This window comes from Hyla sarda, chromosome 6, assembly GCF_029499605.1.
Source record: "Hyla sarda isolate aHylSar1 chromosome 6, aHylSar1.hap1, whole genome shotgun sequence".
Lineage (NCBI taxonomy): Eukaryota > Metazoa > Chordata > Amphibia > Anura > Hylidae > Hyla > Hyla sarda.
This window is the reverse complement of record NC_079194.1, coordinates 53,068,433-53,199,300: the sequence shown is the minus strand read 5'-3', so window position 1 is coordinate 53,199,300 and position 130,868 is coordinate 53,068,433. Positions and strand designations below refer to the sequence as shown.

Genomic DNA, 130,868 nt, shown 5'->3' with positions numbered 1-130,868 from the left:
CACCCGGTTGTAAACCCTTATATTAAAGGGACAATGAAGCAGGAAATGGTCCATGCTTTCCAGCGTGTCCCCACACTCTTCTCGGGGACATCCCCGGTCATCAGAGTTCCTGCACTTCAGGTTGTCCCTTACATATAGCTTCCCCTGAAAGCAGCGCCAGGCCAAGTCCCAAAACTTCTGGGGGATCCTTTTCATGTTTAAAAGGTACAACCCCACCCTCAGATCCCGACCTGGGCAGTCCCTGAGTGCCAGAGGCCTCTGGAAGTGGGTCAACAGAACCCGTTTGTCAAGGAACTGCCTTGACTGGGTCCTGATCTCCCACACTCCCAGACCCCACCGACGTATCGCCTTCAGAGTCGGGGTAGCGTAAGCCGGAAGATATCCATGGGGCGTACGGAGGTCCTTCACTTGCCCTCCTGTCTCCCATTCCTGGAAGAAAGGCCGAAACCATTCCCTGCAGGAGAGTACCCACGGAGGAGCCCTCTCTGACCAGAGGTTTGAGATGTTAGCTTTTAAAAAGGTGTTTGTTAAGAACACCACAGGGTTTACCATAGATAAACCCCCTAGTCTCCTCGTGCGGTACGTAACCTCCCTCTTGACTAGGTTCATCCTGTTCCCCCATAACAGTTGAAAAAACAGGCTGTAGATCCTAGTGTAGTAAGCCTCTGGCAAGATACATACGCTGCCCAGATAGATAAACAAGGGGAGCAGGTACGATTTGATCAGGTGTACCCTTTCCCTGAGGGTCAAAGACCAACCCTTCCACTGGTCCACCTTCTGAGTGGCATCCTGGAGCTTACCATCCCAGTTTTTGGTGGGATAATCATCCTGGCCAAATGTGATGCCTAAGACTTTTGCTGATTCTTGGGGCCCTGGAAGGGTGTCCGGGAGATCAAACGTGGGATCCCCCCCTCCCAGCCAGAGACTCTCACACTTATCCCGGTTGATCTTAGACCCGGATGCCTCCGAGTAGCGTTCCACCTCCGACATCACCACATCAACCCCCTCTCTCGAGGAGACAAAAATAGTGACATCGTCGGCGTACGCCACTACCCCCTGGATGGCCCCCGGCTCCGCCAAACTCATCCCGACTCCCACCAACGGTCCGCAACTCACCCTCCTAAGGAAGGGATCGATCGCGAACACATATAACAGCGGGCTCAAAGGACAACCCTGACGGACTCCAGACCCCACTCCAAAAGAGTGGCCAGACCACCCGTTCACCAGTGGGAAACTCTCTGCCCCTGCATACAAGATCTTAAGCCAATTAACAAAAGTACTCGGTAAGCCATATCTCAGGAGGACGGACCAGAGGTACTCGTGGTTCACCCGATCAAATGCTTTGGCCTGATCCAAGGACAGCAAGTACCCCTTCCAGAAACCCGCACTACTCCGCTCCACTGCCTCCCTGACACTAAGGACAGCACTTAAGGTGCTTCGGCCTGGAACAGTGCAGTGCTGGGCCTCCGAAAGGAGCCGGGGTGCAAACTTCACCAGCCGATTAAACAGTATCTTGGCCAGAAGCTTCCTGTCCGTATTGAGAAGAGCTATGGGTCTCCAATTCTCAATACGGCTGGGATCTTTACCCTTTGAGAGAAGAATCAGGGCTGACCTCCTCATTGACTTTGGCAGAGTGCCCGAGGAGAGACACTCATTGAATACCTCAGTCAAGAGGGGAGCTAAAGACTCCTTAAAGGTCCTGTACCACTCAGATGTTAAGCCATCCGGACCTGGTGACTTCTTGGGGGCAAGCCCCTCGATCGCCAGTCTCACTTCCTCTTCCCTGATCTCTTCTGCCAAAACGCCAAGAGAGGGGTCTACCCCTGGCTCAGGAATGGTTTCAGCCAGGAAACCCGACATCACATCCCGATCCAGATCCTTCCTTCCCAAGAGGTGAGAGTAGAAGGATCTGACGATCTCCAAGATCCCTGATCTGGACCGATTCAGAGATCCTGTACTATCAATCAGTCCTGAAATGACTTTACTACTCACTGACATCTTACAGTTTCTGTAAGGGTCGGGCGAGCGGTACTTCCCGAAATCCCTCTCAAAAACCAAAGATGCGTGCCTATCGTACTGACACCTCATCAGCAAGGACTTCACTCTGGAGATATCCTCTTGGCTACCTCCAGTCGAGACAAGAAGCTCGAGTTTCCTCCTCAGACCCTGATACAGGCGATACCTGTTCAGGGACCTGAGGCTCGAGAGCTGGCGGAAGAACCCCGCAACCCGCTTCTTGAATATCTCCCACCACTCTGACTTACTACTACATAGGCCCAGTAAAGGTACCTGACTCTGAAGAAAATCCTCAAAGGACTGTCTTATCTCCGCTTCCTCCAGGAGGGACGAATTCAGCTTCCAATAACCTTTTCCCATCCGGGGGGTTTCTGAAACATTCAGGGAAAACAAAATCATACAGTGATCGGAGAACTCCACCTCAACCACGGACACTGCAGAAGAGACGGCTTCCTCCTTTAAATAAAACCTATCTATCCTAGACCTGCGACTACCTTGATGATAGGTGAAACCCGCGTGGCCCGAGGGGCTCCGGATGTGGGCATCCTCTAGGCGAGCTTCTCTAGCTATGCTAATCAGCGCCACACTATCGCAAGTCAGCGGACTATTGGAGCCTCTCCTATCTTGGGACCTCGTGACATTATTGAAGTCCCCTCCAAAGATCACCTGCCGACTCGTAAAAAGAAAGGGCTTAATCCTCATAAAGAGATCTTTACGGCCCCGCTTACTTTGCGGGGCGTATATGTTAATGAGCCGGAGCTCTTGTCCCTTCATGAAGACATCTAAGATCAGGCACCTCCCCATTTCTAATTCAATAACCCGTCGGCATTCAACAGGAGCGGTAAAAAGGACCGCCACCCCACTATACGGCTCAGCCGCAAGAGACCAGTGGGAGGGACCGCGCCTCCACTCTCTTCTGGCTTTTACCAGAGAGGCTAGATCTGACAACCTGGTCTCCTGTAAAAAGAAAATGTCGGCTTCAACGCGGCCAAGAAAATCAAAGGCTGCGAATCTAGCCGTATCCGACTTTATGCTGGCACAATTAATAGATGCCAGCGTCAATGGGGTGAGTGCCGCCATACAGGGTGATTAAATTAGACGGCCACACCCTTTACTTTTGTTTTCCCTTCTTTTTTGCCCCCTCATCCCCCGAAGAAGACGAGAGGGCAGGACCACTCTTGGATCTTTTTTTCGATTCAGATAGATCCATATTATCCCCGTCTCCGTCCGGCCCCGGTCTAGCCCTGCCCTCTGAGGAAGGTGCCTCAATAGGACAGGGCCCAGTTCCTCCCAGAGGCTCTTTCTCCCTAGGCACCTCGCCCTCACCCCCCCCAGCCAAGGAGGGGGAGGAGATGGTATCGAGGACGAGGTACCGGTTTGACAGGTCAACCAGAGGGGGGGCAGTCAGGCTTCCGTTTTGAACCTGGCCCGTAGTACAAGGAACAGAGGGCTCTGACCTCTTCTTTCTCCCTTTCCTTTTGCCCTTGTCTTTCTTTTTAGGCCTCTCCCCACTCTCCTCATCCACACTTTCATAGTGGGAGGAATCGGAAGGGTCGGCCATATTGCCTTCCTCTCTGTGAAGCCTCCTGATCTCCCCATCCAGCACATCCTCCTCCAGGGCTTCAGCGGTTACAGGGCCGCATTCAGGAGCAGAGGCCAGAGCTACCCCCGTCACCTGGGCACTCTCCAGCTCCCTACTCCTTCTACGATTTTCCTCCCGCCTTAGTTTGGCGGGGCCCTTTTTCCTCCTCACGAGCCCTGTTGCACCCCCATCCCTGCCCATACCCTCCCCGGCCGAGGCAACTTCACAGCTCTCCTCAGCCGGAGCGGCCGCTGCACGGGCGAAGGCGCTAGGACAACGGCTAAATGGGTGCCCAAGGACACCACACAGGTGGCACCGGATCTGCCTACAGGATGCGGCCAGATGTCCCACCCCACCACACAAAGCGCAGACCTGTACAGTACAGGCTGCACTAAAGTGGGTGGGGCTGCCACACCTGTGACAGACCTTAGGCTGCCCCTGGTAGAAGACCTGGATCCTATCACGTCCAAGGAAGGCGGCTGACGGAATGTGGGCAACCGTACTCCCTGAACGCTTGAGTTTGACGGAAAACGTCCAGGCCCCGGACCAGATCCCGTGCTCATCCAAGTTTTTCTTGGGCATGTCCGTCACATCCCCATACCGTCCGAGCCAGGTCATGATGTCATAACAAGAAAGTGACTCGTTACGGGTCAAAACGGTCACCTTCTTGACAGCATTCTGACGGGAAATCGCCTTTACGGCGAAATCCCGCCAGCCGGGCTCGTTTTTTGCCACTTCGTAATTCGACCAGAAGAGTTCGAGCCCCTCCGGCCGAACGAAACTGACGTCAAACTCAGACGATCCGTAGGGGTGAATCAGGGCAAAGATGTCACTCGCCCTGAATTCCATCTGAAGGAGGAGCTCAACCACTTTAGCGCGAGGTGGGCACGCATCCTCGCCCCTCCAAATCAGACGGACCACATTCCTACGGTTATTGTCCTGCCCGGTTGTCGGGAGGGACCAGACCACCTCCCCATTCCGCTCTCGGAAAGCCCCCAAACCGTGCCTCTCTATCCAGAAAGACAGGTCGACCTCACCCCTTCCCTCTACCTGGATCGACCTGTCACCCCTGCGTAGAGCCTCCAGGAGGCGCTGTTGCAAATGGCCCCCAGGGCCGGACGGAGACGGGGACCCCCCTGAACCCCCGGCAGCGACATTAGCATAGCTCCTGGGAGCAGTCACTGCCGGGGGGGCAGCCGGACCAGACCCAGAGCCAGAACCACTTACAACACCATTCACACCACAATTCTCAACCTCTTTATTTCCAGCCATACTATTACCACTCCCATCAACATTCACTCCACTGACACTCCCACATACACTCCTCTCACCCACAACACTACTACACCCATCAATATCACATCCTACATTCTTGTCCTGACTAACAAATTCTGGGCTGGCTGGGACTTGTAGTATGGCTGGCTTTAGTAAAGCCCTTTGTGCTGGCTTAGCCGCTGCTGGGGTCGACGCCGATGGCTTCTCCTTCATGGCTGCTATCACATCCTGATTCTGGGACTGCCCCACCGGGCGCACCCCAGCTCCTCCCACAGCGCCAGCACCTGCTTCACCCGACTTCACAGGCTCTGTGGATAATCCCGGCGCCCGGACACTCCCCCCCCTCACAGGGGAGTGCCTTGCAGTGCCGGTAATGCCCACAGTACTCGGGGAACCGCCCCCCGAGCACCCAGGGGCATAACTCGCGCTGCCCACCATGAGCCCATCCTGCCCCTCCCTACCAGCAGGATGGGCGGGCTTCACATCTATTGCGTCTGCAGCTTTTACTGACGCCATGCTGTATCCCCCATGCTGGCTCCGTTCCACCACAGAAACGGAGTCTGGCAGTTTAGAGGACCCAGCAGCCTGAACCAGCTTTGCAGCTGGCCCAGACTGCTGGAAAGGACGGAACACATAATGCACAGTTTCCTGGGTCTTCTGTTTTTTTGCCTTTCTTTTTACTAATGTGTCATCACACTGGTCATCACCAAATGTAAAATTCTGGAGGTGGGCTGGGGACTCCTGCATCACTATAGCCCTCAGCAATCCCCCAGCCTCACTCTCCACATCATCATCCTCACTATCGCTTAGCGGTAGTGCCACCTGAGCCGGCTCTATGTAGCTGTCCTGAGTCTTAGTGGTCTGGGTGTCACAGGGAGTAGGGTCAGGCAATACATCATCCTCCACAACCTGTACACTTTCCTCCAACTTCTTCTCCTCCACCTCCTCCTCCTTTACACCAACACCACCATCCTCTCTTTCTTCACCGCCACTACTCTCCCCATCATCCACCTCCACCTTACCTGGGGATTTCATGGCGGCAAACCGATCCCGGTTCTCCATCTTCTCCCTGAAGAGACCGCTTCCCTCCAGGATCTCTGCTCTCCTCTCCTCCATCTTTGCAATGTCTTTCTTCAGGGCTGCAATCCTCTTTTTCTGTTCCAGTTTATTCTTTTTGGACCCAGAGCATGCCAGATTCTGGGCTCCACGCAGGTCCTCTCTCATCAACCTAAGCTCCCTACCGCAGCGGTCGTATTCCGCAAACCGTGCGGTCATGCGGGAGCAGTAGGTCTCGCTGGATTCTTCGGGCCCTCTCTCAGCCCACAACTCAATACTTTGCCTCCTCGCCTTCCTTCCACTGGATCTCTGGCTGGCACCCATTGCCGGAGGAGCCGAGCCTGCATTGCTGCAGACTCTGCCAGATCTTCTTCCTCCGGCCGGAAAAATGGCTGTCGCTGTTTTCTCTCCACCCCCCGCCAGCCTGGAAGAACGGGGAGTGGAGGCCAGGGGCTCCATGCAGGGAAAACTCTCCCAAGGAGCCTGCCACACCCCTGGGAAAGGTTGGTGAATCACCTGCTCTGCCTCTGGAACTCTGGAGAAACACAAAAAGGGACACACCCAAAGCTGCTTCACACACAACTGCTCCTGGCTACTGTGTTCCACAGGAAGCGCTCTCTGCTGACACCTCTGTCCATGTCAGGAACTGTCCAGAGTAGGAGCAAATCTCCAAAGCAAACCTATCCTGCTCCAGACAGTTCCTGACATGGACAGAGGTGGCAGCAGAGAGCGACGTGGTTAGACTGGAAAGACCTACACAGCTTCCTCTGGAGCATACAGCAGCTGATAAGTACTGGAAGGATTAAGATTTTAATTAGCAGTAATTTTCTAATCTATATAATTTTCTGGCACCAGTTGATTTCCCCCCCCCCCCCTAGAGTACCCCTTCAATTTCATTGTTCGTTTTACAAGAGAGGGTGATCCAAAAAGTTTTTGGTCCCTCAACACATTTATGTACCATATTATGTTACAGGATCATCTTGTGATAGGACTACTTTACTAATGTAAACTAATGTATGTGGGTGTATGAACAAAGGCTCCGATTGTCAGTTCTCTCCTCAAATAGTTTTTGAGTTTAGTTTTAGTGTTTGATAATAAAAATGAAAGCATACTCACCTGCCCCGATTCCTCCACAGCTGTCATTCCGCCCCCCTCCTGGTCCCCGTCACTCCCCGCTTTTGATGTTGTGCAGGAATTGTCCTCTCAGCCAGTCATGAGACTGGTCACTGCTGCGGCCATCGACTGGCTGAGTGGGCATTTCCTGCACAAATGAAACATCCTTGGCAGCAGGGAGCAGTGGGCACTGGGAGACGTCAGAATGTCAGTCCAGGATGGCGGCAGGTGTGTATACTTTCTTTTTCATTTTTAGGTGCCTCCCCACTAAAATTAAAAATATTTTGTATGCCCGGAAAACCCCTTTATGGTGCCGATAACCATAAACAGTTTTCAGTCCTCCTCATACATATGCACTCTAGATTTGACCAAGCATTCATGTTTTCTCAATTGGGAAAAGGGGGGGTAAGCTGCTGCCAGACACCACCACTGGCGCTGGCTTAACTCTATTGAGATTAAAGGACTGGAGCTGAATTGCTACATGCCCGACACAATCATTTGGTGGAGGAGAGTCTGGATGCCCCAATTCACATAAAACAGTCAGCCAGTCTTGTGTGTATGGGCACCATAAGTCCCATAAGTCAAAGCACTGAATAGAGGAAAGTGACTTATCTCTATCATAAGACATGAAGGTTTTATATGTGTCTAAGTAGCGCTTCTCATTTGAAGTGGCTAAATATTTATATTGTCGCTGTGTGTTATTTTTTTGTAGTTTTAGATAAGTTTTTCTCATATTATTTGTTCCCATTTTCATGTAAGACAATAGAGGTCCCACACGTGAATAGTGTAAGCTATACTGCTGTTTTTAGGCCATGAGTTCACCCATGTGCACTTAGGGTACTTTTACTTGTTGAACTCCAATGCGTTTTTTCCTAGGGACTGTTGTAGAACAGATGTATTTTCCTAGATCTGTCCATTAAAAAAATGCTGTAGTGTAAATTAAAGGGGTATTCCGTGCAAAAACATTTTATCCCCTATCCAAAGATAGGGGATAAGATGTCTGATCGCAGGGGGGCCCGCTCCTGGGACCCCCGCGATCTCCCTGCAGCACCCGCATTCTATGCAGGGCTACGTCTCTAGTTTCAGAAACCTCTGGGTTTCCGGGACTGGAGATGTGATGTCACCCCACGCCCCCTCCATTCATGTCTATGGGAGGGGGCGTGACGGTAGTCACGCCCCCTCCCATAGACATGAATGGAGGGGGCGTAGGGTGACGCTACGTCTCCATTCCCGGAAATCCAGAGGTTTCCGAAACTAGAGACGCAGTCCCCAGATAGAATGCGGGTGCTGCAGGGAGATCGCGGGGGTCCCAACAGCGGCCCCCCCCGCGATCAGACATCTTATCCCCTATCCTTTGGATAGGGGATAAAATGTTTTTGTCCGGAATACCCCTTTAAGTAAGAATTTTAATGCTACAGGTGTAGTGAAGTACTCGGCAGCACGGTTATGTACCCCAGCACCTGAAGGCCTACCTGTTAACAGTTTCTGGATATTACAGATTGAAAAAGAAAAAAAAATACAAAAAACTTATGATGACATAAAGAAGCTAGATTTGACACTACTGGACAGTATCGTCAATGTTATGTTTTGCGTTCCACTTAAATACATTTAAATTTCCTCTGTATTCCGAAGTATTAATTGTCTTATATGTGTCTGTAAATAGATATGTCACAGATATCTAATGTGTTAAATTATTTATCCTAAAACTGCAATAAAGGTATATATGAGAAAGTATCCTGCAGTGTCCTGTTTTGTACCTTTTTACATTTTGCACAACAAGCAAGTCTTGCAGCCCAGGTAATGCTTCCTGGGAAAAAGGGTATGCAAATCAGCTCTCCTCTAGTGCCACCTATTGGTGGTAGCTAGTCTGTAGGTCATTGTTCATCCCTAAGATATTAGCCAAACCAGTCTACCCCCTGTATACAGCTGTTCCAGGGTTTGTACCCCTCATCAGTACAGAGCAGGGTACCAGTTGGCCCGTGATGTTACACTACAGGGGTACTGTTTTGTCCTGTTTGACGTTGGGAGTCAGGCATAGTTTTTTTTTTTTTGAACAATTTTTTTTGAACCTGTCATATCACAGAAAAAAATTATGCTTCTATATATTACTCAATAGGTCTTGCCGATCCTTTACATGTCTTATTATGCGTCTAGTTTCTTTATTTGGCTCACAGATCCCTCTGTTCTGCTGCTTCCTCATTCTGACATCCTCTGCTCAGGAAGAAGCATGTCTGAGGCAAACTCTAAGCCCACCCTCACTCACCATGCATTCACTTCCTCCCTTAGTCTTCTGTGCTGTGCTGGGTCTCTTCATCCAATCACGGCAGGCAGTTCTGTAACCCCTTCTGTTTTCAGATAGAAGTCTGATAGGACAGGAGTGAGCACGGAGGAGTGCTAGTCCTGCCTTACTTACTGAACTTTGTCACAGCCTGTGCTTTAGCTGGGACAAAGATGACACTGCAGCCGGACAGAATAATGTTATTGATGGTATGGGGACCCCTAGTGGTCTTTTTTTATATAAACCATGATTTCTATGAAAGAGAGATCATTTTTTAATGAAGTATTTCAGAAAGGTCAATGTTTTGACCTGATTTCAAACTGTTTAGTCTTCAGGGATTTTACAATTTTACACCCTAACGCTAACTTTCCCCTACCACCAGAGTCGTAGCTTGTAGTTTCTGGGCCCCGATGCAAGATCTGCAACAGGGTCCTATATGCCAATTACAATACTGATCTCTTATGTGGAAGATGTGCTTTGGGCCCCACCAGGGCCCCAGTGTGACCGCCATCCCTGCTACCACTATAGCTACGCCCCTGCCTACCACCCTACCCACCAATACCCATTTTGGTAGAAATGGACACAGATTAGAAAGAAAAAGAAAAACCAGTAAAAATCAGTATGGCTGTACTTGCTGTTAATATATTTTTAAACATATCTGCCACAAGTGAAAAAGCATTTTTTCTGTCACCTCACATCCTTGGAATAAATGATACAAAAAGTACCATCTACACCATTGGACAGGGGCAGCTGGGACTTCCACAGAAGAAGAGTCTGTATCTCAGGCTCAGAATGATGATAGAGAGGAGAGGACCGGCAGAGGACATGGAGTGACAGGATGATGGAGGCGCTGCGTAGTAGAGGTATGACAGATGAGTAGTGTGGTTTTTTTCCTTACCCTCATCATGTTACCATTTATGGGGACAATATGGGGGGGGGGGATAACTATTGCATAGGGGAACCCAGTGGAGGCTAACTACTGTATCGGGACACAGAGGAGTGCCTATTTACTGTATGGGGGTACAGATGGGTCCTTACTACTATATGGGGGCACAGAAGTAGGGCTTAACTATATGGGGGCACAGAGGGGGGAAACCTAAATACTATATGGAGGCACAGAAGCAGGGCCTAACTACTATATGAGGACACAGAGGGGGGGGGGCTATCTAATATTTGGGTGCATGGAGGGGAGGAGCCTAACATATGGGGGCACAGATGGGAGCCTTGATATTATATGGAGGCACAGAGGGGGCCTAAATACTATATATGAGCACAGAGGAGGATTTAATGCTATATGGGGGCAGTGTGGGGGAAATAATATATGGGGGAAGTATGGGGGACATAACTAATATATAGGGGCAGTGTGGGGGACCTAACTACAATATGGGGCCAGTGTGTTTGGCCTAACTACTATATGGTGACAGTGTGGGGGACCTAACTATTATATGGGGACATGGTATGGGGCCTTACTACTATTTAGGGGCAGTGCAGGGGACCTAACCACAATATCGGCCAGTGTGTAGGGCCTTACTACTATATGGAGGCAGGGTGGGGGACCTAACTACTATATGGGGGCAGATATATGTCCTTTTTTGTTATACCTTATATCCTATTAGTTCTATCATTGGGGGGTCCAGGTCCATGGCAGATAAGAGCCAGCACAGGAGCATAGGTAGGGGAGAAGGCGCATGTGTCCCAGGCACCTGGTAGGATGGAGGGAGAGCCTTCCGTAATCTTCCCTTCGCTCTGTGCTACAGCATTTAAATCTACAATCTTCAACCTCCTTATGCTGCTTAATATACTATACAACCTGCATAGGAAAATTGTGTCAACCTTCAATGCCACTGCAGTGACTGCCTCAGACTTGCTGGCCTGCTACAGTGGATGTAAATGGCAAGGTGAGAAGGTCATTCATTGGTCCCACACAACTCTGCTAACCTGGTGGATGCCGCACAGTGCCTGGGCCTGAAGTGGGGACAGCAGGCAGGGCACTGACTGGCCAGGCTAGCTTCTACCAAAAGTAAAGTTAAACCTGTTGCCCCTGTACTGTGGGCTTCTACTAGTCAATTACTTACCTTGAGTTTGGGGGCGGTGGGGGGGGGGGGTCAATTACAGTATTTTCAGCCTCACCAGGCCACACTATCCCTAGTGACACCATGGAGTGACCACTTAAAGTTGGGATCAAAGACACGTCTGTTGTTCTTGCCCAAATGAGATAAGTATCAGTAGTGTCTGTTCATTGTACCCATGAGGGTGATGTATCTGCTTTTACAGCTCAGGGCAATAAACAAGTGAACACATTTCACTAAGGTGACAACCATAGAAGAAGGTTACTGAATCAGCAAACTTACTGTACATTTTTATTGAAGAAAAAAAAAAAAAAGGAAACCTAAAAGGTGTCCAGAATAGTTTAAAGGGGTACTCCACTGGAAAACTTTTTTTTAAAATCAACTGGTGCCAGAAAGTTAAACAGATTCGTAAATTACTTCTATTAAAACATCTTAATCCTTCCAGTACTTATCAGCTGCTGTTATGATCCATAGGTAGTTCTTTTCTTTTTGAATTTCCTTTTTGTCTGACCACAGTGCTCTCTGCTGACACTTCTGTCCATTTTAGGAACTGCCAAGAGCAGGATAGGTTTTCTATGGGGATTTGCTCCTACTCTGGACAGTTCCTAAAATGGACAGAGGTGTCAGCAGAGAGCACTGTGGTTAGGTAGAAAGGAAATTTTAAAAAGAAAAGAACTTCCTGTGGATCATAACAGCAGCTGATAAGTACTGGAAGGATTAAGATTTTTTAATAGAAGTGATTTACAAATCTGTTTAACTTTCTGGCACCAGTTGATTATAAAAAAAAAAGTGGAGTGCCCCTTTAAACAAAACAATAGACTTATTCTTCATCACTAAGAATATTTGGTGTCTACCTTAGTATTTTTGGGGATGTTGGGTCATAACTTGTATTATCAGGTGACAATGGTGTAAAAAATGCCATTGTTCAGCGATTATTCTAAGCCTGTTGTTTATATTAGCCGTTCTTATATGACCTCGGTCACGATGCCTGTACATATTGTCTGGTGTTCTCGAGAACAGATTCTTACTTCTCCTGACCATCAACATTTACAAGCAACCTAACATGGTTAGGGAAATATTAACAATATAATATAACGAGACATATTCTTTCTGATTTGTAAATATTTTAGTTATAAATGTCTTTTCTCCATTTTACTTTTTTTCTTTTACGCCATAATTAGGCTCCTTTCACACTGCCGTCGGGACCAGTCACTAATGGGTCCATCATGCTCCATTTTTTTTTCTGGCCGAAGACGGGGCCGTTACCTGACGGGTCCCAATGGACCCCATTCACTATGATGGGGTCCCGACGGACCCATTATTCTTTTAGCGACAAGTCGCCATCCAAAAATAATGGGCTTCACACTGCCGGCAGTATAAAAGTAGCCTTACATGCACTAATATAAATCAATTATAAGGGTTTTCTATATATATATATATAAAACTCAACGTGTGTGTGTGTGTGTGTGTTTGTTTGTGTGTGTGTGTGTGTATGTATGTATGTATGTATGTATGTATGTATGTATGTGTGTAGTGTATGTATGTTCCACAAAAACTTCCAAATGGCTAAAGATATTAACATGAAACTTGGCACATGTTACTTATATGTCAGCAACAAACATAGGATAGGTGATTTAACCCTTACTCACCCCCATTTGCCAGGGGCGGGGTTTATGTATAAAGTCCTATACAAGTCAATGGGAAATATATGTTACTGCATAACTTCCAAACGGCTGGAGATATTTCAATAATACTTGGTCACATGTTACTTATATGTCCACTTAAAATATAGGATAGTTAATTTAACCCTTAACTACCCCCATTTGTGAGGGTCGGGGTTTTTGTTTAAAGTCCCATGCAAATCAATAGGAAATGTATGTTCCCATATAATTTCCGTAAGGCTGGAGATTGTTCAATACCTGGTACACATATTACGGGTTGGGATAGGAGGACTGGATAGGAGGACGGGTTAGGAGGACGGGATAGGAGGTCGGGATAGGAGGACGGGATAGGAGGTCGGGATAGGAGGACCGGGATAGGAGGACCGGGATAGGAGGACCGGGATAGGAGGACCAGGATAGGAGGACGGGATAGGAGGACGGGATAGGAGGTCGGGATAGGAGGACGGGATAGGAGGTCGGGATAGGAGGTCAGGATAGGAGTTCGGGATAGGAGTTCGGGATAGGAGGATGGGATAGGAGGACGGGATAGGAAGTCGGGAATGGAGGTCGGGATATGAGGACGGGATAGGAGGACGGAATAGGAGGACAGGATAGGAGGACGGGATAGGAGGACGGGAAAGGAGGACGGGAAAGGAGGTCGAGATAGGAGGACGGGAAAGGAGGTCGAGATAGGAGGACGGGAAAGGAGGACGGGAAAGGAGGACGGGATAGGAGGACGGGATAGGAGGACGGGATAGGAGGACGGGATAGGAGGTCGGGATAGGAGGTCGGGATATGACAACAATATATGAGGACGGGATGTGAAGTCAAAAGCTTCCTCCTTTGTTTATTTTCCTCCCCAACAAGGATTAGGAAGGAAAAAACGGGCAATGCTGGGTACTCAGCTAATATATATATATATATATATATATAGAGAGAGAGAGAGAGAGAGAGAGAGAGAGAGAGAGAGAGAGAGAGTATACAAAAAAGAAGATTGCAGCAGCACACATTGGTCAAAAAATGTAGGCTCTTAGCGCACTTTTTTGATCAAAAACGTGTCCCCTATCCACCACGGGGAGGTGGCCTCATTTAGGATGGGACACTGACACACATTCTGAGCCTATCACTCTGATACCGACTCACCTTTGCTGGGCATATAGCCTCTGACTGGGTGACATGCTGGATCCATATACAATTTAAAACACCACCTGTGAGAAAGGGGGAGGGGTGCACAGCTAAAGAGGGTGCCATTCCCCCTGTGTAGTAAATACAAGCAAAAAGAAAAATAGCCAGCACAACAACCTAATACACGGGTGCACACTGCTGTGGCAGATACAGAGTATATAAAAAAGAAGATTGCAGCAGCACACATTGGTCAAAAAATGGAGGCTCTTAGCGCACTTTTTTGATCAAAAACGTGTCCCCCATCCACCACGGGGAGGTGGCCTCATTTAGGATGGGACCCTAACACACAATCTGAGCCCAACACTCAGATACCAACTCACCTCTGCTGGGCATATAGCCTCTGACTGGGTGACATGCTGGATCCATATACAATTTAAAACACCACCTATATATACACAAGATATATATATTTTTTTATTTTTTTTAAACATACGATCTAGATTCCATAATTTTGCCCAATAAATGGATGAAAATGAATTTCTTTGAAATAAGATTTAGAATTTATTGGATGCAGACATCTTGAATTTGTTTCTACGGCACAGTCTTGCACACATAAGGCTCTTCTAGGCATTCTTAACAAACCAGACTTCATTTCTTCTTCCATAAGGTTTCATGGGTGGGTCATAACCACAGCAAATATAGTAGTCTTTATGGTAAGACACCTCTGGTCCAAGACAAGAACGGAGCTTTGCAGCATAGGATACATAGTCTGCTTCTTTAGCAAATCCCCCGAATTGCCTGAAGGTTAGAATAAAAGACAAAGAATTGGTGAAGTTCAGCCCAGGAGGCAGTTTTGACAGCAGTGAGTAGTACAGGACTTTCTATGGTTGCGCCAATCTCTGGTTTAGCATCAATATCACTGATTTCTTTAGTACATATTGTAAGGTTTTACTCTGTTCCAGAGACACATTTTTGGATAACTGGAGGATTTTTAAAATATTTGGTGGAGACTATGTCAAAAGGTGAGGCCCTGACATCATCATGTTCTGCTGGTGAGGCTCCAGTACAGAGAGCATTAGAAGCCCTTTATTAATGTGTATTTATCTGTGAAAACCATTTTACAGTATACATACTCCATTTTTTAACCATTATCGTTGGAGATTTCTATTAACAAACTGAAACCCAACAATTGTCCAAAAGATTATTTTATTAGGGTAAGGAACTATGTATAGTTTAACTTGAGTTATCTCAAAGCTAACATTGCATTATTTTGGTCCTTTATATATCAGGGTTAAATGGTCACTGCTGGTTCAAAAAACTTCCAAACTTGCAATTTTTTACATGGTAGTATTTCCCTTCATTTGACAAAAAAGGACTCCTTACTGCAGAAAAACAGCTCTAAAGTATAGGCCACTAGGTGTCTCACTTCTTGTCATTCTGCTGTCCACTGCCTGTTGTAAGGGGAATTATTTCTCAAGCAACAGAACACAGGAAGTGGGGTTGGGACTTAGCTACTATGTGCAAGAAAGAGGGAGAAAGCCTGGGCTGTCTGCTTGCAATCTGTAAGCCTGACCGCCACCTGAGAGAAATCTTCTTACCCTGAAAGGTAAATAAAGACTTCCCTCTTGTCTCAGCAGCAGCAGTTTAATGATTGATGTAACCCCTTCCTTGCTGTGTTGCTGCTGTTTCTTTCTTCTAACACAGCCCCTTGCAGACTCAGTACATCAGTTACCTCTTCTCTCCCACATGTCATCTATAGTAGTGTATTGTAAATCATCAGCTCAGTGCAATTTCACCTGCACTATATCAATGTATAGCAGTAAGGACTAGGTTCTGTTCTATCCTGTAATTGGCCAGATAACTATGGGAGGAAGTATTGTGTGTGTACTACTGGCAAACAGCCCAGGACTGCCAACACCCCCCCCCCCCCCCCACACACACACACACACTGACATAATGAGGGAATAAGAAATTGTTGTGCACCATGGAAGATGCTTTCAGAAGCTCAATAGTAGCAGAAAGAGCTCAGAGTCACCACTATGAAGGGTTAATCTGAAATAACTATGCAGATATAGATTTTACAAATTTGTTGAAATGATAGGTATGACAGATTAAGGTTAGAAAACGTGTACGGATTTTATATATTGCCTTCAAATTTTGGGCTGCAGTTTGGCCTTGAGCTCTATCTACAAGCCACCACTGCATCATTTTCGACTTGTATTTATTAGTGTTAGGCTTAAATTTGGTAATCTACAAATACACTGCTCAAAAAAATTAAGGGAACACTTAAGCAACACAATGTAACTCCAAGGCAATCACACTTCTATGAAATCCCACTGTTCACTCAGGAAGCAACTCTGATTGACAATCAATTTCACATGCGGTTGTGCAAATGGAACAGACAACAGGTGGAAATTATAGGCAATTAGCAAGACACCCCCAATAAAGAATTGGTTCTGCTGGTGGTGACCACAGACCACTTCTCAGTTCCTATGTTTTCTGGCTGATGTTTTGGTCACTTTTGAATGCTGACGGTGCTTTCACTCTAGTGGTAGCATGAGCCTGAGTCTACAAACCACACAAGTCGCTCAGGTAGTGCAGCTCATCAAGGATGGCACATCAATGCGAGCTGTGGCAAGAAGGTTTGCTGTGTCTGTAAGCGTAGTGTCAAGAGAATGGAGGCGCTATCAGGAGAAAGGCCAGTACATCAGGAGATGTGGAGGAGGCCGTAGTAGACATGTGCAATTCGGTTCGGCACGAATGTCTAATTGACCGAAGGAAGGTTTGCTGTGTCTGTCAGTGTAGTGCCTCCATGCTCTGGGCAACAACCCAGTAGCAGGACCGCTACCTCCGCCTTTGTGCAAGGAAGAGCAGGAGGAGCACTGCCAGAGCCCTGCAAAATGACCTCCAGCAGGCCACAAATGTGCATGTGTCCACTCAAACTGTCATAAACAGACTCCATGAGGGTGGTATGAGGGCCCGACGTCCACAGGAGGGGGTTGTACTTACAGCCCAACACCGCGCAGGACATTTGGCATTTGCCAGAGAACACCAAGATTGGCAAATTCGCCACTGGCGCCCTGTGCTATTCACAAATGAAAGCAGGTTCACACTGAGCACATGTGAAAGATGTGACAGAGTCTGGAGACGCTGTGGAGAATGTTCTGCTGCCTGCAACATCCTCCAGCATTACCGGTTTGGCGGTGGGTCAGTAATGGTGTGGGGTGGCATTTCTTTGGGGGGGCCACACAGCCCTCCATGTGCTTGCCAGAGATAGTCTGACTGCCATTAGGTACCGAGATGAGATCCTCAGACCCCTTGTGAGACCATATGCTGGTGCAGTTGGCCCTGTGTGTCTCCTAATGCAAGACAATGCTAGACCTCATGTGGCTGGAGTGTGTCAGCAATTCCTGCAAAAGGAAGGCATTGATGCTATGGACTGGCCCGCCCGTTCCCCAGACCTGAATCCGATTGAGAACATCTGGGACATCATGTCTCGCTCCATCCACCAACGCCACGTTGCACCACAGACTCTCCAGGAGTTGGCGGATGCTTTAGTCCAGGTCTGGGAGGACATCCCTCAGGAGACCATCCACCACCTCATCAGGAGCATGCCCAGGCATTGTAAGGAGGTTATACGGGCACATGGAGGCCACACACACTACTGGGCCTCATTGTGACTTGATTTAAGGACATGACATAAAGTTGGATCAGCCTGTAGTGTGGTTTTCCACTGTGATTTTGAGTGTGACTCCATATCCAGACCTCCATGGGTTGATAAATTTGATTTCCATTTATAATTTTTGTGTGATTTTGTTGTCCGCACTTTCAACTATGTAAAGACGAAAGTATTTAATACGATTAGTTCATTCATTCAGATCTAGGATGTGTTATCTTAGTGTTTTCTTTATTTATTTTTTTAGCAGTATATTTACGAAATAAATATATAGATATTAATTTATTTATATACTTTGCCTCCATGGAAGTTGTAGGCGCTGTACGCAATACCTACATATCCTATAGAATGCCTTAATCTACATATACACAGAATATATACATCGGAAATTGAAATGCAAATACAAGGCAATCTATTTGTATTCAAGGCTGCAGTCATACAATGGTCTGCATGCAAGTAGTACATGATATGCTTGCCTCGTATAAAGGCACAATCGATACTATTGCATAAGACTTGGTGACACATACATGAAATTGCACAAATGCATTCCATAACACTGTACATCACTATATGGTATCTTGGTATCTGGCTGTACATAAGCAGTGTATTAAGCATGCAAGGTTGAGAAACAGCAGTATGTGGTATGGGGTGTGAGATGCAGGGCAGATAGAATTACCCTAGGGGCAGATGGCATTAACCCCTTGTATGCGTGACGCCAGGGCGTGGTTTATCCTCAATACCACCCGAAGGTATACCGCTAGATCCTGGGCTAGGCACGGGGGGCAATAATGACTCCGACGCCAAGTTACGGACAATGGTAGCTTTACAGTGTAGCCGGGCCCACGGAGGTGACCAGTGACTTCAGAGACCTTAAGGGCTTGCTGGGACTTGTAGTAGAAAGGGACAATTTAGTGCAGGCCACACTAACTTGACAGATGACTTGGACTTGACTGACTTGTGACTGACAATGCTGTGACTGTGGCTTGTGGGTGCAGACTTGAGGCCTCCTATGACTCTGGACACACACTAAGGCATGACTTGACCTCAGCAGGAAGCAAGAGTGAAAGCAGAGGCTCCACCTAGGGATTTTATGGTGGAGGCTCTGGGGGAATCCTATTGGTCACCCTTAAGTCACCTGGTCACTGATACCTCCTGGGTAACAATCACATGACAACTCACATGGTAAACAGTCTTAAAGTGACAACGCTTTCTTCCCACATTACATAGTATAATACATAATAAACCTATTTACATGGGAGACAAATGCAAGGGGGGCACAGGGGACACTGAAGGGAGGCTGCCTGACAGGGCAGCCAGGGTACGGGGTAACACCGCCCGTACTGGGCCACCCAGTACTGGTGGGTGGATGACTGGAAGTGGCACTGGGGCCTAGACTGACAATTCCTGGGGAATTATTGCCAAATGCCCTTTACAGGTCTGTATAGTTAACAACAACGGGAACGAGTCCATGTAGCACTTTGGTGAAAATGTTCATACATGCTCCTTTGGGAAATAAACTGGTAAACACATGGGATTCATTACACTCTAGACACTGAAACACATTATTTGCGGATATGGCTGCCAGAGGCTATCTACCCAATGACTTAGCTGCTGGGGCCCCTCGGTACTAAACACTTCTCCCAGAACTCCATACGTACTTTATACAACATATCCTTATTACCTCTATATACAGCATTTCTGTCACTCTACATGCTTTACTTAAGTTGCAGGGGAACCCTCTGGCCAGGAGAGCACCCTGTACACAGGGACAAGAAATTTTTTTAGATACATAAACACTTCGACAATATGGACTGAGAATGTACATGTTAGATATAGTCCTAACTAAGCATTTTGACTAGGTTATATACACATTATATAGACTTACTAAATTAATTGGACTATGAGTGATACTGACAATTTTATACAGGTATTATTCCCTATATCTAGCGGGAAACTGTCCTTACGTTGACCTTTGGGATCTGCGCAACACCACTTCTAGAGAATCTAGAACTCTTTAGATTTCTTGAGCTCTTGGGACTTCTGGAGCTGCGTCTGGCTCTCCCTCAGCAAACTCAGGAGCTGGTATTAGTTCAGGACTGGCTGGACTCAGAGTCGCTGGCAGCTGTGCTGGAGAGGCTGGTGACAGGGTTGGCATTCTGGAGACTGGTGTATAGGCTGGAGCAAATGATGACAAGACTGGAACTGGTGTGGAGACTAATGTGGGTTGAACCAGTCCTGGGGTTGGTGAGACACAGAAGATCGCAGGCTGATTTGGAGAAAACATGGGGGAACTCCATAGATGGGTGGATTCCTTCACCTGGGACATACTCTCTCGCAGTTCTGACAGCTGGAGGAGGAGGTGCTGAGAGCACTGGTAGATTTTCTCTCAGACATAACTTGATTTGATTTGGTGAACAACTTGTGGCTCATTCCCAGGCTTTTGCACTTCGTAAACATCAGATTCCAGATAGGGTATGGCCGTCACCATGTACAGTTCTGTCTCCCAGATAGAGTCTAACTTGTCGGTCCTTGGAAACTTCCGCAGCCAGACTTTATCGCCCAATTTAAGTGGTTTGGCAGAGGCATGACGGTTATAGTACTCTTGTCTCTGTTGAGCCTCGCCCATTTTCTTGCTGACAATTTCTTTGGCTTCTTGGATTCTTCACTGGTGGTCAGAGATCCATTCCATGGAGGCTTGCAGAGAGTTGTTGAACAGGGCTTGGAGCCCAAATGTCTGATCTTTAGGCAGCTGCCCATGACGCCCCATCATCAAGTAGAAAGAGGTGTACCTCATAGAACAATGGACTGTGTTATTAAAGATCTCCAATAGTTCGGGAAACAGTCGGGGCCACTCTTCTTGTCTTGACACAGAGGCTGCTCACAACATGTGGATAAAGACTTGATTGATGCGTTCACAGAGCCTGTTCCCCTGGAGGTGGTAAGAAGTAGTCCAGAGTTTCTTGCAGGCATGGAACTGACACAGCTCTTGGAAGAGTTGGGCCTCAAAGACCGTTCCACAGTCCGCTAGGACAGACTCCGGACACCCAAGGGTTTGCACCCAATTGGAGTAGAACATCTGGGCCACTGTCTTGGCTGTGAGGTCTTTAATGGGTACAGTGACAAACCATTTGAAGTAGTGATCCACCATGGTGAGAGCATAAGTGTACCTGGAACAGGTAGGAGACAATTTGACATGGTTTAGCGTGACCAACTGGTTATGCCTTTCACTCTGGATTGAATGGAAGGGTGCTCTTGCGTCCTTGCGCACATTCTTTGTGACATTACAGACTGCAAATTCACTGCACCATTTCTCAATGTTGCTCCACATTCTGATCCAATAGAATCTTCGCCTGACAGTAGCTTCAGTCTTGTGGACTCCAAAGTGTCACGACTGATCATGGCATGCGTTGAGGACCATCTCCGTGTCTCTTCGGGGAACCAGACTCTGATGAAGTCGATCACCAGAGGCCGGATCCAAAGAATTTCGGTACAACAGTCCTTTGTGCACAAACAGTCGTAGTCACACTGGGCCCGGCGTAGACGAGTTGGTACCTTTTTTGCCAGAAGGTAGTCCAACAAATCCCCCATGACTCGACTGTCGTCTTGAAGAATCTTCCAGGTCTTCTTTAACCTTTTCGGACTGGGGTCGACCATCCATGAGGGCGGTCACAACATTCTGGTTCACGAACCGTTGATAGAATGGGGGCATCTCCACGTCTTCCCACACATCTTCGACAAAGGGTTCTTCGCCGTGGGTCATCCAAGACAGTACATCGGCATTGACATTTGACTTGCCACTTCTGTACTTGATGGTGAAACTGTAATTGGCTAATCTTGAAGACCAACGCTGTTCGATGGCACCCAACTTGGCAGTGTTCAGGTGGGTCAATGGGTTATTGTCCGTGTAGACAGTGAATGGCGTGGCAGCCAAATAGTCTTTGAACTTTTTGGTAACGGTCCCTACCAGGGCGTGAAGTTCCAACTTGAATGAACTGTAATTTGCATAATTCTTCTCTGCTCCTTGCAGGTTACTCGCTCTTGGACTTGGGACAGGACAGCTCCCAGACCTTCGAAACTGGCATCAGTATACAGCCAGAATGGCTGACTGTAGTCTGGATACTCCAAGATGGGGGGTTCTGTCAACAGACGTTTAAGAGGTCGGAATGCTGTCTCTTGCTCTATGGCCCATTCAATAGGTAGTCTTCCATTGTAGTTCTCCTTCGCCATACCCCGCAGGAGAGCTGTGAGGGGTTCTGCAATCTGGGCAAAGTGGGGAATGAAGTGACGGTAGTAGCCGGAATCCCAGGAAACTCCTGACATATTTCACTGTGCACGGGGTAGGCCAGTTCTTAACAGCTTCCACCTTTTCAGGATTGGGCTGGACCCCTTCTGCACTGACAACATGACCCAAGTAATGGACCTGAGGCTTGAGAAGGTGACACTTGGACGGTTTAATCTTCAGCCCATGCTTGATTAAGACTTGTAAGACGTTTGACAGATGACCGAGGTGTTCCTGGTAGGACTTGGAATACACAATGACATCGTCCAGGTACAATAGGACACTTTGAAAATTCAGATAACCCAGGCACCTTTCCATCAGATGCTGGAACATAGCAGGGGCATTGCACAGCTCCAACGGCATACTTTTAAACTCGAACAGTCCCATGGGTGTCACGAAGGCGGTCTTTTCACGATCCTCCATGGCCAGGGGCACTTGCCAATATCCACTGGTTAAGTCCAAGGTGGAGAAGTAAGCAGCCGACCCGAGGGTTGTGAGTGACTCCTCCATCCTTGGCAAAGGATAAGCGTCTTTATGGGTGACATTGTTCAGTTTCCTGTAATCAACACAGAAGTGGATGGTTCCATCTTTCTTCATGACCAGGACAACTGGTGCCACCGAGGGGCTCTAACTTTCTTGAATCACGTCTGCCTCTTTCATGTCGGCTAGCATCTTCTTGACAGTCTGATACATGCCTGGTGCGACCAGATGGTGTCTTTCCTTGACAGGTGGGCTATCACCTGTGAGGATTTGGTGCTGGATACTCGAAGTATGCCCAAAGTCTGTGGGGTGCTTGCTGAAAGCCTCATGGTACCTCTTGGCGACATTGATAATGCCATTGACTTGGTCCCTTTAGGTAGTGTCGTCTCAAACCTGGAGTTGCACCCACAGGGCTCTGGAGGGCTCACAGCGGACTTCGACTCTAGGAGGTACAGTTGGGCTACAGGAGTGTATTTGGGCAAGACAGTATCAGAATCAGACAGGTTTAATAACAGCACAGGGACTCTCCCGTTGGTGACAGTGACAAGGCTTCTCGCAGCTCAAACACGAGTATGATCTTCCAATTGCATAGGTTCCAGCAGGGCTTGATAGTCCCTATTCTTGACTCTGGGGCATGCACGACACCAGATGATGGTCTCCGTGTTGGGTTGTGAGGTCACCGACCTGATGTGTTGAACTCGTACTCTGCAGATTTCACCTTGCTTGCTGGCAAACTTCTGCTCCGCCTGTAGAACTTTCAAGTGGTGCTGCGCAGCATGCGGGCCTGAAGGGGACAGATGGGGAAGAGAAGCATACAAGGCATCTAATATTTCAGCAAATTTTTTTTCATAATGTTCATCCCCAATATAAACTCTGCAGACCCCTTATCTGTCACATTAGTTACAATCACTCCCTGCCCGGTAAGTACATGCTTTCCCAACTGAATAGGTGGCTCCCAGTATCCATGTCTGAGGACTGGTAGCCCATTACCCGCAACTACTCAGAAGTTGACATCATCAGGCTCACACAATAAACTATCATCCCAATGCTGATAGAAAACACTTCTAGGTATAGTAGACACTTGTGACCCTGTAGCAACGCCTCCAACGGTACACCTTCTACAACAATTTTTACATAGGGGGAGGAGGTGACATAAAGTGAGAGTCCTGACTTAGGTCGGTCAGGGATTGGACCTGATGACTGTTTCCTGAGGGCCGGTCCTCGACCTCAGAGGAAATCCTTTAAATCCCAGCAGTGCATTTTCCAATGTTCTGACTTGTTACATACAATAAGTGCAAAAGGGCCTTTGAGTCCCCGAGGGTCTATTGGGTGGCGGATTGCGGTAGTTGGGATTGTGGGGGGGTAGATGCAGGGGCAGGTTTTCTAGGCAAGGGCGTTTCACGGTCAGAGGGAGCAAGCCGGGTGGCCAGCTCCTTTTCATCCTTGGTCAGTTGTTCAATGTCCTGCCTAACAGTCTGTAAGTCTGAGGCTGCAGCGACTGGCAAAGTAGATGCCATTAGGGCGGGGACAGTTGACGGTGATGGTATAGGTCTGGCTACCGCCCCTAGTGGCTCTTGGAACGGGTGTAAGGAGTGTACAAACTTCCTCTAACTCAGTCCCGGACTCAATTACTTGATTATTTAAACAAGCCTACCTAGACAGCGTGGCTTCGGCTAGGTGTCGGCTGACATCAGTCAGCAAAGTTACTCACAAACTCAATAGCTTGCTCATCACCTTCTTTTTATTTCAGTTTCCAAACTTCACATATGGTAGCGATAACTTCAACATCAGATGTCTGAGCTTATGCAGGTCGGATGGACAAAGACCTGTGCTCCATTCTGCAGCGCGCTACGTTTAAGGGCAGATGGAATTACCTTAGGGAATTACCTTAGGGGCAGATGGCATTAAACCCTTGTATTCATGACGCCAGGGCATGGTTTATCCTCTATACCACCTGAAGGTATACCGCTGGATCCTGGGCCAGGCACGGGGGCAATAATGACTCCGATGCCAAGATACGGACAACGGTAGCTTTACTGTGACAAATGGTGCAGATCGTACAGTCTATACAGTGTATCCAGGCCCAAGGAGGTGACCAGTGACTTCAGAGACCTTAAGGGCTTGCTGGAACTTCATGCAGGCCACGCTGACTCGACAGATGACTTTGACTTGACTGACTTGTGACTGATAATGCTGTGACTGTAGCTTACTTACGGCTGCAGACTTGACTTGAGGCCTCCTATGACTCTGGACACACACTTAGGCACAACTTGACTGGACTTCAGCAGGAAGCAAGAGCGAGAGCAGAGGCTCCGCTTAGGTCTTTCATGGGGGAGACTCTGGGGGGATCCCATTGGTCACCCTTAAGTCACCTGGTCACTGATATCTCCTGGGTAACAATCACATGACAACTCACATGGTAAACAGTCTTAAAGTGACAACGTTTTCTTCATACATTACACAGTATAATACATAATAAACATATTTCTATGGGGGACAGATGCAAGTGGGGCCCAGGAGACACTGAAGGGATGCTGCCTGGCAGCGCAGCAATGGTACGGGGTGACAACTTCCGTATTGGGCCACCACAAGTACATTTGGACAACATATGTGACATTAGTGCTGATGGCATATACAGTGCTCCCTCAAATTACAATATTATTGGTTCCAGGACGACCATTGTATGTTAAACAATTGCATGTTGAGGTCATAACTCTATGGAAACCTGGTAAGTTGTTCTGAAACCCTGAAAATATCATCCAAAAATAGTGAGGATTAAAGGAAAATAATAACTAATACAGATAAAGCAAGTCCTTACATATAAAAGTATGAAAGATCTGCTGGGAGCTGTAAATCACTGTCTATGTAGAGGACAGGAGCTTCTTCAGGGTCCTGTACAGTGCACGCATTGTCCTAAAAAAGTTACATGCCCTCACCTAGTGTCCAAAAGGAGCAGCTAACCCTGGTACAGGTAAAGAGTACAGAACATGTAATAATCCCTGTACTGTAGGGGGCGCTACCAGCCAGACAGTCAGTGCATACACTTCAGTAATACTGGGGTCTTACCAGTGAATGCCCATTCTGATTGGTCGGTTCTACCAGCCATTGACACGTTTCACAGATCTGGACTGTCTGTACATTGTATGGTGAGTCTGGTTTATGTGACAATGGTCTAGAAAAGATCATTGTATAGTGAAAATTTTGTAACCTGAGGCCATTGGAAGTTGAGGGACAACTGTAACCACTTATAACCAGCCAGCAAAGAGCATGTGTCGGAGGTACATGATCTACCGCACAAGAAGAGGAGACAAGGATCAGAATCGTATGATCGGTACGAATATTGATATAGAAGTAAATTACAAAGTTATTTTTGGAACTGATCTATCAATAAACATATTCCAGAAAACCCCCTTTAGGGGAAAAGCATTAAGTTTTATGGTTTTTTTCCTTACGTGGCATACACGGTCATTCCATCTCTGTTCTCGATCTGAATGCTTTCATCTGTAGGAAGTGGAGGATCGGCCTGGAACTGGCTTGGAATACGAAGGATCACCTTGACTTTTGGTTGGAGAGTCTCTTCTTCTGTAGGATAACTAATCATTGAGACAGGGGACGTCATTCCCATTCCTGCACCTTTTAAAGAGGGGAGAAAAACGCATTTGTTGGGGATATATATATATATATACACACACACACACATATATACTTTCTATCCATTCATTTGAGAACTGATCAGGGTTGTGATCAGAATTAGTAAAGAAATAGAGAAAATTTCCTGGTAACATATCTGAAGTTTACAGTGATTGGGGCCCGACACAAGTGTCTGATTCTAAGCATAGACCTTTGCATTTCCCTGCAGCCACCACAAGGAGGAGCTCAGTGCATAGATATATTTACAGCTTCCATTGAGTAGTAGCTGTATAAACTCATATACACTGAGTTTCCCCTTGTGATGGCTGTGGCCAGTTCTATCATGTACTAAGGCTATGTTCACATGATTGAATTTCTGTGCACAATTCCGCATGGAGATTCCGCAGCAGCAGAGTCCCATTGATTTAGGAAAATACATAATTGTGACTCCCTACATGTAGCTGTAATCACTTATATGGTGTACAGATCCTGTGTATAGCTGATATCTACCGCCATATGGTCTTGTATATAATCACTTATTTACTGTAGTATACAGATCCTGTGTACAGCTGATATCTACCACCATATGGTCCTGTATATAAACACTTATATAGTATACAGATATCTGTACAGCTGGTATCTACCGTTACATGGGCACTGTATATCATCACTTATATAGTATACAGATCCTGTATAGTATACTGGTCTGTGTATAATAGTTTTATTCAGTACTGTATGGCGGTATTATCCAATTATTGTGTGGTGCTATATATTTCCTCCTTGTATACTAGTATTATTGGTCATGGAAAATTATTTTACCTACGATAAAGTGCTATATATATATATATATATATATATGTACACAGTCATGGTCGTAAATGTTCGCACCAATGACATTTTTCAAGAAAAGGAAGTATTTCTCACAGAAAAGGATTGCAGTAACACATCTTTTGCTATACACATGTTTATTCCCTTTGTGTGTATTGGAACGAAACCAAAAAAGGGAGGGAAAAAAGCTAATTGGACATAATGTCACCAAATTCCAAAAACAGTCTGGACAAAATTATTGTCACCCTTAACTTAATATTTGGTTGCACACCAATTGGAAAAAATAACTGAAATCAGTCGCTTCCTATAACCATCAATAAGCTTCTTACACCTCTCAGCCGGAATGTTGGACCACTCTTCCTTTGCAAACTGCTCCAGGAAAGGCGTCTTTTCCCAACAGCAATTTTAAGATCTCTCCACATGTGTTCAATGGGATTTAGATCTGGACTCATTGCTGCCACTCCATAACTCTCCAGCGCTTTGTTGCCATGCATTTCTGGGGGCTTTTTGATGTATGTTTGGGGTCATTGTCCTGCTGGAAGAATCAAGATCTCGGACGCAAACCCAGCTTTCTTACACTGGGCTGTACAGTGCAACCCAAAATCCATTGGTAATCCTCAGATTTTATGATGCCTTGTACACATTCAAGGCACCCAGTGCCAGAGGCAGCAAAACAACCCCAAAACATCATCGAACCTCCACCATATTTCACTGTAGGTACTGTGTTCTTTTCTTTGTAGATCTCTTTACGTTTTTGGTAAACAGTAGAATGATGTGCTTTACCAAAAAGCTCTATCTTGGTATCTATCTTGGCTTACTCAAGTTCATTTTGGCAAAATGTAGTCTTGCTTTTTTATGTCTCTGTGTCAGCAGTGGGGTCCTCCTGGGTGTCCTGCCATAGCGTTTAATTTAATTTAAATGTTGACGGATAGTTCGTGCTGACACTGATGCTCCCTGAGCCTGCAGGACAGCTTGAATATCTTTGGAACTTGTTTGGGGCTGCTTACCCACCCTCCGGACTATCCTGCATTGACACCTTTCATCAATTTTTCTCTTCCATCCACACCCATGGAGATTAGCTACAGTGCCATGGGTTGCAAACTTCTTGATAATGTTGCGCACTGTGGAAAAAGGCAAATCTAGATCTCTGGAGATGGACAATTTTGGTTCTCAAGTTCCCAGACGTTCTCTTCTCCTCTTTCTGTTGTCCATGCTTAGTGTGGCACACACAGACACACAGTGCAAAGACTAAGTGAACTTCTCTCCTTTTATCTGCTTTCAGGTGTGATTTATATACTGCCCACACCTGTTACTTGCCCCTGGTGAGTTGAAAGGAGCATCACATGCAATAATTTTGTCCAGCCCATTTTTGGGAGTTTGGTGTGACATTATGTCCAATTAGCTTTTGTTCCTCCCTTTTTTTGTTTTATTTCCAATACACTCAAAAGGGAATAAACATGTGTATAGCAAAACATGTGTTACTGCAATCCTTTTCTGTGAAAAATACCTAATTTTCTTGAAAAAATGTCAGGGGTGCCTAGAAGAAATATTCGCAGCACACACATTTTGGTGAAAAAAATCAAACAGTGGTTTATTCCATCAGAAAAAATTTGTGTAGGGAACAACGTTTCTACGAGCTCTCCTGGTCTTTTTCAAGCTCAGTATACAGAGTGCAACACACATTTTTTATAAGGGAACCAATCAAGTACCAGCAAACAAGTGATTAGATAATTAGTGTCAAAACAACTCAAAAATTCATATTCATATTTGAACATCAATATAACAGTGCATCATCAAAACATCATAGTAATGTGTGCATACATGTAATAGCACAAAAGATATATAATACATACGCATGTATATACATTTCGTGAAATTAAATCCCACCTTACTAAATAGATCAGTGATTACGGATAACCACCACTTGTGAGTTAAAAACAATACATACAGTGATCTGGGGAGCGCTCACTCACCGGGACTCCATAGTGATCTCAGTATGGCTTGTAAACAATGAGTCCGCGCATGCGCGCCATGCGAATCAGTTAATAGCAGCTCACAAAATAAACTAAAATGTCTTAATCATTGATATTGCCAGACTCTGAGAACCTGTCTAAACATTGAGCTGCTATTAACTGAATAGATGTTACTATGGTTACCCTCACGCTCCTCTCTGTGGATACACATGACCGGACATTACGCCCTATACATGCGATCGCGCTGTCTATACAGCGCGTTGCGCATGCGCAAACATGTTCGCGTGCGGCCGTGCGAATGGTGCGGCACGGCGCGCATGCGCGGTCTCATTGTTTACAAGCCATACTGCGATCACTATGGAGTGACGATAGAAGGACGAGATAGGAGGTCGAGATATGAGGACGGGAAAGAAGGACGAGATAGGAGGTCGAGCTAGGAGGACGGGATAGGAGGACGGGATAGGAGGACGGAAAAGAAGGACGACATAGGAGGACGGGATAGGAGGACGGGATAGGAGGACGGGATAGGAGGTCGGGATAGGAGGTCGGGATAGGAGGACGGGATGTGAGGACGGGATAGGAGGACGGCATATGAGGTCGAGATATGAGGACGGGATGTGAAGTCAAAAGCTTCCTCCTTTTTTTATTTTCCTCCCCAACAAGGATTAGAAAGGAAAAACCGGGCAACGCCGGGTATTCAGCTAGTATATATATATATAAAACTCAACGTGTGTGTGTGTGTGTGTGTATGTATGTGTATGTATGTGTATGTATGTGTATGTATGTGTGTATGTTCCAGCATCACGTCCAAACGGCTAAAGATATTAACATGAAACTTGGCACACATGTTACTTATATGTCAACAACAAACATAGGATAGGTGATTTAACCCTTACTCACCCTCATTTGCCAGGGGCGGGGTTTATGTTTAAAGTCCCATATAAGTCTATGGGAAATATATGTTACTGCATAACTTCCAAACGGCTGGAGATATTTTGATAATACTTGGTCACATGTTACTTATATATCCACTTAAAATATAGGATAGTTAATTTAACCCTTAACTACTCCCATTTGTGAGGGTCGGGGTTTTCATTTAAAGTCCCATGCAAATCATTGGGAAATGTATGTTCCAACATAACTTCTGTACGGCTGGAGATATTTCAATACCTGGCACACATATTACAGGTCGGGATAGGAGGACCGGGACAGGAGGACCGGGACAGGAGGACCGGGACAGGAGGTCGAGATATGATGATGGGATAGGAGGTCGGGATATGGGGTTGGGATATGACAACAATATGTGAGGACGGGATATGAAGTCAAAAGCTTCCGCCTTTGTTTATTTTCCTCCCCAACAAGGATTAGGAAGGAAAAACCGGGCAATGCCGGGTACTCCGCTAGTATATATATATATATATATATATATATATATATATATATATATACATACACACACCCACATTTTAGTTTATTTTGTGCGTAGGGGTGGTGGAGGGATTTGGGTGCTATAGGGGCATTGCAGCAGTGTGACCAGTGTTCCATTGTCAGGAAACTTTCAGTGAGGGCATTGCTGGTGTAAACATAACCTAAGTGTACGCGATAGATCAGTAGTCTCGAAACTGTGGACCTCCAGATGTTGCAAAACTACAACCCCCAGCATGTCCAGACAGCCTTTGGCTGTCCGGGCATGCTGGGAGTTGTAGTTTTGCAACATCTGGAGCCCCACAGTTTCCAGTTTTGAGATGTTGGGAATAGTCTTATAAATTGACAGTCATATTGATGTGGTAGCCTGGGGGATGAAGGGTATGGGGAGTGTAGCTGTGCTTGTTAACCCTTGCCATTCGTGACGCCAGGGTGAGGGCTCCTCAATAAAGCTTTTCCTACCGCCGCCCCTTCCCAGGAATAATAGGGAGGTAGATCATAATAGGTTTGAGGTAGTGAGTAATAATGAATTGACCACAACCGGAAAGCTTCTGTAAACAGCGGCAACTTTACTGAAGATTTTCTGTACACTTCATTAACATAACAGTCTCTTAGCAATACAACAGCTTCCTTTTGGAGATTGACAATGGTTGGGACTTTTGCTTTAAAAGTTTCTAGTATATTGCGCTGTTCCACTGGATTTAGGGAAATTAGTTGCAGTCCAGTAGTCAGGCTAGCATTAGCAGGAATTAGAGTAAAACTCCCGATTTTTGGTTCTGCGGAAGCCGTAGGTTTTGAGGCCTAGCGTGTCTTTGAAAGTTGTGTAGCACCGACCTGTTAGTCCGGCATCCACGAGAGCAGCAACCCAAGAGAGTGATAATTGGACGCAGCTCCCTTATATGGGCAGGGGCTGGACTAACCCTAATTGGTCCAAACGGATGTCAATCACCTTTACAAAGATTTGTGGGTAACACGTGACCCAAGGACCTCCTAAGGTCCTGCAACATACCATAGAGCATATTTTAAAACACCAAAAAAAATTGCCCAGCCTACAGGTTAGTGTTTTGCTGGAATGAATAAAAACTTTAAAAAAAATACTAGGGTGGTCCCTGAAACGGGGTGTTTGTGGCCCTGCAGACTTACTGGAATTTTGTGATTTTATATAATTAACCCCTTCCCTATATGGGGGTGCTATAGGTTTGGGTGAGTGAGTGAGTGAGCTGCAGGACTATTTTGAACAACCCAGAGCAGAACATAGTGAGCGACTGGTTAGTGTGTGTGTGTGTGTGTGGGGGGGGGGGGGTCTATTTAAAAGGGCCTATTTAAAAAGTCAAGAAATGACTCACAGAAAAGCTCGAGAGAAAGCTTTTAAGAGCTATGTTGCATTTTTTTACATAATTTTTTAAGAACATTTATGTGGCTGGACAATCCCGCTTAAGTAAATAAAGATATAAGAACATTGAGGCTTGAAATTACCTTTATCATTGGAGCCCCCCACATACTTTAGAAGCTTTAGGACACATTCTTTTGATGCTTCATCGAATGGCTTCTCAGACACTTCTGTTGTAACAAACTTCCCACCCTCATAACTTCTTTCTTCAAAGGTCATTCCATCCTAAAAGTACATGAATATTACATGATATACTCTGCTGTATAATAAGTGCAGTATTCATATATGAAGGAAGATCAGAACGCTTGCGTATTAGTTCTCTGACAATGCTACTATGTAATGGAACAAGTTTTATTGTAACATCATATGCAAAATAAAATCAGTGCCACAGATTGGATCATAGTAAAACACTTTCACACAAGTATATCTGTATTTTGCATTTTGATTGTAGGGGTAGGGTCACACCTCACATGTGCCGTATTTTGCTGCTGCGTAATTTGCTACCCATTGACTTCAGTGGGTAGACAAATAAGCAGCAGCAGCAAATACACAGCAAAATACGGCAGGTGTGACCCTACCCTAAAGCCAACCATGGGTGTACATAGGAATCCGTGGTCTCTCTGTTCTGAAGGCAGATTTAATCACCTGTATTAAAGATAAGTGTTGGATGCAGCGCAGAGTTTTTAAAAGGACTCTGTCAGCTCTAGATTATGGTTAAAGCACAAGTGTCAAAGAGGTAGAGCTGAACCACAGCATGCAGGCCTCCTCTCTCCCCCACCCCTCCTGGCCTTAATTGATTGACCTACCAGTGCTAATCTTCCAGCACTCAGCCATGCACATAAATCAGGGCAAAAATCGGGGAAGGTTTTTTTTGTCTTTTTCAGAAAGGGTTCTTTTCATTTTAGAAAGGTGTGTTTTATGGGGGGGGGGGGGGGGGGTGGAAATTGTATCACTTCATTCCAAGAGCCATAACTTTGAGGACAATTGTAATTCTTATTGGCATCATTTTGTTGTAGATAGCACTTATTAAAAAAAAAAAGGTACCTGAGTCTAAAAACAAACAGACAAAAAGCAAAGAATGTATGATATGTTCTAGGGACGTGTCAAAAGTTTTGATTGGTCAGGCTCTTTACTGTTCAGCCCCCCAACCGATTAATAGAATGAGCAGGTAGAGAAGAGCAATACTACGTGCTTCTCTCCCCACTCTGTGTTTGTGTGTCCAAGGTGGCCCCATGGATTTGCATTAGGAGTCTGTTTTGGTCATGTGAGAATGTGTTTAGCATTTAACTTCTGCCAGTCTATTCAAGTGATCGATCGGGATCTGAACACTCAGACCCCGACCAATCAAAACATAGAAAATGTCCGATTAAAGGTAATGGTTTTCCTTGCTAAGATCCAATTGGTCAAACTGGTTTTCTAAGAGTTTTACCAAAGGCCTCTCCCCCAGCGACAGTACTCTACGATGGCTCTGGTCTCTGGTTTGGCTGATTTCGCTAGTCATTTTTCACAGGTTACAAAGTAGTTATCTGTACGTGGCCCTAGAGAGAACATTTTCTTCCTTCTGGATTCTGGCTCAATTGCATAGAAACTATTGACTTTTATTACAATTTGCAGATGGAGGAATTGTAAAAATTAGTCAACACACCAGGAATTTAGTTTTTTAGGACTTTAGCAGTGTGATATAAAATGATAAGTTATATTTATTCTACAGGTTGTTCTGATGTCATAGACTTCTCTGTAGAGCAGAAAGAATGCAAAATAACACAAAAAACTTACACACAAAAAAGTGTGTGTTTTAGATGCCTTTTTTTTTCTCTTTTTTTTTTTTTTTACAGCCACAAAATAAGACAGTAAGAAGGACGTCTATTCAGATGTGTTATCTCTAGAAGCCAGTTTGCCAATTCATATATTTTGTGTTGGGCTTGGAGTGAGTGAGAGAGGCCAGATAGGGGCGGAGTCCCAGCCTGGATAACACATCAAACTCCAAACCGTAAAGTAAAGAAGACTGCGTGACCTGCATGATGTTTACTTTGGAGCAGGGGTCAAGTCCTGGGGGGAAAAAAAAAGTATAGGAACTCACCCAAGATTTACATTCATGGGCTGGTCCTGCAGGACTCCTACTAATTGCTAATGGGAATGGTGTTCCTGCTGTGGAAAAAAGTGCAGGATATCCGTTCCCATATTGTTTCTATGTACGTCGTGTATGTTATACAGTATGTCCTTTATCTCTTAGGCTGGGTTCACACCACGTTTTTGCAATACAGTTTTTTTTCAGGTTTTTGATTAAAAAAAACGGATTCCTCAACTGTATCAAAACGTGTGTACAAAGTTTTATCTGTATACGGTTGAAAAGTGATGTCCGGTTGCATCCGTTTTTTAAGAAAAAAAACGCATACGTTTTGAACTTTTCACTCCATTATGAATAAAGTTTCACTTGTTTGATTGAAATTCCAAGCAAAAAAACTGTGCAAAGTCAAAAAACGTATGGTAAAAACTGGATGGAACTGTACGCACATACAGTTCTGTACAGTTCCCATTGACTCCCATGTTAAAAAAAAAACGTATACGGGTCTATACGGTTTTTCACCTGGACCAAAAACCGTGGTAGGCCACGGTTTTCTGTCCAGAAAAAAAAAAGTAAAAAACCGTGTGGTGTGAAAAACGGAGACAACCGTATGCAATATGGTGCATACAGTTTTGAATGGAAAGTATATGGGCACGGTTTTCTGTACAGTTGCATACGTTTTTTGTTTTTTTTAAACCGTATACAAAAACTGTATAGAAAATCGTGGTGTGAACCCACCCATAACCTGGTTATTCTTGTTTTATTGTTTATGTATCTCATATATCTGTGTATCTGGACTATATAGATGTTACCATCATTTTGAATATATATTTGTATATATATTGCCTGATGTATTTCTTTAGCTTTTTAATAAATCCAATTAAGAAAAAAAAAAAACAAGAGTAGTTGAGTCACAATATCGATAATTTACGACAACGGGGGACATCAGGTCAGCTATACCATGCCACATGACATATCAGTTAAAGGACTACAACTCCCAGCTGACCTGCACCACAGCTGTCCCCGTGTCCCTAGTCGCTACACAATGACCTCTAAGACCAGTGTTTGGCCACGGCATCCCATGCAGAGTGTAGTCACCTCCCTAGGGCATTTCCTCTAGGGACTCCAGAGCAGCAGCGATGCATGACCGGCAGCGAGAGGAGGGATGAGTATAGTTTTTTTTATTCCCCCTCCTAATTCCTGCCCCCTGTCAAAAAAAATTTCATCGGATTTGATTATTTTTTTTTTTTTTTGCATGAAACAGAAAAACAATACTGGTTACTACATCTATCATTTCCACACCCTCCCCATTCCCACCAATCTAATGGACTTTCAAGTATAGAAAGACTTACTGCACCTGAACAACTCAAGTTACTATTAGTTTTAAAGGGGTACTGGGGTGGAATTTTTTTTTTTTTTTTTTTTTTTTAAATCAACTGGTGCCAGAAAGTTAAAAAGATTTGTAAATGACTTCTATTGAAAAAATCTTTACCCTTCCAGTACTTTTTAGCAGCTGTATGCTACAGAGGAAATTATTTTCTTTTGGAATTTCTTTTTTGTCTTGTCCACAGTGCTCTCTGCTGACACCTCTGTCCGTGTCAGGAACTGTCCAGAGCAGCATAGGGGATTTTCTCCTGCTCTGGACAGTTCCTGATACGGGCATCAGGTGTCAGCAGAGAGCACTGTGGACAAGACAAAAAAGAAACTGAAAAAGAAAAGAATTTCCTCTGTAGCATACAGCTGCTAAGAAGTACTGGAAGGGTAAAGATTTTTTTAATAGAAGTCATTTACAAATCTGTAACTTTCTGGCACCAGTTGATTTAAAAAAAAAATGTTTTCCACCGGAGTACCCCTTTAAGGGTGTGTTCCCACGTTCCCATGTTGCGCCTGAGCCGTGACCACGAAATTGTGTCCAGATGCGTTTGTCAATGGTCGCACAATTTTGGCTTCTTTATAAGCATGCAATAGCCGCGACATTGGAACACAACCTAAAAATAAAGTTCATTATATAAAAGTGAAATATATTTCTAGGAATGTAGATGGGGATGACGTACTACAGTGGTCTCAAACTGTGGCCCTCCAGATGTTGCAAAACTTCAACTCCCAGCATGCCCGGACAGCCAACGGCTGTCCGGGCATGCCGGGAGTTGAAGTTTTGCAACATCTGGAGCGGCCACAGTTTGAGACCACTGACGTACTAGGAAGCGATAATGCTTTAGGTGGTCATAACTCTGGGAAAGGACAGCAGAAAACATTAATGGGGGGAGATTTACCAAAACTGTCCAGAGGAAAAGTTTCTGAGTTGCCCATAGCAACCAATCAGATCACTTCCTTCATTTTTCAGAGGCCTTTTTCAAAAATGAAAGCACCGATCTGATTGGTTGCTATGGGCAACTCAGCAACTTTTCCTCTGGACGGGTTTTGATACATCTCCCCCTATAGACTTGTATGATACTTATGGATCTGTATCTTTTGTACTAATAAGTGTATACAGGTTCACACCACTGTAATTAGCCAGTACAGTGATCCCTCAACATACGATGGTAATTCGTTCCAAACGAGCCATCGTTTGTCGAATCCATCGTATGTTGAAGGATTTGTGCAATGTAAAGTATAGGAAGCTGTACTCACCTGTCCCCGCCGCTCTGGACCGCGTCCCGCCGCTCCCGATGGTGTCCCCGCCGCTCCCGATGGTGACCTCGGGCCTCCGCTGGGCTCTCCTGGTCTTCTCCGGTCCTCCGCTGTCTTCCGCAAGGCCTTACTGGGCCTGCGTAGCAACGTCATTACGCCGCTGCGTACGCCGTTCCTATTGGATGACGGGACGGCGTGGGCAACAGCGTATTGACGTTACCGGAGAGGGCCGAGAAGACACCGGAGGACCAGCGCTGCACCCGAAGGGCATCCCGGAGCATCGTGGAGGGGTAAGTAATACTCACCGCACCACATGGGGAACATTAAGCTGCTATCCGGCAGCAACCTTAAGCATTTTGCCCTGCCGGATAGCACTTAATGCGATGGCCCCGACATAAAAAAGCATTGTATGTCGATGCTGACATCGACATGCGATGTCCTCTGATAGGCCATCGTATGTCGATTTGATCATATGTCTGGGCCATCGTATATCAGGGGGTCACGGTATATGTTCACTGCATTGTGTAAGATGTTTTCCAAGAATTTTAAGGCCTTGTTATTCAGTAACCAAAAAGGACTCCATTGTAGCTAATGACATGATCCATATGGAATGTAACACTGAGCTGTGGGATGGAGACAAACAACAACTAAACTGGAAATCATTGTGAATGTTATAGTTGGAGTTTGTGAAAAAATTATTCCCTTGGAGTATAGAAAAACGTATCCCCTATCCACAGGATAGGGGATAAATATTTTAGGTAGCAGGGGTACGACCGCTGTGGCCCCCGCAATCTCCTGTACAGAGCCCCGTCTCTCTCCCAAAGCGTCGTGACACGACTCCTGCCCTAAGTGGTGGCTACTATGCCCCCTCCATATATCCGTTCGGCTCCCCCACGGATAGGGGATAGGTTTTCTGTACTTCCAGGCAGGGATTTCTACTTTACAAGGAGTTCTGTAATGAAACATAACTTTTCCCCCATCATCAGTTATAGATCACGGGGGGTCCGACCGCTGCGACCCCCCGTGATCTCCTGAATGGGGCCCCAGCAGTCTGCTGTAAGGGGGCGTGCACACCCCCATACAAACCGGCGGCTGACACGTTCCCTCCATAGAGGAATCCCATAGAGGTACATGGAGGGGGAGTGTCGGCTGCGGCTTCCTGCGAGGGTTGGAACACCCACTTCCAGCAGACTGCCAGGGCCCTGTTCAGGAGATCACAGGGGTCCCAGCAGTTGGACCGCCCCCCCCCCCCCCCATCTATAACTTATTCCCTTATAGGCAAAATAACTTATAGACAAAATAGGCAGCCGCCTAGAGCACCCTCTTGATGGGGGTGCCGCTCTGCCCGTCACAAGAAAGTTATTCAGCCACCATCTAAACCACTCGCACAACCAGCAGAGCAAGGTGCTTTAAGTTACATAGTTTTCACATACTGACCACTTGCTCTTGACCAGGGTATTGTAGACTCCCCCCATCCACCAACCTTCTCCCCCAATAAATAATGATAAAACACTGGAATGGATTAATTTGGCCACAACAGTTTTATTACCACCAAGTAAACCTAAAAAGCAATGACCACATCCCATGAGGTCCCCAATTTCTACATGAAACAACTCCTACTAACAATTTATATTTAAAGCATAAATCCCAAGTTTTAGGGCCACGCAATCTTCAGCTCCAGCGTTGATAGACACAGGCCAGGAGCCCACGCTGGGCGGTACAGTTGCCATAGCAGTCTTACCACGTTTAGCTAAGTTCTGTGCATACGCAGGGAACTTTGCTGGGAGAGATACGGTTGCTTAGGCAACTGTACTTCCCAGCATGGCCTCCTGGCCTGTGTCTATCAAGGCTGGAGCTGAAGATTGTGTGGGTGTAAAACTTGAGATTTATGCTTTAAATATAAATTGTTGGTAAGTGTTGTTTCAAGTAGAAGTTGGGAACCTCGTGGGATGGGACTGTACTGCTCAGCATGGCCCACATTTCCCCACGGTGAATCGAAAGATCGCTCGGATCTTGTGATTTAACTGCATTTGAAAACCCATATGACAGAAGCAGTGAATGAAGCCCACAACTACTAGCAGCCCCCACATGTTTATTCACACACAGGTTTTACCTTGAGCCGATTCTGACTCGAAGGCAACTAACCGAAAACACCCGTGTGCTTCAGATTCACCTTATGCTGGCCAGAGCAAGGGTGGGTTGGATGTTTCTTCTCTCATGGTCTGCACCAAAAATGGCTCCACAACCAACTTAGCAATACCATACATGTGGTGTCGGACGGGGTATTGTGTGTATTAAGCTCTTTGTGACGCCAGGGCGTGGTTGACCTATACACCACCCGAGGTAGACCAGCTTCACCTGTGCCAGGCATGGGGCTATTAATCACTCCGATGCAAGGTTACGGTTAACTGGTATGCTCTAAAATCCATACAACTCAGATTGGCACCAAGGAGATGCAGGGTGAACTTAGGGAAGCTTATCGGCTAGTTGTAATTGTATTGACTGATGCAGCCCAGGCTTGAATTTAGTAATTAACAGACTGACTTGACTGACTACTTGGACTGGACTGGACTTCAGCAGAATCCCCAATAGGTTTAGTTCCTACTGTAAGGCTTGGACTTTCACCCACGGTGCAGGGGTTAACTTGCAACAGAAGCGTGTTTGCTGGACAACGCCTCAGGCCTCCTTCAGGAACACCAGACAAACTCCTCGGACTTCTCTTCACTGTACCTCAGCTACAAGGGATGAGTGAGCTGAACCCTGACCTCACTATATAAGGTGGACAATTTAGAGAGATCCCATTCAGTAGATAAGTCACCTGTTCCCCTTGAATACTCCCCTGACAACAAAGGTCCTTAGCAACAATACATTTCTTAAGGCAACAGTGAATATAAAATACAATATATTAACTCTTATGTAATATGACATTAGTGCAATATAAAGAGTTCTAAGGAAAGGGGACCCATGACGGACATTGAGCATAATCTGCCACACAGGATGGGCAGGAGTACAGAGGAGCACGTGACTTCTGTACTGGGTCACCACATGTATATAACCTCTGGGGCATGGAGAAGATGCCTGGTGAGTCAACCAGCTAGTTTTTGCTGTTTTGTTTTGTCTATTTTTTATTGAAAATGCAGTAATTTTTTTCAAATGCAGGCAAGAAATAAAGTATACAGGCATTCATCGGCCACATGAGTGCCAAAAAAAAGTCTATATGATTTATACACCGTGTGTAAAGGCTAAGTGTGGGGAGCCTAGCCTTACATCTTTACAGTTCTGGGAAAAGTATTGTGTCTTTTCAGATTGTTCCTGCACCTTACACCTAAATTCCTCTGACTCAACCAACCTGCTCTCACAGGTCAATCCAGTCTAACCTATAATCGAACCATGTTGATCCAAAAAGAGGCTTATTTCTATGATGCTAGTTGCTCTCCATTAGGCGGTGTTCAAACACAGGTTCTTAATTGCAATTATTGAATACAAAGCCAGAAACAGATGATAAATAGATTAAATAGATGACCTGTATATACACTGCTCAAAAAAATAAAGGGAACACTAAGATAACACATCCTAGATCTGAATGAATGAACTAATCGTATGAAATCCTCTCGTCTTTACATAGTTCAATGTGCTAACAACAAAATCACACAAAAATTATCAATAAAAATCAAATTTATCAACCCATGGAGGTCTGGATATGGAGTCACACTCAAAATCAAAGTGGAAAACCACATTACAGGCTGATCCAACTTTATGTAATGTCCTTAAAACAAGTCACAATGAGGCTCAGTAGTGTGTGTGGCCTCCATGTGCCCGTATGACCTCCCTACAACACCTGGGCATGCTCCTGATGAGGTGGCGGATGGTCTCCTGAGGAATGTCCTCCCAAACCTGGACTAAAGCATCCGCCAACTCCTGGACAGTCTGAGGTGCAACGTGGCATTGGTGGATGGAGTGAGACATGATGTCTCAGATGTGCTCAATCTGATTCAGGTCTGGGGAATGGGTGGGCCAGTCCATAGCATCAATGCCTTCCTCTTGCAGGAACTGCTGACACTCTCCAGCCACATGAGGTCTAGAATTGTCTTGCATTAGGAGGAACCCAGGGCCAACCGCACCAGCATATGGTCTAACAAGATGTCTGAGGATCTCATCTCGGTACCTAATGGCAGTCAGGCTACCTCTGGCAAGCACATGGAGGGCTGTGCGGCCCCCCAAAGAAATGCCACCCCCCACCATCACTGACCCACTGCCAAACCGGTCATGCTGGAGGATGTTGCAGGCAGCAGAACGTTCTCCACGGCGTCTCCAGACTCTGTCATGTCTGTCACATGTGCTCAGTGTGAACCTGCTTTCATTTGTGAAGAACACAGGGCGCCAGTGGTGAATTTGCCAATCTTGGTGTTTTCTGGCAAATGCCAAATCTCCTTCACGGTGTTGGGCTGTAAGCACAACCCCCACCTGTGGACGTCGGGCCCTCATACCATCTTTTTTTATTATGAAATGTTTATTCATTTTTAAACAGGGATCAATTTATGTGAGCGGGTAAAGCACTAAAAATGTAGCCGACAATAATAAAAATTTATTGTGTGCGTGTTTTTCACTATTTTTTTAAAAAATTTTTTTAGGTAGTACTACTACTCCCAGCATGGAACACACTGTTCCATGATGGGAGTAGTAGTTACCTGTACTAATTGACAGTTCGCCGGGGTCTCTTGCGATCCTCTTGTATAATGTATAGATGCGGCTCTTCATATTCCCACAGAGCTGTGATTGACCAGATGGTTCCAGCCAATCACAGCTCTCTGTGAGAAATAGGAATATGTGTATATATACAGCCGTGCAGGGGACCATAGGAGAGCGGCCGTCGCATCCATACATTATACAGGAGCATAACAGCGGGTGTCAGGAGTGATACCCGCAGTGATCTTTCCTTTACTACAAGAACTACTACTCCCAACATGGAGTACACTCTGCTCCATGCTGGGAGCTGTAGTACCTGCATTAATAGACAGATCGCGGGGCAGAGCTACACGGACCTGCCCGGTACTCGAGGGAAGTAAGCGGACTTCGTCTTCTGTATACACTATATACAGCTATCTATAGATAGCTGTATATAGTGTATACCGCCCAAAGGGTTAACCTACACTGTCCAGCAGTGTAAGTTAACTCTTTCCTTGCTGGGCTTGCGCATAGTGCACAGCTCAGCAAGGGGTTAAGTGAGCCAGCAATGTGTATACTGTATACACATTGCAGGCTCACTGTAAGTTCTTGCTGGGCAGTAGATATACGATGTATACCTACGGCTCAGCGTCAGCTGTTCTCCCGGGTCTGTAGCCTTGAGAACAGCTGATCTCGACATTCACATAAGGACGATCGCAGCGGGTGTCCGGAGGAGTGACATCCGCTGGGATCTGTCCCTTACTGCAGGTACTAATACTCCCAACATGGAGCACACTCTGCTCCATGCTGGGAGCTGTAGTACCTGCATTAATAGACATATCACAGCGAGTGTAACTTCTGACACCCGCTGCGATCTGTCTATTAATGCAGGTACTACAGCTCCCAGCATGGAGCAGAGTGTATTCCATGTTGGGAGTAGTAGTACTTGTAGTAAAGGAAAGATCACTGCGGGTATCACTCCTGACACCCGCTGTGATGCTCCTGTAAAATGTATAGATGCGGCCGCTCTCCTATGGTACCCTGCACGGCCGTATATATACACACATATTCCTATTTCTCACAGAGAGCTGTGATTGGCTGGAACCATCTGGTCAATCACAGCTCTGTGGGAAATATGAATATGTGTATATATACGCAAGTGCAGGGGACCATAGAAGAGCTGCCGCCGCATCTATACATTGTACAAGAGGATTGCAAGGGACCCCAGCGATCTGTCAATTAGTACAGGTAACTACTGCTCCCATCATGGAACAGTGTGTTCCATGCTGGGAGTAGTAGTACTACCTAAAAAATGTTTTTAAAAAAAAACACGCACACTACATTTTTATTATTGTCAGCTACATTTTTAGTGCTTTACCCACTCACATAAATTGATCCCTGTTTAAAAATTAATAAACATTTCAGAATAAAAAAGATACATTTCGTTAGATACAATTTTTTCCATCACCACTGTATCTTTTTTATTATTTTTTTGTTTTTAGAATGAATTCTGTACGGTCTTTTACGGATAACGAATGCATTCGTTATTTAAGAAATAACCTCCTCAAAAACCATCTACAAAAAGAAAAAAAGTGAAGTGACAATATGGACACCATTGGGGTCCAACCTCACTCCACCAGGATAGGCAATCAATAATTGAAAAAAATCCTAAACAGCCATTGACAAGTATAGATGTAGCAAAATACCTCACTAAAGGTGGGGGTGTAGGTGAGGAGACTGCACTTGCACCTATATGCCCTGAGATAAGACAGGAAGGAGGCTAGCTGTCTCACTGGGGAGCCCTGATTAGCTAGTGGGATAGGAAGAGGTGGTCCTGACTGCACAATACAAAGCTATGGTCATAACCCTTGGAAACCAGGTTACCGGGCAAGTGTCTCCCAATATACAATACAGCTATGAAATCACAAGCTCTATGATGTATAATATCTCAGATATTCTGGCAAGATAAAGTAGACAAGTCTGTAACTATGCAAAGACAAAAGGGAAAAAAAGAGGGAACACGCGCCCCTAGTGTGATACGTTTTTAGACAGTGAATAAGTGCAATAAAGGTCACACTTACCACAATGTGTTGCGCTAAGGGCACAACACCATACAGTGTATTAATCAGGTTAGGTTGTCAGCAGCCACGATCCTCCGGTCTATCCTGGTTCACCGGTCCAAATAGCATCAATGAAAAATAGCAAACATGGATCTTTGCAGGCGCATGGACAGCAGTGGATAAAAGTTCATGGAGTCTTCAATACATATAGATGTTTATTTTAAGCACATAAAAGCAACGCGTTTCCTGCCCATAGCGGGCACTTCATCAGGCAAGTGTGCATGTATACAGGTATCAAAGAAAGCACATTTAAATAGACGGTCCCTATGTATAATCAAAAGGTATAATCAATTAAGCTATTCAGGACAGGATTACGGAGTCCAGGTGAACACAGTTACGTAACAAAAACATCATACAAATGTCTAAACAAACTTATCACAGATAGAGGTATTATAGTCTCTAGTGGATCCAGAGACACAGAAAGTTATAAAATCAAGAAAAAAGGAAAATATGATAGCCGCAGAATCTCCAAGCGCTGGCCAGCGGGCGGGTTTAGGTTCCGGCTGCCCAGTACTGGAGTAGTCTGATTTTATGAATGAGCGACGCTACAGATACAGTATCTGTAGCGTCGCTCATTCATAAAATCAGACTACTCCAGTACTGGGCAGCCGGAACCTAAACCCGCCCGCTGGCCAGCGCTTGGAGATTCTGCGGCTATCATATTTTCCTTTTTTCTTGATTTTATAACTTTCTGTGTCTCTGCATCCACTAGAGACTATAATACCTCTATCTACCTCTACCCCCCCCCCCCCCCCCGGTCATAAGGGGACGATTTGGGGGCTAAATACAAGTCCTGGATGGAGTCTTGATGGCCGATGGTGGAGCAACAGTACAGTGGTGACTGCTGGTGGCCATGTCTAGGCACACACTACTGCCGATCTTTATAGTCAGACAAAGCCCTCCCCTTGCTCTAATGCAACCAATAGTGGCAAAGATCAGTGTCCTAATGCGCAACCATTGGCTGTAAATTACCTGCTGGATCAACATACCTGTGTATCAGGAACTGACTTAAGACGCCAGTACCATGCTTTCACCGGAGATGTTATTCCGTCCGGCTACTTCCGGAATTGGTCATGTGATCCGCATGACGTGCAGACCACCTGATCGCAAAGCTGCCTCGTTCCCAGGAGCGTCCGGCAGCTTGCCTAGCAATGCTCCGAAGCGCATAACTCCATGGATGCAAGGCATAAGACGATGCGCCTGTGACATACCAACATCACGTGATCTTAAGCCGGCTAAGTGGTGCGTACTTTAACTACTCTGCATCTGTTAAACTAGACAACATAAATGGTCCAGGTAACTTACTGGTAACCAGGAAGTAAATGCATGAGACGGCGTCCCTAGCAACGCCACTATTGAGTCTAATCCAGTCCTCGTATAGTGACCAGCAGGTAAGAGATATGCAATAAGAAAAATAAATAAAAAATAAAAAAATAGATAGTAAAGAGGATAAGCAAATATTTATATGGAGAAAGGGACTAAGACAAAAAATTGAAAAAACATTTTGAAAAAGATTACTATATAGACCAGCATATTTTTCTTAGGCATTTATAACCAATGTTGCTCCAATGTGTATTTATTGTCAATAAATCTGGTATAATAGAATCACCAGAAAGAATATAGTGGAATGGCCAGATAGTGGTAATCCTTGCCGCTGGCCAACCCACTCAAAACATGGTATGTTAGTAACTTATTGACTAACCAGATAAGAGGGATGTGGCACTATCTTGTGCCAATAATGGTCTGGTATGGACACTAGAGTGTATCCCTAGATACTTTACATGGCAAAGAGCATATGATTGTACTCTAGCCCGGGCACTCGCCGTAATAAGACATGGCCAGAGATACCAGGTAAGTGTGAGGGAAAAGAAGGGGAGGGGGGGGAGGGGGGAATGGGGAGGAGACGGAGTGACAACCATTGTACAGTACTAAATAAAGGGGGTAAATGAAATAACCTCATTGAGGCCCTGTGGAGTGACTGATTTAAACTTGTATATCCAAGAGGTCTCCTTCTGCATTAGTCGCTTGTCTAAGTCCCCCCCTCTTGGAGAGGGGCGAATGACCTTGAGGACTGCAAATGTACACACCTTTGGATCCCCATTGTGTGTCTGATGCACATGTCTTGCAATAGGGGTATCACACTGATGTAATATGTCGTTGATATGTTCACACATACGACAGCGGAACTCCCTGATCGTTTTCCCTATATAATCTTTAGGACAACCGCACTGAAGGAAATACACCAAGCCCTTAGTACAACAATTGGCAAAGTCTCTTATGGCAAAAGACTTGCCCGTAGTAGAGCTTGTATTGACCTTGGTTTTGCGCATAAAGGGGCAGGCCTTGCAGCCACTGCACCTGAAATTGCCCGTGACACGGCGGTCCAGCCATGTACCTGGCCTCACAGGTCTAGAATAATGACTGTGCATCAATCGGTCCCCAAGATTACGCCCTCTTCTGTATGTTACAAGAGGGCGACCCGTGATCACATTGCTGAGGAGGGGATCCGCTTGTAAAATAGGCCAATTTTTCCTAAGGATTTCAAGTATCTCCTGTCTACTGGTGTCATAGGTTCCTATGATCCTCATTGGACCACCAGAGGATGTTCTTGGGGTGGGGGTCAACAAATTCGCCCGATTTTTGTCTCGGGTGAACTGAAAAGCTACACTCACTGTCCTATTTGGATAGCCACATTGATGGATTCTATTTTTACGTTTATTTGCTTCCTGAAAAAAATCATGATTTGTGGAGCAATTCCTCCGAACCCTCAGGTATTGTCCCTTTGGGATACCTCTCTTGAGGGCCGGAGGATGAAAACTTGACCAATGCAACAAGCTATTGGTCGCCGTGGCTTTCCGGAACAGTGTGGATTTAAGATCCCCATCCTTGGAGACACGCACATCTAAGAATGCCAAGGTGTGCCTACTGATCTCATGGGTGAAATTAAGACCCAGGGTGTTTTCAATAAGAAGTTTCATAAAGGCAAGGAAACGGTTCTCTGTGCCAGACCATAAAACAAAGATGTCATCAATGTACCTGGCCCAGAGAATGATATACTGGGACCATGTACATTCGTCTGGTGGGAAGACTATGGTGTCTTCCCACCAGCCCAGGAGGAGATTCGTGTATGTGGGGGCACAAGGGCTCCCCATGGCGGTCCCCCTGAGCTGGTGGTATGTCTTCCCATCAAACATAAAGTAATTATGGTTTAAAATGTACTGCATGAGAGAGATCACAAATTGATTATGAGATTGAAGAAAGTTTCCTCTTTATCTTAAAAAATATTCTACTGCTTGAAGTCCAAAATTATGGGGAATGGAGCTATACAAAGCCTCCACATCTATGCTGGCTAGGAAAACATCGTCTTCAATGTGAATACCGTCTATCCTTTGTAAAAAGTCAGAAGTGTCACGAACAAATTATGGTAATGCAGTGACAAAATCCATGAGTATCCGATCTACATAGATACCCACTGCCTCAGTTATTGAGCCATTTCCTGACACAATTGGATGGCCTTTAAGTGGTTGTGGCCCCTTGTGGACCTTAGGCAAACAGTAGAAAGTCGCAACTGATGGTTTAGTTGGAAACAAAAATTTAAATTCTCTCTCATCAATCAAAAGACCAGTCTTGGCCTCCACAAGAATCAATCTAAGTTCTTCCAGAAAACGTGCAGTACTATCTCAATATATTGTTTTTTCAACCATATTTGATGTTACTATTTGCATAATTTGGTTCAGTATGTGGATTTTTCTACTCTTTTGTGATTAGAGGCTGTGATTGTCCCGTTGCAGGTTGTATAGGTAGATATTTTGCCTAGCAACCTAGTTATTCCTAGTTACAGACTTGTCTACTTTATCTTGCCAGAATATCTGAGATATTATACATCATAGAGCTTGTGATTTCATAGCTGTATTGTATATTTGGAGACACTTGCCCGGTAACCTGGTTTCCAAGGGTTACGACCATAGCTTTGTATTGTGCAGTCAGGACCACCTCTTCCTATCCCACTAGCTAATCAGGGCTCCCAGTGAGACAGCTAGCCTCCTTCCTGTCTTATCTCAGGGCATATAGGTGCAAGTGCAGTCTAGGTTTCCGGAGCGGGGCCGCCCTTATTAGGGCGTTAACTCCGCCTAGGAATAGGCTTAGCGGTAAGGGTTTACCAGGGAGAGCGTTAGGTAGTGGCCAATACACCTGTTGGGCCTCACCTATTCCCCTAGGTCCTTCCCTCGATTTGTTCCTCACCTACACCCCCACCTTTAGTGAGGTATTTTGCTACATCTATACTTGTCAATGGCTGTTTAGGATTTAATTAATTATTGATTGCCTATCCTGGTGGAGTGAGGTTGGACCCCAATGGTGTCCATATTGTCACTTCACTTTTTTTCTTTTTGTTGATGGTTTTTGAGGAGGTTATTTCTCCCATTTTATATGAAATATTAAAGGTTAAGTCTTAGTGTTTTTTTCGGTGACCCCCCAATTCATACACTAATGGCAATTGTTTTTTCGGTGACTTTTTCTTCATTCGTTATTTTACTATTCGCATTATCGTGGCTATTCGGGAATGTTCAAAATAGGTTTTCGTGCATTCCGATCGGTCCGAATGCCCAAAAACGGTAAAATTCGGTCAATTAGACATTCGTGCCGAACCGAATTGCACATGTCTACTACGGCCTCCTCCACATCTCCTGATGTACTGGCCTTTCTCCTGGTAGCGCCTCCATTCTCTTGACACTACGCTCACAGACACAGAAAACCTTCTTGCCACAGCTCGCATTGATGTGCCATCCTGGATGAGCTGCACTACCTGAGCCACTTGTGTGGGTCGTAGACTCAGTCTCATGCTTCCACTAGAGTGAAAGCACTGCCAGTATTCTAAAGTGACTAAAACATCAGCCAGGAAGTATAGAAACTGAGAAGTGGTCTGTGGTCACCACCTGCAGAACCACTCCTTTATTGGGGGTTGTCTTGCTAATTGCCTATAATTTCCACCTGTTGTCTGTTCCATTTGCACAACAGCATGTGAAATTGATTGTCAATCAGTGTTGCTTCCTGAGTGGACAGTGTGATTTCACAGAAGTGTCATTGATTTGGAGTTACATTGTGGTGTTTAAGTGTTCCCTTTATATTTTTTGGGCAGTGTAGGAAAGACTGATGTAGTGCATGGGGACCACTTGGCAAGTTAGTGTGTTAGTGTAGCTTGTTAGCGTGTGTCCCCCTGTGACGCAACAGTTCTTTTGTCAAATGTGTTGTTCCTGTAGTGCAGAGATGAGACCTCTGGACATTATGATTCTGTAAACAATTTTTACTTTTTACTTAAACTTCTTGTGCAAATCCAATAAAATACAGATACTTTGGCATAACTTGGAATATTTCAGCTTTTGAGCCAGATTAATGGATTTTTTGGTCACTGTCTCTTTAAATGCTACTTTTGCAGCAGATTTAGTGTTTATGTTTCTGCTCATATCTCAGTAGCGGTGGTGCACGGTTCTGTAGATCTGCTCTATTCACTGTGGATCGCTGTTACGTATAGTGCGGTGACTACAAGGACACATAGCAGTAAATGTTTAAGAGGTTGCAGTGCTCGCACAAGTACGATGGATGATCACCAGGGTTTTAGAATAAGGGGGCATATCCTCACCGATTTACTATTGTTGGCCAATCCTAAGGATAGGCTTTCAATTTTACAAAGCCGGATTACCCCTTTAACATTTTAGACCGATATTTTAAACTGTATTGTACATAATATCAGGAGAGGAGACGGTAGCAACTGATGTCAGGTATATGAAAATACAACAAGATCAGATAAATAAAGAGAACCCGGGAATGGACGGCATGGCAATGAAAGGGTGCATGACAGGGGGCATTTCAGTAGCACGTATTCAAAGGGGTCAAGTACAGGTCAGTGAGGGGGAGTGGGAGGGGTCAAGGTAGTTGATAAAAGGGTCAGTCAGGAGGGGAGGGGGGTCAGAGTTGTGGAGAACCCAGAGAAGAAAAGTTGCCCGTAATCAGGGGGTTGATTGGCTGGGAATTTGGGGGGGGGGGAATAGTTTGGTCACTTGTCGCAGCGGCAGGAGCTAGAGGGGGACTTGGAGACAAGTGGAGAGAAGTTGGCGGAAATGGAATGGTGGGGGGCGGAACCCAGCCTCGGGTGGTGAACCCCTGCGGGAAAGGCCCAAAGGGGTGGGGTCTCTGAAGGCGGTGCCCTTGGGTCAGGTGTAGGACAACTCAGGGCAAAGTAGTGTGGTAACCTTGGGGGATAAAGCCTTGTGGGGTGTAGGGTAGTTAGGGTGTTGCTGTTCAGTATTACAAAGGGTGCTGTTAACCCTTGTCACTCGTGACGCCAGGGTGAGGGTTACATTCTCGAATCTTGATAGGCCTATTGCCACCCTTCCCAAGAGCAATAGGTGAATGTAGAATAAAGGATTGTCCACAACCACTGTTAACTGAAAACTTGCAGGAACTTTTACTCAAGAATTTCTGTACATGCAGCAATAGTAACAGTCCAGATAACAGAGTCTCTATAGATATAGCTGAGCAGCGATTGACAGTCGGTTGGGATAAGACAAGCTCAATCTAACCTCTCAGAGATTTTGTAGCATAGATCCACTGGATTTAAGGGTGCGTTTAGGTCCAGTGATCTTGCGGGGAGTAGCGGGGAATTGCTTAGTATAACCGCTTTGATATACGCCGAGGCTGCAAGGCTTTGGCCTAGTAAATCATCTTGTAAGCTGTGGAGGTCCTACCTCATCCAGAATCAGCAACCCAAGAGAGGGATCAAGATGGCGCGGGTCCCTTATATGGGCAGGGGCCGGCCGTTTTGGATTGGTCCATAACAACTGTCACTCACCGTTACAGTGCATTGTGGGTGAACACGTCACGGGAACCTCCAAAGGTCCTGTAGCAAAACCATAGAGTTCTAACCCTAATCACGTGACCGTCAGGTCCTGCTACGCTGAACAGGTAGGCAATTGAATATATACATATTTATACCTATATTTATATGAATTTCTATACAAATATGAATTAACTGAGGGGTGACAAGGGGATAACTATAGAAGAGGGACCCCGACGTTCCTAGGGACTCTGACTATGGGGACCTCTACAAAGCTACAGTATGAAATACAGTACCGGGACACCACAGTAGGAGACCCCATGAGGATCAGGAAGCATCCAGGAGTTACATTGGAAGTTAAAGAATAAGTTATTGCACTATTTTGATAAATGTTGTAAATGTTGTAATGTTTACCTGATTATTTATTAATAAGTTAATAATATGTTTTGTTATTTAATAAAGTGGCCGCTGTGGCCTTTTTATACCAAAGTACGGTGTTGCGTGATGTTTTTGTGGGAAGTGGGGTAGTGTGAGGGGTCACAGTGGAGGTAAATGTTACCCCAGTCATGTGTCAGTCACATAGGAGAGCACTAATGAGAATGAAGCAATTAAACATCTGAAGCAAGATGATATACTAAGAGAACAGAATGCATGCATGGTGGTTCAGTGGTCAGCACTATTGTCTTATAGTGTTGGAGCCCAGGGTTCAAATCCAACCAAGGACAACATCTGCAATGAGTTTGTATGTTCTCTCTGTGTTTGTGTTGGTTTCCTCCAGGTACTCTCCTTATTCCCACATTCTGATAGGTTTAGACAGTGAGCCCCAATGGGGAGAGGGAACCAACTGAGCGTACAGTGCTGCAGAATCTGTGTGCGCTATATAAATAGAGAATAATTGTTTTAAAGGGGTACTCCGCCCCTAGACATCTTATTCCCTATCGAAACGATAGGAGATAAGATGTCAGATCGCTGGGGATCTCGGCCGCAGGACCCACCTGTTGCGGCTTCCGGCAGCGCTGGGGGCTCTCATCCTAACGCCTCATGACCACGGTGACGTGAGATTGTGATGTCACAACTCCGCCCCGTGTGATGTCACGCCCCGCCCCCTCATTGCAAGTCTATAGGAGGGGGCGTGATGGGACAGCCGTCACGCCCCCTCCCATAGACTTGCATTGAGGGGCGGGGAGTGATGTCACACGGGGGCGGAGTCGTGACGTCACGATCTCACGTCACCGTGGTCGGGAGCCGAAGCCTCCGGCGTTTCCTGCAGTCGAGTTCCCGGGGGTCCCCAGTGGCGGGACCCCCACGATCTGACATCTTATCCCCTATCCTTTGGATAGGGGATAAGATGTCTAGGGGCGGGGTACCCCTTTAAGCATTCAACAACGTGCAGTTACAGGTGATAACAGTCAGCAGTTTGTACTGGGGGTATCTGTGTGCTCCATGAAGATGCTTACAAGTGATAAAAGTTACACAGGGATTGGTTTGGGGTGAGACGCATTGCCTGAGCGTAGGTCTGATGTTTCTAAATGACACTGACAAAAACGTATCTATAATACTCCCATGTGACACCAGCCTTATTTTGGATGATCTTTCTTTCTACCAAGGCAACTGAGTTTTATATACTTTTCTCTTTCTGTCTAATAAACCAGTATGTCTAATAATCAGGCACCATTTAGGTTCCAATTGATGGCAGAATCAAAGGAAGTTTACTGTCTATAGCAGCGGTCTCCAACCTGCGGACCTCCAGATGTTGCAAAACTACAACTCCCAGCATGCCCGGACAGCCAACGGCTGTCCGGGCATGCTGGGAGTTGTTGTTTTGCAACATCTGGAGGTCCACAGGTTGAAGACCACCGGTCTATAGTATAGCGCACATTACCAATATATCAACACCATTTTCAACGAGCTTTTGCTGTTACCGCTCTTAGCTATTCATGTGGGATTCTATGTTTATCTAAAACCCTACAAAGAACATGGTTAGAGAAGTTCATGCATTCTTTACATAGCTACATAATGTTATATAACAGTCATTAGGACGTGTTCATACCCTGCAATTCTGTAGAGATTTGACACAAGCATTTTTTGTTAATGGGATTTTAAAAAGGGGTTTTCACCTTTCCCCTACAGCCAGTCCTCTGAATAGGCCACTGTTTCCAAACCAGCTTATGCAAAACTACAACTCCCAGCATGCCCAGACAGCCATAGGCCTGCACAATAGGGACTACAGCTACACAGCAGTACAGTCACAGTAAGCAAAATACCCTGCTAAAAACCTACATGCAGCCCCTTGAAGTGTAGCCTATATTATATTTGGCCCCTGCCTACCTCCAAGTTTCGCAGACCTGATCTGACATACAGGCAGATGTTCAGTGAGACTTTTCCATGGCTCAATGACTGTGCAGCTCCTCACTTACATTAGTGTCGGCAGCACGTCCTGCAGTGATCAGCTCACAGATGATTGCCCTTTGTGGCGTCCCAGCACCAAAAGCCCTCTTGTGGTCTGCAGATGATCTCGGGCATGCCTGCTGCTCCTGTGTTGGGCCCACTGCTATATTGTTTACTGTGTTTATGCACTATATTTACTTTATTCTTGTATTCAATTAGTACTGTACCTTTAAGAAGGAGAAGGTGAGTAATCAAGTGACCCCCTGTTATCCAATGGGAACCCCCAAATTGCTGTGTATATATAATGTAGGGGGAAGGAGTTGCCCCAGTCTAAGTCTAGATCCAGGCTAGTGTGCTGAGCAGAGCTCCATGTGAGCTGCAGTGTGGAAAGGAGAAGGGAGAAGTGTGAGGTGATCCAGTGGGAAGCCTATAGAAATGCTCTTAATCAAGTCAGCCCCGCCATTCTTGATGAGTTATACCCTGGCAGAGTAGAAAGAATGTGTAGCTTGACTATAGTAGATATGAGATTACTGAGGTTAACTGTATAGCACTTGTGGTGGCCCAGTACGGGATGGTGTGTCCCCGTACTTCTCCTGCCCTATCAGGCAGAGTCTCTCCATGTCCCCAGGGCCCCCTTTATGTGTTATCCCCTATGCACATAAGTTGTAAAATAAAATGTACCGATTCTTTAATAGCTGTTACCATGTGATTGTTACCCAGGAGGCCCTAGTGACCAGGTGACCCCCCCCCCCAAGTGACCTATGGGCTCCTTGCACAGCCCCCCTATAAAACCAGGGGAGGGGATACACACTCTCTCCTCCAGCACTCTTGTTCCTGAAGTTCAGTTCAGTCAAGACGTCTCAGAGTGTCCGGAGCATTGGAGGCCTCAAGCCTAAAGTCTGCAGCCACAAAGTCAGCTCGAGTAAGATCAAGGTCATCTTCATGTCAGTCACAAAGTCAGTCAAGTCTTCTATATAGTCACCGTAGCCTGCACTAAAGTGTCTCTACATACTGCAAGTCCCAGCAAGCCTGCGAGGTCCCCCTGTGTCACTGGTCACCTCCTTGGGATATTGGCTGTACTGCATAGACTGTGCCATCTGTCTACCCTCAGGAAAGCTACCACTGTCTGTAACTTGGTGTCGGTGTCTTCATTGCCCCCGTGCCTAGCCCAGGACCAGCGGTATTACCTTCGGGTGGTTAAGGCTAAACCACACCCTGGCGTCACGACAAGAAGGGGTTAATAACATCTTCCCCCAGGGTTATAACAGCTACCCTGCATTGCACCCCGCTGACACCACACATTCAATACACAAGGCGCTTCACTGAGAACAAATAGTGTACAATAAAAAAAAGTTACAGTCCTGAAATAGTCTACAAGAGAGGAGTATGGGAAGACAAAAAGGTAGGATAGCGTAGTGAAGGATGAGATTACACCAGATAAAAATAAGAATAAAATAGATATTTAATGAAAAATAACATACAAGTAAAAATAAGCTTATATGGGAGGGAGTGACGCAGGGCCCTTGCGATTCCCCTCCAAAATAGCTGATAAAAAAAAAAAAGAACCAAAATAGATATAAAAATATATATAAAAAAAAAATCCCCAGATGGTAGAAAAGTCCTATAAATCAGAGTTCATTTATGCATAAATACATTCACTGGTATGTGAGAATTCCCGTAAAAATAAATGAATAAGGCACAGAACTCGTGGTAATGATGTTCCTGTATAGAAGAGCAGTTTCCAAGTCTCTGATAACAAGTGCTTATGTCTAGCGCTGGCAGAGAATATGCGTCCTGTAAAAGCAAAAGCAATGCGCTATGGTGCAGAAGTGATCACAGTCCCGTACACAGAGTTCTTCATTAACCCCTGTTATGCATTTGTGTCCATGTGTTCCTGTGGGACTATGTGCCTCTCACCCTGTCCAGCTGAGCAGCAGCCTGGCACCATGACTTCTTATGCTTGTACTGTTGTCGGCACCTCTAGCTTTGCGGGGCGGCTGCTTATGAGGCAAACCGTCCCGCTTAGCGAGCGCACAGAAGCAGGAGCGTGTTCGCGGCGGTGAGCAGGTCCGGCATCCTCGCTGGTCTGGTTCCGATCCTGTGTACTGCTGAAGGATGCTGAGCGCGCTCAGGGGAAAAATGCGCTAAATTTGAATATTGGCCGGTAGTGTCAGTCTCTATAGGCAATGAATAATAGGTATCGATTTCTGTAGGACAGTTAGCAATCTGTAGTAGGATCCTGGGGAGTAAAATGAAGGCTAGACGTGTTTCAGGAGACTACTCCTTTCTTCAGTAGCTCTCCTTCCCCCCCATACACCTCTCTTGTAGGCTACTTGAGGACTGTAACTTTGTTTTATCATACCCTAGCAGTGTCAGTGAAATTGGACCTTGGCAGAACCCTAGTCAGTGTGGGATCTAAGTCTCAAGTCTTTTTAATTCAAGTGGGTGAAAATCACCATAAGTCCCAGCAAGGCAACAGGGCTCACAAGGGTTACACTGCATCCCTTCTTCTCTGCTCTGTACCGTGAATATTGTACCATCTACACCTGCCTCAGTAAAAGACCGTTATACATAACCCGGCGTCGGTGTGTTCCTTGCCCCGTGCCTGGCCCAGGAGAAGCTGTCTCCACATCGGACTGTATATAGGCTATCGGTGCCCTGGCGTCACGAATTGACAAGTATATCTTGCACCCCCCTGTCTCACCACACCTTTCTGCTGATAATTGTCAACGGTAAGGCTATGTTCTCACAGTGGATTGTCTGCCTGGAAAATATCAGGGTTGACATTTCGCAGACAGCGAACATTGACAGAACATGCCGCCACTAGGACTGCTTAGAAATGCGCCATCTCCATACACTACGATGCATTTCCGAGCGGATTTCACCTAAAGAATAGACAAGTCTTTTCTTTCTGCGGACGCTGAAATCGGGATTCCGCCATGTGCACAATGGAGCAGAATTCCTCAAATCAATGGGACTCTGCTGCAGCAGAATGTCCGTGTGGATTTTTTTTGTGGATATTCCGCCATGTGAACATGGCCTCAAAGTTCCCCTTGGCTTTAAAAATAAAAAAAGAGAGAGGGTAGTTTTTTGTGGCATTTTTTTCTAGCCAAAAGTTGTGCATATTGGTAAACAGAAATTACGGATGAGATTGCCTCAGAATTGCATTGGTATTTCTGTACAGTAACTACAGAGAGCAGGTGGACTGTCCTCTAAGGCTTGGTTCACACTACGGAATTTCAGCCTGCAATTCCGCTTTGAAATTGCAGGCAGAAATTCCGCTTACAACGTACTGTATAGTGAATGGATTTCCGTCCACAAATTCACACTTCAGAATTTGTGAAGCGGCATTTGTGAACGGAAAATCCACTTGAAAATTTCCACCTGAAGAAAGGGGTTGCTCATTTTTCAGGTGGAAATACCTGCGGAACACATCGCAGTCTATTGAAGACTGCGGTGTCCGCTCGGTCCTAGCGTTGACTGATTCAGTCGGTGCTGGCCACACTCGGAATCTCCGGGCGGAAATCTTCTTCCCGGAGATTCCGTAGTGTGAACCTAGCCTAAGGGTCTATTCATACGGCAGAATTTCCTCTTGCGGAATTCTGCCTCAAATTAAAGCCCATAGACTTCTATGGGATTCCGCACTCCCATTCACACTTCTGAATTTCCGCTAGCGGAATTCTGGAAGTGGAAATTCAGAAGTGTGAATGGGAGTCGGAAATCCCATAGAAGTCTATGAGCTTTAATTTGAGGCAGAATTCCGTAAGCGGAAATTCTGCCGTGTGAATAGACCCTAAGCAGGAAACTGAATTACTATTTGGAAAAACGGATGCAATACACGTGAAATACAGAGGAGATTCTAATGCAAAATGGAACACATATGGATGCGTTCGGATTTTATTCTCAGTCCATAGACTTCAATGGGAGTATTCCATATAAAAAAAAAAATGAAAACAGCTCCATAAATTTACTTTAGCTCTATTATTAAAATCTGCAAAAGACATTTATCTTAAAGGGGCACTCCAGTGAAAAACTTTTTTTTTTTTTTTTTTAAATCAACTGGTGCCAGAAAGTTAAAAAGATTTGTAAATTACTTCTATTAAAAAATCTTAATCCTTCCAGTACTTATTAGCTGCTGAATACTACAGAGGAAATACTTTTCCGTTTGAAACACAGAGCTCTCTGCTGACATCATGACCACAGTGCTCTCTGCTGACACCTCTGTCCATTTTAGGAACTGTCCAGAGTAGGAGAAAATCCCCATAGCAAACATCTGCTGCTCTGGACAGTTCCTAAAATGGACAGAGATGTCAGCAGAGAGCACTGTGCTTGTGATGTCAGCAGACAGCTCTGTGTTTAGAAAAGAATTTCCGTTGTAGTATTCAGCAGCTAATAAGTACTGGAAGGATTAAGATTTTTTAATAGAAGTAATTTACAAATCTGTTTAACTTTCTGGCACCAGTTGATTTAAAAAAAAAATAAAAAATAAGTTTTCCACCGGAGTACCCCCTTTAACTGTACGGAACAGCACAGTCTGGCGCTGGGTTCACATATAGTATTTCGCTCCGTATTTTCATTAACGTTTTATTTTTTATTTTTTTATTTGTGTCTGTTTTGGTTTAAAAATACTGAGTAAAATCCTATGTGTGATCCCAACCTAAAGCTTTATTTCACCACAGGAGCCTATAGGTCAGTGGTCTCCAACCTGCGGACCTCCAGATGTTGATCCCAACCTAAAGCTTTATTTCACCACAGGAGCCTATAGGTCAGTGGTCTCCAACCTGCGGACCTCCAGATGTTGATCCCAACCTAAAGCTTTATTTCACCACAGGAGCCTATAGGTCAGTGGTCTTCAACCTGCGGACCTCCAGATGTTGATCCCAACCTAAAGCTTTATTTCACCACAGGAGCCTATAGGTCAGTGGTCTCCAACCTGCGGACCTCCAGATGTTGATCCCAATCTAAAGCTTTATTTCACCACAGGAGCCTATAGGCCAGTGGTCTTCAACCTGCGGACCTCCAGATGTTGATCCCAACCTAAAGCTTTATTTCACCACAGGAGACTATAGGTCAGTGGTCTTCAACCTGCGGACCTCCAGATGTTGATCCCAACCTAAAGCTTTATTTCACCACAGGAGCCTATAGGTCAGTGGTCTCCAACCTGCGGACCTCCAGATGTTGATCCCAACCTAAAGCTTTATTTCACCACAGGAGCCTATAGGTCAGTGGTCTTCAACCTGCGGACCTCCAGATGTTGATCCCAACCTAAAGCTTTATTTCACCACAGGAGCCTATAGGTCAGTGGTCTTCAACCTGCGGACCTCCAGATGTTGCAAAACTACAACTCCCAGCATGCCCGGACAGCCAACGGCTGTCCGGGCATGCTGGGAGTTGTAGTTTTGCAACATCTGGAGGTCCGCAGGTTGGAGACCACTGCTATAGGTGATGTATACCGGTAGTGATGAAGCACCAGGACTTACCTTATAGCAATCAGGTGGTCGGGTAGATTATAGATCTGTATCCGTACACACAATAACACCGTCATACAGTAGAATCTATGAGGTATATGATGTACTGAATGTAGTACATGTAGATAAGCAACGCACCATGAAGATCGCCCATGTTACACAACGTTTCCTACCTTCTCTTGTTTCTGAATTAGTGTTCCATTATTGAGTTCTACTCCTCCAAATAGGGAATTCTTTATCATCCCAAACATCTTTGCGCTGTGTGTAGGGTCTACTACAGGTTGTATATAGGAATATTTCTTCTTATATATGTGAACTGTATCCTGAACAGGGCTTGTGGCGTTCACGTCGTCTCCAAAGCTACAGCCCCCCTCCTTCCCTGCTGCTCATTGTGGAGCCGAGTGGGAAGTAGAGAAAGCAGTTTTGGTGTTTGTCTTCCTGTGTGTATTATTGGGTGGAGATAGGGGCAGGGCATTGCCTAATATGTGTCACTCCAGTCATGAGATCAGCAGAATATTGTGCTTTAATGTACTATTTAGGAAACACGTCTTTGAGGCACGGAAATACTTCCATGTTAATATCATACAGAAAGGAATGACTTCTACTTCTCCTTCCTGCTGGATCCACTTCTGGCTACGTCTTAAATTTCATTAAAAAAAAAAAAAAAAAAAAGAAGAAAAAAATATTATTTATATATATTTTATACTTTTGTCATATTTTTTTGACATCTGAATTTTTTGTATTTGGAAAAGAAAAAAAAAAACAAAGGAATAAAATAAAATGCTGCGTGTGAAACCGTCCTAAATCTCACAGAGTCATCATACCCTAAGGGTCCATTCACACGGCAGAATTTCCACCTCAAATTAAAACCCATAGACTTCTATAGGATTCCGCACTCCCATACACACTTCTGAATTTCCGTTTCCAGAATTCGGCAAGCGTAAAATCGCACGTATGACAAAAAAAAGAGGGAAGGGGAGACAAACAGGAGGCTCAGCCTGTGCCGTTAATCCGATAGGATTCAGTAATACGATGTATGCAGGATAGTGCTCACCTGGTAGTGTTGTACGCCGGGTACAACACCTAATATAGCGTATCACCCAATTGCAGGGTATGAAGCCGGGAGCTGCCCGAGGTGATCCCGTGTCAGAAGCAAGTTCTGACCGGTGGAAGATAGCTGAAGGTGTCCCGTATGACCGGGAAGGGAAATCCTTGTTGCGGCGCTCAGCGTAAAATCAGAAGGGTGAATGGGAGTGCGGAATCCCATAGAAGTCTATGGGCTTTAATTTGAGGCGGAATTCCACAAACAGAAATTCTGCCGTGTGAATAGACTCTCGGGCTAGAATTCCACTGAGGTTTTTCATGCAAAAATGCAGATAAAAATGCCCATTTTGCCACACAGCGTTTTTTCTGTGAAAAATCGCCACCGCCAGATGTAAGCTGCAAGTCAATAGTGAACTGCAAAATGCCATATCCACTTGGCGTTTTTCATTTTGGCATTTTTTTTTAATCCTTTGGGCATTTTTCAGCTCTTTTGGGCTCAGAGGCTGGTTTTCAAAAACATCCTCAAATTCAGAGTATGGCGTTTTTTGGGGGAAAATCTTGGCGTTTTTCCTCCCATAGAAGTCTATGGGAGTGAAAAAATGCCATGGAAAACGCCATGTGGGTTTTAACTTTGGCGTTTTTGTAGGCGGTTTTTATTCTTTTTTTTTACTTTAGCGATCCAAAAAAGTGATGGAGATACCTTTTTTTTGTAAAATTTCGTTAGTGATCCAAAAAAGTGATGGAGATACCTTTTTTTTAATTAAATTTCGTAGGGTACCATTAAAAAAAACATTTAAAAAAAGATGCAGTAGTGATGGAGAAAATTGTATTTAACAAAATTTATATATTTTTTAGAACAAAATGTTTATTAATTTTTAAACAGGGATCAATTTATGTAGGCGGGCAGAGAACTAAAAATCTACCCGGCAATATAAAAAATGTATAAAGGGGCCATTTAATTATAAAAACAATATATTGTAATGTCCCAGTACACGATATATAGTCCTGTACAGTACCTATGCATGTCAGGTTGAGTACATTCCGAGGAAAATACAAAAATGAAACACCCACATGTGACACCATTACAGAAAGTACCCACCCTGGGGAATGGGTGTAGGGGTAAAGAGGACATTTTGAACGCACGGGTGTTTCCAAAATTTATTTTCCAGGAATGGATGAAGGGTAGCTTTTGAAAATTGCAATTTTCAACCTATACTCTGCTTCATTTTTCTGGGAACAACTAACATGTGACTCCGAATTGTCGCCTGGAAATACGACAGAGCTCAGCGAGAACTCTTCGCATTTGAGGCGGATGTTTGTTACGGACCTAAGAGTTACATACATTCAGAGGAAAATACAAGAAAGGAACACCCACATGTGAGAATACTACAAACAGTACACCCCCTAGGGAAGGTGTATAGGGTGAAGTGGCGATTTGGAACAGACGTGTGTTCCTTTCATTTATTTTCCAGGAATGGATGAAGTGTACTATGGGGGGGGGGGGGGGGGGAAGAAAATTGCAATTTTAGTACTGATATGCCAATTATTTTCCCAGAATGATGACCCAGAGTACAGCCAAAAGTAAAAATGATGCCCGCCCCAAACCCTATACTCTGAATCATCATTCTGGGAGGGGGATGTGTGGGGCCGTCCCTATTCTGTTACCTCAAATGCGCAACCCGCTCAGGTGGGGAGAGAGCGTTGCACATTTGAGGCAACTGCAAACCTCCAATGCTGTTGACTCTGTGTCCCATGACCCATTTTTTAGGGGGAAGAAATAAAAAAGATATTGGGGATATTGGGAAAAAGGTGTTTTTTGTCTTTTTTTTTGGGGGGGGGGTTTGGTATAAAATTTGGAAGACAATGTACTCTGGACTGGTACATTGGAGTCGAATTTTGGGGAATGAAAATTAGGGCAAAGGATGGAAAATTTAGTACTCCATGGAAGTGTGATACTCCCTGAAGCAGCCTATGCAGAGGCCCGGATGATCGGGGCAAGTGTCACATTGAGTGGTGGTATCCTTCCGAATCCCCCTCTTGCGACACACTCTGCATTTCTTCTGAGATCGTCCCTTCTTTCCAGTGTGGGGGATCACACCTGGAAAGTGTTGGACGGGGACGATCCGGGGACCTGAAGTTCCAGAGGTGCTCTGACCCGCTCTTTGGCGGTCACCAAAGATGAGGGCCTTTAGAACTTCCTTTTGGAACTGCAGGTATGTCCCTGTGTTGCCAGCGTACTTGTACAGTACAAAAGCGTTGTACATGGCAACCTGTACCATGTAGACCGCAACTTTTTTGTACCATACCTTTGTTTTCCGCATGGCATTATATGGCTTGAGGACTTGATCAGTAAGATCAACTCCCCCCATATACCGATTGTAGTCCAGAATACAATCGGGCTTCAGGACCGGTCCCGCGGTACCTCGCACAGGGACAGGGGTGCTGCCATTCCCATGAATTGTGATGAGGATAAGGACATCCCTCTTGTCCTTATACCGAACCAACAACAGGTTCTCATGGGAAAAGGCACAGGACTTACCCCGGGGGATAGGAGTCTGCAGGGGATAGGAAGGAAGGCCTCTTTGATTCTTCCGGACTGTCCAACAAGCGACCGTGGATCTGGCAGCGAGGGATGTGAAGAGAGGGATACTAGTATAAAAGTTATCCACGTAAAGGTGGTAACCTTTATCTAGCAATGGGTGCAAACGGCCCCAAACGATTTTCCCGCTAACACCCAGAGTGGGGGAACAATCTGGGGGTTCAATGCGGGAATCTCGTCCCTCATACACCATAAACTTGCAAGTGTACCCGGAGGTACTCTCGCAAAGTTTATACATCTTCACGCCATACCGCGCTCGCTTGGTCGGGATGTATTGCCGGAAGCTGAGTCTCCCCTTAAAGCTGATGAGAGACTCATCAATAGCAACCTCCCTTCCAGGGACATAGGCCTCCCAAAATCTGGCCCCAAAGTGATTGATGACCGGCCTGATTTTATACAGGCGGTCATACGCGGGATCAGTTCAGGGGGGGACATGCCGCATTATCAGCATAATGCAAACATCTCCGAATGGCCTCGAACCGGGGACGTGTCATGGCCATATTGTAGAGCGGGGTCTGGTACAGGATGTCCCCACTCCAATATTGCCTGACACTGGGTTTTTTAACTAGACCCATATGCAGCGCAAGGCCCCAAAAGGTCCTCATTTCGGCTGCATCGACTGGAGTCCAGCCGCCGGGTCTAGCTAAATGTGAGCCCGGGTTAGCGGCGACGAACTGTTGGGCGTACAGATTCGTCTGTGTAACCATTAGATTAACAAAGTCGTCACTGAAAAAATGACCGAAAAAGTCCTTTTCAGTGAACCCGGCGATGTTAATCTTGATTCCTGAGTCGCCAACAAACTCAGGAATCACAGGCTCGTGGTCCGCTGGCTAAGCTCAGACAAGTTCTCCGGTACGAGGTACCAGTGACCTTGGCAGGGGGGCTTCACTAGTATGAGCGCCAGGGGGACTCATACTAGCATGGGGCACAGGGTCAAGGGCAGAGGAGGTTTGCGGCGCCGCACGGCGGCGTCTCCGCCGCCTTGGTGGCTCATCATCAGAATTAGATGATGAGGAGGACGATGAAATAAGGAAGGTGGGGTCTTCATCGTCCTCTGAGCCGCTCTCGGTGTCGGAGGCAATTATGGCATATGCCTCCTCCGCCGAAAACGCTCTGCGGGCCATTTCCCTACTCTAATGGGGATACGGGTATGTGTGTGTGTGTGGGGGGGAAAACTTTATTGGTGTATGTGCTGTGTGTGGTGTGGTGCGATACTACCTCCCTAACCCGCCCTAAACTAACCTAACCTAACTAAACTAACCCGCCCTAACAGAAAAAAAAAATAAAAAGGGGACTTCTTTTGAAAACAAAAAAGGGACTTCTAGCGCAAAAAAGCCCTGCGCCCAAATAAAGCGGTTATCCAATCAGTGGTGTGCGCACTTATTAGCGCTTGTGGCGGCAGGGGGTGCAGAAGTCAGTGGGGGGTCCGGTCACTCAGCCCAGAACAGTGGCTGGTGGCTTGTACACAGACCCCCACAAAAAAAAAAATTTTTTAAAACGCTTAACCCCGAAAAAATGCACCCGCCTGAACCCAAAAAAAAAAACGCTGATCAGTGATAAATCACTGACAGCGGTGGGAGAGGCTGCACACACAGGTATGGTCCGTCCCAACAGTACACGCCTGCTACTGGTGGCACGGACCGCCTATGGGTGCAAAAAAAAATACGCGTTAACTGAAAAAAAGTGCCTTTAACCTAAAAAAAAAAAACGCTGATCAGTGATAAATCACTGACAGCGGTGAGGCACGCCGCACACACACAGGTAAGGTCCGGCCACACAGTACACGCCTGCTACTGGTGGCACGGACCGCTTATGGGTGCAAAAAAGCGCTAGAAAACGTGAAAAAAAGCACTGGCACCACAAAAAAAACGCTGATCAGTACTACGGGACTGATCAGCGGCGGGTGGGCTTTAACAAACGGTGGCGGACCGCTCTTTTATAACTAAGAGGGTCCGCACACACGCTTAGAAAAAAAAAAAAAGTTCTGCCCAAAAAAAAGGCTGGCGGCAGACCGCAGCAACCCAGCAGGACCGGGGTCACGCAGCTAAAGGTGCTACGGACCCACGGACACCCACTGAGGTACGCTGAAAAAAAAAAAATTTTAACTTTTTTTTTTTTTAACCCTAGCCTGTCCCTACCTAAATCTAAAGCTATCCCTGGGGATTTCTGTGCCAAGGGGCCACAGAAAGGGGGCAAGGGGCACTTTTTTCACACTGAGGGGATGGTGGCAGCACGGGGCTCCGTCCTGCTCGCCAGATCTGAGTGGAATGGCGGGCAGAACGGAGCAACGTGCTCCTAGCCCCCACCATCCCCTCCCATTACATTGTGATTGGTGTGGCCACTTTGGCCACCCAATCATAACTGTACTGAGGGGGGTGGCCACAATGCCAGCCCCCAGTACAGCATGGATGGTGATTGGTGGTGTATACTACACAACCAGTCACCATCTATATCCGGGTCACAGGGTCACACGTGACCCTGATGAGCCGGAACCGCTGCAGAACGCCGGTAAGTAGTTACCGGCGTCCTGCAGCGATCGCCGGTATAGGACCTCCGGTCCGGACCTCCTCCGGCACACTGCCGGGATGTCTGCTGATTGAAATCAGCAGACATCCGGCTCCGATCCCCGAGCGGCGGGGAACGGAATCGCAGCACATCGCTCATCTGAATTGATGAGCGATGTGCTGCGATCGCCGACATGGGGGGTTCTGATGACCCCCCTGGGCGATATGCCGAGATGCCTGCTGAACGATTTCAGCAGGCATCCGGCTCCGGTTCCCAACCGGCTAGCGGTGGGGACCGGATTTCCCACGGGCGTATGGATACGCCCTGCGTCCTGAAGAAGTTAAAGGGGTACTCCAGTGGAAAACATATATATATTTTTTTTTAGATCAACTGGTGCCAGAAAGTTAAACAGATTTGTAAAATACTTCTATTAAAAATTTTAATGTTTTTTTGTTTTTTTTTATATCTTTTCTGTCTGACCACAGTGCTCTCTGCTGACACCTCTGTCCATGTCAGGAACTGTCCAGAACAGGAGTGGTTTGGTATGGGGATTTTTTCCTACTCTGGACAGTTCCTGACATGGACAGAGGTGTCAGCAGTGAGCACTGTGGTCAGACAGAAAAGAAATTCAAAAAGAAAAGAACTTCCTGTGGAACATACAGCAGCTGATATGTACTGGAAGGATTACGAGTTTTTAGTAGAAGTAATTTACAAATCTGTTTAGCTTTCTGGCACCAGTTGATTAAAAAAAAAAATTTGTTTTCCACTGGAGTACCCCTTTAACCCCTTAAGGACTCAGCCCATTTTGGCCTTAAGCCCATTTTTACGTTTTCATTTTTCCTCCTCGCTTTCTAAAAATCATAACTCTTTTATATTTTCATCCACAGATTAGTATTATGAGGGCTTGTTTTTTGCGCGACCAGTTGTCCTTTGTAATGACATCACTCATTATATCATAAAATGTATGGCGCAACCAAAAAACACTATTTTTGTGGGGAAATTAAAACTAAAAACGCAATTTTGCTAATTTTGGAAGGTTTCGTTTTCACGCCGTACAATTTATGGTAAAAATGATGTGTGTTCTTTATTCTGACGGTCAATACGGTTAAAATGATACCCATTATTACATACTTTTATATTATTGTTGCGCTTAAAAAAAATCACAAACTTTTTAACCAAATTAGTACTTTTATAATCCCTTTATTTTGATGACCTCTAACTTTTTTATTTTTCGTATAAGCGGCGGTATGGGGGCTCATTTTTTGCGCCATGATCTGTACTTTTTTTTGATACCACATTTGCATATAAAAAACTTTTAATACATTTTTTATAATTTTTTTTTTATAAAATGTAATAAAAAAGTAGGAATTTTGGACTTTTTTTTTTTTTTCGTTCACGCCGTTCACCGTACGGGATCATTAACATTTTATTTTAATAGTTCGGACATTTACGCACGCGGCAATACCAAATATGTCTATAAAAAAAATTTGCGCTTTTTGGGGGTAAAATAGGAAAAAACGGACGTTTTACTTTTTTATTGGGGGAGGGGATTTTTCACTTTTTTTTTACTTTTACTTTTACATTTTTTTACATTTTTTTTTACACTTGAATAGTCCCCATAGGGGACTATTCATAGCAAGACCATGATTGCTAATACTGATCTGTTCTATGTATAGGACATAGAACAGATCAGTGTTTTCGGTCATCTTCTGCTCTGGTCTGCTCGATCTCAGACCAGAGCAGGAGACGCCAGGAGCCGGATGGAGGAAGGAGAGGGGACCTCCGTGCGGCGCTATGAATGATCGGATCCCCGCAGCAGCGCTGCGGGCGATCCGATCATTCATTCAAATCGCGCACTGCCGCAGATGCCGGGATCTGTATTGATCCCGGCACCTGAGGGGTTAATGGCGGACGCCCGCGAGATCGCGGGTGTCGGCCATTGCCGGCGGGTCCCTGGCTGCGATCAGCAGCCGGGATCAGCCGCGCATGACACGGGCATCGCTCCGATGCCCGCGGTTATGCACAGGACGTAAATGTACGTCCTGGTGCGTTAAGTACCACCTCACCAGGACGTACATTTACGTCCTGCGTTCTTAAGGGGTTAATAAATACCTGATCCAGAGTGCTCTGGACCTCAGACTGGGCCAAAGATTCATATTCCAACAAGACAACACAGGGGCATCTTGGGGATAACTCTGTGAATGCCCTAGAGTGGCCCAACCAAAGCCCAATGGAACATCTCTGGAGAGACCTGAAAATGTCCTCTGCCAACGGACCACATCCATCCTGACAGAGCTTGAGAGGATCCGCAGAGAGGAATGGCAGAAAAACATGTCACTTCTTTATTCAGTGTTGACTCTCATCTCTGTTTTCATACTATTTTGAGAAAGTTTTGAACACAATGGGAGCTAGAGAAAGGGTTGTTTTCGAGGTGTTCTTGGGGTATTTTGAGGGGTGTTTTTTTTTTGTCTGTGTGAACATACCCTTAGGCTGGTGTCACACAAAAAGTGTTTTTTTTGTTTGTTTTTTTAAAACTGGCATTGCAATTTTTTAACTAGTCTTTGAGCCAAAGCCAGAAGTGGATCCAGAAGGAAGGAGAAGTACATGTCTTTCGTTAAAGGGGTATTCCAGGAATTTTTTTTTATTTGACTATGCTACAGGGGCTGTAAAGTTAGTGTAGTTCATAATATAGTGTCTGTACCTGTGTGTGACGGTTTTCTCACAATTCTTATGTGATTTTCACCCCAATATTTATTTTTACCAGCATACAAAATGACTGTTGTCTCAGATTTTTCCCAGCTTGCAATGCGGCCAAGACCTGACATCACTAGCCAGCTGATGACAGGAAGCCTGTCTGCCTCAATGGGTGGAGGGATCAATCTGCAACTAATGCAACAGCTGGAGGCACCCTGATTGAAAACCACACTGATTTGAATGGATGCAGCTCATTTTTGTTTCAATGGGTGGGGTGGCTGATGTGTGGGAGGGAGGAAAATGGAATTGTGGGATTTGTAATCAAAAAAAGAAAAGTCAAACAGGAAATACAAGTTCACAAACAGCTAGCCACAGTATTATGGTAATCTCATGACATAGCCATTTAGCCCCAAGACAAGCGCAGATCCTTCCTAAGCATGTCCATTACTGTCTGACAGGTACGTACTAAAATCACCTTATGGTGGAGAACCCCTTTAATATTTCTCATTTCTTTTGAACCCTCTTTCTGGCTTTGGCTAAGATAAACAGTTTTTAGAAAACAAAAAACAAAACCCTTACTTACTCGTAGTGTCATTGCTGCTCTGATGTCCCCTGCAGGCCAGCTGTCATGACATCGCATACATTGATCATATGACGTTGTAGCCAATTGCTTGCTGTGGTCAAATGAGCAATGTACATGATGTCATGACAGCAGGCCTGGCGGGGGACACCGGAACAGGGGTGACTGTGGAATTACGGATGAGTAAGGTGTTTTCTTCTTTAGGGTATATTACTCGAGTAATTCCTCTTGAATTCTCTGCTCCAAATGAATGCACATCCCCTCTGCCCATTGACTTAAATGTTTTTTCCTCTGTCCTGTTCACACTACGGAAATTCTGCTAGCAGAATTCCGACACTGAAGTTCTTTCCACTTGAAGAATGAGCATGTTCATTTTTCAAGCGGAATCCGCTAGCAGAAATCAATAGAAGTCAATGGTAAAAAAAAATTCGGCCCGACATTGTTTTTGCGTGGAATTCACGCGCAATTTGCGCAGAATTTGTACGGAATTTGCACGGAATTCACGCGGAAATGGCTGAAAAACCCTTCACTTCTTTCTCCCCCATTTCTGCACGCAATTCCGCGCAAATTGCTTTTTTTTCCGCCTGTTAATTTTTGGGCGTGAATTACTCTTGATTTACTCCGTGTGAACGCACCCTTAGGTTCCAGTCTCTAGTAAATTTTCCAAAAACCTGGAAAAACCCCTTAAAGGGGAAAACATCCAAAGGATAGGGGATAAGATGTGTGGTCATGGGGGTCCCGTGCCGGATGACTGGCGACTCCAGCTGCCATGCCCTCTCCATTCATGTCTATAGACCCCCCCCCCGTGGGATAGGGGATAGGGGATAAGATGTTTTCCGGCAGAGTACCCCTTTAATAAAACTAAGTGATCTGGATTATTTGTGCACCCTGGTTTATGAAGAAAAAGAATCAACCATCAATAAAGTTACAAACGAAATGAATGGGTGTAGAGTCTATTTCCAGGATAACATGTGTATGTTATGGTACTAAGCAATCCCTGTATAATTAAGTTGAGGTATTTTGGAGGTATGTGGCATCTGACACAGCCCCCTCCTCTCCACAGCTCCACCTCTCATGTCTCCTCCTTACCATTTAAACATCACTTGAGTATTTTCTGTCAGTCTGTGAGACCTTCTGTACCTGCTACAATCCGTACATCTCATACTCAAGCCGGATGACCATTTCCCAGTGAGTCCTTCTCTTTCTTTATACTAAATTAGTAAAAAGTTGCGATCTGCAAAGTTCTACAGAAGGACGAAACTTTTAGAAATTGATGTCATATTTGTGACATCATTGTAAACTTCTTTTTATTAGATATTTGCGTTTCCTCTTCTATGTTAATCTCGAGCGTATTAGATTAAATAGCAAGATTACCGGGAATTGATACCCGTTGGAGAATTGGAATTCGGAGTGTTTGCAGCAGGCACGCGTCTAGTGAATATGCGAGGAGCTCTCCGGCGGGCTCATCTTTCACCCCGCTCATTTCCTCTGCATGTTGTGGAAAGCTTTGCTGAATAGCCTTTTATTCTAGAAGTAAAGTAGCAGCTCTGTTAGGTGGGTACCGTGTCATGTTGGCAGTATATATTTATTGGATATCAATGATTTCACCATGTTAAGGCCACTTTGTTGACACAGATTTCAATGCATTCTTTATTAAGACTGGGTTCACACAGCATTTTTGTTTCCGTTTTAACGTATATGTTTTATACACTTGAAAAAGAAAAAATATGTGTGAAGGCTAAATTAGCGTTTATTTGTGGGAGAGGCGTTAAAGGGGTACTCCCGTGGAAAACTTTTTTTTTCTTTTAAATCAACTGGTGCCAGAAAGTTAAACAGATTTGTAAACCCCTTCTATTAAAAATTCTTAATCCTTTCAGTACTTTTTAGGGGCTGTATACTAAAGAGAAATCCAAAAAAGAAATGCATTTCCTCTGATGTCATGACCACAGTGCTCTCTGCTGACCTCTGTTGTCCATTTTAGGAATTGTCCAGAGCAGCATATGTTTGCTATGGGGATTTACTCCTGCTCTGTACAGTTCCTAAAATGGACAGCAGAGGTCAGCAGAGACCACCGTGGTCATGACATCAGAGGAAATGCATTTCTTTTTTGCACTTCAACCAGAGATGTGGAGGGCACTCACCCGGTCCTAGAGCGCTATATCCCAGGATCCACGATCACGAGTGCCGCAGGAAGGAGCAGCGGCTTGTGGGGGAGTCTCAGACGCTTGCCTCGGACCGTATCACGCCCTCCGGCGCTTCGTCAGGCCGCTCCTATAGCGGGACTACTGACAGGTTTATTAGCTGGTAGTGCCGGTGAACCTTTCCTTTTTTCTCTGGTATTGACGCATTTCTTTTTTGGATTTCTCTTTAGTATACAGCCCCTAAAAAGCACTGGAAGGATTAAGATTTTTTAATAGACTTTCTGGCACCAGGTGATTTAAAAAAAAAAGTTTTCCACCGGAGTACCCCTTTAAGGGCTGAAATACCCACGTTGGCTGTCCCAACAGCAGGCGTCCTGTCTCGTGACATGCGTGACGTTTTGCGGAATTGGCGTGAGAATTGTATCAGCAACACGGGATCAAATGCGCCTCGCCGTGCTGTTTGGATCTGTCACGCCACGCAGCAGCGTGGATCAGGTTTGTGGGACTGAAGGAGTGGCGGCGGTCATGTAAGTCGGGCCTCCTGCCCGCAGCCTGGCAGGATTCGGGAGCCGGGCGGACATACGAGGTGTAGGCAGAGGGAGCACTTAGGTACCCACCGACTTAGGTAACCCACCTGCGGCATTGGGTTTTGCTGAGAGCTCCGGAAGTCGGCCGCCGCTGCAGCCATCACGCAGGCTGAGGACGTGGCATCGGTGACCGCACGCCTGTTTGGTATGGTGAGTTCTACTGAAGTCTCAGCTACTTGTTTTCTTTTGCTGTGCTTAAGGATGCACTTAATTAACAGCTCGGCCCATCGCGCCTGGCACACTGTAACGAGAGTCCCAGCGGTGGTCAGGCATCTTCGTTAGGGATTGCTGCTCAGACTACAGTTTTCGTTTTCACTCTAGGTAAACCTTTTGTTTTCCAGTGCCATTTTGCTTAATGTTAATGTTCTATCAAATATTTACTGCTACTAGGTGAAATTCATGACTGTAGTTGTGATATAGTAACCCTTTCAGTTCCAGTATTTCCTTGCCAGTGTTTTTCACTTCCTGACACTCTGTAACCAGCCCCACCTTTGGTCAGGGTATCTTCTGAAAGAATTGACTGCAGTTTCATTGAAGTTATGTGTTGCACTGGTGGAATAGATTAAAATAATAATTAAAAAAAATGTACTAGTTCCTGAAGACCCTACATACATACCTGTACCTAACTTCACATAACGGTCTGAATTGTGCCATAACTGCGTATTGAGGGCACACCTATAGAGGGCATACCCTATGGTAAAAGAATAAATTAAGGTAGGGTCGGGAGGGTTCCACCAAATCACGTATGCCCCGCCTGAGCAGAGAAGGGGAAGTTATATACTCACACCCCTCCCTTAATCCCTACAAGCCACACCTAGAGGTGCAAGGGACGTAAAATACCTACGCCCCTCGCACAAATACAGCCCTATGGGCTTTATACATATATTGTCATTACCTGCACTAATCTCACATTCATTGTTGCATTTTTTACTGTACATACATGCATACCATTTATACTGCACAAATGCTCATAGCATCTATACTGCACATACGCTCATAGCTTTTATACTGCACATACGCTCATAGCATTTATACTGCACATACGCTCATAGCATTTATACTGCAAAAGCTTTTATACTGCACATACGCTCATAGCATTTATTCTGTACATACGCTCATAGCATTTATACTGCACAGATGCTCATAGCATTTATACTACACATACGCTCATAGCATTTATACTTCAAAAGCTTTTATACTGCAAATACGCTCATAGCATTTATACTGCCCGGATGCTCATAGCATTTATACTACACTCACACTTATAGCATTTATACCGCGCACAGCATTTATACAGCACATATGCTTATAGCATTTATACCGCACATAGCATTTATACAGCACATACGCTTATAGCAATTATACAGCACATACGCTTATAGCAATTATACAGCACATAGCATTTATACTGCACATACGCTCATAGCTTTTATACTGCACATATGCTCGTATCATTTATACTGCACCGTGCATATACTCATTGCATTTATACGCTTACGCTCATAGCATTATGCTGCTCATAAGTTCATGGCATTTATACTGTGCTTAAGTTTTATAGCATTATATATCCTTAGCATTTATACTACAAATACGCTTGTAGTGTTATACTGTACGTTCGCATATAGCATTTATTCTTCATATACGTGCATAGTCTTTATACGGCAGGTACGTTGGTAGTATTTGTATTGTACATACGCTCTTAGTATTTGTACCATACCTGATTTCATAGCATTTGTACTGAATGTTTATAAAAAAAAAGTCTTGTGCGCTAAAGTTTGACACGGTGTGCTAGTAGGTTTGCACCAACAGTGCTTTTAGTTACTGTTGTGAGGCTATGTGTTAGGTGTTCCTGGCCGGTCACATACTACAGGGGGTATAGAGGGTATTGCATACGCACATCTATAGCTCTTTCGTGCAGACATGCAGTGTTTGTTTGCTTATTTAGTCTGTGTATAGATTTTGAGGTATACCCTTCTTCTGTGCACATTTTATGCCAGGTTATGTTTTCCTGTTGTGCGTGCATATATGGATAGCCATACGTGCCTAGCATTGACACATGCATACGTTCATAATATTTTGGTGCATATGTTTATAGTTTTATTTTTTGCAATGGTTAGTGCATCTATTAAGTGCATATGGTATAGCAGTTAATATGATAAAGGGTGTGTTCAGGAGGAGGTAGCAGTGTTGGTACATTATAGAATTAGTCTGCAAATATATTCAGTATTAGCCTGAAAAAAAAAAATTATTACATGTTATACCATTTAGTCGGTGCTTACCGTTGGAGTTTTTCCTGCATATGGTTAGCATGCTCTGTTCTGGGCGTTTAGCTTGGCGTTTAGCTTATTCTATTCTGTGCATGCGATTAGCTTGTTCTGTTTTGGGCATGTGGTTAGTATATTTATTTGTGCATATAGTTAGCAATTTGTATTCTGGGCATACGGTTAGCATGTTCTGGATGCATTTTGGTTGTCAGTTTTTCAGTATGTTCAGTCATCTAGCAATTGTATGCTTAACATTCATTGTGGGTGGTTTCCTAGCTTTACCGTACATACATTTATAATACACCACGGCATTTCATACGGTGCATATTTGCATAGCAGCTATACCGAGCATACATTTCAAACCGCTTGTCACATCTGTAGGGGGGGATGTTTTTAGTTATTGTTGCTCCCATGTATCTCGCGTTTTCATAGATTTTGTCAGGTATACAGTCATAGAAATGATACCGTGATTATGTTCATGACATCCGATGGATACAACCATAGAAGTTATCATGTTATGGCTCGTTTCATTTTAGGCATACACATAGTGCCGGCTATGCCTGTAGGGCAGTTGTATTGTTTTAATGGTTGTTGCTGACACGTCTTCAAAAAAAACATGTCAACACATAGGAAGTTTTTTCCTGTCATGCCTGCCACGTTGGCAAGGGGTTGTACTGCAGTGTTATTGTTGTTATTGTAGTTTGGGTATGACTGACCATACAGCCTTAGTCTTCAGGTAAGGTACATACATGAGTCTTGTTTTGGTCTACAGGTGATAGGACCCGTAAGATCTTTTGTCACCATAGGTCTCATGTAGTCAGGTTCTTGTTTTGCATTTACCTGACAGGGTTTTTGCCTCTTAAATAACAGGGACTTGGGGTAGCACTATGACATGCCTGACAAGCACCTGTTGGTGTCCCCTTTTGTAGTACTGTCACAGGTAGTACAGGGTGGTCCATTTATATGGATACACCTTAATAAAATGGGAATGGTTGGTGATATTAACTTCCTGTTTGTGGCACATTAGTATATGTGAGGGGGGAAACTTTTCAAGATGGGTGGTGACCATGGTGGCCATTTTGAAGTTGGCCATTTTGAATCCAACTTTTGTTTTTTCAATAGGAAGAGGGTCATGTGACACATCAAACTTATTGGGAATTTCACAAGAAAAAAATGATGCGCTTGGTTTTAATGTAACTTTATTCTTTCATGAGTTAATTACAAGTTTCTGACCACTTATAAAATGTGTTCAATGTGCTGCCCATTGTGTTGGATTGTGAATGCAACCCTCTTCTCCCTCTCTTCACACACTGATAGCAACACCGCAGGAGAAATGCTAGCACAGGCTTCCAGTATCCGTATACACTGCTATATACTACCATATACACCGCAGGAGAAATGCTTCCACAGGCTTCCAGTATGCGTATACACTGCTATATACTACTATATACACCGCAGGAGAAATGCTTCCACAGGCTTCCAGTATCCGTATACACTGCTATATACTACTATATACACCGCAGGAGAAATGCTAGCACAGGCTTCCAGTATCCGTAGTTTCGGGTGCTGCACATCTCGTATCTTCACAGCATAGACAATTCCCTTCAGATGACCCCAAAGATAAAAGTCTAAGGGGGTCAGATCGGGAGACCTTGGGGGCCATTCAACTGGCCCATGACGACCAATCCACTTTCCAGGAAACTGTTCATCTAGGAATACTCGGACCTGACACCCATAATGTGGTGGTCACCATCTTGCTGGAAAAACTCAGGGAATGTGCAGCTTCAGTGCATAAAGAGGGAAACACATCAAGTGGATTGGTGCCAGAAATATCCACATTTGCTCTCCAAACAGCAGGCGTCCTTTTGTCAAGGTATGGGGAGCCCCGACCACAAATACGTTTAATACACTTGAAAAGGAAAAAACATGTACCTTAAGGGATTCTGCTGTATGCCATACAGCAGGATATGTTTCCCATTAACTTACATTCTGGGGGAAAAAACAACAGATTAAAACTTGTGTGTTTCTTTGTTTATTTATTTATTTTTGCCGTATACAATAGCATAATGGATATGTTTTTAGCATGTTTCAGGCTAAGTTTTGGGCTGTTTATGCTCATTTTTTTAAATTATTATTATTATTATTATTATTGGGTTCTAATATAAAATTATTGGAAATCCACATTTAGTAAAACTACAGCCATAAAATTAAAGGGGTACTCTAGAAAAAAAAAAATCAAATCAACTGGTGACAGAAAGTTATACAGATTTGCAAATTACTTCTATATAAAAATCTTAATCCTTCCAGTACTTATCAGCTGCTGCATGCTCCAGAGGAAGTTGTGTAGTTCTTTCCAGTCTGACCACAGTGCTCTCTGCTGCCCCCTCTATCTGGAACTGGATTAGCTCCTGCTCTGGACAGTTTCTGACAGACAGAGGTGACAGAAAGTGCACAGTGTTTGACTGGCAAAACTACATGACTTCTTTCAGGGCATGCATGAGCTACTAAAAGGCTTGAGGTTTTTAAAGAGAATCTGACACCCTGCTCACCTGCACTAAACTCAATATACTGGGTTATAGTGTGGGTAAACAGCTTTACAAAGAGGGGTCACTTGCTTAAATCCGTATAGTATTTGCAGAGTTCTTGCACTGTAATCTTCCTGCTGCATTGTACTCTAGCGTGCACTGAAGGTAGGGAACCAGCTCCCCCAGCTCCCCTGCCTCCTCCATATTCTACCTCGCCTCTATCATTAATATGCTAATGAATGTGGCGGGTGAGCGCAGAGAGAACAGAGCACTCACATATTTATTAGCATATTAATGATGTGGCGGGATAGACCGAGAATATGGAGAAGGCGGGGGAGCTTGGGGAGCCAGCTCCCTGCCTTCATTGCGCCCTGGAGGGCAATGCAGCAGGAAGATTACAGTGCCAGAACTCTGCTTATAGAGAATAAATTGAAGTGACCACTCTTTGAAAAGCACCCGCACTTTAACCCAGTATATTGGTTTTAGTGAGGGTGAACAGGGTGTCAGATTCTCTTTCAATAGAAGTCATTTGCAAAGCTGTATAACTTTTTTGCCACCAGTTAACCTGAAACCATTTTTTCCCTCTAGATTAACCCTTTAAGTGCAAGGTACTTTTTACAGCTGTTTACAGTTCAACAACGTCAGTTAATTAAAAAAAAAATTAACTTTTTGCAGTTTTTTGGGCTGGTTTGCAAATAACATAGAAGCAACAAAACTGATAAAAATGACTGAAAATTTAAAAAAAATAGTGTAAGCACATAGCCTCCATTGTAAAAAAAAAAAAAAAAAAACACCTAGCCAAAAACATGTTGAAAAATCACTTTAGTTTTCAAAAAACTACAAAAGTTGTGCAGCACAGTACTGGCATGTGTGAATGAATATACCCTAATTCAAAATCTAGGATTTGGTTGGTGCAAAATGTATAATTTCTGTCTAATTATTACCAATGTGTGTGTACAGTACATGTCTGTTAAAATATTTAGGAATAGGAAGTATGATATGGATTATATTTCAAAGGCAGTCGCCTCCTAGTGAGAACTTCATTCTTCTCATTAACCTCAGCCACATAGAAAGGTATCACATGAGGAAAAGAACAAAGGAAGCCTTGTGACTATGGAATTCTGGAATAGACAGCATGAAGTATCACTAGGATTTAGAAGCAGAAATTGTTCTTCTCTGTCTCCTTTAGGTGTTTGCCTCCATGTCCAATCTAGCTGTCAGTAATAAATATTACAAGGGTTGGCGAAGCTACAGTCAGACTGGCACCGGTACCCGGTCAGGAGTTCTTGTGTAGAATGGGCCAAATCACCCAACAACATGGATCCCCAGTAAGGAATGTAGATGATTCTAGCAAATAATGTCAGGTTATTTTTTATATTCATTTATCAACTTTTCATAGGTCATCTGAACAGAAAGGTGAAGGAAAACATAAAAAAAGAAGTAAAAATGTTTGGCAGAACAGCTATAGCAGCAGTAAACCAAATGTACGCAAAACAGTAAGTTAGGGCTAAAAGAGCAGAAACATTGGATCACTGAGCAGTGGAAAAGTATCGCCTGGTCAAATGAATCCAGATTTATTGGTCATGGTGCAAGCCGCATATTTCTATTAACCTGTGGATGGATTTGTCAACAGTTGGACTTATGTTAGCATTGATGTTGACCAGGCTCAGCCCTTCACAGCACTGTTTACCCCATGTTTTTAGCAGGACAATGCACCATCTACAAGCGTTGTATAGTTATGAATTGGTCTCAAGAACATGACAGTGAGCCTACCTTACATCCCTGGTCTTTGCAGTCTTCCATCCTAATCCTGTAGTAAATCTTTAGGACAGTGACCCTGTCTGCAATGGGAACCCTTAAATTCTTACCTATATAGTGTAGTAGTGTAGTGGGGGAGGAGATGCCCCAGTTCCTGTGAGGGCTCAATCTGAGCATCAGCGTGGTTAAGGTGTGCTGTGTGTAGAAGCCTCAAGGGAAGGCCCAGATCAAATATACTTAATCAGTTCATTCTGCAAGGATCACCCATATGGTGGAAGTTCAAGTCCCGGCGTAGAAGGCTACAATACCTTGACAGATCCTTACCTACCAGGATTCATCTACCCATCTTACAAGTCCGTATCAATCCATTTGGTGAAAGCACCATAAGTCCCACCAAGGCAACAGGGCTCCCAATGGGTTGCACTGCATCCTCTGACCTAATACCAACTGTCTGTATGATACCATCTGCAACCTGCTCAGTTATAACTAAGACAGTTATCCGCAACCTGACGTTGATGTGTTCATTCACTCCCCGTGTCTGGCCCAGGAGAAGCTGTCTCCAACCTCAGATTGTGTATAGAATAATGGTGCCCTGGCACTACGAAGTGATAAGGTATTTCTCCTAACACCCCCGTGGCACTACAACTCTTTTTGGCATCACAAACAGGATTCGGATGTGTGCCTACAACCCCCCCCCCCCCTCTTCTGAACTGTATACAGCCTGAACTGTATCCTAGAAGCCGCACAGAGCGTGCTACAGATTGTTCGCCAGAATTACTGTACGGAACTTTGCTTATAGAGGGGGGGGCACTTTATTTACGCCCATAGAGTATTTAATCAGATACTGTGTTGTTACTATTGCCTACTCGGCGCAAGCTGCACCATGAAGAGTAGAAAGTTCCAGCCCTGAAGGGATTAACAGGCAAAAGCCAAGCTCTGCCCATCGCTGATCTCCGGGGAGCAACACCTCCTCTCAAGCAGCAAGGAGGAACCAAAGTGCCACCCTGTGTTGCACAGGGGAAGATCTTTCCGGCCGGACTCTACAGGAAGTCTGCTGGGCACCGCCATCTTTAAAACTCCACAGCTGCCATCGCTTCTCACCGGGACTGTCCTGCTGCCAGAAACAGCAAGTAAGTGCCAGTCATCATAAGCCAAGGGCTGCTCAGGGCCTTCAGTGCCCAAGTATGTGGTCCTTATCCTGCAACCATTAGCCAGTACCTGCGAAATAGAGGGGAGATCCCCTCCAGGTGTCGCAATCATAGACTCTGAGCATTACCTGGCTGCTGCAGCACCTTTTCAAGATTCTTAAAGGGCGAAACACATCATTACCCTTAAAGTGACAGCGCACTCAAAAATCCACATCATGTCTGAGCCAAGTAAAAACAGACTACCGGCAACCAACGCCATGTCCTCAGCTGCTATCAACTCCAAACAGAACCTCTTCAGCCTGTTACATTAAGACTACTGGGATAGTGGTCCCCCAGTGACTCACGCTTTTATCCAGCAAGGGCAGAGGGTGAGTGTCCAGAATCTGCAGAGGCTCAAAGGGTCACTGTGATGTAGCTATGGCGACTCCAAAGTAGGGCCCTCTGTGAATGTCAGCACCTTGCTGTGGCTGAAGCTATGGCCACTACAGCTGACCAACCTCCACCCTATTAAAAAAGAAAGTCTGCATCAGCAGAGGAGGTGAGACACAATAATGCTCCCCCTTTCATTAATCTTTTGTTGTTCTGTTTTGGCGTAAGAGCCCTACGTTTCTGTTCATCATCTGCATATCTCACCAACCTCTGCAAGACATTCGTTCAATAAAATTTGCCTAGCCTTGGGCCATGAAGTGACCAATACGCCAGTATACATGCCTGGCTATGCTGAGAACTCGCTACATATTCTTATACCTTCCTGGTTGGTTGCCAAATGCTTAAAGTGCCTTAAAATATTTTGTCTAGTGAAGATTGTCTAGAGAAAAAAAAATGTATATCCTAGATAGTCTTATCATGTGTTTATTATATTGTCTTGTTTCATGTTATCGTGCTTTCTTTAAATACTGTCACAGTAAATGCGTAAAGCCAGACAGTTACAAAATATTTTTTTGAGGACTCGACTTCGCAGGGAGAAGATGCTAAGATGCTAACAGCCAATGGGCCCCGTGGCGAAATGATAGCCTATGGCAGTGCTGGTCCAGATTCCAGAGTTCCCTTTGAAGTGTCTGCTGCAGCCCAAGGTGTACGTCAAGGCATGTTAAATGTTTGTAATGTCTTTTATGTCAGTAAGTCCGTGCAGTTCTCTGTGCTCTATGCAGTTCCAAGGTATAACAACCTCACATGCTACCCTAATGCTGGCACAGTTCACATAATTCATACAGCATTTGGTTATCCACATGGTACCAACTAGAGATGAGTGAATTGAATCTGACGAATCCGAATATCGCCGCAATTCAATAAAACGAATCGATTCATTAAACTCCATTTAGTGTGGTCCAGGGCATCTAAAATGGCGGATACACATGTTAGGACATGGGGCAAGGAATTCTGGGAAGGTGTGTAGAAGGGATGACCCTGAATCACATGGTGGCATGCAGCCTATCAGCAGCCAGCCAGCCCCTATGAGGTGACAGCCCTATATAATCGGCAGCCATCACTGCAGACAGGCATTTGTGGGATTCTTAAAACAGAGAGCAAACAGTGTGTGTGTTCCAGGGGAAAAAAAGCTTTATAGCAGCGAATTGATTCACCTCAAGCCCAAATCACAGCAGACAGGCAGGGACAGGAGAGAGAGAGTGCACTTTTTTTTCTGTTCATGTACTGGGGTGTACTACAGTCTGTACTGCAGTACTGGGTTGTACTACTCTAAAGCTAATAGCGGCTAGTTAGTGAGAGCACTAAAAGACCTAGTCACCTGCTTTTAACGCCTAATTGAGGTTTAACCATACTAGGGCGCATTGTCCTCACACATGTGTAACCTATACGTACACTAAGGCTGTGTCCGTTTTTTTCCTGTTAAACTAATAAGGGCCATTTATTGTTAACCTCTTGGGGACGGAGGGCTTTTCCGTTTTTGCACTTTCGTTTTTTCCTCCTTACCTTTTAAAAATCATAACCCGGGGCGCATGCGCGCGGCTCGCTGGTGAGGACAAATCTCCTGTGAGCTCCGCGCCACCTGCAGGATTAACGCTTAATTAGCGCTGATTTATCAGCTCCCCAGCTGTGAAACTCCACACAAGGCTAGCCCTCATGGCCAACAAAGACCCGACCCGAGCTGGACCCTCTCAGAGATCGATGTTTCAAACTATCCCCGAAATCTTTCGGACGGGCCCGAAACCCAAGGTGGCGTTGACCGCGCAGAGCGCTCCGAGCAAAGAGCGGGAGGATGAAGATAGCATAGCCGACTTATCTCTTCCATAACAGCAGCAGGAACTGACGCTCACACCCGCTGATCTCTTCCATACCATTCAGGGTATGTTTAAAACGGAACTTGCTAAAGCGGTGGCAGACTTTACTAAGCAAATAGGGGACCTGGGCCAGAGAGTAGCCGACCTCGAACTGAAAGCTGATGATCTCGCTGAGGCCTTGGAGGCCGACCGCCTGACCAGTGCGGATCATGCCGACTGTCTGGATTTGCTGGAGCTTAAAATGGAAGACTTGGAGAATAGGTCTCGTCGGGCTAACCTGCGTGTGCGGGGTCTACCGGAATCGCACACCGATCTCCACACAGTGATCACTGGTCTGTTTAGAGCCTTCCTGCCGCAGGCTGACCTGGGTCTCTTCCGCATGGACCGTATTCACCGGGCCCGCCCGAAAAACCCTGATACCCCCAGTGATGTGGTGCTTCGTTTACACTACCCTGAAGCCCGGGATCGTATTTTACAGGCGGCCAGGAATGTTGACCCTCTGCCGGGTCTCCCATCTTCAGTTCACCTATATGCTGACCTGGCCCCATCTACACTGGAAAGGAGAAGACTTATACGGCCGGTTACCCTGGCTTTACAGAAGGCACAGATACAATATCGGTGGGGTTTACCTTTTAGTCTGCAGTTTCAGATTCGGTCCACCCTGTTCACAGCCAGCACTCCCCAAGAAGCTCTGGAGATTCTCCACTGGGAAAACGTACTTTGTGATGACCCAGCTCCATTACCCCAGCGTCTGAATAACGTCAGGAAGACATGGCAAAGAGTGGAGTCACCCTACAAGCACCTCTGCCGACTACCTCAGATGCCTGGATGAGAGGAGATAAGTAGTGCTCCGCCTTGATTTTGTTTTTATTCTGCCCTCTTTCTTCTATATACCTTCGGAACGCTCTCCTGATATAGGACTTTTTATGGACCTCTTATGTTTTCTCTCCCTCTGACATTTTCTACACTCCGCATGCCGGGATGACTGTTCTCCCTTTTACATTTTGGACTTTTTCCCCCTATTTTTGTTTTTCTTCTTTCCCTGCCAGGGATTTAATCTTTTCTTTAACAGCTACCTGAGAGGCGTCCGCTGTGCTGCATGATGATGTTGAATCATATGTTTTGTCATTGGGAGGTTGTATATTGCATTGTAGCTCCTTTATGGGTTATGCCTCACACCTAGTTACAGGGCTTTGTCCTCTTTGGTTAAGTCCCCTCAGGGGCTTTTAGTGATTTATTTTAGGATGTTATGTTACACAATTTTTAGGGGTGGTTGTTTACTTCCTCTGCGGGCGACCCCGTTGGTGGATTATCATGTTGCCCTTTCTTCTGAGGAATAGGTGGCCATGGGGGACTTGAGCCCGTTGGGGTCCCCCCTGTCTGCCTTCCTCTGGCTTATGTTGCTTGTTTACTTGATTGCCTTCTCTCCCCTTTTGTTCTATATGTTTGTGTTTTTTTGTCTGTTCCCCCCTTTGTTTTCACATATGCCCTTACTGCCTTTCTTCTCCCTTCCTTGTCCCCTCCTCACTTATCTGTTACCGATGTGCCTCTGATCTTTGTATGCTTATCTCGGCTTCTCTCTGCTTATCCCCTATGTGTCGTGTAATGTCCCATAATGTCCGTGGGCTTAACTCGCCCATTAAACGTAAGAAAGCTATGTTGAATTACCTTAAGCACAATCCTGATGTGCTCTGCTTACAAGAATCACATTTCACTACTACATCTTTCCCCAAGCACATTCACTCTAGTTGCAATAGATGCTTTATGGCCTCCTATACTACCAAGTCTAGGGGTGTTGTTGTCTTATTACATAATTATTTTCCGTTTACCTCAACCTCCCTCCACACTGACCCGGAGGGAAGATACTTGATTTTAGAGGGCCTCTATCAGGAATCTAAGCTCTGTATCATTAACTCATATGCACCCAATGACAACCGTTAGACTTCTTTGTGGATTTAGCATCTAAGCTACACTCACTTTCATATGATCACCTTATTTGGTGCAGTGATTTTAACATGGTACTTAATGGTGTACTGGATAGATCCCACACTAGGGTGTTCCGATGCTCAGGTGTACAGCAGAGGCTCCTTATGAACACCTTGGCTACTCATAATCTAGCCGATGTCTGGAGGGAGCATAATTTGGCGCAGAGGGGGGTACACATATTTTTCTCCGGCTCATGCCCTATTTACCAGGATTGATTGGATCCTTGCGTCCGCCCATTCTGTTCCACATTTGCTTTATGCCAGACATATCTCTTGTGCGTGGTCTGATCATGATATAGTCTTTGCACATTTTGACTTTGGTGTTAGGTGTTCTACTCCATATGCATAGAGACTTAATGAGTCTCTTCTTTCTCGCCCACATATTTGTAGTGCCATTGAGGAGGCTCTTTCTTCCTTTTTTCCCTTAACTCTGTTTCTACCTCTGACATTGGTTGGACTTGGATGGCCCATAAGGCCTTTATTCGGCGTCAGTTTATTGCACTGGCCTCTGGTCTAAAGAGGGAACGTACCAGAACCCAAACTACTCTAGAAATTAAATTAGCCAGACTGGTTACTGCTCATCAACTGAACCCTCAACCGTATCTTTTACAGGCTATCAGGTCCCCTAGATTACAGATGACCTCACGGATCGCACTGAAAAGGCGCTTCGCTGGACGCAGGCGACATATTATAATTGGGCTAACAAGCCTGACCAATTGCTAGCCTCTATGCTGCGTCAGAAACAGCGTCTCGATAGAGTCCATGCCATTAAAGTGAGTCCTGGAGCGCCCTCTTCTCACCCTTCCCGTATATATGATACTTTTCACTCTTTTTACACTTCCCTAAATAAAGAGCGTGCATCGTTACCCCCCCCCCCCCCGCGCCTTCTACTAAAGCTATTGACTCCTTTCTTGCCTCTACTTCTCTCCCCTCTCTTTCTCCCTCTCATAGAGAATCTTTGAATGCCCCCATCTCACCTGAGGAGGTGGATAAAGCTATCTCTGACTGAGTAAGGCGCTAGGCCCGGATGGCCTTTCTGCACCATATTATAAGAAACTGCATCCCATTCTCCTCCCACATATCACCTCATTTTGTAATGAGTTGATGTCTGGTTCCCCCATGCCTCCAGAATTCCTCACAGCCTCAATTGAAGTCATCCCCAAGCCTTATAAGGATCCCCTACTCCCCTCTAATTATCCCCCTATCTCCCTTATTAATTTAGACACCAAATTGTTCACCTCCATTTTGGCCCGTAGACTAAATTCCCTTCTCCCTTCTTCATTTTGGGGCGCCAGGCACCTGATAATATCCGTAAAGTGTTAGATGTTATCCACTGGGCCTCCTCCACCTCTACTCCCTTGACTCTTTTGGGACTTGATATAGAGAAGGCCTTTGACTCAGTTTCATGGTCCTATTTGTTTGGGGGTTCTTAAGTTTATGGGTTTTACTGGTCCCTTTATAGCGGCTCTCCACTGCCTTTACTCCACTCACCAAGCCTATCTGAAACTTCCTACCCCCTCCCCATCTCCAATAGTTATAGAGCGGGGCTGCCCTCTCTCCCCGACACTGTTTGCCCTGGCTATGGAACCCCTGGTGAGTATCCTACAGGCAAACCCAAATATTTCGGGAGTGTCCATAGCTGATGCGGTCTATAAGGTCAATTTATTTGCAGATGATTTATTACTTGCTTTAACTAAACCTCTTGTGTCCCTCCCTAATTTTCCACTGTCTTGGGCCTGGTGGTTAACAGGAGCAAGTCAGAGATACTATTTTGTAATATCCCCTCAGCGATGCAGGATCTGATACTTCTTAATTTTGATCTTAAGCCTTCTTCTTCTTATCTCCCTTATCTTGCCATTTCTCTTCCTACACACCTTTCTTCTCTCTACAGACTCAATAACCCCCCGCTGTTCAAAAGCATTAGGGCTGATCTAGCACATTGGAACCTTCCCCATATTTCCTGGCTTGGCTGTCTCCACTCGGTCAAGATGGTGGTCTTGCCCCGTCTTCTTTATTTCTTTAGGACTCTTCCTATTCCGGTACGATTGGCTGATATTAGGGTACTCCAGGCTGATCTTTTTAGATTTATTTGGCGTGATTCACACCCTAGAATCCCACGTAATATCATGTATCTACATAAGGGGATAGGGGATCTCTCGGTCCCTAACCTCATGAAGTATTATAGGGCTGCACGCATAGCTCAATTATTGTTGTGTAATGTTAGCTCCTCGGGCCCCAGATGGCTCACCCTTGAAAATGCTCTACTTTCGCCCTGAACTTTGCATTCTCTTATGTGGTCATCCAGTCCAATCTGCTCTTTTCTTCCCCCGTCTACTCTTCTTTCTCGCTACTCTCTTCTCCTCTGGCATTCTGTCAGGTTCAAACTTAGCCTTCAATCCCCTCATTCTCCTTCTATACCACTCTTTCATAACCCTTCTTTCCCACCGGGACTATATCCCTTAGCTTTTGGCTGGTGGATAGATAATAAACTTACCTGTCTTAACAATTTCCTAGTGGGAGGCAGACTTATGGATAGAAGGGCCTTCCTCTCTCGATTTAACCCCCCCCCCCCCTTCTTAATCTTTCCGACTCTCGCAAATCTTCTCTTTTCTGTCCTCGATCCCAGAGACGTCCTCTCCTATTGCCCACACCTCCCTTGAGGCGCTGGCTATCTATAGCCCCTACACACTCTGGGACTCTTTCTCTTGTCTACTCCCTCCTCAATGGCTCCCCAAGTGGGGTCAAACTAAAGTTTATGTCACAATGGGAGGAAGACCTCCGGGTGAATATGTCTCTTTCGGATTGGCATACATGTTGCTCTCAACTGAGTAAGGGTAGCTTGCAGGTTTCGTTGGTTGAGACGGCTTTAAAAATATTGCACCGCACTTATTTTGTTCCTGCCCGCTTACATGCTATTTACCCGGAGGTCTCACCTCTATGCTTTCGAGGCTGCCCTGAGACGGGATCAGTGTATATATGATGGTCATGTCCTCTAGTAGATAAGTTTTGGAGGGATATTGTGGGTCTTATCTCGACCATCCTTGATAGGCCTTTCCCCCTTTCCCCTGAGATATGCCTCCTGGGCCGTAAACCCCCTGATCTCCCATATGCACCTTTTAAATTGGCCCAATTTATATTGCTGGCAGCACGTATACATGTTGCCTCTAAATGGTGTTCCCCTTCACTCTCGGTGCCTACGGTTATAGTGAGGGTCAACCAAATTCTAATTTCGGAGAAACTGAATGCTCTTAGGGCAGATACTATGGAATTGTTTAATAGAGTCTGGGAACCCTGGCTCTCTTCACCTCAAGCCCCGGACATGTCCTATTATTTGGCTCTTTGAACATAGGGTTTAATTCTCACCACACAGATGTTTAAGTATTGATATGACTGCTTGTCAGGCTCTGATCGTATTTCAGTGAGGGTCTCCCTCCCTCCCCCCCTCCTTTTCCCCATTTAGCCATATCATCGTTTATGGGAACAATTGTTATGTTTTTTTTGTTTCTCCTGTACAATATCTGATTTTGCCTTATTGCAGACGCTGCGACTTCCGTTGATGTACAGTTTTTTCTTGTTATCGTTGCTTATGTCAATAAATTTATCTTTTGACACTAAAAATCATAACCCTTTCAATTTTGCACCTAAAAATCCATATGATGGCTTATTTTTTGCGGCACCAATTCTACTTTGTAATGACATCAGTTATTTTATCCAAAAATCTATGGCGAAACGGGAAAAAAAATCATTGTGCTACAAAATTGAAGAAAAAATGCCATTTTGTAATTTTTGGGGGCTTCCGTTTCTACACAGTAAATTTTTTGGTAGAAATGACACCTTATCTTCACTCTGTAGGTCCATACGATTAAAATCATACCCTACTTATATAAGTTTGATTTTGTCGGACTTCTGGAAAAAATCATAACTACATGCAGGAAAATGTATACGTTTAAAATTGTCATTTTCTGACCCCTATAACTTTTCAATTTTTCCGCGTACGGGGTGGTATGAGAGCTAATTTTTTGCGCCATGATCTGAAGTTTTTAGCGGTATTATTTTTGTATTGATCATTGTTTTTTATTCATTTTTTCATGATATAAAAAGCGACCAAAAATACGATATTTTAGACTTTGGAATCTTTTTGCGTGTACGCCATTGACCGTGCGGTTTAATTTTTATAATTCATAATTCTGCTCATGGCGATATCACATATGTTTATTTTTATTTACACTGTTTGTTTTTTTAAATGGGAAAAGGGGGTGATTCAAACTTTTATTAGGGGTCCATTTTATGAACTGTCCAGAACAGCATATGTTTGCAATGGGGATTTCCTTTTACCCTGGACAGTTCCTAAAATGGGCAGAGATGTCAGCAGAGAGCACTGTGCTCATGATGTCAGCAGACAGCTCTGTGTTTCAAACGGAAAAGAATTTCCACTGTAGTATTCAGCAGCTAATAAGTACAGGAAGGATTAAGATTTTTTAATAGAAGTAATTTACAAATCTGTTTAACTTTCTGGCACCAGTTGATTTAAAAAAAAAAAAAAAAAAGTTTTTCACCGGAGTACCCCTTTAACCCCTTAAGGACTCAGGGTTTTTCCGTTTTTGCACTTTCGTTTTTTCCTCCTTACCTTTTAAAAATCATAACCCTTTCAATTTTCCACCTAAAAATCCATATTATGGCTTATTTTTTGCATCGCCAATTCTACTTTGAGTGACATTAGTCATTTTACCCAAAAATGCACGGAGAAACGGAAAAAAAAATCATTGTGCGACAAAATAAAAAAAAAAACGCCATTTTGTAACTTTTGGGGGCTTTCGTTTCTACGCAGTACATATTTCGGTAAAAATTACACCTTATCATTATTCTGTAGGTCCATACGGTTAAAATGATACCCTACTTATATAGGTTTGATTTTGTCGCACTTCTGGAAAAAATCATAACTACATGCAGGAAAATTTATACGTTTAAAAATGTCATCTTCTGACCCCTATAACTTTTTTATTTTTCCACGTACAGGGCGGTATGAGGGCTCATTTTTTGCGCCGTGATCTGAAGTTTTTATCTGTATGATTTTTGTTTTGATCGGACTTTTTGATCACTTTTTATTCATTTTTTAATGGTATAAAAAGTTACCAAAATACGCTTTTTTGGACTTTGGAATTTTTTTGCGCGTACGCCATTGACCGTACGGCTTAATTAATGATATATTTTTATAGTTCGGACATTTACGCACGCGGCGATACCACATATGTTTATTTTTATTTTTTTTACACTGTTTTATTTTTTTTATGGGAAAAGGGGGGTGATTCAAACTTTTCTTAGGGAAGGGGTTAAATGACCTTTATTAACACTTTTTTTTTCCATTTTTTTTGCAGTGTTATAGGTCCCATAGGGACCTATAACACTGCACACACTGATCTCCTATGCTGATCACTGGTGTGCATTAACACGCCTGTGATCAGCATTATCAGCGCTTGACTGCTCCTGCCTGGATCTCAGGCACGGAGCAGTCATTCGTCGATCGGACACCGGGGAGGCAGGTAAGAGCCCTCCCGGTGTCCGATCAGCTGTTCGGGATGCCGCGATTTCACCGCGGCGGTCCCGAACAGCCCGACTGAGCAGACGGGTCACTTTCACTTTCACTTTAGAAGCGGCGGTCAGCTTTGACCGCCGCTTCTAAACGGTTAATACCGCACATCGCCGCGATCGGCGATGTGTGGTATTAGCCGCGGGTCCCGACCGTTGATTAGCGCCGGGACCGACGCGATATGATATACGTCCTGCGTCGTTAAGGGGTTAAAGGGGTACTCCGCCCCTAGACATCTTATCCCCTATCCAAAGGATAGGGGATAAGATGTCAGATTGCCGGGGTCCCGCTGCTGGGGACCCCGGGGATCGCTGCTGCAGCACCCCGCTATCATTACTGCGCAGAGCGAGATCGCTCTGCACGTAATGACGGGCAATACAGGGGCCGGAGCATCGTTACATCACGGCTCCTCCCCTCGTGATGTCACGGCCCGCCCCGTCATTACAAATCTATGGGAAGGGGGCGTGGTAGTCGTCATGCCCCCTGCCATAGACTTGCATTAAGGGGACGGGCCGTGATGTCATGAGGGGCGGAGCCATAACGTCACGCTGCTCTGGCCCCTGTATCGGCCGTCATTACGCACAGAGCGAACTCGCTCTGTGCAGTAATGATGGCGGGGTGCCGCAGCGGTGATCCCCGGGGTCCCCAGCAGCGGGACCGCGGCGATCTAACATCTTATCCCCTATCCTTTGGATAGGGGATAAGATGCCAGGGGCGGAGTACCCCTTTAAATGATCTTTATTCACTTTTTTTTTTGCAGTGTTATAGCTCCCATAGGGGGCTATAACGCTGCATACACTGATCTTTTACACTGATCAATGGTTTCTCATAGGAAACCATTGATCAATGATTCTGCCGCTTGACTGCTCATCACGCATGACGCAGGGCCACGGCCTGTACGCCCTCCGTCCCCAACAGGTTAAAGGCCAGAAATACCTGCACACCTGCTTTTAACGCCCAATTGAGGTTTAACCTTACTAGGGCATATTGTCTTCACATAGGTGTAACCTATATGTACACTCAGCAGGTGTACATTTTTTTCCTGTTAAACTCATAAGGGACAGTTACCATTAAAGGCCAGCAATACCTAATTCAGGTGTAAGCGTGCTGGGGCGTATTTTCCTCTAATAAGTATAACATATACGCACTCAGCTGGTGTATAAGTATGTCAGGCAGAGAAGTGCCAGGACGTGCACAGAGGAGTGGAAGAGGCCTAAATTCATCAGGTGCAGGCAGAGGTCACAGCAGACTAGGGGCACATGGCAGCAGCAGTAGCAGCGAGAGGCCTGAGCTCCCGGTATCAGCTAGCGGTCTTGTCTCGACCAGCAACCCATCTGCCGTCATTGATTGGTTAACTTGGTCATCCACTTCATCCCAAGTGACATCTGACACCCCCAGTCAACAGTCGGTGGGTTCCTCAGACACAACCCTCAATTGGTATGGCCTGGGAGCAGTCCCTGTCCTATGCTGTTCCCTCCTCCACAGAAGTATTGTATGCTGTGGGTTCAGCTCCACTATTTAGTGAGGACGATCTACTAGAGGACAGTCAGCAGCTACTGCCCAGCCAAAAATTGGAGGAGACATCTGTTACTTCCTCCGCTAGGCAGGCAAGTAATGATGAGGAGAGTGGCGTGGGAGGTGATGTTCAGGCTCATGAAACAGACACCATTGATGAACCTGAGGAGGACATCAGTGACGTGCAGACACAACTCAATGATGATGATGAAGCCGATCGCACTTGGGAGCCGGGTGCAGAAGGGGCTTCATCATCATCAGGAGAAAAGGGTTGCAGGTTGCCCGTGAGGCAGCAGTTGAGCCAGCAAGGTGGTAGCATGGTTGGGCGTCAGCATGGTGGCAGCTGTGGGAAGTCTGAAGCCAAATGTGCCCGGGGTAGACCACCTGCTTCGCATCAGCCTACCTGCTCGGGAGGTAGTGGAACATAGGTTCCTGGAGTCTGCGGCAGTAGCAGTCAGTCAGTGGGGACCGTTTATGGCCCATTGGGTGAATGTGGTTCCTGCACAGCCAAACCAGCAACTTGTCCAGGTCTCGCCACTTCCGCCTCCACGCTCTCACGCCATTGGTCCTGCAACAATTTCTGACTCTGCCTTCTCATCCACTTCCATCATCATCTTCCACCATGTCTTCAGCTTCCACTGCACGGACAAGTCTCAGTTCCCTTCCAGCATACCATGTGTGCAGGGCACGGCGGAGTCACGCTGTTCTTCACCTGGTTTGCTTTGGCGAACTGAGTCACACAGGGGAGGAACTGCTGAAAGGTATTCGTCAAGAAATTAAATCATGGCTTTCTCTGCGACAACTGGAAATGGGAACCATGGTGACCAACAAGGGACGAACATCCTGTCTAAGCTGCATCAAGGAAGGCTGAGCCATGTGCCCTGCATGGCACATGTGTTCAATCTGGTTGTCAAGCGTTTCCTAAAGTCTTCCACCCAATTGCAAGACATCCTAACAAAGGAAACTTTGCATGCACTTCAGCCACTCGTTCACCGCAAAGCACACCCTCCTTGAGCTGCAGCGTCAGAACAGCATTCCCCAACATAGTCTGATATGCAACGTGTTCACCCGTTGGAATTCCACCCTCCATATGTTGGACTGACTATACAAAAAGCCATCAACGATTTCTTGATGATCCAAGTGGATAGGGGTACTCCCCTGTGTAACTTCAATGTCAACCAGTGGCAGCTCATACGTGACACCTGACGTTTGCTCAGGCCCTTTGAGAAAACTACATTGTTAGTCAGTCGCCAGGATTATGGGATGAACTACGTCATTCCACTGCTTAATTTCCTACAACAGATGGTGGGAACGATGGCTGGTCAGGGCACTGGAGACGTGGCGCCTACATCTCACGGCCACATGAGCCCTGTGGGGGCTGAACTGGAAGAGGAGGAGGGGGGACAGTGGAGCACAGGCAATGTGTAACTAAATGGGAGGAGCAGGAGCAGCCAGAGGAGCTAAAGGTTCATGAGGAAGACGAAACCCAGACACACCGTGGCAGTCTGCAGTGGAGATGGAGGCAGGGAGTCCCTCCGAGTCACTTGTACAAATGGCACGATGCATGCTCACTTGCTTGCGTAGTGACCACCGAACTGTCACCATTCGGCAGTGGGATGACTTCTGGCTCTCCACCTTGTTGGACCCTCGCTACCGGCACAAAATGGGGGCCTTTTTCAAACCCACTGAGAGGGAGGACAGACTGACCTACTACAGAGACATCCTACGTAGTCAGTTGGCCGATGCCTATCTGCGCCATCGTCCATCCTTGCAAGTCTGACTGGGGGGCCCTCTGCGCTTATGTTCCACTGTCATGGCTGCTGGGGAGGGGTAGGGTGTCAGGAGCAGTACCAGCTCCATCAGCAGCAGCCTGAGTCTACAGTCGCTGATGAGTAGCTTTCTTCACCCGCATAGTGAAGCAACTCATCAGCATCAGGTAGACCTTGAGCAGGACCTGAACCAGCAGATGGTGCCATACCTTCACATGACCTTGCCAACACAATCCGCTGGACTTCTGGGCAGCCAAACTTGATTTGTGCCCACAACTAGCAAAGTTTTCCTTGGAAAAGCTGTCCTGCCCGGCCAGTAGTATGCCATCTGAGCGGGTGTTAAGTGCAGCGGGGGCCATAGTAACCCAAGGAGAACTCGCCTGTCCACCAAAAATGTGGAGAGACTGACCTTTGTCAAGATGAATCAGGCTTGGATCAGCCAGGATTTCCACCCACCAATGCCTGATGCATCAGAGTAAATTGACCATGGTGCCACACCAACACTTTACAAATATGGATACAGCTAAAAATATTTAAGGTGCTGCTCCCAAGTTGCATAAATTCCTCCGCATCAGACCACAAGTAAGTATTGAGTATATGCATAAGCTAAAACCTAACTTTTCTTAGGATAAAATATATGGACCCAAAAATATTTTGAAAAAAAAAAAAGGAAAGGTGTGCAAAAAACACCATGTGCCACCTACACCACCAAGTATTGATGTGATGTAAAGACCTCTAAAAGGTGGAAAGGAACAACGTATGGTCCATTGTAACAGGTGGAGGTAAAAACTTCCCCTGTGTTACTCGCCTTAAAAAGGGCAGCCCCATACAGGAACCTCTCCCTAGTTCTACCTAAAAACCCTGCCATTTCCCAGGGTTTTTAGGTGGAAATAGGGAGAGGTTCCTCTGTGGGGCCGCCCTTTTTAGGGCGAGTAACACTTGCCAAGAAGGGAATTAATAGGGCGAGAGTAGGGCCTGACAGGGGAAGTTTTTACCCCCCACCTGTTACAAAGGACCATATGTTGTTCCCTTCCACCTTTTGGAGGCACATGTTACTCGCCCTAAAAAGGGTGGCCCCACACAGGAATCTCTCCTTATTTCCACCTAAAAACCCTGGAAAATGGCCCTTTTAAGGGCGAGTAACACTTGCCATGAAGGGAATTAATAATGCAAGAGTAGGGCCTTACAGGGCAAGTTTTTACCCCTTCCTGTAACAATGGACCATACGTTGTTCCCTTCCACCTTTTATAGGTTTTTGCAGCACATCAATACTTGGTGGTGTGGGTGGTAAACATTGGGTCCAAATATTTTATCCAAAGAATAATATTAAAAGTTAAGTTTTACGTAATGCATATCCTCAATACTTATTTGTGCACAACAAAACTTTGACAAAAGATACCATTTTCTTCTGCCTACCTGCCTCAGCTACTATTCTAATCCTGCCACCCGCCTGATGCCACACATCTGATGCCAAGTGCTCCTTCGTTCACCCAACTTCGTCAGTGGGTACTGGTATTGCCACCCACCGCCCCACTCTGTCACCGGGTCACTTTCCGGACTCCTGATGTTGCTGATGCCACTTCCAGACTGTGTCATTCTGCCACCATATGTTCTTCTCATGCTGATGCCACCTCCAGGGTGTGTCATTCTGCCACTATATGGTCTCCTCATGCTGCCGCCACCTCCAGGGTGTGTCATTCTGCCACCATATGCTCCCCTAATGCTGCTGCCACCTCCAGGCTGTGTCATTCTGCCACCATATATTCTCCTTATGCTGATGACACCTCCAGGCTGTGTCATTCTGCCACTATATGGTCTCCTCATGCTGATGCCACCTCCAGGCTGTGTTATTCTGCCACTATATGGTCTCCTCATGCTGATGCCACCTCCAGGCTGTGTCATTCTGCCACTATATGGTCTCCTCATGCTGCCGCCACCTTCAGGCCGTGTCATTCTGCCACTATATGGTCTCCTCATGCTGCCGCCACCTCCAGGCTGTGTCATTCTGCCAACATAAGTTCTCCTCTTCCTGCCGCCACCTCCAGGCTGTGTCATTCTGCCGCCATTTGGTCTCCTCATGCTGCCGTCACCTCCAGGCTGTGTCATTCTGCCCCATTTTGTCTCCTCATGCTGTCGCCACCTCCAGGCTGTGTCTGTCTGCCGCCATTTGGTCTCATCATGCTGCTGCCACCTCCAGGCTTTGTCATTGTGCCACCATATGATCTCATGCTGCTAGTGGAACATTAACTCGTTAATCTTTTTAAACTCTTCTATTGACATCTCTTTAATCTCTTTAATCTCTTCAATTGTGATGCCATATGGTATCCCAACTCTGCTGTCACACCCAGACGCTCTGCAGCAGTGATTCTAATAGTGATGGCTGTAATCTGCATGTGATACTGAATAACAGTATTATTTCACTAACCCAGCACTCTCTCTATGCGTGTTACGGCAAGGCAAAGTGTTCTACACCCCTATTGCGGCTCTCTGTAGCCCGGAAATAGCTGTTTTTAATAGTAATTCGCTGCAAATAAATTATTTTTTCAAAAATTTGCTCCTCATCTCTAGCACCAACTATACCAAGGAAGGACCGTTGCACTAAAAAGGACATTTTCTCCTACCTCAAAGAGACTCCCCTTCACCACTTCTCAGCCGCCAGGACTGGGCGCCGAGGACAGGTGCGTTTTAGAGGGGGAGTTTGTGGTGTCCCAGCACCAATGGCTGTCCTGTCGCTTCTGTCTGTTTAGGGCAGCTGGGCAGAGCAGGTGTTGGGCCCACTAACAGACTTCTAATTATATTAACTATGTTCGCACTTTGTTGAGAAATAAATATATTTTTTTATAAATTATTTTGTTATTGTTATACATATGTATGTTAAATGTGTTACTGTACTCTTAAAAGAGAGCAGTGAACCCCATGTGACCCTGCCTGCCAATGAGAACCCCTAAATTCTTACCCATATAGTGTAGTGGGGGAGGAGTTGCCCCAGTTCCTGTGAGGGCTCAGTCTGAGCATCAGTGTGGTTAAGGTGTGCTGTGTCTAGAAGCCTCAAGGGAAGGCCCAGATCAAATCTACTTAATCCGATCATTCTGCAAGGATCCCCTGTACATGCCCCGGTGGAGAAGGCTACAAAACCTTGACAGAACCTTACCTACCAGGATTCATCTACCCATCTTACAAGTCCATATCAATACATTTGCTGAAAGCACTATAAGTCCCAGCAAGGCAACAGGCCTCCCAAGGGGTTACGCTGCATCCTCTCACCTAATACCAACTGTCTGTGTGATACCATCTGCACCCAGCTCAGTAAAGACAGTTATCCGTAACCTAACGTCAGTGTGCTCATTTACTCCCCGTTACTGGCCCAGGAGAAGCTGTCTCCAACCTCAGACCGTGTATAGGATAACGGTGCCCTGGCATCACGAAGTGATAAGGTATTTCTCCTAACACCCCCACGGCACCACAACTCCAAGGGCAGGTTAGGCACCTATTCCAACCATGGTATGCAGATTAGCCACAATGCTATAATGGGAGGTCGCACAGGTGCAAAATACTGATGAACAACTCAAACGCCTACTATTTATGAGGAGGGGAGCTGCTTAGTATTATAGTTGCACTCAGATAAGGCATACACAGAGTGCCAGTTACATGATAGCGTCTAATGCACCATGCTGGCTTACATCCTATTAGTGACAACAATACTATTTAGTCAGGCTGGATGCACAGCATCATATATGTGCACCCCACAAAGCACTGGCACCCCAGGCTCCCCCAAGCATCATAGAGCCAGAAGACATCATGAAATATGCAATCTTGCAACCCACATCAAGGGTCCTCAATCTCTTGCGAGTCCCTACACTAACTTGCATATTAATGCAGAAAGATTTTAACATCTATTTTCACAGCTATTTCAGATGTTAATTTTCAAATTTCTTTATTTCTGTCAGAAAATTATGTCAATTAGTTCATAATTTCTAATGTAATTTTTTATTTCCTAGGTTCTATTATGTCATTCCTCCACTGTTTTCTAATCTTGGCTCTTGCAAGTCCAATCCTATCGGATCCCTGTCCTCAAGTCTGCATTTGTGACAACATCAGAACTTTTGTGACCTGCGCTAACAAGAACCTGACAGAGATACCAGACACCATCCCACAGGTCAGTTTAGACTTTGGATATTAGTGGGGTTCTTATAAGACATGGCTATGAACTTTTTTCACATGGGGTATAGTATAGTCTTTACATTCTATATGTAGGATAAGTGAGATAGAGTAAGATGTAAGAAATGCATTAAGAGGCACTTAGTCTGTCACATCTGGTGTACATTATAGTAAGGGTAAAACACATGAGTTGTCGGCCGCCAGTCAGCACAAATTTGCATTGATTGGCTGCCGCATTATGGCCACGTGTCTGACAGCCACACATTTTCGTCTGTGATTCTGTGATTGTGCGACCAGCACTCCATTCCTTTTTTATGGCTTCCGAACATTGTTAGGTGCTCAGCTTTTAAGTGAAATAGCTTGAGATAAAATTAAACTTTGGAAACCCTTATTACAACAATATTGATGTTCATAAGACATTACAGCTACATGTTACGTGTCTACATTTTTTTTCCATTCTTTAAATACGTTTCAAATGTTTATCATGTCTTTCCAGTACACCCAGAAACTGATCCTCCAAAAAAATGAATTTAAGGTAATCCCCACAGGAGCATTCATCCCAACTCCATACCTAACGCATCTCAGTCTACAAAACTGCAGCATTGAAGCAATACAGGAAGGGGCATTCAGAAACCTTGCTCGTCTACGGTACCTCAATCTTGGCTCCAATCGTATCAGTATAATACAGCAGGAGTCCTTCGATGGACTTTCATCCCTTGAGCAGCTCATTCTTGAGAAAAATCGCATTGAGGAGATAAAGACTGGAGCATTTAGTCAATTAGGACTTCTCAGTTTTCTGAATCTTGAAGACAACTTCTTGGTCTACCTGCCGGATATGGTATTTCAGGGACTGTTGCAGCTGAAATGGATGCGCCTATCTAGAAATATGATCAGCATTGTGTCACTTGAAGCCTTTGCAGCGCTTTCGAATCTGAAAAGACTAAGTCTAGACCAAAATGAACTGCAGTATCTACCAGGGGAAGCACTTTCAAGACTATCTGCTGTTACTAGGCTGGAGCTTGGGTGGAACCCGATGACCTTTATTTTAGAGGAAGCTATCCAGATGCCATCTCTGCAGCAGCTCCTCCTCAATAACATGGCATTGCAGGATGTGTCTTACAAGGCGTTCGAAAAAAGCAAACAACTTTCTTTTATTGACATGAGTAACAATCAGATCAGATCAATTCAACCTCTGTCTGGACTGGAACAACTAAAACGTCTGAACTTGACAGGAAACCAGATCATCTGTGACTGCTTTTTGAGACAATTTAAAGAATGGGCCGATAGGTTGAGGTTAAAAGTTGATTTGTTTTGCTTTGGCCCCAACCATTTCCTAGGAGACCACTTGGACTCTCTTAGAGCTAGAGATCTGAAATGTGGAAATTTCCCAGAGGATGTTTATAGGATACCAGTGGTCACCGAAAAACCTGATGTGGACAACGTATGTCCAAAGGGTTGTGAGTGCAAAACCGATGATAAACATGCTATTTGTGAGAATAAATCTTTACAGAAGATTCCCAAAGGATTCCATGCGGGCACCACCCTCATTGACCTACGTAGGAATTCTTTCCACTCTATTCCCAAGGGGGCATTCTCAGATATGAAAAAGGTAGCATCGCTGCACCTCCAAAACTGTGAGATCAATGACATACAGCCGGGAGCCTTCATGGGGATGACAAATCTGGTTTATCTCTACTTGTCACATAATAAGATTTCCTCCTTAAGCCCTGAGGTTTTTCAGGGAGCAACAAATATCGGATATCTTTTTCTTGACAACAACAAGTTTAGTAGTATTCCGAAGGAAACATTTAGGCTTCTTCCAAACCTTTTTTCACTGCATATGCAGCATAACTCTATTAACTCAGTTTCTAGCAACAATATGGCCGGGGCACAAAAGCTTCACTGGCTATATCTCACCGGAAATAAAATCAATTATATCGCTCCCACCGCCTTTCGGAATATGAAAGATCTAGAAAAACTCCATCTTGATGATAATATGCTGTCAGAGATACCGTCACAAGCTCTTAAAGGAATGCCGAAGTTAACAGAATTAAAGCTATCCAAGAATCCCATAAAAAAAATTGGAAATGGTGCATTCTTGCCAGTATCTCAGTCGATGCAGCATCTATATCTGAACGACATGAGACTTCAACAGGTACAGTAATAAAAAATATAAAAAAAGGTTTGTTCTGCCAATTTCAACAATACTGGTCCCTGATGTGTTCCACTATAGCAGTGTTTCCCAAGCGCAGTTCTCAAGTACCCCTAAGGCCGCGTTCACATGGTGAAAAATCCACGCAGAATTTGGCCTGAATTTTCTGCTCTGAATTCCGTGTGAATTTATTGCCCATTAACTTTAATGGGATTCCGCAAGTTCATTCAGGCAGCAGAATTTCCGCATGTGGAATTCCGCTGCTGAAATTCGTCATTTCGCTGTCCGGAATAATATAAGTCTGGTCTTCTCATTGAAGTCAATGGGGCCAACTTTCTTCTAAATTTGTGCGGAATTCGCGCAGAATGCATGCAGATTCTGCGCAGAATCCGCACGAACTATTCACTTTTTAATTTAATAATTACTATCTTTATTACTACTGTAGCGCTGGTACTACTACTCCCATCTGAGAGCCTATGCAATCAAAAGTTATTAACCAGGGGAGAGGGCGGCATGCCAGCTGCACCGCTTCCAGCATTGTATATTTTTTACTGTGAAAACTTCAGATTCAAATACCCCGCAGGGAGCCCTGAATGGCCGGCACTAAGTAGCCATTTAGGGCTCCCGGCGAGGTTTTTAAAATTCTATAGTGCGGATCAGGTTTTTAATAGGAGGATCGCGACGCAATGCCGCCCGCTTCCCTGGCAGGAGCCATCTCTCCTACTACAGCTCTCATCATGGACAGTGTCTGTTCCATGATGGGAGCTGTAGTAGGAGAGATGGCTCCTGCCAGGGAAGGGACAGGACTCCGCTACTGTGGAATCTCTGTATGGAATTCTAATGCAGAATTAGAATTAATGTTTCCCGCTGTGAGTTTAAATGGGGACAGTTCACACTGTTTATTTTTTGCTGCAGATTTAGCAGCAAAAACTGCAAAGTCATAGGGTACTTTACTTCACAGAGAAAAAATCAAAGTACTACAACTCCCAGTGTGGTCCGTCTGTGCCCCCCTAAGGCTCAGGGTTGGAGGAAACACAGGATGAACAAACACACCACAATGGTAGTTTTAGGCCTGTAGTTGTAGAAGATCCTGAACAAAAAGAAAGCTTTTTTAGGGCAAGTTCCCACTTGGCGTATACGCAGCAAAATCTGCGCAAAATCTGCAGCAGCAGCGGGAAATACGCTGCTTATCCCTCGCTCACCATACACACAAGGCTTTCCGGCGGGAGCACTATGTGTGCAGCGAGTTTTGGAGGCGGAGCCGTGCGTCACAGTCACCCTGGCACACGGCCCCGCCTCCAAAACTCACTACACACATAGGGCTGCCGCCGGAAAGCCTTGTGTGTATGGTGAGCGAGGGATACGCAGCGTATTTCCCGCTCCTGCTGCATATTTTGCGCAGTGTGAAATACGCTGCGTATACGCCAAGTGGGAATGTGCCCTCAGAAAAAAAAACCTTGTTAATGTTCTCATCAGTCTGCTGCTCTGCCATCTCTCCCCTCCCCTCCCCCTCCTAATCAGTTTAAGTACTTACAGGGGCTGCAGTCACTTAGTGTAGAATGAGGGCGGCCAGGAAGGGGTTAATCTTCTTCCTAGCTGAGTGTGCTGAGCTCTGTGCAGGCAGATGGCAGGTCTGTGTGTGTGAGGGAGAAGTCTCCACCAATCAGAGCTCAGCTAGCAGAGGGAGGGGGCGGGGTTAGCTCTCCTCTCCCTCTCTGCATGACTGTTGAGACCCAATTAGCTCCTAGCAGGCTATAACTACCCCTCCCCCTTACTACAATAAATACTTAAATAATAACTGACACAACAACAATTTAACTTTTCCGTGGGTGGGGATCGGCCACAGCTTTATTTATAAAATTACTTATATAAATAACAATTTAACTGTAACAAAGACACCGATTGGCTTCTTACCAACCCGAGAGGTGCTGCCACACCGTCCTGTGTAGAGGTCTACCCCGGGTTGACCCCGCTTTCACCGTTTTCTTACCGCCAAGCTGTGACTTACAATAAACAGAGATACAAAAAGGGAGGGAGGGAGGGGAAAACTCCGGGTCCTGGGCAGATTGAGGGGGAAGCGAGGCACCACAGGTATAAATACCCAGGGGAGGGCCCCTGAAAGCCCGGGAAACTATTAAACCCCTGATTGGTGCACTCCTTCCCCCCCACCCATGGGACATACCACTGTAGCCACTGGCAAGTTTTACAGGCGGGGGAGGGGGCTAAAAACCTTGCCTGTATATTTCTTAACCTCTTACTGCTCACCAGTCAGGGGGCAAGCTAGTTATGCACAGCTTGCCCCTCCAATCACAGTACAGGGGGGGCTTAGGTAAATACCAGCCAGGTGGCAACCCTAGGGGAGATTTATGAAAACCTGTCCAGAGGAAAAGTTGCTGAGTTGCCCATAGCAACCAATCAGATCACTTCTTTTATTTTTCAGAGGTCTTTTCAAAATTGAAAGAAGCAATCTGATTGGTTCCTATTGTCAACTCAACAACTTTTTCTCTAGACAGGGTTTGATAGATCTCCCCCATAAGTGTGTGACATGGTTGTAATAGCTATTGGGGGAGAGGAAAAGACCTCTGAAAAATGAAAGAAGCGATCTGATTTGGGTAACTGGTCAACTTTTCCTCTCCCCCAATAGTTATTACAACCATGTCACACACTTATGGGGGAGATCTATCAAACCCTGTCTAGAGAAAAAGTTGCCGAGCTGCCCATAGGAACCAATCAGATTGCTTCTTTCATTTTTGAAAAGACCTCTGAAAAATGAAAGAAGCGATCTGATTGGTTGCTATGGGCAACTGGTCAACTTTTCCTCTCCACAAGTTCTTTTGATAAATCTCCCTGATTTTCTACATATATAGGATGAGAATCTACTGACAAAGGGAGTAGCCAACTATTTCTGGGCAGAAAACTCTGTAAGAGACAGCAGTCTGGGGGGCGTCTGTGGTGGCCATGAATGGGGGGGGTTTGAGTCCAGGGAAATTTTTTGCATCGGGGCCTGTGGTTTCCAGCTACGCCCCTACATATACCGCACACCGGATTATACACTTAGGCAAGAGCAGCACTTTGGAGACCTTTACACAAAGTCAAATAAACTTCAGGGATACCGATCTGTCCAGATAGGAAGCATAGGCTCCCATCTTTATTATTTTATTATACTAGCAAGAAGGTTTGCCATGTCTCCCAGGTAGGAGCGCTAATGATGCCCAAGTGCTGTTCGCCGCTCCCATAGAAAATAATCGAGCAAGTGCCGTCTGCAGCACGCGCTTCTCACTGAGCGCCGGGTCTCATCCCGGAGATAGCAGGGGGGCCCCAGCGGTTGGACCCCTCGCGATCAGCTACTTTTCCCCATGGATAGGGGTTAAGTTAGTTTTTACTATAGTTCTCCATTAATCGTCCAGAACACACCAAAAATCAGTCCCAGACAAACTTTGCTTTGCATCCTGCCATTTCTCCCGGCCGCTTTTTTTCTACCTGCTTGTAAGGCATGGCTACACTCCCTTCTTAATTCCTTAAAGGGGTACTTCACCCCTAGACATCTTATCCCCTATCCAAAGGATAGGGGATAAGATGTCTGATCGCCGGGGGTCCCGCCGCTGGGACCCCTGCAATTTCCATGCAGTACCTGTATGTTTAGAACGCTGGGTTACCACGGTGCGGTTTAGGGGTTCACGCCACGCCCCCTCCATTCATGTCTATGGGAGGTGGTGTGATGTCACAATCCCTGTTAAGAATGCCGGGTGCTGCATGGAGATTGCTGGGGTCCTAGCAGTGGGACCCCTGCCATCAGACATAGGGGATAAGATGTCTAGGGGCAGAGTACCCCTTTAAGGGCCAGTGCACATACCCAAAAGTTGATCCTTTGCAACCGTATAACCCCTAGAAAGTCCCCTGCATGAGTCCCGTTCATCAGAAAAAGGCTTGTGCCCTGAACTTGCTGGGTGTACTAAGGTTGCCTCGGCAACTGTGCCACCGACATCATTGTGCAGATCGCGCAGGAGAGCAGCTCTGGACACTATAAAAAAATAATAATAATAATTCATCCACATTTTGCTAACACTATATTTCACTCACAGAAATAAAATAAATTAGTGGAACAAGTCAAATACTGGTTTTAAAAAAGGGGAAACTTTATTTATTTAAATGTTTATGTAGGTTTTGTTTTTGTAACCTCCCTTCACTCACAAAGAGTGTATAGTACCGTATTTTTCGTCCTATAGGACGCACCGGCGTATAAGACGCACCCTATTTTTAGGTGCAAAATCTAAAAAATTAAATGGGCACTGTCACCAACTTTAATTTTTGATATGTTGTAGTACTTATGTACTACAACATATCTCTAATATACTTTTATTATTTATTTTTTTCATTAAAAAGGTTTAATTTACATTTAAAAACCGGCTACTGAAAAAGGACTGATTTTGTGTGGCAATCAGTCCTTTTTCAGTTAGGCTGCAGTCGCTCCCTGCCTGTCAATCAGACAGGCGGGAGCGAGCGCATTGGCTCCCCGGCCACTCCTCCCGCACATCGCCGCCGCCACCTCGTTGCCGTTGGCTGTCCGGGCATGCTGGGAGTTGTAGTTTTGCAACATCTGGAGGTCCGCAGATTGAAGACCACTGCATAGGAGGTAATACTCACGTGTCCCCGTCGCTCCGGACCCGTCACCGCTGCCCTGAATGTCGCTCCATCGCTGTCGCCATGTCCCCGTCGCTCCGGAACGTCTCTGCTGCTGGCCGGGTATCCTCGCTCTCCGTCGCCGTCATCACGTCGTTACGCACGCCGACGCACGTACGCGACGACGAGGAAGGAGAGCGCCGGCCATACAGGGGATCCCTGAACGGAGAAGACACCGAGGAGGCAGGTAAGGTCCCTCCCAGTGTCCTGTAAGCACTAACTCGGCTATTCAGACGGGCTGTTCGGGACCGCCGCGGTGAAATCGCGGCGGTCCCGAACAGCCCGACTGAACAGCCGGGTTAGTGTCACTTTCGCTTCAGACGCGGCAGTCAGCTTTGATCGCCACATCTGAAGGGTTAATACAGGGCATCACCGCGATCGGTGATGTCCTGTATTAGCCGCGGGTCCCAGCCGTTGATGGCCGCAGGGACCGCCGCGATAGGGGTGTATTCGTCGTATAAGACGCACCGACTTTTTCCCCCCATTTTTGGGGAAGAAAAAGTGCGTCTTATACGGCGAAAAATACTGTAACACTCAGGACAGGAAAAACCTCCAGAGGGGAGGAAACCTGTAGGTAAAATACCAACCTTTGCATGGGCAGTATCTTTATTACAGATATACCGGCAGGGAATAGAAATACCTTAGCTCCCTGAGCCAGGCCGAGAGCAGCCACGATGTCTGTAAGTACACTGCGCATGTGCGGCAGATCTCTGTGTGTCTGCTCATAGTTGTGGATTGATGCTACACGCAGACAAAAGCAGGACGCACGGACTTGGAAGGAGGATCACTCCAGGGATGGTCAGTAGCGTATCTGCAGCATCTAATACTCTTCATGTGACCCTACCCTAAATAATGATTGTGCTTAGTCAAACAATCAGATTAGGTAGGTGATAACCTTTTAGTGGTTTGCAGTTGTTGATAGGCTAACAAATATTAAGAAAAATTCCAAGTGTAAACCGTTTTTTAGTTATTTATATATTTAGCCTTTTACAACATATTTGGTTATCTGCTTTAAAGGGGTACTCCGCTGCTCAGTGTTTGGAACAAACTGTTCCGAACGCTGGAGCAGGGAGCTTGTGATGTCATAGCCCCACCCCCTCATGACGTCACGTCCGCCCCCTCAATACAAGTCTATGGGAGGGAGCGTGACAGCTGTCATGCCGCCTCCCATAGACTTGCATTGAGGGGGCGGAGTGTGACGTCATGAGGCGGCGGGGCTATGACATCACGAGCTCCCGGCGACAACGTTCAGAACAGTTTGTTCCAAATTCTGAGCAGCGGAGTACCCCTTTAAGGAGAAGTCTCATACTAAAAAACGTAACCCCTATCCACGGTAGATAGCCGATAGCTCTCCCATAGAGATATATGTGGGGGGGTGTGGCGGCCCCCACTTTGGGCGGCTGTCGTGAAGCGCCGCTCCTGGGGAGAGCCGGTGCTCCATACAGAAGATCACGATGGGTCCCAGCGGTGGGACCTCCAGCGATCTAACACTTAGAGGGATACGTTTTTAGTATGACTTATCTCCTTTAATAGTAGTTACATAGCAGTCTGTTCTCAACCTGTTTCCCAACAGCCTGACCAAGAACTTTGGTCCAAACTGTTGCTTGTTTAAAATAAATATTTAACTTTACATCTGATAATTTGAGCAGTTTTATTTATTATAAAGGGACTCACCATACTGAATGCCCTTTGCTTTACTTTTTTGTACAGTAATAGTTTTGTAGAACAACTAAAATGCACTAGAAAGTCATCAGAAGACACTTTCACGTTTTCACATTTCGTTATGTTGTGGACTTGTGCTGAAATGTAAAATCAAAAATCAACCCCCCCCCCCCCCCCCACACACACACACTTTATTTTTTTTATTTTTTAAATCCTTTATTTTCATTCAACAAAAATACATGTTATACAGCAATCAGGATTGCATTCATTGCCGCTGCATACTATTTATATATATTCCTACCCTACCCCCCCCCCCCCCCCCCTTACCGATGCCAAGGAAAGACACACAAGAAAACAAATTTAAAGAAAAAAAAAATTTAAATTAAATTAAAATATAAAAAATATAGAAAGAAAATAAAAAATGAAGTATAATTATTTTCTCCTTTCTTCTCCTCTTCCCCTAAATACTGTAGTAAAGTACTACTCTTCCAGCCAACCCGACCAAATTTGAGAGAATACATTACTACGACCTCTCATTATATATCGCCTTGTCCCAAAGTATAACTCTTTCAATTTTAGCTTTATACTCTGCAAGGGTCGGAGGCCTGGTCTCTTTCCAATTTTTAGCAATAAGAAGCCTAGCATTAAAAAGTAGCCTACTCCCAGTTACTTGAATACTTTGATCAATACCAAGGTCTTCAACATACCCAAGGACACAAGTCCGTAAATGTGCTGGTACCCTGACCTTGATCTTTTCCTCTATAAATTACAAAATTATACGCCAGTAGGTCTGTATAATTGGGCACCCCCATAACATATGTTCAATATCCGCATCCCAATAGTGGCATCATGGGCAGCTGGAATCTAGCCCGGGGCCGTACTTAGCTATTAAGGAAGGTGACTGATATGATCTGTATAGGATGTATAGCTTAGATAGACGGGGGTTTTCTCCTAGTGATTGTTGAACTACTGATCTTAATACAGACCACAACTCTAGCTGGTCTAGACCTGATATTAGTTGCCACTTGGTAAAAGACGGTTCGCTATACGTCTCGACTATATGTGACATCAGTCGCTGGTATATTTTGGATGTCACCCCCTTTGATCCATTTTTACCCAGTATTGTGTCCAGAATAGAGTCAGTCTTAATATCCAAGGGGGTTTGTTTATTTTGAGCGTGAAGTGCGTGCCGTAGTTGAAGATATTGGTAATGGAGCTTTTGGGGTAGGTGAAAGTCCCTTATACATTGTTGAAAAGATTTAATAGCTCCGTTCTCATACAAATCTGCTAACCAGCTTACTCCCGCCTGCCTCCAGCTATCAAACCCCTTCAATTTATTCAGCTCCTTAAATTGGTTACTACCCCATAATGGGGTGTATTGGTGTATGCCTGCTATCCCGCAGATACGTTTGACGGTGCTCCAAGTCTTATCCATTAGATAAAGTGTGGGGTAAAGATCTTTCATTCTCCTTTCAAACCCATTCTCCACAGACATTAAAATATTCGAAACGGAAACAATACTGGATATCATCCGACCCGAGCTACCAACAGGATCTAAACTATCTAAATAATCAAAGTGTTTGCATTGAGCAGCTAGGAAAAAGGCCCATGGGTTTGATCATGCTAAGCCTCGCACATTTTTTAACCGTTGTAGATTCAGTAGTTTCAGTTTGGGTTTCCTGCCCCTCCAAACCAGCTCCCGCAATTGGGAATCAATTCGCTTAAACAGAGCCATTGGTATCCAGACAGGGGAGTTTTGTAATAGATATAGATTTGCGGGGTGACTATCATTTTTATTAAATTTATTCTGCCTACACAAAACCACATAATGACAAAATGAAAACAGCCTAAAAACTAAAATCTTGCAGTGACATAAGTATTCATACCCCTTACTCAGTCCTCAGTTGAAGCCCCTTTGGCAGTGATTCCGGCCTCCAATCTTCTTGGGGATGAGGCCACAAGGTTTACACACCTGGATTTGGGGTTCGCCTGCCATTCTTCTCTCCAGATCCTCTAAGGTTGGATGGGGACTGTGGGTGGAAGCCATTTTCAGGGCTCTGGCTGGACCACTCAAGAACATTTACAAAGTTGTCCCTAAGCCTCTCCTGTTTGTTTTGGCTGTGCGCTTAGGGTCATTGTCTTGTAGGGGGGTGAACCTTGAGTCCAGTCTGAGGTCCAGAGCGCTCTAGATTAGGTTTTATTAAGAATATTTATTTATTTTTCTCCATTCAGCTTTCCCTCAACCCTGCCCAGTCCCTCTGTCCCAGCCGCTGCCCCCACCATACTTCACTGTAGGGATGTTATTGGGCAGGTGATGGACAGTACCAGATTTCCTCAAGACATAGGGGGGCATTTATCAACGGATTTATGTTTTTTTTTTCCCACGTAACTCTGGTCAGTAATTCATCATTTGCGCCAATCGATCTTTGGTGCAATTTTGCCCCCTTAGGGGTTTTTTTTGGTGCAATTCCCCGCCAAGAAATTTTGTACATGTAAAACACACATAGCAATGTCAGAAAATGTAAAGGCATCAAAATACATTAAAAATTTTTTGTGAAAGCAGCTACACCTCCGGGGCGGTGCAATACTATCCTGCAACATAGTTGTCTCTGAGCGACCTTCATCCTCCATTGAGCCAGCATCGGACATGGCCACACAGGTTCAGGAAAGGTAACCAAAAAAATAAAAATAAACACTCAAGCTAAAAAAAAAATCCATTGCACATGGGGGATATAAACCCCACAAAAGAAAATAACTCATGTCGCTTGCTGATATACTGCAGGAGGGACTCCGAAATGGCTGCTCTACAGGGTAAAATCCTCTGTGGCGATAAGTTCTGTGTAAAAGGCGCTGTGAACAGCTGATTTCAAACATTTGCGCCAAAATTACTAACAGCGTGCACCAAATCATAAATTTGGTGCACGTCCACAAAAACCAAAGTGAAAAAAAAGGGTAAAAAGAAGCTGTCAACAGGCAAAATTGATAAATACCCCCCATAATGCTTAGAGTTGGGACCAAAAAGTTAAATCTTGGTTTCAACAGACCAGAGAATTTTCTCTCTCACAGTCTGGGGGTCCTTTATGTGTTTTCTTTTGCAAACCCCAGGAGGGTTTTAACACATCTTTCTGACCACTCTGACATAACATCCAGATTGGATGGAATTTTTTCTGGAAATTTTCTGGAATTTTTCTTATCTGCACACAGGATCAACCAGAGTGACTATTGGATTCTTAGTCACCTCTCTTATCAAGGCCCATCTCCCCAATTTAATAGTTTGGTGGGGAAGTCAGCTCTAGGAACAGCCCTGGTTGTTCCAAAATTTCTTCCATTTAGGAAAATTTTTGTACCCTTCTCTAGATCTGTGACTTCACATAATCCTGTCTCTGAGCTCTACAGACAGTTCATTTCCCCCTCATGGCTTGGTTTTTTGCTTATATATGAGACCTTACATAGACAGGTGACTCCAATCAAAGTACAAAAACATCTCAAAGATGATTAAAAGAAATGGGAGGCCCCGAGAGCATAATGTCAAGTGTTATGGCAAAGAGGCTAATACTATTTTTAATACATTTGTGTCATTTCTAAAATTCAGTTTTTACTTTTTAAACATGAGGTATTAAAGGGATACTCAGATGGAAAACAATTTTTTTTAAATCAACTGGTGCCAGAAAGTTAAACAGAACAGAAAGTTAAATCACTGCTATTTAAAAATCTTAAGCCTTCCAGTACTTATCAGCTGCTGTATGCTCCAGAGGAAGTTGTGTAGTTCTTTCTAGTCTGACCACAGTGCTCTCTGCTGACACCTCTGTCCATGTTAGGAACTGTTCCGAGCTTAAGCAAATCTATCCTGCTTTGGACAGTTCCCGATACGGACAGAGGTGTCAGCAGAGAGCACTGTGGTCAGACAGAAAATAATTCCAGAAAAAAATGCAACTTCCTGTGGAGCATACAGCAGCTGATAAGTACTGGAAGGATTAAGATTTTTAAATAGAAGTATTTTACAAATCTGCTTAACTTTGTGGCACCAGTTGATTTAAAAAAAATAATAAAAAATAGTTTTCCACCGGAGTACCCCTTTTAGTGCAGATTGTGGAGGGACATTTAAAGGGGTTATCCAGGAAAAAAACTTTTTGTTATATATATATATATATATATATATATATATATATATATATAAAAACAGGCTCCAGAAAGTTAAACAGATTTGTAAATTACTTCTATTAAAAAAATCTTAATCCTTTCAGTACTTGTGAGCTGCTGAAGTTGAGTTGTTCTTTTCTGTCTAAGTGCTCTTTGATGACATGTGTCTCGGGAACCGCCCAGTTTAGAAGCAAATCCCCATAGCAAACCTCTTCTAAACTGGGCGTTTCCCGAGACAGGTGTCATCAGAGAGCACTTAGACAGAAAAGAACAACCTTAACATCAGAAGCTCATAAGTACTGAAAGAATTAAGATTTTTTAATAGAAGTAATTTACAAATCTGTTTAACTTTCTGGAGCCAGTTGATATATATATATATATAAAGTTTTTTCCTGGATAACCCCTTTAACCCCTTCACGACGAGCGACATACATGTACGGCGCCGCGAAGTGTCACTTGGCGCGCGGCGAAGTACATGTACGTCGCGGGGTTCCGGGAGCGCCGCGTCGCCGGGAGCGGTGATCGGACCGGGATGACTGCTGTTATCTAACAGCAGGCATCTCGGCACATCGCCGAGGGGGGTCCTGAGACCCCCCCATGACCGCGATGCGCGCAAATCGCAGGTCAATTCAGACCTGCGATCTGCGCGATTCCGGGTCATACGGGTCACTGGTGACCCGGTGACCCGGAAAATAAGAGGGATCGTAGGTGTCCAAGACACCCTCGATACCCCTAAAGGGATAGGAGTTTGGTGGCAGGGTTGCCACCCCTCCTATCCCTGCTATTGGTCGGCCGAGCGACCGACCGATAGCAGACCGGGGGAGGGGGGGGTTAAAGTTCGGTTCCCCCGCTTTGCCCACCTATCGGTGTCCGGGCAAAACGAGGGAACCGTCCATGGAGGGTCGGCGCCGAAGGTCCCTACCTGGATCCCGGATCGCGATCCTCCATGCGGGGATCCCCCACGTGCGGCGGCGGCGGCTTCCGGGTCCTGCTAGGTGAGTTGTTGCCTAGCAACATCCGGAGGGCCACAGTTTATAGTGGTCTCTAAACCGTGGCCCTCCAGATGTTGCAAAACTACAACTCCCAGCATGCCCAGACAGCTGTTTGCTGTGTGGGCATGCTGGGACTTGTAGTTTTGCAATATTTAGAGGGGTTCAGGTTGTAGATCACTAAGTGGTCTCAAACTGTAGCCCTCCAGATGTTGCAAAACTACAACTCTCAGCATGCACAGACAGCAGTTTGCTGTCTGGGCATGCTGAGAGTTGTAGTTTTGCAACATCTGGAGGGCCACAGTTTTGAGACCACTGGACAGTGATTTACAACTTGAACCCCTCTAAATCTTGCAAAACTACAACTCCCAGCATTCAGGAACAGCATAGGGCTGTCTTGGCATGCTGGGAGTTGTACTTGCGTACCTCCAGCCATTGCATAACTACATCTCCCAGCATGCCCTTCCGCAAGCAGTTTTGCAACAGCTGGAGGCACACTGGTTGGAAAATACTGAGTTAGGTCATAGAACCTAACTCAAGGTTTTCCAGCCAGTGTGCCTCCAGCTGTTGCAAAACTACAACTCCCAGCATGCATGGTCTGTCAGTGCATGCTGGGAGTTGTAGTTTTGACCCCCCCTCCCATGTGAATGTACAGGCTACATTCACACTGGCGGCAAATTACAGTGAGTTACCCGCTGCAAATTTGAGCTGCGGCAAATTTTCCGCCACAGCTCAAACTCCTAGCGGGAGACTCAGTGTAATCTGCCGCCAGTGTGAATGTAACCTAAAAACACTACACTACACTAACATAAAATAAAGAGTAAAACACTACATATACACACGTACACTGCCCCCCTACCACCCCCCTTCTCCAATAAAAATGAAAAACGTATTGTATGGCAGTGTTTCTAAGATGGAGCCTCCAGCTGTTGCAAAACAAAAACTCTCAGCATTTCTGGACAGCAATTGACTGTCCAAGCATCCTGGGAGTTTAGCAACAGCTGGAGGCACCCTGTTTGGGAATCACTGGCATAAAATACCCCTATGTCCACCCCTATGCAAGTCCCTAATTCAGGCCTCAAATGCGCATGGCGCTCTCTCACTTTGGAGCCCTGTCGTATTTCAAGGCAACAGAATAGGGTCACATATGGGGTATCGCCGTACTCGGGAGAAATTGCCTAACAAATTTTGGGGGGCTTTTTCTCCTTTTACCCCTTATGAAAAGGAACAGTTGGGGTCTACACCAGCATGTTAGTGTAAAAAAAAAAAAAAAATTTTACACTAACATGCTGGTGTTGCCCTATACTTTTCATTTTCACAAGAGGTAAAAGGGAAAAACGCCCCCCAAAATTTGTAACACAATTTCTCCCGAGTACGGAGATACCCCATATGTGGGCGCAAAGTGCTCTGGGGGCGCACAACAAGGCCCAGAAGGGAGAGTGCGCCATGTACATTTGAGGTGATTTGCACAGAGGTGGCTGATTGTTACAGCGGTTCTGACAAACGCAAAAAAAAAAAACACACCCACATGTGACCCCATTTTGAAAACTACACCCCTCACGGATTGTAATAAGGGGTGCAGTGAGAATTTACACCCCACAGGTGTCTGACGGATCTTTGGAACAGTGGTCCGTGAAAATGAAAAGTTTTGCACAGCCCACTGTTCCAAAGATCTGTCATACACCAGTGGGGGGTAAATGCTCACTGTACCCCTCATTACATTCTGTGAGGGGTCTAGTTTCCAAAATGGTATGCCATGTGGGGGTTATTTTGCTGTTCTGGCACCATAGGGGCTTCCTAAATGCGACATGCCCCCCGAGCAAAATTTGCTCTCAAAAAGCCAAATATGACACCTTCCCTTCTGAGCATTGTAGTTCGCCCGTAGTGCACTTCAGGTCCACTTATGGGGTACCTCCATACTCAGAAGAGATGGGGTTACAAATTTTGGGGGGTCTTTTCTGCTATTAACCCTTGCAAAAATGTGAACTTTGGGGGGAAACCCACATTTTAGTGAAATTTTTTTTTTTTTTTTTTTACATATGCAAAAGTCGTGAAACACATGTGGGGTATTAAGGCTCACTTTATTCCTTGTTATGTTCCTCAAGGGGTCTAGTTTCCAAAATGGTATGCCATGTGTTTTTTTTTTGCTGTTCTGGCACCATAGGGGCTTCCTAAAGGTGACATGCCCCCCAAAAACCATTTCAGAAAAACGTACTCTCTAAAATCCCCTTGTCGCTCCTTCGCTTCTGAGCCCTCTACTGCGCCAGCCGAACACTTTACATAGACATATGAGGTATGTGCTTACTCGAGAGAAATTGGGCTACAAATATAAGTATACATTTTCTCCTTTTACCCCTTGTAAAAATTAAAAAATTGGGTCTACAAGAACATGCGAGTGTAAAAAATGAAGATTTTGAATTTTCTCCTTCACTTTGCTGCTTTTCCTGTGAAACACCTAAAGGGTTAAAACATTTACTGAAAGTCATTTTGAATACTTTGGGGGGTGCAGTTTTTATAATGGGGTCATTTATGGGGTATTTCTAATATGAAGACCCTTCAAATCCACTTCAAACCTGAACTGGTCCCTAAAAAATTGCGAGTTTGAAAATTTTGTGAAAAATTGGAAAATTGCTGCTGAACTTTGAAGCCCTCTGGTGTCTTCCAAAAGTAAAAACTCGTCAATTTTATGATGCAAACATAAAGTAGACATACTGTATATGTGAATCCCCAAAAAAATTTTTGGGAATATCCATTTTCCTTACAAGCAGAGAGCTTCAAAGTTAGAAAAATGCAAATTTTTTAATTTTTTCATCAAATTTTGGGATTTTTCACCAAGAAAGGATGCAAGATACCACAAAAATTTACCACTATGTTAAAGTAGAATATGTCACGAAAAAACAATCTCAGAATCAGAATGATAACTAAAAGCATTCCAGAGTTATTAATGTTTAAAGTGACAGTGGTCAGATTTGCAAAAAAGGGCTTCGTCCTAGAGGTGAAAATGGGCTCCGTCCTTAAGGGGTTAAGCAGCTGATAATTATTGAAAGGATTAAGATTTTTTAATAGAAGTAATTTACAAATCTGTTAAACTTTCTAGAGCCAGTTGATCTATAAAAAAAATTTAAAAAAAATTAGTTTTTTCCTGGAATACACCTTTAAATTTTCTTGTTAAATTTTATCACAAAGCCACGACATAAAATGTAAGAAAAAAATGCAATGGTTTGAAGACTTTCAGAATGCATTGTATACTGATCATGAAATTCTTTAATGTTACAATTCTTTTTTTATTTATTTTTATTTTTTTAGATTTCCAATGGGGCATTTTTAGGCCTTGGTAAAAACATTAAGAGTCTTTATCTGGAAAACAACAATCTGCAGAATCTTCCTAACATGAAAAACTTCAATGGACTTGAAGTTATAAACTTGTCTAAAAATCCTTTTACCTGTGACTGCCAACTACTCCACCTCCACAGGTAAGAATCCCATGTCTGTATCTGAGAACTTTATCACTGAACAACTCCAAATATATGCGAAAAACTCTAAAACACCATAACATTTCCCTTGAATTCAGTGTTTCCCAACCAGGGTGCCTCCAGCAGTTGCACAACTACAACTTTCAGCATGCCCGGACAGCCAAAGGCTGTCCGGGCATGCTAAAAGTTGTAGTTGTGCAACAGCTGGAGGCACCCTGGTTAGGAAACACTGCATTCATTTATTAGTCCAACGTCCCACTAAGTAAGTAACATCAATTCCTGCTACAAATAGATTTTGGTGAGACCAGCCAGCTATCTTATATGTATGGAGGGGGGCGGGTGCTGATAAATTAAAGGGGTACTTTAGTGGAAAACAAATGTTTTCAAATCAGCTGGTGTCAAAAAGTTATACAGATTTGTAAATTACTTCTATTTAAAAATCGTAATCCTTCCAGTACTTATCAGCTGCTGTATGCTCCAGAGGAATTTGTGTAGTTCTTTTCTGTCTGACCACAGTGCTCTCTGCTGACACCTCCTGGACAGAGTAGAAGCAAATCCCCATAGAAAACCTCTCCTGCTCTGGACAGTTCCTGACATGGACAGAGGTGGCAGCAGAGAGCACTGTGGTCAGACTGGAAAGAACTACTCAACTTCCTCTGAAGCATACAGCAGCTGATAAGTACTGAAAGGATTAAGATATTTAAATAATAATAATTTACAAATCTTTATAAATTCCTGGCACCAGTTGATTTGGAAACCTTATTTTTCACTGGAGTACCCCTTAAACATATCATTTCAATGATCTTTTGTCCTCAAAATGTATATGCTGCTGCCGCCATCATGCTTTTCTTCATACTGCAGTTAGTTACTGAACATATTTTAGAACTGTCTTAAAGGGGTACTCCGCCCCTAGACATCTTATCCCCTATCCAAAGGATAGGGGATAAGATGTCCGATCGCCGGGGTCCCACTGCTGGGGACCCCGGGGATCGCTGCTGCGGCACCCCGCTATCATTACTGCGCAGAGCGAGATCGCTCTGCACGTAATGACGGGCAATACAGGGGCCGGAGCATCGTTACGTCACGGCTCCGCCCCTCGTGACATCACGGCCCGCTCTCGTCAATACAAGTCTATGGTAAGGGGGCATGGCGGTCGTCACGCCCCCTGCCATAGACTTGCATTAAGGGGACGGGCCGTGATGTCATGAGGGGCGGAGTCATGATGTCATGCTGCTCCGGCCCCTGTATCGCCCGTCATTACGCACAGAGCGAACTCGCTCTGTGCAGTAATGATAGCGGGGTGCCGCAGCGGCGATCCCCGGGGTCCCCAGCAGCGGGACCACGGCGATCTAACATCTTATCCCGTATCCTTTGGATAGGGGATAAGATGCCAGGGGCGGAGTACCCCTTTAAAGGGGTTATCCAGGAATAGAAAAACAGAGCTAATTTATTTTAAATACTGCTCCCTGTCTGTCTCCAGGTTGGGTGTGGTTCTGCAGCTCAGTTCCATTGAAGTGAATGGAGCCAAGATGTAATACCACACCCGACCTGGGGACAGATGTGGAGCTGTTTTTTTTAAAGAAATTAGCTCTGTTTTTCTATTACTAGATAACCCTTTTAACTTTTAGTTCCTTCTACACATAGAAGATCATTGTTTTGTTTTTGTTTTTCACAGATGGGTCAACAGCTTAAATCTAAGGGTGGGGGCCACCTGTGCAGCTCCTAAAAACCAAAAGGGCCATGATGTCAGAAGTGCTAAATTCAGTTCCTGTCCTGGATGGGAGGATAATAAAAACAAGAAAAAACGATACATACCTGCCACCTCCCCCAGTAAGAAGAACAAACAGAGGAACTAGGAACGATAAAGACAAAAAGAATACCTTGTCTTATTTAAGAACCTGCAGAAAAATCGATTTCTTCACATTATATAATCCACCTCTTCCATTGCAGCCGAATAATGTTATTTATCTGCGTGGTTATAAGACATGCACTTACAATAGCTGAGGGCCACTGTATAGCGTCCCCCATGTTACAGTACGGTGACCATCATATCTCTATGTTTCTGTGTCATCATGAAAATCATTATATGTTACAATTTTGGACTGGACAGAATAGTTACTTGGCCGGTTGTATCTTTAAAGGGGTACTCCGGTGCTTACACATCTTATCCCCTATCCGAAGGATAGGGGATAAGATGCCTGATCGTGGGAGTCCCGCAGCTGGGGACGCCCGTGATCATGCACGCGGCACCCCGCTTGTAATCAGTCCCCGGAGCGTGTTCGTTCCGGGTCTGATTACGGTCGACCGCATTGCCGGCGGTGTGTGACGTCACGCCTCCGCCCCCGTGTGACGTCACGCTCCGCCCCTCAATGCAAGCCTACGGAACACGCTCCGGGGACTGATTACAAACGGGGTGCCGCGTGCATGATCCCGGGTGTCCCCACCTGCGGGACTCCCGCGATCAGGCATCTTATCCCCTATCCTTTGGATAGGGGATAAGATGTGTAAGCACCGGAGTACCCCTTTAAAATTTAAACTTAAAGGAGTTCCCTGCCCCTAGACATCTTATCCCCTATTCAAAGGACAGAGGATAAGATGTCTGATCGTGAGGTCCTGCTGCTGAACCCCCGCAATCTCCTTCATGCCACCCCGGCATCCTGAACTTTTTGCTCCGAGCGCCAGGTTCGGGGTCGTGACCCCACACCCCCTCGTGATGGCATGCTACACGCCCTCCATTCATGTCTATGGGAGGGGGCGTGACTACCTCCATGTCCCCTCCCAAAGACATGAATGGAGGGGGTGTGGCGTGATGTCACGAGGGGGCATAGTGTGATGTCACCATGTTCAGAATGCCGGGGTGGCGTGAAGGAGATCGCGGGGGTTCCCAGCGGCAGGACCTTTGTATAGGGGATAAGATGTCTAGGGGCGGAGTACCCCTTTAATTTGGAAGAAACCATTGAAATCACTATATATGAAGTTTCTAAATATGAATTGTACAAGTAGAACCTTTATGTGTAGTGCCAGTTATGTGGTTGTCCCTATTCCAGGCTGTGTTGTAAAAGTCCCACTGGATGGGAGAGTGGGTGACCATGTATCCTTGGCACCTATAATCAATAGGACCTTTGCAGGGAGAGGCTTTTGGCATTTCCTTTAGGTTCCTATAGAGACATAGGGGGAGATTCATCAAAACCTGTCCAGAGGAAAGGTTGGCCAGTTGCCCATAGCAACCAATCAGATCGCTTCTTTCATTTTTAACAAGGCCTCTGCAAAATGAAAGATGTGATCTGATTGGTTGCTATGGGCAACATTTCATTTGCACAGGTTTTGATAAATCTCCCCCATAAAGTTTCCAGCAGCAGCATAGATCATCATTTATGCTACACTAAAGCAGCACTCTAGAAATATATTTTCTCGCTTCTATAGTGCAGCATAGGCTATAATTAGGAGAATAATGTAGAGATTCTTGTGTATGCCTTGAGCTTACCTGTTTTAGCTGATGTAACAGGCAGGATGTTAATCATTAACTTTGTCGAATGGAGAGGGGACCCGGCCTACCCAGCACCTCCATCCCCTCTGCTCTGATATGCTCACACTATTGGGGACTTTCAGTGCAGCAGATTTTTTTTGTACCCTTCTCCAGATCAGTGCATCCACACAATCCTGTCTTTGAGTTCTACAGGCAGATTTTCCACCTCATAGCTTGGTTTTTGCTCTGATATATATTGTCAGAGCTTGTCAAATCTTGTCCAATCATCTGAGTTTCCCACAGGGGACTCCCTTCAAGGTGTAGAAACATCTCAGAGATGATAAAAAAAATGGGAGGAGCCAGAGCAGAGTCATAGCAGAGGGTCTGAATACTTTTAGTAAAATGTGTGGATTTTAGCACTGGGCCACAACACAACAAAAGGTGAACTAAGTGAAAGGGTCAGAAAACTTTCCAAATAAATTGTAACCTGAATAAGAGGAAACTGTTTTTCTTTCTTAGTGTCAGGTCCTATGGAGGAGATTTATCAAAACCTGTCCAGAGGAAAAATAGCAACCAATCAGATCGCTTCTTTCATTTTTCAGAGGCCTTTTCAAAAATGAAAGAAGCGATCTGATTGGTTGCTATGGGCAACTCAGCAACGTTTCCTCTGGACAGGTTGTGATAAGTCTCCCTCTATATGTTTTATAGAGTTGAGTGAACTTACAGTAAATTGGCTCGTAGCGAACCTCGCAGCTCGGCTGTTGATTACTTTAGTCTGCATAAATTAGTTCAGCTTTCCAAGGACTCCAGTTGCCTGGAAAAGGTAGATACAGACCTAGGAGACCTAAGACTGTCATCCCAGACTTTTCCAGGCAACCAGAGCCTTTGGAAAGCTGAACTAGTTTACGCAGACTAAAGTAATCAACATCCGAGCTGCGAGGTTCGCTACGAGCCAATTTACTGTAAGTTCACTCAACTTTAATGTTTTACTCTCAGAGGTAAGTACTATAGCCAACCAGGACACCTACAGGAAGGTTATATGCTCTCCCCATGTTTGTGTGGGTTTACACTCCAAAACACATACTGATAATCCCAATTTGGAATGTAGATTGGGGGTCCCAATGGGGACAGTGAATGATGACAATTTTTTGTGGATCTGGTCTGATCAACAGAAAGAAAGGTTTTTGTCTTTTAGGGCTGACTGGCTTGAGTCTTTATAAACGCTACTAAAGGGGTTGTCCAGGAAAAAACTTTTTTATATATATCAACTGGCTCCAGAAAGTTAAACACATTTGTAAATTACTTCTATTAAAAAATCTTAATCCTTTCAGTACTTATGAGCTGATGAAGTTGAGTTGTTCTTTTCTGTCTAAGTGCTCTCTGATGACCCGTGTCTCGGGAACCGCCCAGGTTAGAAGCAAATCCCCATAGCAAACTTCTTCTACTCTGTGCAGTTCCCGAGACAAGCAGAGATGTCAGCAGAGAGCACTGTTGCCAGACAGTAAACAACAACTCAACTTCAGCAGCTGATAATTAATGAAAGGATTAAGATTTTTTAATAGAAGTAAATTACAAATCCGTTTAACTTTCTGGAGCCAGTTGATATAAAAAAAAAAAAAGTTTTTTCCTGGAATACCCCTTTAAGAACACAAGGATGAAACAGGAGTACTGTCTATAAAAACAGTACGTATTACTGGAATGCTCCGATATAAAGATGTTGTTCTAGGAGGAACAATCCTTAAAAGGGTACTCCACTGCCTAAGCATTCTGAACATTGTGTTCGGGCGCCGGGGCTTGTGACGTCCCTGCCACGCCTCCTCATGCCATCATGCCCCCGTAACATCACGTCATGCCCCCTCAATGCAAGTCTATGGGAGGGGGCGTGGCGGCCGCCATGCCCCCTCCCATAGACTTGCATTGAGGGGGTGTGGCGGGGACATCACGAGCCCCGGTGCCCGCACTCCACGTTTGGAACAAAATGTTCCGAATGCTGAGGCAAGTACCCCTTTTAAGGGAACCTGTCCTCACTTCCATGATGCTTGAACCATGAGTTATCAGGACGGTCCCCAGTAGCTTCCACCTGCCCCGCCAGGCTTCACCTCTTCCTATTCCCGGACAGGGGGGGGGACTTATCAATCAAGGTCAGTGGGGTGAGGAGAAGCTGTCAGCGACTACCCAAATGATTCATGAAAGTGATGTCGGGTTCTCTTTGAGGGTCTATTCACACGTACAGTATCCTGCGGATATTTGATGCGCAGGATTTGAAGCTGCAGATTTGAGGCTGTGTTTAGTCATTTAGTTTACATCGAACTCAAGCTTTGAGCTTTAAATCCTGTGCAGGATACTGTACGTGTAAATAGACCCTATAAGGCTACGTTCACACGGCCGTCTAGACCCGTCCTGTTCTTCTCCCATCAAAATTATAAACGGACTTTAAAAAAAAAAGACAATAACTGATGCAAACGGATGTTATCCGTTTTTGTTCAGTTAATAAACAAAAAAAATTTTTTTGGGGGTTCTGAGCATGCTCAAAAGTAAAAACGGATCAAAAAACGGATTTAAAAAAACGGATGCAAACGGATGACATTAAAGGCTCATCTGTTTTCCATAGACTTCAATGTTAAATTTACTGTATCTGTTTTTTCTTCCGTCTTTTTGGACGGAAGAAAAAATACTGCATGTGCCGTTTTTTCTGCCGTAAAAACAAAAAATGGAAATGGGTGCAAACGGATTGTAATAGAATCCCATTGACATGAATGGGATTTTTTTTCAACCGTTTTGAAATCCGTTTACAGCCTGCAAAAAAGGAAACAAAACGGGGATAAAAAAAACGGGGACAGACGGCCGTGTGAACGCACCCTAAGACCTTCTGTCCACCCCTTTATAATGGGATATGTCTCTCTGCAGCCCTGACTACTTGAGAACAGGATATGTCCATGTAGTCATGATGTGGGGCATCTAGGTCTCCATTCTGACATAAAATATATCCACATTACTGTAAAAAAATAAAAAAATCATGTCGCAAATAAAACAAAATTCTGAATTATCTAAAAAAAATCCCATATTTATTCAAAAAAATATATATTGACTTTTTCAGACCATAAAGATAAACCGGACACACCCATAATTACAAGTAAAAAAGAAATATCTTTACTGTACATTTTCTATGTGGAATAGTCAGGTGATATGGTACCTATACAGTACCACAGTGCGCCACCACACTGCTAGCCAGATGGCCACGTCATACTGGTAGCCATAGCGCCCTCTTGTGATCTCACCAGACAGCGGAGGTGTGGAGGGGCAGGAGATATGGGGGTAAATCTGCCCCTAGTCAGCATCATTTTATATACAGTTCATTCTGGAACAAGGGTGTATGTGCTGCTGAGGCCTAGAAAATTATATTATTTTTCTAAACTATTAAACGGCATACTGGAAGCTTATTGTAAGTAGCGCAGCATATGATTCATACGAGGAGGTATACTATATGGGGGCTGTTCCATTATTTAAATATTTTCTTTAACATTTTAGCAAAACATGCACTTTAAAGGGGTACTCCGGTGGAAAACTTATTTTTTTTTTTAAATCAACTGGTGCCAGAAAGTTAAACAGATTTGTAAATGACTTCTATTAAAAAATCTTAATCCTTCCAGTACTTATTAGCTGCTGAATAATACAGAGGAAATTATTTTCTATTTGGAACACAGAGCTCTCTGCTGACATCATGACCACAGTGCTCTCTGCTGACACCTCTGTCCATTTTAAGAACTGACCAGCGTAGGAGAAAATCCCCATAGCAAACATATGCTGCTCTGGACAGTTCCTAAAATGGACAGAGATGTCAGCAGAGAGCACTGTGGTCATGATGTCAGCAGAGAGCTCTGTGGTCATGATGTCAGCAGAGAGCTCTGTGGTCATGATGTCAGCAGAGAGCTCTGTGTTCCAAAAAGAAAATAATTTCCTCTGTAGTATTCAGCAGCTAATAAGTACTGGAAGGATTAAGATTTTTTTTTTTAAATCGAAGTAATTTACAAATCTGTTTAACTTTCTGACACCAGTTGATTTAAAAGAAAAAAAAAAAAAAAAAGTTTTCCACCGGAGTAACCCTTTAAGGGTCTATTCACACGTACAGTATTCTCCACAGATTTGATGTGCAGGATTTCAAGCTGTGTTCAGTTTACATAAAATCCTGCTCATCAAATCTGCACAGAATACTGTACGTGTGAATAGACCATTACAAAGTATTTTTAGTTAAAGGGGTACTCCCGTTTTTTAAATCAACTGGTGCCAGAAAGTTAAACAGATTTGTAAATTACTTCTATTTAAAAATCTTAATCCTTTCAGTACTTATCAGCTGCTGTATGGTCCAGAGGAAGTTTTTTTCTTTTTGAATTTTTTTTCTGTCTGACCACAGTGCTCTCTGCTGACACCTCTGTCCATGTCAGGAACTGTCCAGAGCAAGAGAGGTTTGATATGGGGATTTACTCTGGACAGTTCCTGACATGGACAGAGGTGTCAGCAGAGAGCACTGTGGTCAGACAGAAAGGAAATTCAAAAAGAAAAGAACTTCCTGTGTAGTATACAGCAGCTGATAAGTACTGGAAGGATTAGGATTTTTACATAGAAGGCATTTAAAAATCTGTACAACTTTTTGGCACCAGATGATTTAAAAAAAATAAAATAATTTCCACCAGAGTACCCCTTTAAAGTTATTAAACTAAATTCATTTTTTTTTTTAACATCTAGAAATTTCAATCATTTCCTTGTTATAGTGCCCCCTGCTGTTAATTTCGAGTCTCTTTCTGAATGTCCACTTGATTGTCTAGGTTTGGTGAATAATGGTACCTACAGCTCTGGTTCTAATAGACTGGCCTATATAATCAAAAAATAATTTCTCTGTCTATATATACAAAAAGAATCCAAGGGGTTAATGAGCCACTGAGTATGTGTGACCACCGGATCTGAAACATGAGGGCGACATTCTGAAAAGAAACCAAACAACAGCATGGGGCCCAAAAACTAAAATTGTAACCGCAATATCTAGAATACAGGATCATTTTCTAAAAATGATCCATTTGTAAAATGGTTATATTTTGCATGATTTAACAGAGAATTTTAACATTTATTTGTGGGACAACCCCTTTAAAGAAAAACAGAGCTAAATGTATTAAAATAAAACAGCACCCCACCTGTCCTCTGTTTGCGTGTGGTATTGCAGCTCAGTTCTATTAAAGTGAATGGAGCCAAGTAGTTATACCAAACACAACCTAAAAACAGCTTTGGTGCCGTTTTATTGAAAGAAATTAGCTCTGTTTTTTCTACGTTTGGATAACCCCTTTAGGATAGGTTTACATGGCAGAATTCCGCACAAATTCCGTTTAGCAACGTTTGCTGAATGGAATTTTGGAGGAATTTCTGTGTTCTCAGAACACAGAATTCTGCCCAAAATTCAAGCCCCATTGATTTCAATGGGATTCCGCCGGGAATTTCCGCAAAATATAAGACTGAACTTATATTATTGCGGGATGCGGAATGCAGAATTTCCGCGGCAGAATGCCATTCAAATCAAAAGGCATTAAATTATGAGGGAATTCTTCCAAAGGAAATTCTGGCCGCATGAACATACCCTTAGGGCGTATTAACACGTACAAGCTTTAAATCTGCAGCTTCTAATCCTGCGCATCGAATATGCGCAGGATACTGTACAATGTCAATAGACCAGTGTTTTCCACATAGCGTGACTCCAGCTGTTGCAAAACTACAATTCCCAGCATGCCCGGACAGCCTTTGGCTGTCCGGGCATGCTGGGAGTTGTAGTTTTGCACAGCTGGAGGCACCCTGTTTAGAAAACACTGGCCTAGTCCCTTAAAGGGGTATTCTGGTGGTAAACTATTTATTTAAAATCAACTGGTGCCAGAAAGTTAAACAGATTTGTAAATTACTTCCATTTTAAAATCTTAATCCTTCCAGTACTTATCAGCTGCTCTATACGACAAAGGAAGTCCTTTTATTTTTGAATTTCTTTTCTGTCTGACCACAGTGCTCTCTACTGACACATCTGTCCATGTCAGGAACTGTCCAGAGTAGGAGGAAATCCCCACAGAAAACCTATCCTGCTCTGGACAGGTCCTGACATGGACAGAGTTGCCAGCAGAGAGCATTGTGGTCAGACAGAAAAGAAATTCAAAAAGAAAAGGACTTCCTCTGTAGTATACAGTAGCTGATAAGTACTGGAAGGATTAAGATTTTTTATCTACATTTACAAATCTGTTTAAAGGGGTTATCCAGGAAAAAAAAATTTTTATATATCAACTGGCTCCAGAAAGTTAAACAGATTTGTAAATTACTTCTATTAAAAAATCTTAATACTTTCAGTACTTATGAGCTTCTGAAGTTGAGTTGTTCTTTTCTGTCCGGCAACAGTGCTCTCTGCTGACATCTCTGCTTGTCTTGGGAACCGCCCAGTTTAGAGATTTGCTATGGGGATTTGCTTCTAAACTGGGCGGTTCCCGAGACACGTGTCATCAGAGAGCACTTAGACAGAAAAGAACAACCTAAACTTCAGAAGCTCATAAGTACTGAAAGGATTAAGATTTTTTAATAGAAGTAATTTACAAATCTGTTTAACTTTCTGGAGCCAGTTGATATTTAAAAAAAAAAGTTTTTTCCTGGATAACCCCTTTAACTTTCTGGCACCAGTTGATTTAAAAGAAATAGTTTTCCACCAGAGTACCCCTTTAAGCTTTTTTTTTTTTTTACTGATCATATAGAACCATAATTGTCCTTTTTCCATTCCTCGATCTCCATGTCTGCCTTCCGCAATTTCGCATCTTTGCCTACAAATGGGTCAGTCTGTTCCTTTTTCTCTTCTGCCTGTAAGGAATTTACTATAAAGTCAAAGAAAAAGGGTTTTATCTTAATGTACCTGTTACCTTTCATGTTCTAAAAAAACAACAAAAGCCCAAAAGAAACAAAGTGAATTCTAAAAGCATAAACAAATAGCACACTCAGGATAGCTGGGCTATATAATGGGGTTATACTAATACAGGGGTCAAAGAAGAAATCTGAACTGAATCTGAAATATTATAATAAATCTTCACCTGATTACCATTACCTATGACTGAGATGATCATATTTACTAGATTAGATGGAAATTCATAAGATCAACCCAGTATTGTATTCAAATATAAGGGTATGTTGACACGTATAGGATCTGATGCATATTTTGTGCAGTTGATTTTGCAAACCATTAAAAAGGAGAACTCTGATGCTCTAAATTAATACTATAATGTAGCCTAGACTCCTACCTTTCCAAAGATGCCATTTCCACGCGAATCGGTCCAGCCGTTTGTCCGCTATGCCCATCCGAAAATCCGGTCACTTCCGGTTACAGTGCATATGGAGTGTAGCGTAAAAGACTACATCTCCCATAATGCATTAGTCTAATTTCCTGTTCGCTCCTGCCCTCCCCCTGATTTATCGGGCAGCGGCGATAACGATGTGCGCATGCGCACATCTATAATGTAGATTAGCCAGCGGCGTTTGCTGAGCTAAGCCTATGGCAGCTCAGCAAACCCGAATAAATGAATAGATTAGCGAGGGGGGGGGGGGGGTAGCCGACTCCGGGCTAGGAGGCCGGCAGAGCCCGCGCTGACTCATGGGAGGTATAAGTCACCGGGCTAAGATGGGGGCGGAGCAATGAAAAAAGAAGTCGAGCGTCATCAGAAAACTGAAAAGTACAGAGCTTCCGGTGAGCGACAGAAAGAAGAGGAGGACCGGGATCCTTACCATATGGACAGCGTAAGTACATTATAATGTTATATAACTTTCTTTAATGCTTTTTTTTCACAGGTAACATTTTTCACCGGAGTAGTCCTTTAACTTCAATGGGAAGCAAAATTAGCTGCAGAAAATATGCAGCAGATCCTGTACGTGTGATCGTACCCCATAGAGATATCGTCATCACAGTTCTTTAGATGGAATAAGCTTTACATGTCGGATAAATACGGATGACCTTGTGAAACCCAACACCGAGGTCTCTCAATCTCGCCTGCAATGAAGACCGCCGCACGAAGGTGGGAGTATGGGGAGGTGGCTCCCCATGTGTGTGCCCCTCTGTCTATTCACTTCTATAGCAGTTACAGAATCAGTAGAGCGTGCTTGCTCAGCTCCCATAGAAATAAATGGAATGAGATGCGCACGCACAGAGGCGTTGTTAGAGGATGGTCGGCCGTATTGGTGCACCAAGGAGTTAAGTAATGTCCCCATTGCACTGAACGGCCTTGCACAGAAGGTATTGACATTAAAAGGTATCATAATCCTCAGTATAATCTCCCCTACTATCAGGGTATTATGCCCTAACCTGCTAACAGTTTCCACTTATTCCACTTAAATGGGTTATCTGTGGAATAAAACCTATCCCCTATCCACAGGATAAGTGTCTGATCACAGGGGGGCGGGAGAGGTGGGTTCCGACCACTGGAACCCCTGTGATCTCTAGAATTTAACCTATCTCCTACCTTGAAGCATTTTGGCCCCTATCTTCATAGACAAACTGGTCTAGGGAGTCAGGGCCGGCTCTGCCAATCACCAGCCCAAGCGATGTCCCATCTCAGCTGGTGATTGGTGGAGCAGGCTGCCACTCCTTAGACCAGTTAGTTAATCTTGTAAAATGGGGGCCGGAGCTCAGAGAGGTAGGAGACTGGCCCCGTTCTGGAGATTGTGGGGGTCCAATTAATCAAAAATGTATCCCCTATCCTGCGAACAGGGGTAAGTTTTAATCCCCGGATAAGTACTTTTAAGGGGTTGTCTAGCAAAAGAAACAACCTGTGTATGGTATCAAAAAGTATAATAAAGAAACTTACTAAAATAATGTTATTAGCTAATACAGTGGTCCCTCAACATACGATGGTAATCCGTTCCAAACGGACCATCGTTTGTCGAAACCATCGTATGTTGAGGGATCCGTGCAATGTAAAGTATAGGACAGTGGTCTACAACCTGCGGACCTCCAGATGTTGCAAAACTACAACACCCAGCATGCCCGGACAGCCAACGGCTGTCCGGGCATGCTGGGAGTTATAGTTTTGCAACATCTGGAGGTCCGCAGGTTGAAGACCACTGGTATTGGAAGTTGTACTCAAGTGTCCCCGCCGCTCCGGACCATCACCGCTCGTCACCGCTGCCCTGGATGTCGCCTTCCATCGCTGTCGCCGCATCCCCGTGGTGTCCCCGACGCAACGGCAAAGCCTCTGCTTCCCCAGCATTCTCGCTCTCCATCGCCGCCATCACGTCACTACGCACGCCGCTCCTATTGGATGACGGGACGGTGTGCGCAGCGACGTGATGACGTCAATGGAGAGCGACGACGATGCAGGGGATCCTGAAGAGGACGCGCTGGAGCCCAGAGAACAGGTAAGAGACATCACCGGAGCACACGGGGCACCGTAAACGGCTATCCGGTGGCAGGTGAAGCAGTCTGCACTGCCGGATAGCCGTTTATGTGATGGCCCCGACATAAAAAAGCATCGTATGTTGATGCTGCCTTAAACATGCGATGGCCTCTGAGAGGCCATCGTATGTTGAAATGATCGTATGTTGGGGCCATCGTAGGTCGAGGGGTCACTGTACAATGATATTAGCCATAGAGATCTTCCATTATAAGCAGAGTTGTCTCTCTTGTAGCTGTGACATCACGCTGTATTCTCTGTATGCAAAGAGATCCATCCCTGCACACCTCTCCTATCTTGCGAGGATGAGACTAGGGATGTGAAGAGGGGAGCTCATATTACTGCTCATTCAGTTTTAAGGCAGCAGTAAACCTTTGCCAGATAAGACAGCAGTGAGCCTGTTCTGACAGAAATTACTGTGACTGAGAAAGGCCCCCTGCTGCTTTCAAATTGAATGAGCAGAAATACAAGCTCTGCTCTTCACATCACTGGTCACAGCCTGAGCAGACAGGAGGAGAGGGAGGGGGCAGGAAGGGAAGGTCTGCTTTCAGAGAGTGTGACTTGGTCAAAAGGAGTGCAAATGGCTGGTCCACACAAGTCCTGGTAACCTTTATAGTATATGTACATATACAATTTTACCCAGTTATGACATAAATATAATTAAAGCAACAAAAACTCTACACCAAAGGCTTACTTTCTTTTTCCTTAGAGTTTGATATATCCAGTATGTCGTTGGTTTCTGTTGCTTTCTGATATGATTTTCTAACATATTTTCTTTCTGTAATAGAAAACCCTACACATTAATTTTAAAGATGTGCACTCTATATACATTATGGTTGTACTATACAATAGACAGTGTTTCTCAAACAGTGTGCCTCCAGCTGTGGCAAAACTACAACACCCAGCATGCCAGGACAGCCTTTGAGTTGTAGTTTTGCCACAGCTGGAGGTACACTTTTTGGGAAACACTGCAACAGAAGCATGAATAGCAGTCCCTTAATACAGCGAGATTATCACCATTTAGGGTAGGGTCACACACAGGGCATGTGCAGCGTATTTGACACTGCGAGAAATCCACTGCGTATGCGCTATGAGCAGACATATTAGGGCTTTCACTGCTGCAGCCCTGTGTTTGCAATATGGTTTGGAGGAGGGCCGTGCGTCACAGTTACATCGGTGCGCATGCCCGCCTCCAAACCTTACTGCACATACAGGGTTGCAGCGGGGAAAGCCCTGTGTGTCTGCTCATAGAGCATACGCAGTGTATTTCTTGCAGTGTCAAATATGCTGCACATGTGCTGTGTGTGACCCTACCCTTAAAGTGCCACTTCTAAAAACATGTCATAAAGAGACACATCAAAAATTCATTTTGGCTGGGGTCTCAGTGCTGTTATGTCAACTAATCCCTAAATATAGCAAAAGGGGTGTGTGGCAGCGAGCTCCTTTCCCTGGCTCAGTGCTTGATCCGACTTGTACCAGGGGTTGGGCTCCATTATAGTCTATGAACCCAAATTAGGAAAAATGTTGTGAAGTTTCTTTTAGAAATTACAAAAGCCAGTGTATTACGAGTATATTTTTTAAGCAGATATTTTATTGAAGTTTTATACATGTTTAAACAAATAAAAACAACAACCACACACAAACGCTCCCCCCCCCCCCCCCCCCCCATCACCCTGCTAATGCTGGAGAAAGGCACCACTTTAAGAAATGCCCAATCCCAACCTGTGTGTGCTCACCCAGGGGCCCCATATCGCATGAAACTTGCGAGTAGCCTTGCGCTTCCCGTGGATACCCCTTTCCAATCAAACAATGAGGGAGATCCGGTCAGCTATAGTTTGAGGGCTAACCCTGATCCAGTACTGGGCAATTTATTTCCTAGCATGATACAATGCACGCAGTACTTATGCAGAAACACACATGCGTTAATGGATCAAGATATTTTATTATTACATAAATAGCATGAAAACTACACAGCATGTTAAGATCAATTAAAAACTAATACACAATTACAGAGATAATGTCCAAAGTGAACAAGAACTAAAAGTGGTGACGTTTCGCTTACTGCTTCATCCGGGGCTTCATCCCATGCCCCGGATGAAGCAGTAAGCGAAACGTCGGGTTCAGCGTGTGGCTAACTATGCTATATTCCCACTGGGGCTTTTTACATGTACACTTGTGCTAAGATATCTTTGTACTCGGCTTGATAGCGTTAATTATAGGTAATTTGTTTCATTGGGCTATACCCTATAGACCTGTGTGGGGATCAAAACATGATTTCCTTTATATATTATTATACCATAAGATTTCTTGGCCACCGCTTTTAGTTCTTGTTCACTTTGGACATTGTCTCTGTAATTGTGTATTAGTTTTTAATTGATCTTAACATGCTGTGTAGTTTTCATGCTATTTTTGTAATAATAAAATATCTTGATCAGTTAATGCATGTGTGTTTCTGCATAAATTTTGATATTTTGACATTGGGTCTGTTACGTACTCTGAGATTTTTTCTATATAATATACACAGTACCCCAATTTTGACCCCAGAGGGCTCTGGCTCACATCCTATAAGACCCAGCAGACATGGCTTGAGCTCAAGCAACATGGTGATCCCATATACCGTGCACATGAGCAGGAGCATATCCCTCCAGTAAGGGACCAAGAGGGGACACTCCCAAAGCATATGGAAGAAGTGGGCGTCCAACTGGCCACACCTAGGGCAGGTGGAGTCAGATTGGAGACCAATTCTATCAAGGAGCCCCTGAGTTTTGTACACCCTGTGCAACAGATTGGCCTTAGAGAGAGATAGGAACTGGTTAAGCTCCAAACCGGTAGACCACTCATCAGTCAGAGGTTCAAGATAAGCGGACCAGTAAGGGGAATTTCTCATGGTACGAGTGTAGGAGTTCCTGATATAGCCGAGAGATGATACCAGCAGACTCCACTTTGGTAACAACGGACTCCAAGATAGCATTTCACAGGATCCCCAGCAACCTCTACCTACCCTGCACTTTATGAACATGACGGGGTTGTAGGTATCTAAAAAAAAAGGAGGAACGCGGCCACTCAAGCTCAGACTGGAGATCCCCGAATAATTTAGAAACACTGTTGACACACAGCTGCTCCAGTCTGCACAACCCCCTCTTCTCCCAAAACCCGGCATCATGAAAAGAGGAAAAGTCAGACAAATCCAGGGTTGAGCCACAAAGGAGTAAATTTTGTACATCCCGTTATTACGTCTATCATTAACGTACTATGGGCTTCTAATACAATCAAGAGAACCCATCAGTGCTTTCGAATATGGGAGAACATAATGCAAAGTCTGTAGTGGAAAAATATGTCAACATTTTTTATTTTTTTTAAATAGGAGAACAGAAAGTAGCATTATGTTCAGATATACCAACTGCATTCCCTGTTATCAGACAAGAACGAGTAAAAATGCCAGTAAATAAAAACCTAATTCTCTTTCACTTCTGGTTATACCAGTGTTTTCAAAACAGTGTGTCTCCTGCTGTTGCAAAACTACAACTCCCAGCATGCCCGGACAGCCAAAGGCTGTCCGGGCATGCTGGGAGTTGTAGTTTTGCAATGAAATGTAGTTTTTGCAATAAAATGTAGTTGTAGTTTTTGCAATATAATGTCCTTCCCGATCTTCCTGCTATACGGTAAATAGAGCCGAAATGATCCGGAAATAGCGATTGCGTCCGCAACAATTTGCCACGGACATAACTACTGTTCTATGGAAAAAGAGTCACTTTTCTGGTGGATTCCGTTGAGGGGTTGAACAAGTTCAATCTTCTGCCAAAATTCAATTCTTTATCAGAAGTTCTGACATGGCAGAATTCCCTTAGAAATCAATGGGAAGGTGCTGCAAGGGGGACTATAAGCAGATTCTCCATAGAGTGAATGGGGCTTTACAGCACAGGATGGAAAGAGATTACGGTAGAGCGCATTTCACTAGACATTTCACTAAACTTGTGCAGAAGAACAATGGAGCAGTTGCCCATAGCAACCAGATTGCTTTTTTTAATTAATTTTTTAAAGCCTTTGAAAAATGAAACCTGGAATTTAATTGGTTTCTATGGGCAACTGTTCAATTGTTCCTCTCCTTCCTTTGTTTTCCATAGTGGATACCCTCCACATTTCTCAGATTCCTATTTAATAATGATTTTTTTTTTTTTTTTTTTAAGAGCCGAGGCAAGTGCTCTCTATCACCCTAAGTGCAAGAAAAAGTGCAAAAAAGTGTCACACTAAAAAAACGTGCACAAAGGATGCGGTCTATCGCTAAGCCCTTCTCCAACAGGAGAGAGGCCCCCCAACAAACCTACCCTTCACCTCCGGGCCAAAAGGCACCAGCAAGGATCCAGGTTCGATGCCCCTTTTCGCCGAAGCTACTAAGGGGCCGAAAATGCTCCTGGCTTCAACCTCGGCGTTAACCAAGGTATACGCCAAGGAGCCGTATACTGATGGCATCTTGACCGAAGCCAAGATGCCCAGGGGTTGCAGGGAGTTGAGGAACTTAATGGGCACACACACCTCCCCTAGACCACCAGGAGGGACACCCAGAAGGGCTACCGCATCCTGCCAATCCTGTATACAAAAACAGACACATAAAAATGGCACAGTGACATACAAAAAATAATAAATAAGTGGACGAGTGCTGATATACTGCCCGGTCATCCGGCCGGATCTATAAAAATTTCCCTGATCCAAGCCAGAAGGCCGGGACACCAAGGGTGAGTGCCAAAGGTGAAGAGTAATGGTGCAGTGCTTTCACTCAGTGAGTTGTAACACAGAGTGAGTTTCGGCACCTCAGGGTCACCACTCCCCGAGGCACAGAAGTACCTCGGCTCTACACCCCCCAACCTCATGGCGAGACCCGGAGGGAACAGGACACATCAGGACAGCCGTCGAGCTGATTCCTCAGAACCAGCCCCGGAACGCCCCGGTACACCTGCCCCCTCCATGCAGCACCCATCCTCACCAGCCCCACACCGGTGGGACTTATCCATTGGTATGAAACTGATAAGAACAGATACTACACTTGATCTTAGCCAAAAGGCAGAGAAGCTATTCAGATTCCTATTTAAAGGGTCCACACTTTCAGTTTTAAAGCAAACCTCCGGTTGTTGATAAGCAATTGGTAACCGGGTGGACCACACTAAAGTCACCTACAAATGTCAAAGAATTGAACCTACAGTAGGTGTAAGATAAGTTCCATTAAAATCATCCAACCACCTATGACTTCCAGGCACCAACAGATTTATTTTTTCTATGTAAATTTCACAAAGAAAAGAAAATACATACAGCAAGCAAAATAAGTATTGAACATATCACCATTTTTCTCCCTAAATACTGTTTCTTTGAGACAACAGTAACTGCTAATTCCAGGTCTTTTTGAAGCTCTCCACAAGTGTCCTTGGCTCTTGGACAACTCTTCTGATTATTCTTTTCGCTCCTCTGTCAGAGATGTTGTGAGGAATTTATGGCGAAATAATTGGCCTTCCCCTTCTGTATTATGACCCAACAGAGCTCACTGGAACATTCAGAAGCTTACATATGTGCCTGTAACCAACGCCATTGTTATGCTTTACAACAATTATGTTGTAAAAGGTCTTGAGACCGCTCTTTGCTTTCACCCATCATGAGATGTGTCTTGTATGACACCATGACAATACAATGAGATCTTTCTGTAGCCCTCAGTTGGGTCTGAACCAGCTGATATTAAAGGGGTACTCC

General features: G+C 44.9%; 3 protein-coding genes and 1 pseudogene across 10 annotated transcripts in view; 1 reads left to right on the top strand and 3 right to left on the bottom strand.

Annotated features, from left to right (window-relative positions):
- Positions 1-14,627: 14,627 nt before the first annotated feature.
- LOC130275591 (heme-binding protein 1-like) lies at positions 14,628-58,429 on the bottom strand. Of its 2 annotated transcripts, none has more exons than XM_056523750.1 (4): positions 58,199-58,429; positions 31,943-32,081; positions 26,063-26,243; positions 14,628-14,973 (listed from the first exon to the last, which is right to left on the bottom strand). In XM_056523750.1, the coding sequence occupies exons 1-4, from the start codon at positions 58,274-58,276 to the stop codon at positions 14,799-14,801; spliced, it is 573 nt and encodes a 190-aa protein (XP_056379725.1). In that variant the 5' UTR covers positions 58,277-58,429; the 3' UTR covers positions 14,628-14,798. The 2 variants fall into 2 exon arrangements, with proteins under 2 accessions (XP_056379725.1, XP_056379726.1); XM_056523751.1 differs by lacking the exon at positions 58,199-58,429 and adding an exon at positions 44,327-44,466.
- CHADL (chondroadherin like) lies at positions 44,501-114,375 on the top strand. Of its 3 annotated transcripts, none has more exons than XM_056523748.1 (5): positions 44,501-44,579; positions 94,965-95,122; positions 95,621-97,279; positions 112,054-112,220; positions 113,896-114,375. In XM_056523748.1, the coding sequence occupies exons 2-5, from the start codon at positions 94,973-94,975 to the stop codon at positions 114,074-114,076; spliced, it is 2,157 nt and encodes a 718-aa protein (XP_056379723.1). In that variant the 5' UTR covers positions 44,501-44,579; positions 94,965-94,972; the 3' UTR covers positions 114,077-114,375. The 3 variants fall into 3 exon arrangements, with proteins under 3 accessions (XP_056379723.1, XP_056379722.1, XP_056379724.1); XM_056523747.1 differs by lacking the exon at positions 44,501-44,579 and adding an exon at positions 44,617-44,728; XM_056523749.1 differs by lacking the exon at positions 44,501-44,579 and adding an exon at positions 77,660-77,852.
- An 8,011-nt stretch (positions 114,376-122,386) lies between these two features.
- The window catches only part of L3MBTL2 (L3MBTL histone methyl-lysine binding protein 2), a 117,429-nt gene continuing 108,947 nt past the window's right edge, over positions 122,387-130,868 (bottom strand). For 4 of the 5 annotated variants that reach the window (XM_056523742.1, XM_056523740.1, XM_056523741.1 and 1 more), the window contains 2 exons: positions 125,827-125,910; positions 122,387-122,570 (listed from right to left, as the gene is read on the bottom strand). In XM_056523742.1, the coding sequence (XP_056379717.1) occupies positions 122,446-122,570; positions 125,827-125,910 (209 nt within the window). In that variant the 3' untranslated portion in view covers positions 122,387-122,445. The remainder of the gene's footprint in view (positions 122,571-125,826; positions 125,911-130,868) is intronic. The other variant, XM_056523743.1, reaches the window with a different exon arrangement.
- On the bottom strand, positions 130,095-130,203 carry LOC130278284 (U2 spliceosomal RNA; annotated as a pseudogene).

Excerpts from the sequence above, each read along its gene's own strand:
- CHADL (XM_056523748.1), top strand. The coding sequence starts at position 94,973 with ATGTCATTCCTCCACTGTTTTCTAATCTTGGCTCTTGCAAGTCCAATC. Across the intron at positions 95,123-95,620 it reads TACCAGACACCATCCCACAG|TACACCCAGAAACTGATCCT; the intron begins GTCAGTTTAGAC and ends ATGTCTTTCCAG. Across the intron at positions 112,221-113,895 it reads CAACTACTCCACCTCCACAG|ATGGGTCAACAGCTTAAATC; the intron begins GTAAGAATCCCA and ends TGTTTTTCACAG.
- LOC130275591 (XM_056523750.1), bottom strand. The coding sequence starts at position 58,276 with ATGTTTGGGATGATAAAGAATTCCCTATTTGGAGGAGTAGAACTCAAT. Across the intron at positions 26,244-31,942 it reads GGGGGGCTCCAATGATAAAG|GTGCAGGAATGGGAATGACG; the intron begins GTAATTTCAAGC and ends CCTCTTTAAAAG. Across the intron at positions 14,974-26,062 it reads GGAATGACCGTGTATGCCAC|GCAATTCGGGGGATTTGCTA; the intron begins GTAAGGAAAAAA and ends TCTAACCTTCAG.